A 143,833-nucleotide genomic window follows, 5' to 3' on the forward strand; every position below is an offset into this window, starting at 1 on the left:
ACTATGGTGTTCCAGGCGGTATTATTTGTGAAACAATTTCCACAATGTCGTAATTGTGTGCCAAACTCGTAACTCAGATATTCATCTCTATGATCATATCACAAACATTTTATCCTCTTGTCACGACGATCTTCAACTTCACTCTGAAATTACTTGAACCTTTCAATAATTCAGACTTGTGTTTCATCAAGTAAATATTCTCAGCATCTACTCAAATCATCTGTGAAGTAAGAACATAATGATATCCACTGCGTGCCTCAGCACTCATTGGACTGCACACATCAAAAAGCATTACTTCCAACAAGTTGCTTTCTTGTTCCATCTTACTGAAAACGAGGCCTTTCAGTCATCTTGCCATGTGGTATGATTTGCATGTCCCAAGTGATTCAAAATCAAGTGAGTCCAAAGGATCCATCTGTATGGAGTTTCTTCATGCATATCTACCAATAGACATGGTTCGCATGTCTCAATCTTTTCAAAAACGAGTGAGTCCAAAGATCCATCAACATGGAGCTTCTTCATGCGTTTTATACCAATATAACTCAAGTGGCAGTGCCACAAGTATGTGGTACTATCTTATATCTTTTGGCATGAACATGTGTATCACTACGATCGAGATTCAACAAACCATTCATTTTAAGTGCAAGACCATTGAAGGTATTATTTAAATAGACAGAGTAACCATTATTCTCCTTAAATGAATAACCGTATTGCGATAAACATAATCCAATCATGTCTATGCTCAACGCAAACACCAAATAACAATTATTTAGGTTTAACACCAATCTCGATGGTAGAGGGAGCATGCGATGCTTGATCACATCAACCTTGGAAACACTTCAACACATATCGTCATCTCACCTTCAGCTAGTCTCCGTTTATTCTGTAGCCTTTTATTTCGAGTTACCAACACTTAGCAACCGAACCGGTATCTAATACCCTGGTGCTACTACGACTACTAGTAAAGTACACATTAATATAATGTATATCCAATATACTTCTGTCGGCCTTGCCAGCCTTCTCATCTACCAAGTATCTAGGGTAGTTCTGCTTCAGTGACCGTTCCCCTCATTACAGAAGCACTTAGTCTCGGGTTTGGGTTCAACCTTGGGTTTCTTCACTAGAGCAGCAACTGATTTGCCGTTTCATGAAGTATCCCTTCTTTCCCTCGCCCTTCTTGAAACTAGTGGTTTTACTAACCATCAACAATTGATTCTCCTACTTGATTTCTACTTTCGCGGTGTCAAACATCACGAGTTGCTCGAGGATCATCATGTCTATCCCTGATATGTTATAGTTCATCACGAAGCTCTAATAGCTTGGTGGCAGTGACTATGGAGAACCATCACTATCTCATCTGGAAGATTAACTCCCACTCGATTCAAGCGATTGTAGTACTCAGACAATCTGAGCACATGCTCAACGGTTGAGCTTTTCTCCCTTAGTTTGCAGGCTTAAGAAACTTGTCAGATGTTCTAAGCAAATAAGATGTAAACATGACAAACATCACGTGCAAATCATAAAGTGACATGATATGGCCAATATTATCTTGCGCCTTTTGATCTCTATCTTCGAGGCGCGGCATGATCACCTTCGTCACCGGCATGACACCATGATCTCCATCATCATGATCTCCATCATCGTGTCTTCATGAAGTTGTATCGCCAACTATTACTTCTACTACTATGGCTAACGGTTAGCAATAAACTAAAGTAATTACATGACGTTTTTCATTGACACGCAGGTCATACAATAAATTAAGACAACTCCTATGGCTCCTGCCTGTTGTCATACTCATCGACATGCAAGTCGTGATTCCTATTACAAGAACATGATCAATCTCATACATCACATATATATAATTCATCACATCCTTTTGGCCATATCACATCACATAGCATACCCTGCAAAAACAAGTTAGACGTCCTCTAATTGTTGTTGCATGTTTTACGTGGCTGCTATGGGTTTCTAGCAAGAACGTTTCTTACCTACGCAAAAACCACAACGGTGATATGCCAATTGCTATTTACCCTTCATAAGCACCGTCTTCATCGAATCTGATCCGACTAAAGTGGGAGAGACAGACACCCGCTAGCCACCTTATGCATCAAGTGCATGTCAGTCGGTGGAACCTGTCTCACGTAAGAGTACGTGTAAGGTCGGTCCGGGCCGCTTCATCCCACAATGCCGCCGAATCAAGATAATACTAGTAACGGTAAGCAAATTGAACAAATCATCGCCCACAACTACTTTGTGTTCTACTCGTGCATAGAATCGACGCATAGACCTGGCTCATGATGCCACTGTTGGGGAACGTAGCAATAATTCAAAATTTTCCTACGTGTCACCAAGATCTATCTAGGAGATGCTAGCAACGAGAGAGAGGGAGTGCATCTTCATACCCTTGAAGATCGCTAAGCGGAAGCGTTACAAGAATGCGGTTGATGGAGTCGTACTCACGGCGATTCAAATCGCGGAAGATCTGATCTAGCGCCGAACGGACGGCGCCTCCGCGTTCAACACACGTACAGCCTGGGGACGTCTCCTCCTTCTTGATCCAGCAAGGGGAGAGGAGAAGTTGAGGGAGAACTCCAGCAGCACGACGGCGTGGTGGCAATGGAGCTCGTGGTTCTCCGGCAGGGTTCGCCAAGCACTACGAAGGAGGAGGAGGAGGAGGAGGAGGAGGTGTATGAGGAGGGAGGGCTGCGCCAGGGAAGAGGTGCGGCTGCCCTCTCTCTCCCTCACTATATATAGGGGGAAGGGGGTGGAGGAGGCGCCCTAGGGTTCCCTAGGGGAGGGGCGGCGGCCACAGGGGAAACCCTAGATGGGTTTGGGAGCCCCCACCCCTGGGAAACTTGCCCCCCAAGCCGGGAGGGGTGGCTGCCCTAGGGAGGCGCCCCCACCTCTCCACGTTACGTGAGAGGGGTTGGGAGGGGCGCACAGCCCCTTAGTGGGCTGGTGTGCCCCCTCCCCTTGGCCCATAAGGCCCCCCAACGCTTGCCGGGGCCTCCGAAACCCCTTTCGGACATGCTGGCCATAGCCTGGTACCCCCGGAACAATTCCGGACTCCAATACCCTTCGTCCAATATACCGATCTTCACCTCCGGACCATTCCGGAGCTCCTCGTCATGTCCGGGATCTCATCCGGGACTCCGAACAACCTTCGGTAACCACATACTATTTCCCATAACAACTCTAGCGTCACCGAACCTTAAGTGTGTAGACCCTACGGGTTCGGGAACCATGCAGACATGACCGAGACACCTCTCCGGCCAATAACCAATAACAGGATCTGGATACCCATATTGGCTCCCACATGTTCCATGATGATCTCATCAGATGAACCACGATGCCGGGGATTCAATCAATCCCGTATAAAATTCCCTTTGTCTATCGGTATGTTACTTGCCCGAGATTCGATCGTCGGTATCCCTATACCTTGTTCAATCTCGTTACCGGCAAGTCTCTTTAGTCGTTCCGTAACGCATGATCCCGTGGCTAACTCCTTAGTCACATTGAGCTCATTATGATGATGCATTACCGAGTGGGCCCAGAGATACCTCTCCGTCATACGGAGTGACAAATCCCAGTCTCGATTCGTGCCAACCCAACAGACACTTTCGGAGATACCTGTAATGCACCTTTATAGCCACCCAGTTACGTTGTGACGTTTGGTACACCCAAAGCATTCCTACGGTATCCAGGGGTTGCACAATCTCATGGTCTAAGGAAATGATACTTGACATTAGAAAAGCTCTTAGCAAACGAACAACACGATCTTGTGCTATGCTTAGGATTGGGTCTTGTCCATCACATCATTCTCCTAATGATGTGATCTCGTTATCAATGACATCCAATGTCCATGGTCAGGAAACCATAACCATCTATTGATCAACGAGCTAGTCAACTAGAGGCTTACTAGGGGCATGTTGTGGTCTATGTATTCACACATGTATTACGGTTTCCAGTTAATACAATTATAGCATGAACAATAGACAATTATCATGAATAAGGAAATATAATAATAACCATTTTATTATTGCCTCTAGGGCATATTTCCAACAGAGCACACCAGGCCCGACCGGGCCAACCAAGGCCCGTAAAGCTCCCTCCTTCGCACTGCAGCAAGCACGCCAACGGCGACGCCACCCCTGGTCCGAGCTGCTCCACGTCCGCAACACGCAGAAGACAACGAAGCCACGCCGGAAGCCGACCCGCTAGGACCCAGATGGGACCCGTAGGGCTCAGATCTGGGCCGGGGGCGCGCCGCCGGCCACCCCGCGCAACCAAGCTGCCCCGCCGCCAAGGAGCAGCGCCTCCCTCACGTCTGCCGCCGACCACCGCTGCCGGGTCGTCGGACCGCCGCCTAGCAGAGCAACACTGCCACCGCCCCCCGCCCCGGGCAGGGAGGACACACGCGTGGGGAGAGAAGATCCCGCCGCCACCGACACCACCCGGGCCAGAGCCGGGGGCGCCCGCCGGCGGGGGCAGGGAGGGACGACGCATGGTGGAGGACGAGGGAGCAGGCCACCTCCCGGGGAGGCAGCGCGAGGGCAGAAAAGGGGAGGGAAGGGAAGAGCGGGGGGAGGGGGACCTGGATCTGGCCGCGCGCTGGCTGGGCTCACCGGATCCGGCCGGGATCGGGCGGGGGAGGTGGTGGCGGTGACGAGGGTTAGGAGCGGGGGGACGGGAGCGGGGGGATGGGTAATCCAACCTTCGTCGATTTGTAGAACTACTGGCTGAGTTAAATGATGGTAGCAGGATAAGATGATTCAGTCAAGAATCGTACCTGCCTGCTGATGGTACACTGTCCGATATGTAGTTCTTCATTATTAGTGAATCCAAAAAAAATTATAGGTTGCAATGGCAGTTCTTGATGTGAAGCTGCACCTGTACATTAGTTTCTGAACTTCTTTTAGGTTCTTTGTGCTGGTAAAAGTTGGGAATGCCATAGAGATGCTTTGCGAACACAAAATTTATTACTCCCTATCTTTTCTTTTTCCTCTTTGCACATTCTAGTATTTTTCTTACCACCATGAAACAATGCCCTGAGTTGCATTCTCCTGATTCGTGGGTATGCCTGTGTATATGTTCAGATGATTGTTACAGTTCAACTTACTGTCGTTATATTTCTGAATTGGACTGAACTATTGTCATGAAGCTAACCTGCCATGAACATTGTAGTTTGGCATCTATCAAAACCTGCCGAAATAGTATGGTATATACTGAAACCGAACCTAATGACCATATGCCGTAGGAGGTTGTGTTATATTACTACTTGGTCATACATAGGTACTCCCTCTGTCCCAAAAATTTTGTCTTATATTTGTCTAGATAAGGATGTATCTAATGCTAAAATGTGACTTGATACATCCGTATTTAGACAAATCTAAGACAAGAATTTTGGGACGGAGGGAGTAGTAGTTATGCTCGTCTTTTGCGATATACAAAACAACAGATGCCTCCATTTGGGTAAAAAAATGATGGATATGAAGATATTTAGTCATCAGAAATTCAGAAGTTACAAACATAACTACAAAGTTCTTGCATCACTTCCAAATTCGCGTCAATTTTGGTAAATTTGGTATATTTCGAAACCATGCCGAAATAGGCGTCAATGAATAGCGATTTGGAATACTTGATCTCGATTCATGTCCTTTGCAATCTGATTCCAAGTTAATTGCAGTTCAGATTGCTACAATGCCCATGTGCTGGAGGTCGGCACTACATAAAACTATTGAGCTAGTCAGAGCTTGCCTTCACCTTTTATGCTCCCTGGTGCAAATCCCTAAAAGGTAGCAAGTGTTCTTATCAAGTTGTTACGAACATATGCCAAAGGTTTCTGATATTTCTTTATCTCTTTAATTCTATGAGTCATTTTAGACATGTGAGCAAAACTCGACAAGCTCGGGCTCAGAGAGTGGAGACTGGATAGCATATACGCTCTCGACAAGTCTGTACAATGGAGATGCGATGGAAGGCACAAATGTGAGCCCCTTTTCTCACATTTTCTGGGTGTGAGTTCAAAGGGTGGTGTCGGGGGTTTGGGGCGACATATGCCAAAGGATGGCTTATCATGGTGGGAGCTAGTAAGACGTTGCCGGTGCCTGGAAACGGGATAAGGCGTAGACACGAACGCCGGCGCACTTTACCCAGGTTAGCGGCTCTCCTAGGAGATAACACTCCTAGTCCTGCTCTGCGGGGTCTCCGCATGATCACTAACTCAACAAGTGACTACAAGTGCTCCTTGAGCTGTTAGGCTAGAGGAGGAAGAAGGGCGAGGCTGGCTCTACTCCTCTCTCTACGTGGTGTGTGTAGTGTCTCAGGGGCTGAACCCTTTGCATGGGTGCCCTGGGGGGTTTATATAGGTACAATGGTAATCTGGCCGGGTGGTAGGACCCAGCCGTCAGCGTCTCTAGTCGCCGGCTTCTCCGCCGGCAGCTGGGGCCCGCCGCCTGGTGGGTCCCGCCGGCTGTCTCGTACTCAGCCGACAGGCCGCTCCCGTCGCTGGCGGGTCTTGCCGGCTGCTTAGTACTGTAGCCGTGCCGCTGATGATGTGTGCTTTGTCGGGGGAAGCATGGCTACAGTCCCGCCGCCTGGTGGGCGTTTACTGTAGCCACTCCCCGTCTCTTCTGATTAATGGTGCACGGAGTCCAAGGGAGGGGGAGGGCCCCTGGTCAGGAGTCGGCCTCTCCACAAGCCGGCTGATCAGGGCTCGCTGTCTTCTGGCTTCTCACGGGCAGGTGGGACCCGCCGCCTGTAGGCCGTACCGATAGTCCGTCGTGGGAGCATGGCCTTCTCTGCAGCGGGTGATGTCATGGGCTGCATGGCAACAGTGCCGCGCCGGGTGAGGGGTGTCCGGCCAGTACGCCGCACTGTGGCCACGGTCCACCCTGGATTCGGGGGCGGCAGACTGCACTATAGCCACACCCCGTCTTGTCGTGTTTATGTGGGTGCTAACTTCGAGGGCACGAGGGGCCGCCTGCTAGGAGTCGGCCTCTCTGGAGGCCGCCTGCTAGGAGTCGGCCCACTCGGCGGTCGTCTTCTGAGTTTTGCCGCCTCCTGGTAGCAGGCCGCTTGGACCAGCCGGCCCCAGGAAGGCGGCCTTCTGCCTTTGATTCTTGAGGGGCGCAGCCGGCTCCGATGTCTTGAAATACCATGGTAGGCTGATGAGGCCACCCGTGGTCATTTACTCCGTCGGTAGTCCCTGAAGCCGGTGGGGCACCGCGGCTGAAAGAGGCGAGGAGCCTCAGCGGCTTCCTACTCCGAGTGGTCTGACTAATCTTGCTTCGTCCGTCTTCCAGAGTGCCGACTGTCTAGAGTCGGTCGTGGCCAGGCCGGCGCCTGGTGATTTTGAAGCGTCGTGGCGGGAGCCGGATGGCACGCCCGCTGGGCGCCAGGCTTGCCGCCCGCTACCTGTGTGCCAGGCGGTGCCAGCCAGCTGGGCCAGCCTGCCAGCCCACGCGCACGACGGGACGTTGCTGCAGGCTAGGTCCCACCACTACCGTGCCTTGGCGAACGCACGGATCTGCTGCGGCCGAGGCGGACGGTTAGGACTCCGTGCACAGTAACCTCACGCCGTTACCGCGCGGTAATTGCGGGGTCGTGGGGTCGTGGACGCAGTTAATCCCACGACCTCCCATGTTCTCGCCCCCTCATCTCCGCCGCTTGGGCTATAACTAGGGGGAGGGGGTGGCAGACGCACGCGCGCCCTCCTCTCCCTTCTCCTTTCTTCTCTTTGCTGCTGCCGTCGTAGTCCCGCATCTTGCCGAAGTGTTGCCGCATCCCATCGTCGCCGGGCCCGTTTTCCCCATAGCATCACTGCTCCGCTGCGGTCTTGCGCGTTAATCACCGCGTCGTGCTTCCGTCGCCTCGAGCTCTTATGGCGCGCGAGCGGGTCGGCGACTGGGACGGCTCGAATGTCCACGACAACCACCTCTCCTTCCTCTGCCAAATGCGGCGGCTGCCCGGCACGGGCTACGTAGAGGTACGCGCCCCGCCGGAGAAGGAGATCACGCCGGTGCCGGAAGACGGTGAACTCGTCGTCTTTCGATCGCATTTCCTTCGTGGCTTCGGCCTGCCGGCTAGCGGCTTCTTTCGTTCCTTCCTCCAATTCTATCGCCTGCAGCCGCACCACCTCACACCGAACACGGTGGTGCTGCTGTCCGCCTTTGTTACTCTCTGCGAGGGTTACCTTGGCGTTCTCCCCACCCTCGAGCTCTGGGGGGAGTTCTTCTACACCAAGCTCGGCACCGCCGTCAAGGGGGAGGCGGCCCAGTGCGGAGCCTTCATCGCGGTGCAACGTCCGAGCTCCGGGAATAGCTTCCCGCCCATCAGCTTGATACAGTCGGTCAAGCTGTGGCAAAAATCTTACTTCTATGTCAAGAATGTCCACCCGACGGCTGACTTCGTGAACCTGCGGGCTTATACAGTTGGCCCGCCGGCTGAACCTCGCACCAACTGGACTTTCAAGCTGAGGATGCTGTCGGCCGCCTCCAACGCCGCCATCGCTCGACTCAAGGAGATGACGGAGTCGGAGGGCCTCAAGGGGTCGGACCTGCTGACTGCCTTCGTGGTGCGCCGGGTGCTCCGTCTTCAAGGCCGACCTCATCTGATCAGCCGGATGAGCGGGCATCGAGACCCATGCCAGATGTGCACCAAGGAGATGCCGGACATGGAAGTGGCTCGGCTGGTGAACTATATCTCGAACTGCAAGCTCTCGGAAGCAGAGTGTCAGTTCGGCAAGCGACCATACTCCCGCGCAGACCCGCCGCCCGCGGTGAGTCCTCAATTCTTTTCTCTTTATTTGTCGGGTTCTGCTTTGCCGCCTGATCAGTCGGTCACGATGCAGATCTTCACAACCCAGTTGGCAGCCGATGCCCTGGAACAGGGTCAGGAGTACTTGCCGGACTGGTCAGTGAGTGATGCGGACGACCCCGACTTGGGGGCGGCCGCCCTGGAAGAAGACGACGCCACATGTGGTGGTGGCGGAGCAGGCGGCTCCGGAGGACTGGCCCGACGACTACGAAGAGGAGGCCGAACCGCGCCGCCCGCAGGGAGTTGATAGGGCGGGCGCGAGCTCCTCAGCGACGCCGACCGCACCAGGCGGCGCGCCGAAGCGCCGAGCCGGCCCGCTGCTATTCGGCAGCCGGCCGAAAAAGCCCCGGAACACGGCCGCTGCGACCAGGGGGGCAGGAGGCCGCCGCCAAGGCGGCCCAGTTTCAGAGGGCCCCGAAGCAGCCGCCCATGGTGTCTTCTTAAGTGTTCGCTATCTCTTGCGCTTTCTTTTTCCTCTTTCTTGCAAACTCCTTATGAGTTTCTTCTTTTCCTTGTTTGAACAGGGCCCCGCTCTCTCTCGAGCGGTCGGACTCTGCTTCCATGATTGGGGCACCGGAAGGTTCCGCCAACACCCGCCGTGTTGACCCGCGCGCCGAGCTCCAGGCGGCGACGGAGCGGAACACGCAGGAGGCACGCGAGGAGCGGGAGGAGGCGGAGCGGCAGAAGGCGGCGGCCACCAAGGCGGCGCAGGATGAAGCCAATGCGGCCACTAGAGCTCAGGCCGACGCCGCGGCCAAGGAGCGGGCGGATGCGGCCGCCAAGGCGCAGGAGGCGGAGGTGGCCCATAGCCAGGCTCCGCAACTCGTCGTCCCACTGCGCTCCGCGCCACCTGCGCCCGAGATCCCGGCGCCGACTAGGGGAGCCGGCAATGACCAGCCGGTCATGGAGAGGGGAGGGGGTGACGTCATCATCTTGGGGGCGGAGGTGCCCCTGCAAGCGCCGACTGCCGACACGCAGGGCAGTCGGCCTGAAGTGCCACCGGCACCACCAGCTGACAATGAGTTGATGGTGGGCTCGACTCCGGTGGTCCGCACTCCAGGGCGCCGTCGTTCGGAGAAGGCGGCGTCTACGCCAAGGCCGCTGGACTTTGGGGCCGCAAGTTCTTCGGCCTCTGACACTGAGGCCAGCAGCGCCGACCCACGAGGGTGGACTCCTAGGGGCGGGACGAGCGTGCTGAATCGGGCGGCGAATGACATCTAGGCCCAAGGCGTCACCCTCCAACAGTACACAAAGGAGTTCTTGGTGACGCGCGCAGGCATCCGGGTATGTCTCTTGATTGCTTGTTTTTTATTCTTGCGATCTTCTCAAAGTCTTCCGTGGGGGCGCGCCAGCGCACCCACTGGGTGTAGCCCCCGAGTTCCGGGCCGACTGCTGAGCAGGCGGCTCGAAACTTAAAAGTAAGTTCCGAGTACTAACCTTTTTCTTTTCTCTTCTGTTGTCTTCGTTGTAGGACTACCACAACATCCGCGCGGCCGCCTTCAACTCCCAAGTCCGGGAGCTGGCCAAGCGGACCGCCGACCTGTCCGATAGCCGGAGTGAGCACTCCGCCCTTATTCTTGCGGGGGCGCACCAGCGCACCCGCGGGGTGTAGCCCCCGAGATTCAGGTCGACTACTGAGCAATCGGGCTGGATTTTCCAGTAAGTACTTTTTTCTTTTGTTGATTCGCTAACTGTCGTTTCTTTCTTGTCTTCCACAGGAGCCAACGGCGCCTTGCAGCAGTAGCTGGGCGAGGCCCAAACCGCGCTGCGTGCTAAGGAGGAGGAGTGTCGCAAGGTGGCCGAGGAGCGCGACCATCTGGCCAAGAATCTGGCTGACCAGGCGGATCAGCACAAGGCGGCCCTCCAGGCAGCGAAGGACGGCGAGGCCAGCCTCCTGGCCGAGTTCGAGACTGAGCGTTCGAGCTGGGCCGAGAAGGAGAAGGCGCTGAACGATGGCTATGGCGATATCGAGGACATGATCGATGGTGAGTTGCCTATTCCTTTGAACAGCCGCCGTCTCCTGCAGAAGTCGGCTTCTGGCTTCTAATATTTTCTTCTTGTGCAGAATTCTTCCCTGGCTACACCATTGCCACCGGTCAGGCCATCGAGGCACGCCGCGACGAGCGAAGGAGCGAAGGCGCAGAAATCGCGCCCAACACGCCCCGGACCTGGAAGTTTGATGCTTGATGATTGTTTTGAGATATGGAGATAGTGATATTAAAGTCGTGCTAGTTGTGTAGTTGTGAATTTGAGAAATACTTGTGTTGAAGTTTGCAAGTCCCGTAGCATGCACGTATGGTAAACGTTGTGTGACAAATTTGAAACATGAGGTGTTATTTGATTGTCATCCTTATGAGTGGCGGTCGGGGACGAGCGATGGTCTTTTCCTACCAATCTATCCCCCTAGGAGCATGCGCATAGTGCTTGGTTTTTGATGACTTGTAGATTTTTGCAATAAGTATGTGAGTTCTTTATGACTAATGTTGAGTCCATGGATTATACGCACTCTCAACCTTCCATCATTGTTATAGTATCAAGTTGTAATCATTGAGTTGTAAATAAATAGAAGTGTGATGATCATCATCCATAGAGCATTGTCCCAAAAAAAAGAAAAAAAAAGGCCAAATAAAAAAAGGAAGGCCAAAAAAGAGAAAATAAAATGGGGCAATGCTACTATCCTTTTTCCACACTTGTGCTTCAAAGTAGCACCGTGATCTTTATGATAGAGAGTCTCTTGTTTTGTCACTTTCATATACTAGTGGGAATTTTTCATTATAGAACTTGGCTTGCATATTCCAACGATGGGCTTCCTCAAATGCCCTAGGTCTTCGTGAGCAAGAAAGTTGGATGCAAACCCACTTAGTTTCTTTTGTTGAGCTTTCATACATTTATAGCTCTAGTGCATCCATTGCATGGCAATCCCTACTCCTTGCATTGACATCAATTGATGGGCATCTCCCTAGCCCGTTGATTAGCCGCGTCAATGTGAGACTTTCTCCTTTTTTGTCTTCTCCACACAACCCCCATCATTATATTCTATTCCACCCATAGTGCTCTATCCATGGCTCACGCTCATGTATTGCGTGAAAGTTCAAAAAGTTTGAGATTACTAAAGTATGAAACAATTGATTGGCTTGTCATCGGGGTTGTGCAAGATGAGAGCATTCTTGTGTGACGAAAATGAAGCATGGCCAAACTATATGATTTTGTAGGGATGAGCTTTCTTTGGCTATGTTATTTTGAGAAGACATAATTGCTTGATTAGTATGCTTGAAGTATTATTATTTTTATGTCAATATTAAACCTTTATCTTGAATCTTTCGGATCTGAACATTCATGCCACAATAAATAAAATTACATTGAGAAATATGCTAAGAAGCATTCCACATCAAAAATTCTGTTTTTATCATTTACCTACTCGAGGACAAGCAGGAATTAAGCTTGGGGATGCTTGATACGTCTCCAATGTATCTATAATTTTTTATTGTTCCATGCTATTATATATTCTGTTTTGGATGATTAATGGGCTTTATTATACACTTTTATATTATTTTTGGGACTAACCTATTAAGCGGAGGCCCAGCCCAAATTGCTGTTTTTTTGCCTATTTCAGTGTTTTGCAGAAAAAAGAATATCAAACGGAGTCCAAACGGAATGAAACCTTCGGGAACGTGATTTTCGGAACAAACGTGATCCAGAGGACTTGGAGTGGACGTCAAGCAATCAACAAGGAGGCCACGAGGTAGGGGGTGCGCCTTACCCCCCTGGGCGCGCCCTCCACCCTCGTGGGCCCCTCGTGGCTCCACCGACCTACTTCTTCCTCCTATATATACCTACGTACCCCCAAACCATTAGTAGAGGAGCCAAAACCCTATTTCCACCGCCGCAACCTTCTGTACCCGTGAGCTCCCATCTTGGGGCCTTTTCCGGCGCTCCGCCGGAGGGGGCATTGATCACGGAGGGCTTGTACATCAACACCATAGCCTCTCCGATGATGTGTGAGTAGTTTACCTCAGACCTTCGGGTCCATAGTTATTAGCTAGATGGCTTCTTCTCTCTCTTTGGATCTCAATACAAAGTTCTCCTCGATTCTCTTGGAGATCTATTCGATGTAATCTTCTTTTGCGGTGTGTTTGTCGAGATCCGGTGAATTGTTGGTTTATGATCAAGATTATCTATGAACAATATTTGAATCTTCTCTGAATTCTTTTATGTATGATTGGTTATCTTTGCAAGTCTCTTCGAATTATCAGTTTGGTTTGGCCTACTAGATTGATCTTTCTTGCAATGGGAAAAGTGCTTAGCTTTGGGTTCAATCTTGCGGTGCTCGATCCCAGTGACAGTAGGGGAAACGACACGTATTGTGTTGTTGCCATCGAGGATAAAAAGATGGGGTTTATATCATATTGCATGAGTTTATCCCTCTACATCATGTCATTTTGCTTAAAGCGTTACTCCGTTCTTATTAACTTAGTACTTGTCACGGACATGATGCCTATATACATGATCATACCTAGATATTCTCATAACTATGCTCAATTCTATCAATTGCTCGACAGTAATTTGTTTACCCACCGTAATACTTATGCTATCTTGAGAGGAGCCACTAGTGAAACCTATGGCCCCCAGGTCTATTCTCTATCATATTAATCTACCGTTATTTCTATTACTGTTTATTTTGCTTTCTTTACTTTTAGTCTTTATCATAAAAATACCAAAAATATTATCTTATCATCTCTACCAGATCTCACTTTTGCAAGTGGCCGTGAAGGGATTGACAACCCCTTTATCGCGTTGGTTGCAAGGTTCTTATTTGTTTGTGTAGGTACGAGGGACTTGAGCGTGGTCTCCTACTAGATTGATACCTTGGTTCTCAAAAACTGAGGGAAATACTTACGCTACTTTACTGCATCACCCTTTCCTCTTCAAGGGAAAACCAACGCAGTGCATAAGAGGTAGCGAGAAGGATTTATGGCGCCGTTGCCGGGGAGGCTTACACCAAGTCAAGTTAAGATTTGATCTCCCATCAACGAGCCATTTCTAGCGCCGTTGCCGGGGAGTCTACGCACAAGTCTAGACATACCAAGTACCCATCACAAACTCTTATCCCTCGCATTACATTATTTGCCATTTGCCTCTCATTTTCCTCTCCCCCACTTCACCCTTGCCATTTTATTCGCTTTCTTTTTCGTTTGCCTTTTTCTCGCCAGATCTATTGTTTGCTTGTGTTACCATGTGCCTTCTAATTGCTTGCATCTTTGCTTGCTAAAAATCAATTGATATGGATCCACTTAAAGTGTTCTACTTGGATCATCTTCAATACTTATGCGCTCGTGCTGAAACCCCAACTAGCCTAGTTGGTGGGAAATCTTTAGATGAGCATGCTCATTTTGTGCGTCACCGTTTGTCTGAAAAGGGGAGACTCTTATGGGATCAAATAACAGATTGATGTGTTATGCTTGGAATCTTTGTGAAATTTATGATTTTACTTGTTGCTCTGAAAACCTTAAGAAACACCTTCCCTACCAATGTGAGTTTAGTGATAATGGAATCGTATCTTTGTATGCTAAGGGTGTTTATAATTACTATGATGTTCAACAAATTGAAGAATTTGTAGCTTTTAAGGGTGCTTATGAAATTTCTTCTTTGATTGAAACGTATGATGCTACTCTTTACAAATTTGAAAATTTTGCCATACTTAAATATTGTTATGATAATTATGCTTCTAATGCCTATGTTAAACCATATATTGAGGACTCCTCCGCTGTCCAAGAAGAGGCTAATATTTTGCAGGAGTCTATGCAGGAAGAAAATAATGACATACATGAATCTATAGATAATTATGATTCCGATGATTTGATTGAAATATCCCTTGATGAACATGATGCTTGCTATTCTTGTGGCCATGATGCCAATATTTATAAAAATGAATTTGCTATAGTTCCATATGTTAAACATGAGATCGTTGCTATTGCACCCATACTTGATAATTCCATCGATGAAAAACATGATTGCAATGATTTTACTATAAATTCTCTTGATTTCAATTGTCCTAATAATATGCAAAACCCTAAGCTTGGGGATGCTAGTTTTGCTATGTCTACTACTTTTTGCAATTATCATGATTGGGGTGATTCTTTTTATGATCTTGAAAATTTATTTAAGCCCCGTGATGAATATGAGATTGATAATAGTGTTTGCAATAATATTGAAAGTGGGTTTGGAAGAGTGTCAACTTTAGATCCCACATATTTGGAGCATGTTCAATCTTATGAAATTTTTGAGAAAAGTGGGTTTGGAGAGGTCATGACTTTATTTTATGATAATCCCACTATTTCGGAAGAGTGTCAACTTTGCATACATGTGGATCGTGTTAAGAATATATTTTCTGATAGCTATATTGTTGAATTTGCTTATGATCCTACATGTAATTATTATGAGAGAGGAAAATATGGTTGTAGAAATTTTCATGTTACTAAATTACCTCTCGTTATGTTGAGATTGCTATTGTTTCTTTCTTCTTCCTTGCATATACTAGTTTTTGTTTGCCTTGATAATTTGTTTGCTTATAAAATACCTATGCATAGGAAGTATGTTAGAATTAAGTGTGTTTGTCACATGTTTTATGATGCTCTCTTTGCGCTTCAATTCTTGTCTTTCATGTGAGCATCATTAAAATTATCAATGCCTAGCTAAAAGGCTTTAAAGAAAAGCGCTTGTTGGGAGGCAACCCAATTTTATTTTAGTTTTTTTGCTTTTCGGTTCTGTTTAGTAATAAATAATCCACCTAGCTTCTGGTTGATGTGTTTTTATGTTTTAATTAGTGTTTGTGCCCAGTGAAACCTATAGGATCTTCTTGGATGATAGTTATTTGATCTTGCTGAATATTCCAAAAACTTTCTGTTCACGAAAACAATTGCTAAAAATCACCAGAACGTGATAAAATACTGATTCCAATTGAAGTAGATCAATAAACAAATTATCTAGGTCTTCCTATTTTGGTAGAAGTTTTGGAGTTCCAGAAGTTTGCGTTAGTTACAGATTACTACAGACTGTTCTGTTTTTGACAGATTCTGTTTTTCATGTGTTGTTTGCTTATTTTGATGAATCTATGGCAAGTAAAATAGTTTATAAACCATAGATAAGTTGGAATACATTAGGTTTAACACCAGTATAAATAAAGAATGAGTTCATTACAGTACCTTGAAGTGGTGTTTTCTTTTCTTTTGCTAACGGAGCTTACGAGATTTTCTGTTAAGTTTTGTGTTGTGAAGTTTTCAAGTTTTGGGCAAAGATTTGATGGATTATGGAACAAGGATTGGCAAGAGCCTAATCTTGGGGATGCCCAAGGCACCCCAAGGTAAAATTCAAGGACAAACAAAAGCCTAAGCTTGGGGATGCCCCGGAAGGCATCCCCTCTTTCTTCTTCGTCTATCGGTAACTTTACTTGGGGCTATATTTTTATTCACCACATGATATGTGTTTTGCTTGGAGCGTCTTGTATGATTTGAGTCTTTTCTTTTTAGTTTACCACAATCATCCTTGCTGTACACACCTTTTGAGAGATACACACATGATTCGGAATTTGTTACAATACTCTATGTGCTTCACTTATATCTTTTGAGCTATATAGTTTTTGCTCTAGTGCTTCACTTATATCTTTTAGAGCACTGTGGTGGTTATATTTTATAGAAATTATTGATCTCTCATGATTCACTTATATTATTTTGAGAGTCTTAAACAACATGGTACATTGCTTTAATTATGAAATTAATCCGAATATGATAGGCATCCAAGATGAGCATAATAAAAACTTCCATTTTGAGTGCATTGAATACTAAGAGAAGTTTGATGCTTGATTATTGTTTTCAGATATGGAGATAGTGATATTAAAGTCGTGCTAGTTGAGTAGTTGTGAATTTGAGAAATACTTGTGTTGAAGTTTGCAAGTCCCGTAGCATGCACGTATGGTAAACGTTGTGTGACAAATTTGAAACATGAGGTGTTCTTTGATTGTCATCCTTATGAGTGGCGGTCGGGGACGAGCGATGGTCTTTTCCTACCAATCTATCCCCCTAGGAGCATGCGCATAGTGCTTGGTTTTTGATGACTTGTAGATTTTTGCAATAAGTATGTGAGTTCTTTATGACTAATGTTGAGTCCATGGATTATACGCACTCTCAACCTTCCATCATTGCTAGCCTCTTCGGTACCGTGCATTGCCCTTTCTCACCTTGAGAGTTGGTGCAAACTTCACCGGTGCATCCAAACCCCGTGATATGATACGCTCTATCACACATAAACCTCCTTATATCTTCCTCAAAACAGCCACCATACCTACCTATCATGGTATTTCCATAGCCATTCCGAGATATGTTGCCATGCAACTTTCCACCGTTCCGTTTATTATGACACGCTTCATCATTGTCATATTGCTTTGCATGATCATGTAGTTGACATCGTATTTGTGGCAAAGCCACCATGCATAATTTTTCATACATGTCACTCTTGATTCGTTGCATATCCCGGTACACCGCCGGAGGCATTCATATAGAGTCATATTTTGTTCTAGTATCAAGTTGTAATCATTGAGTTGTAAATAAATAGAAGTGTGATGATCATCATCCATAGAGCATTGTCCCAAAAAAAAGAAAAAAAAGGCCAAATAAAAAAAGGAAGGCCAAAAAAGAGAAAATAAAATGGGGCAATGCTACTATCCTTTTTCCACACTTGTGCTTCAAAGTAGCACCGTGATCTTTATGATAGAGAGTCTCTTGTTTTGTCACTTTCATATACTAGTGGGAATTTCTCATTATAGAACTTGGCTTGTATATTCCAACGATGGGCTTGCTCAAATGCCCTAGGTCTTCGTGAGCAAGAAAGTTGGATGCACACCCACTTAGTTTCTTTTGTTGAGCTTTCATACATGTATAGCTCTAGTGCATCCGTTGCATGGCAATCCCTACTCCTTGCATTGACATCAATTGATGGGCATCTCCCTAGACTGTTGATTAGCCACGTCAATGTGAGACTTTCTCCTTTTTTGTCTTCTCCACACAACCCCCATCATTATATTCTATTCCACCCATAGTGCTATATACATGGCTCACGCTCATGTATTGCATGAAAGTTGAAAAAGTTTGAGATTACTAAAGTATGAAACAATTGTTTGGCTTGTCATCGGGGTTGTGAGATGAGAGCATTCTTGTGTGACGAAAATGAAGCATGGCCAAACTATATGATTTTGTAGGGATGAGCTTTCTTTGGCTATGTTATTTTGAGAAGACATAATTGCTTGATTAGTATGCTTGAAGTATTATTATTTTTATGTCAATATTAAACTTTTATCTTGAATCTTTCGGATCTGAACATTCATGCCACAATAAAGAAAATTACATTGAGAAATATGCTACGAAGCATTCCACATCAAAAATTCTGTTTTTATCATTTACCTACTCGAGGACAAGCAGGAATTAAGCTTGGGGGTGCTTGATACGTCTCCAACGTATCTATAATTTTTGATTGTTTGATGCTATTATATATTCTGTTTTGGATGATTAATGGGCTTTATTATATATTTTTATATTATTTTTGGGACTAACCTATTAACCGGAGGCCCAGCCCAAATTGTTGTTTTTGCCTATTTCAGTGTTTCGCAGAAAAAGAATATCAAACGGAGTCCAAACGGAATGAAACCTTCGGGAACGTGATTTTCGGAACAAACGTGATCCAGAGGACTTGGAGTGGACGTCTAGCAAAACAAGGAGGCCACGAGGTAGGGGTGCGCCTTACCCCCCTGGGCGCGCCCTCCACCCTCGTGGGCCCCTCGTGGCTCCATCGACCTACTTCTTCCTCCTATATATACCTATGTACCCCCAAACCATCAGTAGAGGAGCCAAAACCCTATTTCCACTGCTGCAACCTTCTGTACCTGTGAGATCCCATCTTGGGGCCTTTTCCGGCGCTCCGCCGGAGGGGGCATTGATCACGGAGGGCTTCTACATCAACACCATAGCCTCTCCGATGATGTGTGAGTAGTTTACCTCAGACCTTCGGGTCCATAGTTATTAGCTAGATGGCTTCTTCTCTCTCTTTGGATCTCAATACAAAGTTCTCCTCAATTCTCTTGGAGATCTATTCGATGTAATCTTTTTTGCGGTGTGTTTGTCGAGATCCGATGAATTGTGGGTTTATGATCAAGATTATCTATGAACAATATTTGAATCTTCTATGAATTCTTTTATGTATGATTGGTTATCTTTACAAGTCTCTTTGAATTATCAGTTTGGTTTGGCCTACTAGATTGATCTTTCTTGCAATGGGAGAAGTGCTTAGCTTTGGGTTCAATCTTGCGGTGCTCGATCCCAGTGACAGTAGGGGAAACGACACGTATTGTATTGTTGCCATCGAGGATAAAAAGATGGGGTTTATATCATATTGCATGAGTTTATCCCTCTACATCATGTCATCTTGCTTAAAGTGTTACTCCGTTCTTATGAACTTAATACTCTAGATGCATGCTGGATAGCGATCGATGTGTGGAGTAATAGTAGTAGATGCAGGCAGGAGTCGGTCTACTTGTCACGGACGTGATGCCTATATACATGATCATACCTAGATATTCTCATAACTATGCTCAATTCTATCAATTGCTCGACAGTAATTTGTTTCCCACCGTAATACTTATGCTATCTTGAGAGAAGCCACTAGTGAAACCTATGGCCCCGGGGTCTATTCTCTATCATATTAATCTACCGTTATTTCTATTACCGTTTATTTTGCTTTCTTTACTTTTAGTCTTTATCATAAAAATACCAAAAATATTATCTTATCATCTCTATCAGATCTCACTTTTGCAAGTGGCCGTGAAGGGATTGACAACCCCTTTATCGCGTTTGTTGCAAGGTTCTTATTTGTTTGTGTAGGTACGAGGGACTTGAGCGTGGTCTCCTACTGGATTGATACCTTGGTTCTCAAAAATTGAGGGAAATACTTACGCTACTTTACAAATCACCCTTTCCTCTTCAAGGGAAAACCAACGCAGTGCTCAAGAGGTAGCAAGCCTCAGCTCAACCGTGCCTCGAGCAACGAGCCGCGTGCGAGCACGTCGGCTGCTGCTGAAGGCGACCAAGCCGAGACCCGCCAGCCGACCGCTCCACCAGCCGGCGCAGGCGACTCCACCAACCTGCAGGACCTGCCTACTGCTCCTCTGGCCTAGGCGGCCAGTTTTATGTTTAACTTTTCCTGCTTCATAGTTTCTTTGAACAAAACTTGTTAAATTTGCGCAGTTCCACCCGCTGGGGTGTATTCAAACTTCGTTGAATGCTGGCCAAGGGCCTTTTGATATGTAAATTAATGCTCGCATGACTTGTGCTTTTGCCGAGTTTCGACTTTTTCTTGCTTTCTGTTCTTTGGCCTTTTTCCTTTGCCGCCCTCCCATGGCTGCCGTCTTGCCAGCCGGACAGCTGCTCTGCGGACTGTGCCTGGGTCAAGTACTTGGCCATTTGGGAGGGCAAGTACTTTTGCCAACTGGAACGTAGCAAGCTAAGTAGGAAACCGGTCGGCCGGCTGCTCAGCAGCCGGTCTGTGAGGCGGGAAGCCGGCTTATCTTAAGTAGATGCTTTTGTCCTTAGCCATTTTTCATGTGGGCATCGTTTCCTGCCTTTAACTCTTGCCAGCCAGACGGTCGCTCTGCGAGCTGCGGCTTGTGGCAAGAGAGGGCTTAGATGCCGGCACATTATTTGTCCGACTGCAGGTAGCACTGACATAATACAAGGCGGCAAGCCCCCGGGCCGACTGGTCGAACCCGGTGCCAGGCAGAAGAATGAAATAATGCATTCATAGGCACAATAACTTATCATATAGATAAAAAGGGTAGCCCCCGAGTGCCCTTCGAGGGACCCGATGTCTTAACGCTTAATACAAAATGTAGCATGGTACATACTGCATTGATTGTAAAATCTTCGAAGGAGATTTGCATTCCATGGGCGCTCTATTTCCTTGCCGGAGTCGTCCCTCTTGTGTCCCTGGGCTTTTGTGCATCGATCAGGCAGTAGGAGTCATTGCCCAAGGCTTTGCTGATGATGAAGGGGCCTTCCCAAGGGGACGAGAGCTTGTGCTGGCCGGCTGTTCACTGGATCAGCCGGAGCACAAGGTCTCCCTCTTGGAAGGATCTTGCCTTGACCTTCCGACTGTGGTAGTGGCGCAGACTCTGCTGGTAGATGGCGGACCGGCTGAGTGCCAACAGCCGACCCTCTTCCAGCAGATCAACACCGTCTTCTCGTGCTTCCTTCGCCTCCGCTTCCGTGTACATGGTGACGCGAGGTGAGTCGAACTCGATGTCAGTTGGGATGACGGCCTCAGCCCCGTACACTAGGAAGAAAGGGGTGAAGCCGGTTGACTTGTTCGGAGTGGTGCGCAGACTCCAGAGGACGGCCGGCAGCTCGTCGATCCAGCAGCCGGCCGAGCGCTCCAGAGGCTCGACCAGTCGGGGCTTGATGCCGGACAAGATGAGGCCGTTTGCTCGCTCGACCTGACCGTTTGACTACGGATGGGCAACGGACGCTAAGTCTAGTCGAATGCCCTGCGTCGCGTAGAAACGGGCCAAGGCACCTTTGGCAAAGTTTGTGCCATTGTCGGTGATGATGCTGTGTGGTACACCGTACCGGACGGTGATATCTGCGACGAAGGTCACAGCAGTCGGGCTGTTCAACTTCTTGACTGGCTTTGCTTCGATCCACTTGGTGAATTTGTCCACGGCGACAAGTAGATGGGTCATGCCGCCGCGTGCTGTCTTGAATGGTCCCACCATGTCCAGCCCCCACACGGCAAAGGGCCAAGTGAGGGGGATGGTTTTGAGTGCGGAGGCCGGCAGGTGTTGCTTTGAGCTGAATTTCTGGCATCCCTTGCAATGCTTGACCAAGTCCTTGGCGTCTTCCAAAGTAGTCGGCCAGAAGAAACCATGGCGGAAAGCTTTGGAGACAAGGGATCTGGAGGCCGCGTGGTGGCCGCACTCGCCTTGGTGGATATCTTTGAGGATTGCTTGGCGCTTCTCTGGTTCTACGCAACGCTGGAAGACCCCAGTCACGCTGCGTCTGACAAGCTCTCTGTTTACTATCATGTAGCCTCCTGCTCGGCGCTGCACTTGCCGGGCTGAGATCTCATCAGCCGGCAGCTCTCTGTTCACCAGGAATTTGAGGATGGGCTACGCCCATGATGGTGCTTCGACTTCATGTACTGCTATCATGGCCACTTGTACTAGGGCGGTTGGGTTGGGAGGCGGCGGGTTGGAGTCGGCCGCCGCTTGCTGCGCTGTTGAAGTCCCCAGGCTGACTGCTGCAGCCCCCGGGCCGGGTTGTGAAGTCCTCGGGCCGGGTGCGACTGCTGCAGTCCCCGAGCCACTTGGTGAAGTCCTCGGGCCGACTGCTGCAGCCCCCGGGCCGGGTTGTGGAGTCCCCAGGCCGGGTGCGACTGCTGTGGTCCCCGTGCCGCCTGCCAAAGTCCCCGGGCCGGCTGTCGCAGCCCCCGAGTCGGATTCGACTGCTTCGGGAGCAGCCGGCATGAAGATGGACTCGAATTCTGGAGAAGGCTTGATTGACGGCTTGCGGAGGCACTGAAGGGAAACGCCGGCTGGTATTGATTGACGGGTGGAGCCGATCCGCGCCAGGGCATCGGCTTGCTCGTTGTCGTTCCGTGGCACGTGAAGGAACTCGCACCCCTCAAAATATCCGCTGAGCTGCTGGACGAGGAAGCGGTAGTTCGCCATATTTGCATCCTTGGCGTCCCAGTCACCAGATGACTGTTGGACCATCAAGTCCGAGTCGCCGTAGCACAAGACTGGCGTATGCCAAGTTCTTTGGCCAGCCGGAGCCCGTGTACGAGCGCCTCATACTTGGCCACGTTGTTGGAGGAGGTGAAGTGGATTTGGAATGCATATCTGAGCTTGTCGCCTTTGGGAGAGGTAAGGATGATGCCGGCTCCCAAACTGGTGCGCATCTTCGAGCCATCGAAGTGCATCCGCCAATGAGTGGAGTCGGGTGCTGGCGGCAAGTACTGAGTCTCGGCCCAGTCGACGAGGAAGCCAGCCAGTGCTTGGGACTTGATGGCGGTGCGAGGCTGGTAGAAGATGGTGTAGGGGGCCAACTCGATGGCCCACTTAGCCACTCGGCCCGATGCGTCTCGGCTTCCAATGATCTCGGCAAGTGGAGCGGTGCAGACGACCGTGATGGGGTGCTCTTGGAAGTATGGCTTGAGCTTCTTGGTGGCAAAGTGCACGCCGTAGCACATCTTCTGGTAATGGGGGTAGTTCTGCTTGGAGGCTGACAGCACCTCGCTTAAGTAATACACATGCCTCTGGACTGGCAGTGCTTTGCCGTCTTCTTTGCATTCTACCACCACGACTGTGCTGACCACCCGGCTGGTGGCGGCGATATAGAGGAGCATGGGCTCCTTAGCAGCCGGAGCAGCCAGAACAGGCGGCGTGGTCAACATCTTCTTGAGTTGGATAAAAGCTTCGGCCGCCTTGTCGTTCCACTCTAGGTGAGTGGTCTTCTTCATGGGCTGGTACAGGGGAAGAGCCTTCTCACCCAGCCGACTGATGAACCGGCTGCTGGATGCCAAGTAGCCGGTAAACTTCTGGACGTCTCGCAGTCGGGTGGGCCTCTCCATCCTCTCTATGGCCTTGATCTTGACAGGGTTGCACTCAATGCCACGCTCTGAGACCGGGAAGCCAAGGAGCTGGCCAGCTGGTACTCCAAAGACACATTTTTCTGGGTTGAGCTTGATTTGAAACCGGCGTAGATTTTCAAAAGTTTCCTTGAGATCTTCCAAGAGGGTACCGCACTTCTCCGTCTTCACCACAATGTCGTCTACATAGACGTGGGCATTTCTGCCGAGTTGCTTGAGGAGGCACTTCTGCATGCAACGCTGAAAGGTGGCACCGGCATTTCTCAAGCCGAATGTCATGGTCAGGTAGCAGAAGGCTCCGAATGGTGTGATGAAGGCGGTCTTCAAGCGGTCGGCCGGGTTCAACTTGATCTGGTGGTATCCTGAGTAGGCATCCAAAAAACTCAACAGCTCGCATCCGCCTGTGGAGTCTATCACTTGTTCAATCCGAGGCAAGGCAAACGGATCTTTGGGGTAAGCTTTGTTGAGGCTGGTATAATCAATACACATGCGCCATTTGTTGTTCTTCTTCAGTACAAGGACTGGGTTGGCAAGCCACTCTGGAAAGAACACTTCCATAATGAAGCCGCTGCCAGAAGCCGGCTATCTCTTCACCAAAAATTCTTCTCTTCTCCTCTGACAGGCGGCGGAGGGGTTGTTTGACTGGTTTGGCATCTGCTCGGACATGTAGCTTGTACTCAGCGAAATCCGTCGGTACACCCAGCATGTCTTTGGGAGACCATGTGAAGATATCCCGATTCTCACGGAGGAAATCGACGAGCTCGCTTTCCTATTTGCTATCGAGGTTGGTTCCCACGATAGCGTGCCTCTCTGGGTGGTTCGGGTCCAAGGAATCTTCTTGGTCTCTTTGGCCGGCTGGAAGGAGCCTTGAGGTTCCTACTCCTTGGGGTCTGGTGACAGGTTCGGCTGCTTGCTGGCCATGGCCACCACCTAGTCAAGGAGCTTCCTCTCGGCTGCAATCACAAGGGACTCGGCCAGCCGGCTGCTGGCAGCAGCACAGGCGGCCGACTTCTTGTAATCTCCAGACATGGTGATAATACCCTTGGTTCCCGGCATCTTCATCTTGAGGTAGGCGTAGTGCGGTACAACCATGAACTTGGCCAGAGCAGGTCGGCCAAGCAGTGCATGATAAGGGCTCTCCAGGTCAACTACCTCAAACCAAATTGCTTCGGGGCGGAAGTGATCTTTGTCTCCGAAGAGGACATCTATCTTGATCTTGCCGATTGGTGAGCAGGAAAGGCCAGGCACAATACCGTGGAAGACAGTCCGACTGGGCTGGAGCTGCTTCTCTTTGATGCACAACTTCTCCATAGTGTCGCGACAGAGGATATTGATGCTGCTACCGCCATCTATTAGAACTCAGGAGAAGCGAGCAGCTCGCCTCTCTGTTGCAAAGGTGGCATCCAACACCAGGGCATAAGAACCTGGAGAAGGCATCACCTTCGGGTGGTCAGCTCGGCTCCAACTAATGGGCTTCTCAGACCATTGCATGAACTCTGGAGCTTCCGAAGCGACAGCGTTCACCTGTCGGTGTTACTGGTGCCGACTGTGCTTGTCGTCGGCCACACTGGTGAAGACAACGTAGGCTCCATGCTCTTCAGGGAATTCGTCCTGGATGGCGCCAACTGCCGGACGGGCCGCCGGCTGCTGAGGAAGCGGCGGCGGCGGGCCGGCAGGTGGAGGAGGCAGCAGTCCTTCGCCCTTGAAGATTCGGGTGAGCCAGTGGCACTTCGAGGTGGTGTGGTTGGACAGTTTCGTGCCGCTATGGAACTTGCAGGGAGCATCGGGGGTTTGCTCATAGTAGAAGGCAGGCAACCAAGCCGGCTTGCCGCCCTTCTGACGCTTGGGTAAGGGTTGTCTCTTCGGCTGCTAATCCTCAACTGTTGCCACCTGCCGGCTGGTGGAAGCCGGCTGCGCGGCCTTGCGCTTGTTGTCGTTCTGTTGCTGGCGCCGGCTGTTGTCTCCAGCACTTTTTCGGAAGCGTCCACTCGGAGCTCCGACTTCATGGAGGAATCGGCAGTGGCGTACTTGTCCGTTGTGATCAGCAGCTCGTCGAGGGTGGCCGGCTCGTCGCTGATGATGTGTGCTTTGTCGGGGGGAGCGTGGCTACAGTCCCGCCGCCTGGTGGGCGTTTACTGTAGCCACTCCCCGTCTCTTCTGATTAATGGCGCACGGACTCCAAGGGCGGGGGAGGGCCGTCTGGTCAGGAGTCGGCCTCCCCACAAGCCGGCTGATTAGGGCTCGCCGTCTTCTGGCTTCTCACGGAAAGGTGGGACCCACCGCCTGTAGGCCGTACCGACAGTCCGTCGTGGGAGCATGGCCTTCTCTGCCGCGGGTGATGCCATGGGCTGCGTGGCAACAGTGCCGCGCTGGGCGAGGGGTGTCCGCCCAGTACGCCGCACTGTGGCCATGCTCCACCCTGGATTCGGGGGCGGCAGACTGCACTGTAGCCATGCCCTGTCTCGTCGTGTTTATGTGGGTGCTAACTTCGAGGGCACGAGGGGCCACCTGCTAGGAGCCGACCTCTCTGGAGGCCGCCTGCTAGGAGTCAGCCCACTCGGCGGTCGCCTTCTGAGTTTTGCTGCCACCTGGCAGCCAGCTCCAGGAAGGCGGCCTTCTGCCTTTGATTCTTGAGGGGCGCAGCCGGCCCCGATGTCTTGAAATATCATGGTAGGCTAATGAGGTTATCCGTGGGGATTTACTCCGACAGGTGGTCAGCCGAGGCAGATATACCGTTTTGTTTGTGTAGGAACGTGAGCAACTCTTATATGCATTCATTCTTGTTTCAGGAAGGACTTTCATCAGTCAGTGATGCAAAGTTCCCTGCTGAATGCCCTAGGGAGCTCTCAGATAATGGGATGAGCCGTTCACGAAGCTCCAGGAAGATCCAAGAACTGGATAGGTACATTGAATTACTACATCAGGAAGTGGCACTAACGAGGCAGGAACTTAGGGGTGCTCCCACAAGTCAGTAGGAAGTAGCAGAAGCAGTTGATGATATAAAGGTACACAAATATCATCTCTCTCTCTCTCTTATATATGGAGTTTTAAGTATGTGATCCCTAACATGGTCGTTTGTTATTGCAGAAATCCTTTTTCGGTTGAAGTCATTTTATCTACGAAAGCACCGGTTGCCCTAGCTACACTTTTGAGTACAAGTCATTTTATGTCTCTCACATGCTTGCTGTGCACCAAAAAATGAGTGTACTGAGTTAAGGGCCTGTTTGGTTTCAATAAGTCACCTGACTTATAAGTCAGGTGACTTAAAACCAGTGACTTATAAGTCACGCCTGTTTGGTTGTCATCTGACTTATAAGTCATCTGACCACACCTTCCCACCTTATTTTTTTATGTAAAGGTGGTGGGACCCACGCAAAAGGGGGTGACTTATAAGTTTTAAGTTGGGGTGGAGCAACTTATGACTTATAAGTTGCGGTGACTTATAAGTTGGATCTATTTGATAAAATAAGTCACTTTTTTCACTTTTCAACTTATAAATTGGTGACTTATTTGAAACCAAACAGACCCAGGTATGGCTGAAAACGCTCTCCTGTGTAGGTGTAGGTGTAGTAATAGTAGAAGAGAAGCAGTGATTGCAATCCGACGATTGTGTCATGACATGAGCCATGACGACAAGCATGGGAGATGCAATTGGCAGGTTTATTTATTAATATGTTGTGTTCTTGACCACACATGCAAGGCACATGGCGAACTCGTAGAGCCATACGTCTCCTGCAAGTATTTGCTCTGAACCTGGATGTAAGCATGGCTCCACCGCCGTGGGCTGCTCACCTGCGCGCAGGCCAGGAAGCTTCCGCCGTGACCTGCTTGCCCGCCTACATATACTCTGCCATGCTGCTGTTCAGCCAGCAGCTCACTCAGCACCACCCCCACGTCACGGCCTCACGCCACGGAGAACACAACGTCGATCCGGAGAGCGGAGCACGCAATGGAGCCTGTGGCCGTCGTGGCGGTGCCGTTCCCGGCGCAGGGGCACCTCAACCAGCTACTGCACCTGTCGCTGCAGCTCGCGTCGCGCCGGGTGGACGTGCACTACGCCGCGCCCGCGCAGCACATCTGGCAGGCGCGCGCGCGCGTGCACGGTTGGGGCGAGGAGGCGCTCCATTCCATCCAGTCACGACCTCGGCATCCCCAGCTACGTCTCCCCGCCCCCGGACCCCACCGCCGACTCGCCCTTCCCCTCCCACCTCATGCCCATGTTCAAGGCCTACATCGCCGGCGCGCGCGCCCCGCTCGCGGCTCTCCTCGACAAGCTTTCCGGCTCCTACCGCCGCATAGTCGTAGTGCACGACCCCATCAACGCCTTCGCCGCCGAGGAGGCCGCGCGGCTGCCCAACGGCGAGTCGCTCGGGCTGCACTGCTTGGCCGTGTCCATGCTCCTTGGAAGAATGGATGCCAATCACCGGCTACTGCGAGAGAACGGCCTCGTCTACAGCGCCATCGAGGAATGTGCGACCAAGGAGTTCGTGGAGTACGCCAACCGGGCCAGACCGACGAAAGACATCTCGCCCGGCGCGGGCATCCTGGCAAACACATGCCGCGCGCTCGAGGGTGAATTCATCGACGTTGTCGCCGGGCACCTGGCCGCCGACGGCAAGAAGAGCTCTTCACCATTGGACCGTTAAACCCACTGCTTGACGCCAGCGCACCGAAGGAGAGCAAGCAGCGGCACGAGTGCCTGAACTGGCTGGACGAGCAGCCTCCGGCGTCGGTGCTGTATGTGTCCTTCGGCACGACGTCGTCCCTGCGAGCCGAGCAAATCGAAGAGCTCGCAGCAGCACTGCGCGGCAGCAACCAACGCTTCATCTGGGTGCTGCGCGACGCGGACCGCGGCGACATATTCGCGGAGGCCGGCAAGAGCTGCCACGAGGAGCTGCTGTCAGAGTTCACCAAGCACACGGAAGGGAGGGGACTGGTGATCACCGGGTGGGCGCCGCAGCTGGAGATCCTAGCACACAGCGCCACGGCCGCGTTCATGAGCCACTGCGGCTGGAACTCGACCATGGAGAGCCTGAGCCACGGCAAGCCGATTCTGGCATGGCCCATGCACTGCGACCAGCCGTGGGACGCGGAGCTTATCTGCAACTACCTCAAGGCAGGCATCCTCGTGCGCCCATGGGAGAAGCACAGTGAGGTGGTCACGGCGAAGGCCATCCAGGAAGTCATCGAGGAGGCCATGCTCTCCGACAAAGGAATGGCCGTCCGGCAACGGGCAAGGGTGCTCGGAGATGCCGTCCCCGCCTCCGTGTCTGACGGCGGTTCGTCGCGCCAGGACCTAGATGATTTCACTGCTTACATCAGAAGGTGATCGACAAAATGCCATGTGCGACGATGGCTTTTCATGCCGACACAGTTCAGCCAGTGTGATTTTAAATTCAGTTTTGCTAAGGCGCGTCTAGACGCGCTTTAAGCATTGTACATCAAAGTGCCACATCATTGATTTTACGCGAAGATTCATGCAGGCATTTTCATTTGTCTTTTTTCTATTGAGTCACTTTTAGATGTGAGATATTTCTTGATTCTCAAGTTAGTTAATTTCCTACAATATGTTAGTTTGACTTAGCCCTCAAGTTGTACGCAGGCTATATAATGCCTGGCACTATCAATCAAGCAAGCAAGATGATTTTCTCTGACACGGCGTGCAACGCCTCTTCCTCTCCCCTGTGTAAGCCGCCGCCGCCATCTCCCTCGGTTGCTTGTCTAGTCTTACTCTCTATGAAAGGTGGTTGGTAATTAGGGTTTGATTCTGATGAGGGGGTGCTTGCTTTTTGCTTTTTAAATTACACATCTCGCAGTGAAAACGTGGATTATGCGTCCAGAATAGTAATGCATGTGTACAGAACCAACCTTTGGTTCAATGGTTATTAGGTTGTTGTTGGTCCAAATTCACATTGTAAAATTATCGAAGATTGAATTTGGGACGGAAGGGCCAGGGTGAGGGCAAATTCAACAGGGTGCGGCCCCGGCCGTCCGGCAACTTTGGCGTCGATATCTAGCATGGCGGCCGGAGGTAATAGCTCGGCACCTACCCGACGGCCGACATTGCCGCCCACGCCTAGGACATCGCGGTGTGGAGGCTTGGGTTGTCGCGCTCGAGGCTAAATTTTTCGGAGATCTAGTCTCGGGTGGTGGCAGAGCACATCAAGCCTCCACTGACCATTGAGACTAGCCCGATCAAACCGGCAACCCGCATTGTAATCGATGAGCAGGACAATATACGAGAGAGCAGCAAGGAGGCGATGGCAAGGTTTTCAAGGGAGCATCCGGAGTATGTGTAGAACGAGATGTTCTACTGGAAGAGGGATCTCGAAAAGTGCAAGAACGACGCCGAGGCACGGCCTTCATCTGGGGTCAAGAAGGAGGAGGATTTGGACGATGACTTATGACTCGGATAATCTGTAGTGTGTTTGTAGTTTGCATGCATGTCGGACTAGTTTAAGTTTATAGTTGAATTGTGATGCACGCATAAACATTGAATGTGGTTGAAGTAGTTCTGAAATAATAAATATGGTAATGTAAGTTAGGCAGTTTAAGTTTATAGTTGAATTGTGTTGCATGCATAAATGTTGAATGTGGTCGAAGTAGTTTTGAAATAATAAATATGATAATGCAAGTCGCCTGATTTTCGAATTTGGGCCAGTCAATTGTTACCAGCTGTCGAATGTGAAATGAACGCCCGAATCACCTTTTTCAACCTCGCGCACCCTCTTGTTCATCTTCTTCCTTCGAACCGCCGTGCCGCCGACGTCGCCTGCTTCCGCCACCCGCGGCCGGTGGCGCTCCCACGCAGCCTCGCTGCACCGCCCTCCCCCAACCGCGGCCCATTCCTGTGTTGGCGCCCCCAGCCATCCCCAACTTCCTTGTGAAAAGAAAAAAGAAGGGTGTGCCTAGGTCTCAGTCGACTGAGACTTAACCAAGTCTCAGTCAAGTGATATAGTATATGGGAAGAAAAAGGAAAAACTGAAGAGAAATTTTTGTACGAATCTCAATGCAAGATCAATGGAATATAACACCGACCGAGACATAACGAAGTCTAAGTCGAGTGAGACTTAGCAAAACTGAAAAAAGAAACAACAAATAAACTGTACACTGGCATTGCCAAGAAAAATCTACCAGTGATTTGGTTTCATTACTAGTCCGCTACCTACTGCACCCGCCATAGAGGCAAGCAAGCGCCATTCATCGCGTAAATCATACTCTCCTACTCTCTACTCCAGAAACGTCCAATTCTTTCCGTCTCCACTCACGGTCAACACAGAGAATGGAAGGGAAGGCAAAGAACCCAGCGGCGTCGGTGGCCGTCGTGGCGGTGCCGTTCCCGGCGCAGGGCCACCTCAACCAGCTCCTGCACCTGTCTCTGGAGCTAGCCTCGCGCGGTCTCGACGTGCACTACGCGGCGTCCCCGCCGCACGTCCGCCAGGCTCGCGCGCGCGTGCACGGCTGGGACGACGACGCGCTCCGCTCCATCCACTTCCACGACCTCGGCATCTCCACCTACGTCTCCCCGCCTCCAGACCCCGCCGCCGACCCGCCCTTCCCCTCCCACCTCATGCCCATGTTCGAGGCCTTCACCGCTGGCGCGCGCGCCCCGCTCGCGGCCGTCCTCCGCGAGCTCTCTGCTTCTCGCCGCCGCGTCGTCGTCGTGCACGACCTCATGAACGCCTTCGCGTCCGAGGAGGCGGCGAAGCTGCCCAACGGGGAGGCTTTCGGGTTTCACTGCACCGCCGTGTCGTCCATCGTCGGGCGGATGGACGCCGGGCACCGGCTCCTGCGCGACAACGGCCTCACGCACCTCCCCACCCGCGTGTCCGAGGAGTTCGCGGACTATGCCAGCAAACGCGCGATGGCGGGACAGTCCATTTCGAACGGCGCCGGCATCATCGTCAACACGTGCCGCGCGCTTGAGGGTGAGTTCGTCGACGTTGTTGCCGAGCAGATGGCGACCGACGGCAAGAAGCTCTTTGCCATCGGGCCGTTGAACCCGCTGCTCGAGGCGACAGCGTCGGACCAGGGGAAGACGCAGCGGCACCAGTGCCTGAACTGGCTTGACCAGCAGCCGCCGTCATCGGTGCTCTACGTGTCGTTCGGCTCGAGCTCCTCGCTCCGGGAGGAGCAAGTCGCGGAGCTTGCGGCGGCGCTGCACGGCAGCAAGCAGCGCTTCATCTAGGTGCTGCGGGACGCCGACCGCGGCGACATATTCACAGACGCTGACGACAGCCGGCACGCCGAGCTGCTGTCCCAGTTCACCAAGCAGACCGAAGGCATGGGGCTGGTGATCACAGGGTGGGCGCCGCAGCTGGAGATCCTGGCGCACGGCGCCACGGCGGCGTTCATGAGCCACTGCGGCTGGAACTCGACCATGGAGAGCATGAGCCACGGCAAGCCAATTCTTGCCTGGCCCATGCACTCCGACCAGCCGTGGGACGCGGAGCTGGTGTGCAGCTACCTCAAGGCCGGCCTCCTCGTGAGGCCGTGGGAGAAATACGGCGAGGTGATATCGGGGACAACCATACAGCAGGTCATTGAAACGATGATGGTCGCCGAGGAACGGCTCGCAGTGAGGCAGCGGGCAGAGGCGCTCGGGGAGGCCGTCCGTTCGTCGGCGGCTCAGGGCGCATCATCGCACAAGGAACTGGAGGACTTCATATCATACATGACAAGGTGATGTATGATGATGGAAATTTTACACTGAAGCATATGCCGTAGTTTCCGTTTAAATAAACTTTGAGCAGTTTGAGTTGAGCTTGGGTTGTATAACTTGAGAGGAAATTTCATTTCGTAATTCTTGTCGTGGTTTTAGTTTAGAACTATGGAACGGAGTGATAGTATTAGGAGTACTAAACAAGCATGAATGGCCCAGTATTTTCTTCGGTTGACACTGTCTCTTTGGGATCACGGATTAGAAGACCTGTCAGCCTTTCCTAATGTATTCTTCATGTAATCTTTGACTATCTTAAAGGGAGCGCCTAGAAATCATCTAGCTAAGACATAAATATGGTCTCATTCACATGATGTCATCCCCTGTTGTTGCAGCCCGATTGAGTCCCCCCTTTGACTTGTTTCGTCCACTGGGCCAGTTTTTAGTTTGGGCTGGATTTAGTTGTTGTTTTCCGGTTTGGCCCGTCAGTTTTTGGTTGTTGCTTACCAGTTTTGGATGTCTGTTGTACACGCACGCGCAGAGAAGCCCAAAAAAATTTGCATCGCATGATCGAGTTGCTTCTACCTTGGTTTTCTTTCTCTGTTAGTACGATTTGTGCTTGGCTGGGATTGTTTTTTCGCCAGCAGCAGCGTTGCCACAAGCAACGTCCGGCCTAAGTTTGTCCTTTGTATAATTTTTCTAATGTGCAGTTCTCTACCGGTTTTCTGTTTGGTTTTTATGCTTCTTATAGAAAATGTTGACGTTTTTTCTATTTTTCCTGTTTAAGTTTTTCTATTTTTCATGCTCCTTGTAGAAAAAAAATGAAATATATATATTTTTTACATTTGTTATGATATTTCACAAAAAGTGTTCTCACATATAAAAAAATCCTATCATGTATTAAAAATATAGAGATGCATTTGAAAATGTATAATATCATTAAACAACATTCATTATGTATTAAAAATGTTTTAAGATGTATTTGCCTCGCCGTCTCCAAATCGGATGCCCCGTGCGTCGAGCAGAGGTGCGGAGCGGGAGGCTCGTCCACGGCCATCTCGTTCGCCAAAGGCTTCGAGCTTGTCGTCCCCGTCTCCTCCTCCTCCTCTGCGCCACCGATTCAAACAGTGCAAATGGGAGACAAAAGAAATGCAAAAATAAATGTGTCCGTGTGGATATACATCGGAGAACCATTGTTGCTGTGGAGATCTCGCAGAAAACCCCCCTAAAAAAGTTTAAAAATGGCAGTTGACTATAGAACACCGTGTTTAGTCTAAAAACACATAGAGAAAGCATTTTGGGGGTCTGTCCTTGTAAAAAAAAATTGAGATTAAAAAAAGGGTCACTGAAAAACACTTGCGCCTACAACAAAAATCAACAAAAAAGGAGACGAAAAAAGGAAAAAAATATAGTTGTGTGTTCACTAAGGAGTAACAACTAGGGGCTCTCAAGTTAGTTGGCGCTTGGTTGCAAAATTTTAGCTTAAAAAAGATACAGAAAAAAGTGTTTGTGAAATATAAACCATCGAATCAAAAAAGGTTGGACTTGCAAAAAAAGAGGCATGAACACGAAGAATCATAGTTGCAAGTCAAAAAGAAAAATGGTGGACTCTGTAAGATCACAAAACACAAATAATGCAAATAATGACACTTTACTTGCAAGTGGCAACAAACAAACAAAATATGATCCCACAGTTTCTAATCGACCCTCGACCGGCAAGTGGCATGAAACAAGAAAACCCAGTTGCAAAGTTGACCGTTGACTTGAACTGGAATCAACAAAAAAATGTTGCAAGCCGAATGTCCACATGCAAGTGGGCATCAAAATAAAAAAACCAGTTGCAAGTCGAGTGTCCACTTGCAAGTGGCATGAAAAAACAAATGAACCAGTTGCAGGGGGGAATGTCGACTTTCAAGTGGCATCAAACCAGAAAGACCTAGTTGCAAGTCGATGGTATATTTAGAAGTGGCATGCGGGCCCCCACAGTAGCGAGTCAATGGTGGACTTGCAACTAGGGCAATTACAAAAGTACGGACAAAAAATAGACTAGTTACGAGTCAATGGTGGACATGCAATTAGGGCAATTACAAAAGTACAGACAAAAAACAAACAAGTTGTTAGTCGATGGTGGACTTGCAACTAGGGCAATTACAAAGTACAAAAAAATGAGTTTGCAAGTCGATGGTAGAGTTGCAAGTGGCATGCGGGCACCCACATTTGTGAGACAATGGTGGACTTGCAACTAGGGCAAAAACAAACTACAAAATAAGCCGAGTTGCAAGTTGCAAGAGGCATCGAGTAAACAACCCTAGTTGCGAGCCGATGGTCTACATGCAAGTGGCATGCAGACACCCACAGTTGCGAGTCGATGTTGGACTTGCAACTAGGGCAATTATAAAACTACAAAACAAAACAGACCAGTTGCGAGTCGAGTGTTTATTTGCAAGTGGGATGCAGGCCCCCCACAATTGTGAGTCGATGGTGGACTTGCAACTAGGGCAATTGCAAAAAGTACATACAAAAAATAGACCAGTTGCGAGTCAAGGGTCTATTTGCAAGTGGCATGCGGGCCCCCACAGTTGCGAGTCAATGGTTGACTTGCAACTAGGGCAATTGCAAAAACTACATACAAAAAGCTGAGTTGCAAGTTGATGGTCGAGTTGCAAGTGGCATCGAGTAAATAACCCTAGTTGAGAGTCGATGTTCTACTTGCAAGTGCCATGCGGGCCCCCACAGTTGCGAGTCGATGGTTGACTTGCAACTAGGGCAATTGCAAAAACTACATACAAAAAGCTGAGTTGCAAGTTGATGGTCGAGTTGCAAGTGGCATCGAGTAAATAACCCTAGTTGCGAGTCGATGTTCTACTTGCAAGTGGCATGCGGGCACCCACAGTTGCGAGTCAATGGTGGACTTGCAACTAGGGCAATTAAAAAACTAAAAAACTAAAAAAACCAGTTGCGAGTGGAGGGTCCATTTGCAAGTGGCATGCGGGCCCCCACAGTTGCGATTCGATGGTGGACTTGCAAGTAGGGCAATTGCAAACAACAACAAAAAATCCGAGTTGCAAGTTGATGGTCGGGTTGCAAGTGGCATCGAGTAAACAACCCTAGTTGTGAGTCGATGGTCTACTTGCAAGTGGCATGCGGGCACCCACAGTTGCGAGTCGATGGTGGACTTGCAACTACGGCAATTACAAAACTACAAAAAACAACAGACCAGTTGCGAGTCGAGGGTCTATTTGTAATTGGCATGCGGGCCCTCCACAGTTGCGAGTCAATGATGGACTTGCAATTAGGGCAATTGCAAAAACTACATACAGAGAACAAACCAGTTGCAAGTCCATGGTCTAGTTGCAAGTGGCATCGAGTAAAACAACCCTAGTTGCGAGTCGATGGTCTACTTGCAACTGGCATGCGGGCACCCACAGTTGCGGTTCGATGGTGGACTTACAAGGAGGACAATTACAAAAGTAAAAAAACAGACCAGTTTCGAGTCGATGGTCTATTTGCAAGTAGACCATTTGCTAGTAGACGGTCAAGCTGCAAGTGGCATCGAGTAAACACCCCAACAACCAACACAACAACAATAACAACAACAACCAAGAACAAGAACAAAAACAACAACATACAACAACACAAAAGAGCAGTTGCGAGTCGATGGTCTACTTGCAAGTGGCATGCGGGCCCTCGCAGTTGCGAGACGATTGTGGACATGCTACCGGGGCAATTACGAAGCAGCACACAAAAATTGGCTAGTTGCAAGTCCAGGGTTGAGTTGCAACTAACATCGAGTAACCACCCAAAGTTGCAAGTCGATGATCCGCTTGCAAGTGACATGCGGGCCCCACAGTTGCTTGTATTCCATCGACGTTGACAACCCTTCCCCCAACCCCTAGTTGCGGTTGCATCATATGTCCTGCAGTTGCACTAGGGTCTGCTGAGTTGCAAATTGCTCCGGGTTGGAGCGGTTGCAACTACAACAAAAAGACCTAGCAAAAAAATTGGAACCGATTTCATCGGTGCCGATAGCTATCCCCCGACCTCTAGTTGCGGTCACATTATATGTTCCGTAGTTGAGGTTGGAGCAGTCGCAACTACAACAAAAAGACCTAACAACAAGAAAAAAACAGACCAGTCACGAGTCGATGGTCTACATGCAAGTGGCATGCGGGGCACCCACAAAATTGTGACTCGATTGTGGACTTGCAACTAGGGCAATTAGAAAAGTAAAAAATAAGACCAGTTGCGAGTCGAGGGTCTATTTGCAAGTGGCATGCGGGCCCCCACAGTTGCGAGTCGATGGTTGACTTGCAACTAGGGAAATTGCAAACAACAACAAAAAAGCCAAGTTGCAAGTTGTTGGTCGAGTAGCAACTGGCATCGAGTAAACAACCCTAGTTGCGAGTCGATGGTCTACTTGCAAGTGGCATGCGGGCACCCACAATTGCGAGTCCATGTTGGACTTTGCAGCTAGGGCAATTACAAAACTAGAAAAAAAATAGACCAGTTGCGAGTCGATGGTGGACTTGCAACTAGGGCAATTACAAAACTACACAAAAGAATAGACCAGTTGCGAGTCGAGGGTCTATTTGCAAGTGGGATGCAGACCCCCTACAGTTGTGAGTCGATGGTTGACTTGGAACTAGGGCAATTGCAAAAACTACATGCAAAAAATAGACCAGTTACGAGCCGAGGATCAATTTGCAAGTGGTATGCGGTCCCCCACAGTTGCGAGTCCATGGTTGACTTGCAACTAGGGCAATTGCAAAAGAACAACAAAAGGCCGAGTTGCAAGTTGATGGTTGAGTTGCAAGTGGCATCGAGTAAACAACCCTAGTTGTGAGTCGATGTTCTACTTGCAAGTGGCATGCAGGCACCCACAGTTGCGAGTCGATGGTGGACTTGCAACTAGGGCAATTACAAAACTACAAAACAAAAATAGAAAGCAAAACAAAACATATGTGATATCAACAACCCCTTCTGGAGCCAAGTTCAATGGTTGAACAAATTTCTTCGGGATTTTCTATGTGATATCAACAAATACAAACAAAACGGAAAAAAGGTGAAAACTGTGTTAGGAAATAAGAGGAAAAAAGCAAAACATATTTGCAATAAAGATAAAATGACAGAACACATAAACCTCTCGTTGCTATGCATCTCCTTGATAGTTCTTGCATGTGCGTAGAATTTTTTTTGTTTTCCATGCAACGTTTCCCAACACATGCAACTGGCCCTGACAACTTTCCTTCCAACCCAGACCCCCGGTTGTGCTTGAGTGTGCTGAGTTGCGATTGCGCTGGGGTTTGGGCGGTTGCAACTACAACAACAAAAAAACCTAACAAACAGAAAATGGAAACCGATTTCATCGATGCCGACAGCCCTCCGCCCGACCCCCGGTTGCGGTCATGTTATATGTCTTGCAATTGCGCTTGGGTGTGCCGAGTTGCGATTGCGCTCGGGTTGGGGCGGTTGCAAGTACAAAAAAATGGAACCGATTTCATCGGCGCCGACAGCCCTCCGCCCCGACCCTCGGTTGTGCTTGGGTGTGCTGAGTTGTGATTGCACTCGGGTTGGGGCGGTTGCAACTACAACAACAGAAAACCCCTAACAAAAAGAAATGGAAACCGATTTCATCGACGCCGACAACCCTCCACCCATTTGGGCTTGGGTGTGCTGACTTGCGATTGCGCTTGGGTTGGGGCGGTTGAGACTACAACAAAAAACCCTAACAAAAAAATGGAAACCAATTTTCATCGACGCCGACAAACCCTCCCCCCGACGCCCGGCGCCCGGTTACGCTTGGGTGTGCTAAGTTGCAGTTACGCTCAGGGGGAGGGTTGAACTAACGAAAAACTAAGAAAAAAAATGCCGTCGCCGGCCACCTTAAAGTTCAACCCAGACACCTGCTTAAACTTATTCCTTGCAGTGCATGGAATGTTCTGTTGACAAAACAAAAGAAAAAGAAAAAGGAAAAACATGAAATATATCAAAAAAAAAGGAAAACATGCTTTCATGTTAATAAAATGATGGCAAGAAAAAAACAATTAAGAAAAGAAGAAGAAAGATTACCGCTGAAGCTTCAGAGTCATCACGGATAACAATGTGAAAACTCTGCTCGTTATCGCTTCCACAATGCGAATGGCAGATTGGGCACACCATCCTACATATACGGGGAAAACACAAAAACATGACCTTGGGATGAATTAGAACAAGGAAAAGGTATTACACAAAAATGTGTTGTAGAAGAAAACAAAAAAATCAATAAAAAATTTAAGGTCTGCATTCCCATAACAAAAAAAACAAAGAAAGGGCATGACACTACAGTACTGGAGGCCGCTGATATAAATATTGGAGCAATGTGCAGCAGCCAGGATTCTCTTGCTTGCCCCAAAAAAGAAAAAATTGAAGCCACTCCGTCAGCAACAGATTTGCTCATAAAAAACTAGCAGATCCTATTCTAGGCAGACCTGGGCTTTTGCGTCAAAAACAGTCCGGGCCGGACTGCAAAGACAAAAAAGGGGCCGGGTCGCGAGCCGAACACCAGATGGGCGCGCACATGTCGCTACGAAGTTCTCCACGTTGACAAACACGAATCGCGGCGCAGCTGGATCCGACGGTTGGAAAAGTGAATGAGACCAATCTATTTCTCATTCGAATGAGTTTTAGCAAAAACGTATCTTAAAAGATATTTTGTTTGACCAAAGTGTTCAGATTGCAAGGATTGGCACATGGTTGCGCCAAAAACAAACATAAATTCGGTTTGAAAAAGCGTTGCATTTCACACTACGTACCATCTTAGATTCTCCGGTCCTTAGACATGTCGTGCGTTTCAGTAGTTCAGTCTCAACGCCACTGACGCAGGGGACCCAACTGGCAGCAAGATGAAACCGGGGAGCAACTAGTTAACGAGCGCTCCGGGAGCGCTCCGCGCGTGACAAGTGTCGCGCGCGGAGCGCTCCCGCAAGGGAAAACCAGTTGCGTGGTTGGTCCCCGGTTTTTTCCTTTCCGGTTTGTGGTTTGGTGCGTTTTGCAGTTTGACCCTCGAAGTACCAGAATTTTTCGTTTTCCCTTTCCGCGCGAAAACACAAAAAAAATACCAGCTCGCGCGGTTGGTTCCCTGTTTCCCTTTTTGTTCCCATTATATTTCCGGGTAATGGAGATTTATGGGGTAGTTACGGGCGGGGACTACCAACACTATCAAATGTCACCTTTCAAGTAAAGAAAAAAAATCAACTTTTTAATGTAAAACAACAGTCTCCAGAGTCATTCAATCGTGTGACTTTTTTTATAGGCACAAGTGAACACTAGGAGAGGCACGGGTGTATACTAACTTTACTAAATTGAAGAAAAGCGCCTCCGGCTCGCCTTCGGCTCGTTCAATTTTCATAAACGTCTTGAAGGGGGGGCATAGGTCGAAGTGTGTGTTGGTCGTGCGGCGTGCTGGTTCGTGCGGTGCGTTGTACGTCGTGGTGTGAGACGGCGCCTCCGGCGCGAGGGAACCTCCGGCTCGCCTTCGGCTCGTTCAATTTTCATAAACATCTTGAAGGGGGGGGCATAGGTCGAAGTGTGTGTTGGTTGTGCGGCGTGCTGATTCGTGTGGCGCGTTGTATGTCGTGGTGTGGCACGGCGCCTCCGGCGCGAGGGAACCTCCGGCTCGCCTTCGACTCGTTCAATTTTCATAAACATCTTGAAGGGGGGGCATAAGTCGAAGTGTGTGTTGGTCGTGCGGTGTGCTGGTTCGTGCGGCGCGTTGTACGTCGTGGTGTGGCACGACGCCTCCGGTGCGAGGGAACCTGCTTGTTTAATTTTTATATAGCAGGTTGTGCAAAAGGCAAAAGCTGCTTTGTTTCGAAAGGCACGGGTTTGAAGCATGTGCAGTCACGTCTGCTTATGAGCTAGGTTTGTGCGTGCATTCACATGTGTGTATACTATGAAGGCATTGGTATGTTGCCTCCGGAGGCATGGGTTTGAAGCATGTGAAGTCACGTGAAATCATTGGTATGTTGCCTCCAGAGGCACGGGTTTGAAGCATGTGAAGTCACGTGTGCGTAGGAGCTAGCCACGGTTGAGGCGTTCTTGGTATTTGTGTGTGGATATTGCCCGAAGGCATGGTGACCCAGGGTTTGGTGGCACAAGGCCATGTCGCCTCTGGAGGCACGGGAGGGTGGTCTCCAGAGACACGCGTAAGGGTATGTGTGTGTGTGTGGATATTGCCCGGATGCATGGTGACCCAGGGTTTGGTGGCACAAGGCCATGTCGCCTCTGGAGGCACGGGAGGGTGGTCTCCAGAGTCACGCGTAAGGGTATGTGTGTGTGTGTGTGGATATTGCCTGGAGGCACGGTGACCCAGGGTTTGGTGGCACAAGGCCATGTCGCCTCTGGAGGCACGGGAGGGTGGTCTCCAGAGTCACGGGTAAGGGTATGTGTGTGTGTGGATATTGCCCGGAGGCATGGTGACCCAGGGTTTGGTGGCACAAGGCCATGTCGCCTCTGGAGGCATGGGAGGGTGGTCTCCAGAGTCACGCTTAAGGGTATGTGTGTGTGGATATTGCCCGGAGGCATGGTGACCCAGGGTTTGGTGGCACAAGGCCATGTCGCCTCTGGAGGCACGCGATGGTGGTCTCCAGAGTCACGCGTAAGGGTTCATTTTGGGAGTCACTGCTGTCGTACAAATAAGAAGAGGCATTGTTGTTTATAGTTTACTAGCACTCTCTGATGATGTAAGAGGCACTGTTGTCGAAATAGTTATCTTTTCAACATGAACACGCAATTTCGAACTACATTACATAGAAATGTGAGTTATTGATAAACTTTTTTGTCACGTCTAGATAGAATTAGCCTCGCGGGCTAAATCAAAAGTTTTAGTCTTCATTTTTGCTCAAGATCTTGCTAATCTCATCACCCATTTCACTAGCTTTGACTTGATTCATCTCGCTAGTTAAGAGAATGTACATTGCCTCTCCCCTCCAGTCTTCGACCTCATCCTGTGAAATTTTGCCGAGAAGGGAAGTATATTATTAGAGTTTGTGCATATAAGTTGTTTATAAGTAAATCTATATAAACTTACTGTCAAATATTCCAGGTCTTCGACAAACTTTTCACCATTGTAGAGGAATGCAAGCTTTAAAACAACAAATGTTGATTCTCCCTTTTCTACCACTGGAACATCTTGCACGGTATGAATCTGCCATCTTGTACCCTTGGCATTCATTGTTTGTCCTAGTATGGTGTTGAAGACTTCTTTAAACCTAGGTACCTGGGAATATTGCATTTTGTAATTAATTGTTTTAAAATTGCAACTTGTAAAACTGAAAAAATTGTTATGTATAAATTCTTACGATTGCCGACTTATGAACATGATATTCCTGAAACTGTCTTTCTCTTTCTTTTTGAGCGTCTTCATGTTCCTGAAGAACTTGACATGCTTCATGTGGATCCAATTTATCCACGTCTATCTTTTCTTTCTCAAATTCCTCTGGAGTCGTTTCTCGAGGATCAATAATGTGAACTTTGTGTTTGTATTTGTCCAGCACATATAGTATGTAGCGGTCATGCTTCTCCATTGGAACGAATATCTGCGTACAAAATACTTGTTGCTTAGATGACAGTTTAATATAAAGTAATTTAATAGAACGCATATTTTGAGATTTTGTCATGGAGGAAAGGGTTGTTACCATGTTTGTTGTTGAGAGCTTTTTCCATTGATTTTCCTTGAGATACATGGGAACCAGCTGATTCTTTGTTTTTTGCAATTCATTTTTAAATTTTTTTAATAGTAGTTTTGTGTTCCTTTAAATCCAATATATGCTGCAAACAATAATTATGATGAAAAAAACTGTTAGAAAAAAGAGCTGTGTAACAACATAAAAAGAGTAGGTGTTGCAATATAGACAAGATTTTGGTTTTAAAATGTTTACCTCTGCAAAGTTTGGGCCTAATATTACTCTGTCACTCTGTTTTGAATCTTGTCTGCTTTCCCAGATTTCTGCTCGGTTATCGAGGACCCTCTTTTCCATATGATGTGGTATGTTCGTCTGTGCTGGTCTTGGACCAAATACTGCCTTCAGTTGGGCTCCAGTAAGTTGCGTGCTTTCACTGTCCCTGCGGATGCGCCTAAATATAGTTTTGCTGCGACAGGGAGATTAAATAATTTTGGAGGTCACGGTCAGTGAGAAACAGATTTTTACATTATTTTTGGCCTCTGTCCAACTATTTTTGAGGTGCAATAGAAAACAACTCACTTTTTGTATTCTTCCTGCCAGCTGTCGCTCATGACTAGATGGAAGAGGTCGGACGCCTCCGTTGTGTGTTGGAAGCAATGAGAATGTTTTGGGTATGGACTGGTGCTTCGTCTTCTTTCCCTTTTAGTTTCATCTGTTTCTGTCAGCGGAAGCAGATATGTAATATGTAAGCTCTTGTGATACGAAAGACATTGGTGAACCGTGGGATGGGTAGGTTATTACAAAAAAAAGATAAGTAGAAATGATTTTCTTATCTTTGTTGGTGGAAAAGAACTTTGAAGTTTCTGGTTTGAATTCTTTGATTCTTCCAGGTAGTTCTCGCACTTTACTTTGTTTGTTTCACCAAATATGGCTGTAAAAAGGAACTCTGGTTTCCACTCGGCATCTACGTTGCTTTGCTGCATAGAGGTCATTGGATATTCTTTTATTTTTCTTTCATGAGATGATTGAAGTATTCAAGTAGTGTTGCTTGTAAAAATTAAAATTGTTGCTCTCATACTATTCACTTACATCGAAATCCTCATCATATTTTATGAGATCAATGCCATTCCAGTATTTTGCAAATTGAACCATGAAGTGTCCGCATTGGGTACCCTGCTGTTTTGGCACGCAAACTCTGTTAGGTGTTTCTGCTATCCTCGACCAGTTCGGTTCGCTGTTGGCTCGTAGCTCCGCTTCGCCGTAATGCTTCTTCATGAGTGTGTACATCCTTTTAATCTGTGATTACGGTTTGGTGCTATTGTTGGGTTTTGGCATTAAACAAGGGAATGCAGGAATTGGAAAACCAATTAGAAAACATGGTTGAATTGACGTACCAGTTCCTGGTGATCCTTATGGTGTGTTTTCCATGTATTCTTTCCGTCTCCGTCTCTGTAATTCAGTGAGGGAAGTATGTCGATGGAGCTCGTGTACTTGTTGAGCACGTACAGTGTGTAGTGTTTAGCTATGTTGTGAGGTATCATAATCTGCGGTGTTTGAAGACAGAGTGAGTTAAAGTTCATTCTTGTCAGGAGAATTAAATGACATGTAAATGTGCAATCTGTAGGAAAAATGAATTATGTTTTGTATATTTCTATTCTTACCAGCTTTTTCTTTAAAAGTTCCTTCCCTGTTACAAGGGGTGCAAACTGTTCCAATGCTTCGTCCTCATTGAATTCTGCTAGTCCTCCTTTTTCTCCAATTTTAACACCGAGCACGATCTGCGGCCAAAAAACTTTCTACTTTTTAGTACAATCTTTGTAATCACTGAATTGATGCAATTGTTTTTTGTCAAATTGGACTTCATACGTTTGCAAATTCTGCGGGAAGTATGGCTTTATCGGTTGTGTTGTATTGTTGCTGTACTGTCCATTCTTCGAACAATGCGTTTGCGATGGATCCCTCCATCTGTCCATGATCTCCTTTCCATAGTTGTTCCATCATTTTTTTTCCTGTAATCGATCGGGTCGCTTCGAGCTAATATATACGTTTAGACTGCAAGCAGAAAAAGTTTATACATTAGTTAGGTTGGTTTTAAAAGGGGCAACATTTCTTTGTTTTTTTGTTGTGGCAAGAGAAAGTACTTACTCTCCGCATTCGTCCTGTCCTTCTTTGTTGAATAGGTATTCATGAAGTGCTCTGGCTTAGTTCATAAATTTGAAATCTCCTGGGACAAAAGTAGGAATTTTTCCATGCAGCTTTCTTGAAGGCTTTACCGGTCTCTTCTTGACTGAGATTTTCTTGTGTGAGCTGTTCTCAGATGATTGAGGCATTGAATGTTCTCCTGATTCTTGCTGCAAGATTGTCAGATATGGCGTGGGATCTTTGTTGAATTCATAGCTTTCATGGTCAGTCAGCCATGTTTTGATTACATCGAATCCAACGCCCATCTTTACATGCTCGTTGTATTCCTCTAGTTGGAGCGGGTTAAGGCTTGAAAGAAATTCATCAACTTCGTCGTGCTTTTCCATTGTTTTGGGTTTTAGGAACTCTAGAGAGATGGTGCTGGAGGTGCCTTGCTGATTGCTTGTCGAGCCTGTTTCTTCTTGAAGAAGAACAGGTTGTTTCTTCTGCTCAGAAATCTGTTCTTGTGTATTTGGTACGTCGTTGCTTGTGCCATCCTCTTTTAAATCAGTGCCTGTTTGTTCAAGTTGCTCTGTGCTCGGGGTATTGCTGTTGATATTTTGCTCGTCCGTTTGCTCTTCAGCATGGTGTGGTATCTTGTCGTCTGGTGGTGGTTGATCTGGTTCTACTGGTGGATCCTTTTCTTCGTGGTCTGTGCAAGATTCTTGGGCGACGGCGTGTCTGCTGACATCCATAACCTCTTTGTGTTTACTGGATATATCAATAACTTTATGCTCTTTTGTGGTTGTCGCATGCATAATATGTTCTTTTGGCTCGGGATTTGGCGGAAACTCTTCTAGTACGCAACATTCTGTCTGTTGCATTTCTTTGTCTCCCATATCGACTTCATACTTCAGCATATCTGTTAGAATAAAAAAATAAAAAAAAAGAATATTACTTCTTCTAGTGTGACAAAATTGTAAGGATTAGTCTCTGAAAAGACTAACCTGTTGTACACTTGATTAATGACAGTTTGGTATTCCCTCTGTGTTGACTGATTAGTTGATATATAATTTTTTTCCTCAACTCTGGTACTTGTTCTGGCTCTAAGGTTGCTGATGTTCCATCATTGGAGTAGTGCTTCAGGTTCATGTACATATAGAATGCGCAGTCCATTCTGCATTCAACAAACGGAAAGAAGAGAAGTGTTGGAGCAATGGTAGTGGTAATTGTTGCATTGAAGAGACGAAAGAACATGATTATTTCAGTAATTGTAGTAGTGAATCTTGCATTGAAAAAAAGAAAGAAGTGAAATGTTGGAAGTGCTTACGTGTCTTCTCCTTGAAGTGGCACTTGCAGTTTGACCCTTTTGAAATGGTTGATGCTTTTTTGTGAAAGTTGTAGCTCTGTGCTTCGATATTTTCATTAATTTGCTGGTTATATTGTTAAAGAATTCTATTGTGCCTGGATATGCAGTTGAAGAGTCAAGGAGTTCAAAGCGCTGTTTTTGCATGTTAACTGTAATGGTGAAGTAATGACTTGTATTTTCGTCTTGCTCAAACCCGCGCAACGAACATGGTAGAAGGAACTGCAAAAGAAAAAATAAAAATAAAATATTTGGAAATCTTCTTATATTTAGAAACATAAAATAAAATGAGAACTTTTGCATAATATACACGCAAGCTGATCTGCTTACTATGTTATAATCTTGCAGTTTTTCTTCTTCTTGCATGTTGAAAAATGATCTAGGCCTGGCAGGTAGTAATTTTTTTGTAATGTGTTCTTGATCATTATTTCTGTAGCACATTGGATCTTCGTCGTCGACTTCCTTTATCGAGTGCTGCTTGTTTTGTCACAGATACACAAAGGGAATTTGTAAGTTCAGTTATAGGAGATGTTTATCTATTTATAAATTCATGTATATTGTTTTAAACTTGATTCTTTTGTCGTGATCTTTACTTACAGTGTTGCTTAACGACAGAATCTTCCTCCCTGTGCCATTTAGTTGTTTTCTCAAGATTGTTAGCATGGGCTCGATTGCTTCGGTGTGTACTGATTTACCGACCTTGAAGCTTTCGGCGACATGGCCTAGATTGACATCAAACTTGTTCGTTGTAATGAAAAGCTCATCCATGCAAAGTATATTTAGAAAAATGTTTTAGTTTACACATGATACAGTCAAAATGATCATGTGTAATAATGTGTTTTGTGTTAGTTGCATGAACTTACATTTCTCTTTGTGTCCATGGCTTGCATACAGCGTTGTACAGGTCTTTGATGGCTTTGTTGACGGAATCACTATCTTTGTCCCCTTTCTCCATTGTGCCTGCGCTTATTTTGAATTTAATGTAAATAATTCCAAGTCACAAGATCACAAGATAGCAATTAAGTTTCTATTGTCTTGCCTGCTTCGATGCTAGAAGATATGTCCTGTCCAGTGTTGTTCCTTTCTTGTTCTCCTTCTGCTTCTTGCGGCATGTTATGTTCTTCTTTTTTGCATTGTACCCTTTTGTTCAGTTTTTGCCGCATCCTCATTTGAGTCGTTTGTGTCTTTCTTAGCATCATGTTTTTCCTTGTCAACCGTCGTGTCTTGCTGGTGGTCTTTTCCGTCTTGTTTTTCAGTCTCGACCTGGTTGGCACTGACCTCTCTGCCAGGGGAATTGGCATCGTACGACGGTGTAGGGTTTTCTTCGATGGTTTCTGCTTCTTTCTCTGGAACAATGTGTGTGTCTGCTTCATTGCTTGTATCTCCGTGGTCGCCTTCTTCGTGTTTCTGCGTTATCATTGAAAAAGCATTGAAATAATTTAACTTGCTACTTTATTTTAATTATAGCAGCTGTTATGGGAAAATAGCGAAGCGTTTGGTGTGTTGTTTGAGCTATTTTGATTGTGATTAAGTCGTGTAATTTTGTGGAAATATTTTGTGCAACTTCACCTGTTGAGCTGTCGTTGGTGATGCTGGCTGTTCCACCCGTTCTTTGTCGAGTGTAGTTTCTTGGGTATACTCCTGTTCTTTGTTTTGGTGTTCATCGTCACTGTCATGGTTTTTGTCTTGCAGCTGTTCAATCATAAAGGTGGCTAAGTTTGAGTGCATTTTAATTCTCATGGAACGATTTTATATTTTCGTAGAATCAGCTTATGTAGCTTTACCTACTCAATCATTGCTGCTGAATGCTGTGCTTGTTCTTCGTAGAGTGGAGGTTTTTGGGTATCTTCTTCTTCTTTCTTTTGTAGTTCATCGCCGCTGCCGTCATTTTTATCTTGTAGCTTTTGAAACACATAGGTGGCTAAGTGGCAGTGCATTTGAGGTTCCACATAGCTATTTTATACTTTGATAGGATCAACGTATGTAACTTTACCTTTTCAGTCGTTGTTGCTGCTGCCCTCTCTGCTGCGTGTTTTTCGGTGAGTGAATATTTTGGGGCTTGGTCTTCTGTTACGTTGATGACTGCCTTTTGAAGAACATGTTGCCCTTCTTCAGTGTCCTCCTTTTGCTCATTGGTCTCCTCTCTCTGCGATGCAGGAAAGTAGTGAAATGTCAAATGCGTGTTTTTGAACTATAAGTTCATGAAGAGGTTTTATGTGTTTTCACCTCTGTATTTGTTGTTGTTACTGCTGATTTTTCGTTCAGTGGTGGTTTTGGGTCCTTCTCTTGCTCTTTATTTTGCTGTTCATCGTCACTGACCTTGTTTTTTTCTTGCAGCTGTTCAAACATAGAGGCGGCAAAGTGAGAGTCCATTGGATTGAATACAAATGTGGTAGGTTTGAGTTTATTTGATTGTGCACGCAGCAATTTTATAATTTCATAGTTGCTGGTTTCGTAAGTTTACCTTTTCAGTCGTTGACGCTGCCCCTGTCTCTGGTACCTGTTGTTTGGGGAGTGAATTTTTTGTGGCTTGGTCTTCAGTGGCATTATTGTCTATCGTTTGAAGAACATGTTCGGGTTGTTCATTGGGCTCCTCTGGTTGTGTTTGATGGTCTTGATTGTTGATGGTTTCTTGAGCTTCTTGTGCCTGCACCAACACAAAAAATATTTAAGTAATGGGTACATTTCTGACTGTTCAGTTACAATTTTTTTATAAGACCTCTATCTCTGGAGTTGCAGGACTGTCTACTGCTTGTACTACGGCTTCTCCTTGTCTCGTGTTGTCCTCTAGTTTTTCTTGTTGAATGTCTATGCCAGTGCTTTTGCATGCTTCCTCTTCCTGTTTAATAAAGATTGAAATTATAGATTGAACTTCATTTGTGTCTGAGCTTTGTAACCTCACCTCTTCAGATGTTGTTGTTTGAAGTTCTTGATCTTCGAGATTAGCGTACTCGTTCGTTTCCTGCATTTGTTGAAAGAAAAGGGTGAGACATACCTTATAATCTTTGTATTGTCGTGGCGGGGTGTATTAGGTAGTTCAGACATCATAAAAATATTTTGAAAAGTGGTTGTTGTTGTTGAATTTTTACCTCCGTGTTGATGACTGGGTTATTTGTGCCTGCATCTACTGTTTCTTTGTCAGGTATAACAGTCTCTTGTTTCTCATCAGCTGGGATGTCTTGCGCTTTCTTCTTTGTACTCGTGATGGTGATCTGCAATGTTGTGGCGCTGGAAATCTCTTGTACACAAAGTTCCTTTTCTGTGACGCCTTCGTCTGTTTCAGGTTCACTATGGGGTTCAATTTCAACACGGGTTGTCTCTTGGTCTTGCAGTGCTTGTGATACCTGGAGATCAAACAATATCAGTTTGCGGTTCACTTTCTTTCCTGCCATTTATGAGCTTTCGGTGTGGGTAATAGTGGGTATGGAAGTTTACCTCCTCCTCGTTGTTTTCTTCTTCTTTGTCGTTTGTTATGCTAACGGTTGATTGTGGGTTAGCGTCTTGCATTTGGTTGGCGGGGCTGCTGACTTGATTGTTCTTCAGCCGAGTCTATATTTTGTTGGAGGTTTGCCAGTTAACTTATAACTCTATCTAGTTTTGAAAGGAAAAATGGATGTTCATACTGACCTCTTCACAGGTTCTGACGTTGATCATATCTTGTGCTTGTGTTGGGGTAGTTGTTGTTGTAGGATTGTCTGTTGTGAGGTTGCTTTGTTTGTTCCGTTCATTTGTGTTTTTGGGGTTGTTGACACCATGCTGCTGTTGGAGTTCATCTTGGCCTGGCGTGCTATTGGTACGTTCCTGAAAGCATTGAGGCAGTTCTTTTCAGTTGAGGTATGAAAACAGGGGTTTGCTTTAGGGTGCGTATGGCACCATGCATTACTATTTACTTACCTGTTTTTGCCGCTTTATCTTGTTCTTGTCAATGCCTATGTCCCTTGATTTTGTTCTTCTCTTCCTCTCTTCGTCGTCGTCTTCTTCTTTTTTTCTCCTTTCTCTTGGTTCTGTTGTGGCTACAATTTCATTTGTGCGGTTGGCATCGGCTAGTCTACTTGAGGCTGCTGGATCTGCTTGCTCTAGTGTCTGCAGGGTCGCGTTGTCTGTCAGGTACCTTGTGCAAACTATGTCCTGAAATTGTCTGAGTTGTTCTAATGAATCCATCAGGGCAATTGTTTGTTGCACGACTAGGTTCTTGTTTTTTTCATCCAATATCTCTTCCTTTTCGTTGCATTGGTGTTCAGCCCTGGTGGTTACTGCGGGTATCTGTTCTGCTTCATGGAGTACTTTTTCCAACAATTTGTTTATCCTTTGGAATCTTTCTTCTGCTCCTGTGTTGATGCTTTTGTTTGGTTCCCTGCTTCGACTGGTGCCAACACGTGGTTCGCGCCGGCATTTGGGTGGAGGTGGTAGCAGTTTGGTCGTGTTCTGGTGTTGTTGTTGTTTGCGATGTTCTACTGCTATCTGGTGAATTGAAGACGAAGTTGATGCTGTGTTGGCATAGAAGATCCTCTCAGCTATTCCTTTCCATGTCTGCATCGTTTTGGTGTAATGTAATTGATTAGAATGGAAACTGTTTTCAAAAAGGGAAGGACTGATTTATGTACAATATAGCTATACCTGTATTTTGCCAAATTCATAGTCATCTGGTCGTGCTTTTCTGTCCCTTTTCATGTCTGCTCTAGCTATTTTCGCTAGGTCACTCTCTTTGAGATGGTTTGCTCATGGTAATGAGGTCTTGTCCATTGTCTTTGCAATCTTCCGCATTTCTTTTGTGTCGGTTGGCAGCAGCAGGGAGTCGAGGTACATGATTACTGGCCCCTGTGCCAAACCATTGACATGCTTTTTGTTCTTTTCTTCCTGAGGCAAATTTCTGTGTTTCTGCCATGTCTTGGCTCCTTCCTTAATACATTCGACGATTACCTCGCAGAAATCCATCTTTGCCATCTCTGGATAGTCCATGTCCTCTACCATTATAGCTTGTCGGGCGAAGATAGCGGCGCTTGACCCACAGACAACATTGTGGAAAAAAATAAGAAAAATATTTTAACTGATTTCCTGTTTGACTGTTCGTCATCTAGTTCCACCAATATTTTTAGCTCCCTGAACAGTTCTTTTGGCTTGAAATTTGTAAGTTTGAAGCCAAGGTCTGACATCAGTTCTTTCATTGAAGTTGGGCTCTTCGCTAGCCTTGGTGCTGACTTTTCCGTGCCGTTTGGGTATCCAAACACCTTGTGTATAGCTTCCTTGGTAATCTTGATTTTCTTGTCTTCGGTACCATCACCGAAGGTGATTGTCATGCTTTCTGTGTCCAGGTTGTCGTAGATGTGTACTGCAAGTGGTCTGCAGATGGAGCCCGTTATTTTGCAGTTCTCTATACTGCCAAATCCTGCCGTCCTAATATCTTGCGTGTGACGGTCTTTAAGTAAATTCCATGGTTTCTTGACATGAGCGAATGCTGCCCCTGCCTTGATTTGGCATTTCTCTTCGTTTGTTTCTTGCTGTTCTTCGTCAACTGTTGGTGCTGCCAGTTCTTTCCGCTTGTCTTTCTCCTCTTTCTGTCCTTCTGTCCTGATTTGTTCTGTTTCAGAAGACAAAAAGAAAGGGTTTCGTTAGAAAGGAACGTTAGATCCTGAGTGCTGAATAGTGGTATTCAAAATTAGTACATAAGTGTGTTTTTACATCGTCGTCATGTTCTGCGTCGCTGTCATGCTCTTCGGCATCATCGCCGTATGTAGGAATGAAATCTGCATCATGTTCCCTGTCATCGTCGTCATCATTGGTATCTGAACCTTTGCTGTTGGTATCGTCTTGTTCTTTTTCTACCCTTTGTCGTTTGTTTTTCTTCTTGCGTTCACCTTGTTTCTTCGTGGCGGTTGGTGCTGTTGGCGGGAGTACCATTAGAGGTAATGGGTGATGCTGCAATGTACTAGTGTCGATGATGTTTTCAACATTGTCCTTTTGCTTTTGCCTTTTTGCTCCAGGAGTAAAAACAGTGCTTGTATCTGATTTCCTCTTTTTTTTGCTTGTTGCTAGATGTTTATTCCTGTTGAGCCTGGTGTAAGTTATCATTTCTTCCGCAGGTGGTTTGTTCCTCATGTTTTGTTCTGTGTCCTTTTCTGATGAATGAGGAGACATGCTGCCTGTTTCTGCGCTTTGAATATCACCGTCTTCGTGTCCTGTATAATGACCAGGTAACAAAAAAGGATGTTCTTTTTGTCCGAAAATAGTTGATACACATTTAAAATATATATCTTCCATGATTATGCATAAGGAATGTGAAACTCCCAAAGGGGATTTTTAGTTTTATTTTCTTGGGTTAAGATAGGTTATTACTATTGTTACCGATTGAGCTAATCAGGGGATGGAAGAAAATATTAATTATGGTTATGAGTGCAGCTGGGGTAGTGAAGTTAGGGTGAAGCATTTTCTGAGACAAAAATGCACTCTGCAGGTGATATTTCATAATTGGAGGAATATCATCAATGATAGTTCAAGATTTATTGGGTAAGTTAAACTGTTTTTGAATTAAAAATAAGATAGTGTGGGAACATTTTTAATGTTTTCTATAAAGAAATATATAAAAAGTGGCAGGTAGTTTTATTTGTAGACATAGTTAAGTTATTGTTGTCAAGGATAGCAGTTAAGTTATTAATATCTCAAAATATTTTTTTGTAGATGGACAGTGGAGACTTTTTGCTCAAACCTTTGACAGGAGCTTGCTGGATTGCATGCTCTTCAGCAGGGTCTTCGTCAGTATTTTGCGGCGTTTTAGCTTCTTCATGAGGATTTGTCATTGCTGCATAAAAAATGGGCAGGTGTTAGAAGCAGAGTCGAGTGTCACAGGAAAAAAACCTGCGTGGTGTGAAAACAAATTTGCATGGATAGAGAGGCACGGGTTGTTTTGCCCTAGAAGCACAGGGTACACCTATTCTTTGTTCACGGTATTTCACACCAGAGGCACTTAATTTGAAAAACGGTTACATTGACGGGACAGGGGATGTAGAAAATCTCGTACGGTTATCAGTTTTGGCATCTCGGGATGCTTGCGGGGTTTGGATCTATCGACGTATTCTAGTTACTGATGTTTCAGGTTTTTTTACCTTTGAGCACAAATCGTATGGCGAAAATCCCAGGGCGGAGAGCAGTAGCATTTCTATTAAATCTCATCTCTGTGCTAGTTCAATTTGTTAGGCAAATTGATTTAGGTTATTAGAAAACTCCTTGGTAGCGGTGGCTAGGGTTGCTGTTCCTGGAAGTGGAAAAATCAATACGATCTAGCCAGTGGAATGGAGTGGGATAGAATGATAATTACCTTCAATTACTTGCGCGGTGTTCTTCCCTTCCATCGGCTTATTGTGTCGTTGCTCCTTTTTTGTTGCGATTTCCGCCGCCGCTGTTGAAGTCCTTGCCGTCGGTCGCTTCAGCCGGCGGGGTTATTGGTGTTGTCGCGGGCAGAGTGTGGCTGTTTGTATGTCGGATTTGAGTGTGGTTGGCGAACGCGGTTGCGGTTGTCCGGTGACGCGAACTCGATTTCGAGTTTGTGTGCAGAAGGAAGGAGGAGAGCGTGCGGGAGTGATGAAGGTTTCGAGATTTACTTTGCGAAAGGGGAAGCAAGCTAGTAGAAGAGGGAGGGAGAGATGGAAACCATCGAACCGTCTTTAATCTTCAACCGTCCGTTTGGGCATCAAGATTCGTTATGCTTGGCTTGGGTTTTTTTGTGTGCTACAATATTTTTTTTAGTGTTGAGACTGTTAGTGCTGAAGTGGAGCCTCTCTACAGGCATGTGGATGCAGGCACACGAGGCACATAAGTGCAGGTTCTACAGGCACGTGGATGTAGGCACAGGAGGCACGGAAGTGCAGGTTCTACAGGCACTTCCAGAGGGAAGCACAGGAGGCAGGGAAGTGTGGGTTCTACAGGCAGTTATAGAACCACGTGACAGGCCAGTGTCGCGTGAGGCACGTGGATGTAAGAACCGGAGGCACGGAAATGCAGCTAACACAGGCACGGACATGCTGCTTCTCGAGGCACGGGTATCAACCCTGTGGATGTAGTACAAGAGTGCGGTGGCAGAGGCATGTGTTACAATGCTCGGTTAAAGAGGCATGGTTGTGAAGTTTCAGGAGCGACGCGGGCGTGGCAGTGGGACCATGTAAGAGTCACGGCGCATGTTTCGTTAGGCGCATGAGGCACGTTGGTTCAGGCACGGAAGGCAGAAAAGGTGAATCCAAAACAGGCACGTACGTGTGTTTTCTCAAGGCACGTACGTGTGGCGGCAGAGGCATGGGTCCGACTACTCGGTTACAGAACCACGTTGGTGAAGTCACGTGGGTGTGGCATTACGGGGCACGTAAGAGTCTGGGCGAGTGACACGTGAGGCACGTGGGTGCATGTACGTGTAGGCACAGAAATGAAGGCATCATGTTTGCGAAGTCACGTGGTAGTGCTGAAGTGGAGCCTTTCTACAGGCATGTGGATGCAGGCACACGAGGCACGGAAGTGCAGGTTCTACAGGCACGTTGACGCAGGCACAGGAGGCTAGTGTCGTGTGAGGCGCGTGGATGTAAGCAGCGGATGCACGGAAATGAAGCCAACGCGGGCACGGACTTGCTGCTTCTCGAGGCACGGATATCAACCCTGTGGATGTAGTACAAGAGTGCGTTGGGAGAGGCATGTGTTAGAATGCTCGGTTAAAGAGGCATGGTTGTGAAGTCTCGGGAGCGACAAAGGCACGTTGGTTCAGGTATGGAAGGCAGAAAAGGTGAATCCAAAATAGGCACGTATGTGTGTTTTCTCAAGTCATGGGTGTGCACTCTCTGGATGCACAAACGTATGGCGGCAGAGGCATGGGTCCGACTACTCGGTTACAGAATCACGTTCGCGCGAAGTCACGTGGGTGTGGCATTACGGGGCACGTAAGAGTCTGGGCGAGTGACACGTGAGGCACGTGGATGCATGTACGTGTAGGCACAGAAATGAAGGCATCATGTTTGCAAAGTCACGTGGTAGTGCTGAAGTGGAGCCTTTCTACAGGCATGTGGATGCAGGCACACGAGGCACGGAAGTGCAGGTTCTACAGGCACATTGACGCAGGCACAGGAGGCCAGTGTCGTGTGAGGCACGTCGATGTAAGCAGCGGATGCACGGAAATGAAGCCAACGCAGGCACGGACTTGCTGCTTCTCGAGGCACGGATATCAACCCTGTGGATGTAGTACAAGAGTGCGTTGGGAGAGGCATGTGTTAGAATGCTCGGTTAAAGAGGCATGGTTGTGAAGTCTCGGGAGCGACAAAGGCATGTTGGTTCAGGCATGGAAGGTAGAAAAGGTGAATCCAAAACAGGCACGTACGTGTGTTTTCTCAAGTCACGGGTGTGCACTCTCTGGATGCACAAACGTATGGCGGCAAAGGCATGGGTCCGACTACTCGGTTACAGAACCACGTTCGCGCGAAGTCACGTGGGTGTGGCATTACGGGGCACGTAAGAGTCTGGGCGAGTGACACGTGAGGCACGTGGGTGCATGTACGTGTAGGCACAGAAATGAAGGCATCATGTTTGCGAAGTCACGTGGTAGTGCTGAAGTGGAGCCTTTCTACAGGCATGTGGATGCAGGCACACGAGGCACGGAAGTGCAGGTTCTACATGCACGTTGACGTAGGCACAGGAGGCCAGTGTCGTGTGAGGCGCGTGGATGTAAGCAGCGGAGGCACGGAAATGAAGCCAACACAGGCATGGACATGCTGCTTCTCGAGGCACAGATATCAACCCTGTGGATGTAGTACAAGAGTGCGTTGGGAGAGGCATGTGTTAGAATGCTCGATTAAAGAGGCATGGTTGTGAAGTCTCGGGAGTGACAAAGGCACGTTGGTTCAGGCATGTAAGGCAGAAAAGGTGAATCCACAACAGGCACGCACGTGTGTTTTCTCAAGTCACGGGTGTGCACTCTCTGGATGCACAAACGTGTGGCGGCAGAGGCATGGGTCCGACTACTCGGTTACAGAACCACGTTCGTGAAGTCACGTGGGTGTGACATTACGGGGCACGTAAGAGTCTGGGCGAGTGACACATGAGGCACGTGGGTGCATGTACGTTTAGGCACGGAAATGAAGGTAGCACGTTTGCGAAGTCACGTGGTAGTGCTGAAGTGGAGCCTCTCTTCAGGCATGTGGATGCAGGCACACGAGGCACGGAAGTGCAGGTTCTACAGGCATGTGGATGTAAGCATAGGAGGCACGGAAATGAAGCCAGCACAGGCACAAACATGCTGCTTCTCGAGGCACGGGTATCAACCCTGTGGATGTAGTACAAGAGTGCGTTGGGAGAGGCATGTGTTAGAATGCTCGGTTAAAGAGGCATGGCTGTGAAGTCTCGGGAGTGACGCGGGCGTGGCAATGGGACCATGTAAGAGTCACGACGCATGTTTCGTTAGGCACGTGAGGCACGTTGGTTCAGTCACGGAAGGAAGAAAAGGTGAATCCACAACAGGCACGTACGTGTGTTTTCTCAAGTCACGGGTGTGCACTCTATGGATGCACAAAAGTGTGTCGGCAGAGGCATGGGTCCGACTAATCGGTTAGAGAACCACTGTTGTGAAGTGACGTGGGTGTGGCACGACGGGCCCCGTAGGAGTCACGACAAGTGCCATGCGAGGCACGTTGATGTACGCACATTGAGGCAGGGCTTTGAATTTACAGGAGGCACGGATTCTGGTACAGGAGGCACTGAAGTAAAAACACTGCTGTGACGGACACGAGGCACTTAACTTGAAAATAGTTACAATCAAGGGACAACGGGCAGAGAAAATCTGGTGTAATTACCAAGTTTGAGCTCTCAGTATGCTCGCAGTATTTCAATCGTTTGAGGTATTATAGTTAGTGATGTGGCAGGTGTAGTACTTTTAAGCACATATCGTGTGGTGAAAATTCCGTAGCGGGGAGCAGTAGCATTTCTATTAAATGTTGTGTGTACGATACTTCAATTTTTTAGACAAGTTGATTTGGGATAGTGCAAAACTCGGCTTTTTGTGGTGGCTAGGGTTGTTGTCCCTGGAAATGGAATGCAATGGGATAGATTGTTATTTACATTCTATTGCTTGTGTTCGGCTTCTCGCTTCCATCGGTCTATTCTGTCTGTTCGTTTTTTTGTTGTGATCTCCGGCGGCGGTGTTGAAGTCCTTGCTTCGTCGCCGTCGGGTGGGTACTTTGTGTTGTTGGGTGCACCGTTTGACGGTGTGTATCTCGAAGTGGGAGGGTGGTTGGCGAAGCGTGGTGGCGGTTGTTTTGCGAGGGGAACTCTACTTGGAATTTGGGCCCGTGTACTGAACCTAGGAGGAGACCTTGTGTGAGTGTGGAATGTTTCGAGATTTTGCTGTGGAAGAGAGGAAGGAACAGAGTAGTGGAGGTGGGACAAATGGAAATGATGGAACCGTCTGTAATCTTCGACGGTCTGATTTTAGTATCAAGATTCGTGTCGCCTGGCTTTTTTTGGCTATAGCATCTTAATAGACGTGTGAGGCACAGAACACCAGGCTCTACAGGCACCGACGTTGGAATTTTAGAGGCACTGGTATCAACTCTGTGGATGCACAAATGTGTGGTGGCAGGGGCATGCATCTGAAGACTTACTCAGAGAGTCACGGTTGTGAAGTCTTTAGAGTTACGAGCGTGTGTCGCCACGGGCACGTGAGAGTGATGCGTCGGGAAGTTTGGTAGTAGAGACATTTGTGTGAATAGTACTCAGAGAGTATCGGTTGTGGGTCCACATGTGTGAAGTCTGTGCAGCATTGGTCGTGTGGTAGTAGCGGTGTGCGTCGGGAAAGGTGCGAGCAATAACATTTGTTACGTGCTTAATCGGACGATTTGACGGTTGCTTTTTCCCGGCAACCGCGAGCACTGCCACTCGGTGGTTGCCTCGACACACAGCAATGATGAGCGCATGTCTTCCGCCCTCACTACCACGACGAGGCCGCCTCCAACCGCCTCCTCCACGACCCAGACCTTGGCACAAAAGGGTAACTGCGCTTCCATAGCCGCTCAATTCCGAAAACACTGTTGCCGTTCCATCTCAACTAGCATCTCCTCACAATCTCTCTGTCAAGGTGGCCATCGCTGGAGGAGCGTAATGGCGGAGGAACCATCTGCCAAGCGTCCCCGTGGTGAGACGTCCGACCAGAGCACGGAGGTCGACGACGTTCAGGTCCCCAGTCAGAAGCACGACTACAAAGTGCACCTCAGGGAGGTTGACATCCACGGCAAGGAAAAGTTGGATGTCGTATGCACCAGCAATCCTGAGGAAGCCGACAAGATGATCAGCAGGATCCTGAAGAGGGTCTGCGGCTTGTACCCTCAGTACATCGGCGTTGATGTTGAGTATACCAGGGAGGACGAACCTCCGCAGAGGGAAGCGGTTCTACAGTTATGCGTGGAGGAACTCTGTTTGGTATATCACATCACCGCGGAAACAAAATGGTGAACCATCCTACCGTTTCAACCTCTCCATGCTTCTGTTTAATTAGCTTTTCACCCTGAAATTTGATTAAATTGGTTTATTGACTTGATGTATGAGTGAAGTTTCTGAAGTAGATGCAACATAATAGATTTTGAACTTGACTCACCAGATCAGTTTATGTATTTGATGCACTAGATTATTTTATGGATTTGATGTACGAGATTATTTTCTGAACTTGATGTTCTAGCGTACTTTCTGTTCTAGTGTATTTTCTATATTTCATGTTCTAGTGTAGTTCAGTTTCTTGAATTGATGTGTTAACGTCGCTAAGAAGTAGATAGGTAATTGATTCAAGTGTAAATACCAAAAATAAAAATAACATGTTGTGCTTGTATTTTATTTCTGAACTTTGCATAGCAGTTTCTGAAATTTTTTCGTCCATGAATTATACGTACTATATAAGCATGTACTTGATCGATACTTGATGGATCCACCTTAAATGTGTCATCCCCCTGCAGGCCCAAGAGTCTGCGCCCGTTCCTGAAGGAGGACAGGTTCTACACCTTTGCCGGCTTCAGTATTGAAGGTGACAAAGAGATGTTGCGAAGTTCTGGTTTGGAGATCAACCCCGACAAGTTCATCGACATCCAGCGCAAATGGAGAGTTCCTTTCAAGGGAAGAAAGAGGTACCACTCTCTGGCTGATGTTGCAGGGAGCGTGATCCACCCATTCTACAAACAGATGAAGGATAAGATTGATAGGGTTGAAGACCATAAACCGTGGGGGATCAGCCCACTGCCCAATTACCTCATTGAGTATGCAGCGATAGATGTGTACGCCACCTACGAGTCGTGGAAGAGAATTGAAAACATCAGAGAAGGTCTGGAGAGTGCAAAAGAGGCAGAGAAGAATTATGACGATCCTTACTATGGATACTAGTGATGACGAAAACATAGAAAACTGGTCGTGGAGTTGCTTGTGTTTATGCTTGTCGTTTCTATTGTATCAGGTTCGTAGTTTACTTCTGTTAGAACGAAGCAGTTTCTAATGTCATCTGTATCAGGTTAAACAAGTTTCCTTATGTCAAGTTGTAGTTTGTTTATGTGATTGAGCAAGTTATTTAGCTTGCTAAGTACTATGTTTATTCAGCAATCATGTGATTTTGAAGTAGTAATGTTGCTTTTTACTCTAAAAACAACAAAATGCAAAGCAGTCTTTTTGCGCTCAGTACAGTTTAGTTGTGCACACAAGCGCGGTTTCTTGAGGAGTGGCAGGAGTGGTATGGGTCGGAATACGCAGTTAGAGAGGCACAGGTTTGCAGTCTCTAGAGTCACCGGCGTGTGTTACTACAGGGGCCGGAGGCACGTGGACGGAGTAGCAGAGTTGAGCTCCGAATACATAGTTACAGGGTCACGGTTTGGAAGTGTGCAGAGTCAAGGTTGTGCGACATCATGGGGCATGTAAGAGTCATGGCAAGTGTCATGTGAGAGAGGCACCTGGATCCAGGTACGCAAGGCACGGGATTGCGACTTCTCGATGCACGGGTATCAACGTTGTGGGTGCACAATAGTGTGGTCTCAGAGGCATGTGTTGGAATGCTCGGTTAGAGATGCACTGTTGTGACGTTTGTGAAGAGACATGGGCTTGGTACCGTGACCATGTAAGAGTCGCGGGGCATGACACGTTAGGCATGTGGATGCAGTTACGGAAGGCACGGAGGTGAAGACCCAAGAGGCACGGAAGTGGGGGTTTTGTTGTTGCGAACAGCTACCAATCCTGTGGATGTTCAAAAGTTTGATACCAGAGGCATGCTTCCGAATACGCAGTTAGGGAGTCACGGTTGTGAAGCCTCTAGAGAGTCACGCGTGTCTGGCATCACGGGCATGGAGTGGTGTGGGGCTTTGAGAGGCATCACTGGCCCTTAACCCTGTGGATGCATGGTGGTGTGGTCGGAGAGGCTTGCTTGCTAATACTGAGGTAGGAAGGCACCATTATGGATGCACAGGTGTGAGGTCTCTAACGGCGCGAGTGGGTGGCACCACATGCATTTGTTTGAATACTCATTTAGAGAGTCATGTTTGTACTCACGCCAGACTCATGCTGTAGGTTGGTGGCATTCGGCAGCACACGGTTTCAGAAAGGGGGAATGTTTGTGAGACATCAAAGTCACCGGCGGTCACGCGTGAGTAGTATGTAGAGTCACGGCGTGTCGACGTGACGCACGTATGTCTGGGGACGGACTTGGGGCTTTATGGGGCATGGTCATCAACCGCCTGGATTGATAGTTGTGAAGTGTCTAGGGGCACCGGCTTGTGTTTGAATGCTTGGTTACTGAAGAATCAAGGAACTATATCAATAAAAATAGTCTATTGCTTCATTATTACAGTATGATGTGCGGTTAAACCGTCTTCTGATGTTTCGATGGAGCTAGGCTCGTTCGCTTATCAACAACTTTTGATTCCGTGATGTCGTCGTAGATCTTTCTAATCTCATCGCCCATTTCGCTTGATTCGATTGTATTCTGATCGCTAAATAGTAGCTTGCACAGTTGTTGTGCTTTCCCTTGTTCCGTGCCATCCTATAAAAAGTTCAGTGAAAAAAAGGAGAAAAACCACATCAGTATTAGGTCATGCAGTTGTATGATATCTAGCAGATTTATTGCGAGTTTTAAGCGAAAACTTATGTCAAAATTATCTATCTCTTCACCGAAGTGGTTGCCATCAAAGAGATGCGCGAACCTTAGAATAGCAAACGGGGTTTCACCTTTGTTCACCTTTGGAACGCCCTGTAAAAATTCAACATCCCATCTAGTCTTTTCCTTTTCGAATTTTTCACCCAGTAATATTTCCTATACTTCTTTAAACCTGGGAACCTGGGAATTGCATTTTGTTTTTGTTTTAGAGAGACATGTAGTGTAATTTGTAAAACTGAAAGATGGCGTTATTTACAATTCTTACCAGTTTGTCTTTATGGTTGTGGTATTTGTTATGCTGCTTTTCTTTGATGGCTTCGTTGTTTTCCATGTTAGCAATCTGCTTAATTAGTTTGCCATCATGCACATGTCGATCACGTTGATTTTTCAGGTATTCTTGCTTCTTCAATTCTTCAAGAGAGGTTTCTTCAGGTTCGATGATTTGAAGCTTCCTTCTATATCTGTCGAGCACCAATAGTGTGTATCGGTCTTCCTTTTCGAATGGCATGAATACCTGTGGCACAAAAGTTTTATTGTTAGAGGAGAGTTTAGAATATAGTATTCTGTTTGAAATGCTTATTTTTATTTTGTTGTATGGAAAACGCTATTACCATTTTTTGTTGTTTTGAGCTTCTCTTATTGACATTTCTTAAGGAACAAAGGAACCAGGACATCCTTTTCTCGTGTGAAATCATCTCTGAAGTCCTTCATAGATTTTCTTTTATCCTTTAAACCCAGAATGTGCTGCAGGCAACAAATAAAAAATGATAAAAACGAGTTAGAAAAAATAGATCGTTACCAAGAGATTAAACAATAGTTCGAAAAAGATGAGTTTATATGATCACTGTGATTTTTTTTTCAAAATTTATCTCTGCAAAGCTTGGGCCTAATAATAGTCTATGTCTTTTGTGTATAGTTTGGTTGCTGCTTTCCCATGCTTCTGCTAACTCATCGAGCACCTTCTTTTCCATTCCTTGACGTTTTTTCTTGTTTGCAGGCCCAAATATTTCCTTTAGCTTTGATCCAGTAAGAGTTGTGCTTTTGCTCTGTGGTTGATCTCTCGAGAATACTACTTTTCTGCTTACATACAGGGCAGTAGAAGAATTTTTTGTTGAGAAAGTCATTAACTAAGTAAGCTGATAAATAGGAATTTAAGGTTCTTTCCAGTTTCCTTTCTGATTTGTGTGATTGCTGCCTAACTTTAACTAATTTGAGGTGTAAAAGGAACCAAGTTACCTTTTGAATTCATCCTGCCATGTGTCACTCATGACTATGTTGTAGAGCTCGTTTGCCTTATCCACGTGTAGAAACGAATGCCGGTGTTGCGGGTATTTCTTGCTGCTCTCTAATTGATGCTGGTTTTTTTCGTCTCGCTCTGTCAAAGCAGATAAAAAATTATGGCTGTTGTTTCTAAAAGAAATATTTGAAGCTCTAGTAATGTTGACTGATGGTAAAAATGAAAATAGTTATATTACCTTTCATGGGTGAAAAAAGGTTTGTAGTCTCTGGTTTGTAATCTTTGAGTTTTCCAGGAAGTTGATGGTCCTTTATTTGGTTGGTTTTACCGAATATGAGTGTGTATACGTACTCCGGTTTCCATTCGGCATCGACCTTGCGGGGCTGCAGGCATGTCAAAATGTATGGTTTATAGTTACGTGTTGTTCACAATTGTTAATAAACTAATTACGATAATAAAGAAATCAAGTTATTTGATGTGTATGTAGTGGTAACTTACATGAAAATCCTCTCTGTCCTTGACCAGTTCTTTCCCATTATAGTATTTCGCAAATTGGGCCGTGAAGTGACTGCATTGTGTTCCTTCTTGCTTTGGTGTGCAGACCCTGTGAGGTCTTTCTGCTATCCTTTCCCAGTCTGGTTCGTTCTTGTGTTTTAGTCCGTGGTGCTTGTTCATCAACACGGACATCCTTCTCATCTGTTATTGCATTATGGTTTTGTTGTTTGGGTGCGGCATTGAGGAAAGTAAGAGTATCATACTATCATGAGGAAAAGAGGAAATCAATGTACAAAAAGTACATACCAATTCTTCTCGATGCACGTGGTGTTGACTCCAAGACAAATCAGTGTAGTTTACGTAGTTCAGTGAGTCAAGGATGTCGATGCTATCTCTGTACTTGTTCAGTACATAGAGCGTGTAGTGGTTGTTTGTGTGATGACGTATCATGATCTACATTGGGAGAGGAGATCATTGTTGATGTAAAAATTGAATTTCATTTTATCGTTGAAGCTCAAAGAGATAGGTCATGTGCTAAGTAATAATACTGAACTTACCATCTTCGAATGGAGGATGTCTTTACCTCCCACGAGGAGTTCAAATCCTTTTAGTACTTCGTCCTCGTTTAATTCTGATAGCTCTCTGTTATCATAATTGAGACCGAGCACCAGCTTCAAGAAAGAGAGTGTGTGGTTTTAGTTAAATATTCTATCGTAGTAATGGCGGTGGTGTTTTTGTGGGTGAGGTATGCATACATTTGCGAAACCTGCAGGGAGTACAGTTGTGTTGTCTGGGTTGAATTGTTCTTGTTCTTTCCATTCCTCCAGTAACGCGTTTAGCATGGAGCCCTCCATCTGTGTTTCTTCTTTTCCTGCTTGTTCCATGAAGGATTTTGCTGAAATGCAATCTTCTCGGTTTGAGCTTTTATATTTATATAGCACTTGTCTGCAAGGAGGGTTTGGAAGTAGGTGAGTGAATTGTTAGTTGGATGTTAGAGAATCTGTAGCTCTCTGTAATTGTTTCCATGGAACTAGGAGAATCTGCTTACCCTGCGCATTCTCTCTATCCTTGTCGGCTCATCAGATATCTATAGAGTTGTATGGCCTTTTCTCTGTAAATGAAATCTCCTGGAACAAGTGATGCAACCTTGACTTTCCCAGGTTCATTCTTGGTCGTTTGAATGGCCTCTTAATTGAGATTATGTTTGCTGAGCTGATCTCTGATGATTGAATCGTTGAGGGTTTTGGGGATCTTGTCTATACTCTTGCAAGATGCCTTGCCTTTTTCTTGTCGTGACCTAACTGCGCCTGCTCGTTAGGCTGCCTAGGTGTTGGTGATTCCTTTTGTGTGCTATTGTTTTTGATGCTCGGTTCTACTGATATTGCAGCATCACGTTTCCTCTGTTCAAGTATCTTTTCTGTTAAATCCTTCTCTTTCTGCTTCTTTTCTTCTTGTGCATGTTTCAGCTCAGGTGATGTTCCTGGTTTGTGATCTTCGTCAACAGGGTTCTTGTTCTGTTTGGAAAGCTCTTGTTGGCTAGTTGGTACGCTCTTTGTCATGTTATCACCTTCTAAAGTAGAGCCTGGTATGTCTTCTGTCTTTTTATTTGGGGGTGGTCTGTCTGGTTCTATCGGTGGATCTTTCCGTCCGTCTTCTTTTTGTAAATCAGTGTCTGGCTGCGCGTGTTGTTCCCTCTGTAAACCAGCATCTGTCTGGGCTTGTTCTTCCGTGAGTGCTTCTTCAGACGCTTTGGTGGTATCCTTGCTGCTCACATGATAATCTTCTTTCTCCTCATCGCTGCTTGTGTCATTAATGTCAATATCTTGTATCTCTTGAGCGCTCGTCCCAATGTGCTCGGGAGTTGGAGGAATCTCTTCTTGAATTATGTCACAATGTATTCGTTGCATTTCACTGTCTTCCATATCGACCTCAGAGTTCAGCATATCTGTTAAAATAAAAAATAAAAATATATTGGTGTGTCTCTGAAAATTATATAAGTAGAATTTTACTTTGTTGTCTTCAGAAAGAGAAACCATTGGTGTAGTTGATTAATGACAGTGCGGCCGTATCTCTGTATTGGCTGATTATTTGATAGAGAATTTTCTTCCTCAACTCCGGGACTTGTTCTTCTGTTAGGTACACTGTTTCTCCACCGTCGGTGTAGTGCTTTGTGTTCATGAACATATAGAACGCACAGTTGAGTCTGCAGGTAGAAGGATGATTGGTTATTGTCGTTGTCCAAAGATGGTTGGGTGAAGTTGTCCTAACGTCCTATGTTTTTTATGGATTGCATTAATAATTTAATTGTTACAGTGAGTAAGGAAAAGGAGAAAGGTTTGAGTTCTTACGTTGCTCCCTGAAGTGGCACCTGCATTTTGACCTTTTCGAAATGGTCAATACTACTTGGAGACAGCTGGAGCAATTTGCTTACTTGCTTCCATATCCTCTTTACTCTGCTTGTTACTGTGTTGAAGTAATCCATTGTGCCTTGATATTCATCTGGTAAAGAGTCAAGGAGTTCAAAGCGCTCTTTTTTCATGTTTATTGTAACAACGAAGTAGTGGCCCATAACTCCTTCTCGAACAGGCCCGCCTATGCAAACTGGTAGAAAGAACTGCAAAATGCAAAATAAATAAATAAGGGATCCTTCTTGGATTTAGTCATGATTTGTTGATCGTTAGACGGAATTGTAGTGCCGAGATTGTATTTCTTATCTGTAACATGAGATGTGCTTACTATGTCGAAATCTTGTAGTTGCTCTCTTTCTTCCAGATCAAGGAATCTTTTAAGCCTTTTAGGCATTGTATTGTCTCTGACATGTGCTTCATCTTTATTTTTGAACTCCAATGGATCTTCGTGGTTGGCCATGCGTATTGATGCCTGCTTTTTTGTCGCATGTGCGTAAAAGAGATTTGTAAATTCAATTGTACAGAAAGGTTGATTGATCGATAGAGTGATATTCATTGTTGAAACTTGAGGTTTACTTACGGTGTTGTATGTTGATAGAATCTTTCTCTTTGTGCCCCTGAATTGCTTTTTCAACATCTGTAGCATGACTGCCATGGTTTCGCTGCGCACTGTCTTTCCAGACTTGAAGCTTTCTGCCATGAGGCTCACCGTTACTGTTGACGTCTCTGTATTTATAAAAATCTCGTGCCTGCAACATATATATATACATATATATATATATTTATATATTTACAGGTATACATGTAAAATGTTTAAGGGAGAAAATCACTGGAAGAATATAATTCGTTGGTGGTAACATGAACTTACCATTTGTCCTTATTCGCTGTCATGACGTTGTTGTACAGGCGTTCGATCCCTTCATCTTTTGTGCCTTCTTCGATGGCCAGGTTTTGTATGATCAATGGCTCACGTTCTGTTTGAGTGCCGTCCTGGCTCACCGTCGTGTTTGTGGCGGCAACATCTTTTACAGCACAATGTTTCTTGTCTGATGGTGCGGCCTTTTTCTTGTTGTTGTCTGACTTTCTCTCTGGAATGTTTGCTGCATGGTCTTCCAATGCACCGTGGCCCTTTGCTTCTTTGCTTGTGTCTGCGTGCGTGTCTTGTTGAGGTTTCTGCGTTATCGTGCAAAAGCGTGGTTAAAAAATAATTAAATATGCTCGTTATTTTCATTGTAGTTTAGTGTCCGTTCCCTAAGAAAAATACTCAAATGTTTAGTGTGTCTTTGAATGTTTTTTTTGTAGCTTCACCTTTTCAGTCGTTTCCGCCGGTGCTGCCTCTTCGAGCTTTTCTTCTTTGAGTGGAGGTTTTTGGAGCTCCTCTGGATCTTTTTCGTTTTGTTCATCCGTGGTGTCGTTGTTTTTGTCTTGTGGCTGTTGAGACATAGAGGTAGGTAAATGAGATTGCATTTGTGTCTTTGTTCACTCAAATGTCTAATTTCCTTAAAAGCAGGTTATCTCACTTCACCTTTTCAGTCTTTTGCATCGACATTGGCATTCCTGTTATTTCTTGCTCGGACAGTGAAGGTTTTCTGGCTTGGTCTACAGCGGTTACGCTGTCCGTTGTTGGAAGAACATCTTCTGCTTGTTCCATTCCCTTGTGTAGTTGTGTTTGTTGGTCTTGAATATTGGTGCTCTCTTCTGTTTCTTGCATCTGTCGGAACGCAAAAAAGTAATTAAAATGTGTCTGTGTTTCTTTCTGGTGGGTGCATTTTTTTATATGCTATAGAAAGAGGTTTTGTAGCTTGACCTCTACATTCAATCTCTCTTTTGCCGTTCCTGTCACTTCTTCTCTGTCTTTTGGAGTTTTTGTACATTGTCGAGCGGTAGCAACACTTTCTATCGCTTCTTGAGGCACATCTTCTGCTTCATTTTTTCTTTCTTCTGTTCAATCAAAAAATGTAAATAAAGTTTGGACTTCATCTGTGCATGCATAAATTTTTTGTTTTAACGTTGTAGGAGCAGGTGCGTGTAGCTTTACCTCGTTGGTCTTCGATGCTGGTGGCATGTGTTCTCGGTTGTGTTTGTCACGTGAAGACTGCTCTTTGGTCGGCGTACTGGGTACCATTTTAGTCGCCATTTGCCCTTGTTTTTTGGTTTGTTCTGTTTGTACTCCTTGCTGTTCTTCGGCATGACCGTCCTCATTTGTTTCCTGCGTTTCATGAAAAAGGAAAAGCATGGTTCATTGCTTGTAATTCTTGTATTACTGTGACAGGTTGTGCTGGGCAGTACATTTCTTATAAATTTTGGAAAAATGGTTCTTGTTGAATTTTACCTTTGCGCCGGTGGTTGGGATATCCGTTTGTGCGTCCACTTTTTCTTTGCTTTGTATACCAGCCTTGGGTGTGTCACCAGGTGCAGTGTCTGAGGCTTTCTCCCCTGTATCGGTCATCTGAAATGCTCTTGTGCTGAAGAGCTCTTCTATATCAACTTTCTGTTTTGCATGGGCATCCTCTTCTCTTTGCTGTGCTTGTAATACCTGATAGATGAAACAATATGAGTTGACGGTATTTGGGCAAAGTGGGTTTGGAAGTTTTACCTCTTCTTTGTTGTTTTCTTCTTGTTTTTGTGCCGTGCTGTTAACGGTCAGTGCTAGATCAGCCCGTGCCTCGTTTGCGGGAGCGTTGATATGATACTTGTCCGGCTGAGTGTATATTTTGTTGCAGATTTGTCAGTTAACTCAAGACCGTTTCTAGTTTAGAGAGAAGAGACTTTTTAGAAAGAAGAGACTGATTTTTCATACTCACGTCTTTGCTGCCTCCGATCCTGTTCGTCTCTTGTACTGCTCCTGTTGACACTCTTGAGGGAGCATCATCTGTTGTTGGGTTGCTTGTTCTATTGCTTTCATCCTCTTGCTCGGTGTTCTTGACGACATGCTGCTGTTGGCCTTTATGTTTCGGTGGCGTTCTCTTGCCGTGTCCCTGACAAAATCGAAGACGGATTTTTTAAGTTCAAGTTTGAAAGCATCGCTTTCGAGTCACATAGATGATGTATTTGTTCTCATTTACTTGTTTCTCATCTTGATTCTCTGCTTCTACAGCTACTTTTCTACCTTGTTCTTGCTTTCCTTCGGCACTTGCTGTATTGGTTGATACGTGCTCCTTGCTTTGCTCTTTTTGCACCTTGTTATGTTCTTTTGTCTCCCTCTAGCTAATTCTCGAGGTCTGTGTTCTTGATTTTGTTATTCTTTTCTTCCTTTCATGTTTGTTTTGTTGGTCTTGTTCTTCCTTCTTCCTTTTTCTCCTCGCTCCTGGTTCTGCTGTGCCTGCGACTTCTTTCGTGTGGTTGCCATGTACAAGTGCAGCTGTGGCTCCTGCGTCTGCTCCATCCTGCAACTTCAGCGTCGTCTCTTCTGGTAAGCTCACTCTACAAACAATGTCCTGAAATTTTCTAAGTTGTTCGAGAGAATCAATCAAGGCCGTTGTTTGTTGCACCACTGAGTTCTTCATGTTTTCATCTATTCCTCCTCTTGTTCGCTGCATTGGTGTCCAGCCCTGGTCTTTATTCCCGGTATCTGTTTTGTTTCATCGAGTACTTGTTTCAACGTTTCTTCTATCATTCCGAATATTTCGTATGATCCTGTGCTGGTGCCTGTGACTGGTTCCTTGCTTCCACTCGTGCTGACATGTGCTTCGTCCTGGCGCTTGGTTGGAGGTGGTAGTAGCTTCGTCGTCTGCTGGTGCTCCTGTTGTTGTGCTGGTATCATCTGTATTGAATACGAAGGTGTTGCTGTGCTGGCATAGAAGATCCTCTCTGTTGTTCCTTTCCATGTCTGCATTGTTTCGGCAGAATGGAATTGGTTAGACTGGAAACCGTTTTTATAAGGGATAATGCATATATATTCAATAGGGCTATACCTTTATCTTGCCAAATTCATAGTCATCTGGTCGTGCTTTTCCGTCCCTTTTGATGTCTGCTCTAGCTATTTTCTTTAGGTCACTCTCTTTTAGTTGGTTTGCTCGCGGTAATGATGTCTTCTCCATTGTCTTTGCAATCTTGCGCATTTCTATTGTGTCGGTCGGCAGCAGCAGGGAGTCGAGGTACATTATTACTGGTCCCTGTGCTAAACCATTGAGATGCTTTTTATTCTTTTCTTCCTGAGGCAACAACCTGTGCTTCTGCCATATCTTGGCTCCTTCCTTAATACTTTCGACAATTACCTCGCAGAAATCCATCTTTGCCATTTCTGGATAGTCCAAGTCCTTGACCATAATGGCTTGTTTGCTGAAGGTAGGGGAGGTTGTTCCACAGACAACATTGTGGAAAAAAATAAGGAAAAATATTTTAACTGATTTCCTGTTTGATTGTTCGTCATCTACTTTCACCAATTTTTGTAGTTCTTTAAACAGATCGTCGTGATGGAAATCCATTTTCTTGAGGCCAAGTTCTGTGATCAGTTCTTTCATTGAAGTTGGGCTCTTCTCTGGCCTTGGTGCTGACTTTTCCGTGCCGTTTGGGTATCCAAACACCTTGTGTATAGCTTCCTTTGTAATCTTGATTTCTTTCAGCTGATCAGCATCACCGAATGTTATTGTCATGCTTTCTGTGTCCAGGTTGTCGTAGATGTGTGCTGCAAGTGGTTTGCAGATGGAGCGCTTTATTTGGCATTCCTCTATGCTTCCAAACCCGGCCGTCCTAACATCTTGCCGGTGACGTTCTTCTAGTAAGTTCCATGCTCTATTGACCTGATCAAATGCTGCTCCTGCCTTGATTTCGCATTTGTCCTTAGTTGTTGTTGCCTCATGTTCATCATCCGTTCTTGCTGCCAATTCTTTTCCACTTGTGTTTATCCTCTTTGTCCACTTCTGTCTTGGCTTTCCCTGTGTAGAAAAAGAGTGTTTTGTTATAGAGGATGGTTTGGTTTTCATGGGTGAAAAGCGGTAGGAAAAATCTGTAGAGAAAATGTGTTTTACATCATTGTTGCTGTCCTCTGCGGCGCCACCGTTGTCCCCTGCGGCGTCATTGCCCTCTGCACGAATGAGATCATCATCATGTTTTGTGCCATCGTCGTCGTCGGCAGCATCACGCTCTGACTCTTTGCTGGCATCATCCTCGTCTTCTTCCAACCGTTGTCTTTTGTTTTTCTTCTTGGTTTTAGTTAGTTCATTCTTGACCCCTGTAACTGCTGGCGGGAGCACCATTAGAGGTCTTGGCTGCTGCTGCTGCAAGGTAGCACTGTCGCTGATGAGTTGAGTTTTGTCCTTTATCTTTTGTCTTTTTGTTCTAGGAGGAACGGTAGTCTTGGTTTCTGATGGCCTCTCTTTTTGTAGCTCCCTGCTCGAAGTTGGTGCTGGCACTTGCTCGGGTGCTTCGTTGTCCATGTTCCGCTTCGTTCTTTTTTCTGACGGGTCAGGAGAGATGAGTGGTTTTTCTGGATATGCACTATTAAGTTCAGATAAAATCGTTTCAATATCTCCTCCTGCACATCCGTCACCTGCACGATGATTATGTAACAAAAGGATTACGTAGCAAAATCGAAATAAATGGGATATAGTTTTAAAACCATGTCTTCCACGACTGCACAAAAAGAATCTGAAACTTAATCTACATAGATTCATAAGATAGCCCTTTTCTTTCATTTCCTGAGCTAAAAAGGCGATCAATCCATCGTTTCCTTGTTATATCAAGTCTTCCTCCTAACTCTTGGTTTGGCCAATAAGTGATGGAAATTAGGGTCAGGTGAGAGCAGTATGGCTGCTGTCAAGTCCATATCAGTGAGGGGAAGTCTTTTTTTATAGGGAAAAAACACTACAAATGATATTCTGTAAATATAATTGTAAGGTTTAGAGGGTAAGATAAAATGTTCTCAAGTGAATAATGATACACATAGTGTGTGAAAAATTTCATCGAAGTGTAATTTCCCAAGATTGTGTGGACGTAAGTGGTTAACTTACTGTTGCTGCTACATAGTTTTTGTTATATGGTTTGTGTGAGCCTTTTATAGTACCTTGCTGCACGGCAGGCTGTTCTGCAGGTACCCTGTTTTCCTTATTACCATTCCTTGCTGCGTAAAAATGCCCAGGCTTTAGCAGCAGTAGAAGCAAAATTTAATTTCACAGCAAAAAGAGGATATGCATCCCGAGGACAAAAAAACGGCACTGCCGGAGAGGCACAGATTGTTTCATGCTATAAGCACACAGCTTGATCTATTATTGGAGCACGGATGTTGATATGAGAGAGGCACATAATTTGAAACAGATACAATCAACGGATATATAGAATCTCCTATAAATAGCAGGTTTTGAATTTAAGGATGCTCTCATGGTTTGAATCTAGAGCGGTGTCCTAGATAGTTCTGGCACGCACAATACGTTTTAGGCAAATATCTTGCGAGCAGATTTCTGTGGCGGATAGTGGTAGCATCCTGTTGCACGCGTGTCTACCTTATTTCAATTTTGCTAGAAAAGTCTAAACAGACTTTTTGGAAACGCGGTTTTGTGTGGCGGTTAGGGTTCATGTCCGTCAAAAAGGGGGAAAATCACTTTGATCGAACTGTGGTAATGGAATGTAATGGATTAATATTTTTTTACCTTCGATTGCTTGTGAGGGATTCGTCGCATCCATCGGCTGCTTTTTCTCCTTGCTCTCTGTTGGTACCTCCGCCGCGAGCAGGGGTCGTCGCCGTCAGTCGCCACCACCGCCGGGAGAGGTTTTTGATGCTTTCGCGGGCACCCACCGACTGTCTGTATCTCGAATTGGATGGCGGCTGGTGGGTGAGGCGAACGCGATTCGGATTTTTGGTTGGTCTGCTGGATTGGAGAATGCGGGCAGAAGGAGAGGGGAGGGTGTTCGAGAGACGGAAACTGGTGAAGTGTTCGAGATTTTCGGTGCGAAAGCAAAAGGAAGAAAGGAGTGGAGGGAGAGAGGGAAATGGTCCAACCATCGCGAATCTTCGACCGTCCGGTTTCACATCAAGATTGGTGTAACTTTATGTGGGCTTCGATGCGCTTGTTTTTTTCCTTGCTTGCTCAACTGCGTGAGCGTTTTTTTTATTTTAGTGTGGTGACATTGACGTGGGCATGGTTTGGTGTTACCCAGAGTCACATTCGTGCCTGCGCATGTTACAGACGTTTTCTATGACGTTCCACGATGAGGCGCATGGAAGTGAGGCCACCAGCGCTCACCCTCCTATGGAAATGGCGAAGCGTCTCGAATCTTCGACCGTCCGTTTCGACATCAAGATTGGTGAAACTTTCTGTGTACTTCCATGAGCTTGTTTTTTTGCTTGCCATCTTAACTGTTAGTCGGTGGGATGTTAGCATTTTTTGATTTTAATGTTTTTGTGTGATCCACAGGGGCATGGCTTGGCGTTACTCAGAGTTACGTTCATGGTTCTTTGTGTTCCAAACGATTCCGCTCGCCAGTTCATTTGGAGAGGCATGGACATGAACTCATGGGAAGCATGTTAACGCATTGGTCAGAGTCAAGTTACCACGGTTGTATGCTTTTGGTATTTCCAAATGATTCCGCTCGCTCGTTCTCTTGGAGAGGAATGGACGTGAAAACGGGGGAGGCAAGTATTGTTATTAGCCAGAGTCATGTTTGTCCACGCGTGTGTTACATGCATTTTCTCTGGTGAGTCACTGTGAGGTGCGTGGAAGTGAAGCCGAGTTGGCACTGTGTTGCCAATGCAACAGGCACACTCCTGACACTGTGTATGGAAATGTTTTCCTTGTCAACTCGTTCCTTTTTTGTGGAGAGTCGCGGTGGTGCGTTCCAGGGAGGCACTGTTTGTTATTAGAGAGAGTCACATTTCATGGTTCTTTGTGTTCCAAACGATTCCGCTCGCCAGTTCATTTGGAGAGGCATGGGCATGAACTCATGCGAAGCATGTTAACGCATTGGTCAGGGTCAAGTTACCACGGTTGTATGCTTTTGGTATTTCCAAATGATTCCGCTCGCTCGTTCTCTTGGAGAGGAATGGACGTGAAAACGGCGGGGGCAAGTATTGTTATTAGCCAGAGTCACGTTTGTCCATGCGTGTGTTACATGCATTTTCTCTGGCGACTCACTGTGAGGTGCGTGGAAGTGAAGCCGAGTTGGAACTGTGTTGCTAATGCAACAGGCACACTCCTGACGCTGTGTATTGAAATGTTTTCCTTGTCAACTCATTCCTTTTTTGTGGAGAGTCGCGGTGGTGCGTTTCAGGGAGGCACTGTTTGTTATTAGAGAGAGTCACGTTTCATGGTTCTTTGTGTTCCAAACGATTCCGCTCGCCAGTTCATTTGGAGAGGCATGGACATGAACTCATGGGAAGCATGTTAACGCATTGGTCAGAGTCAAGTTACCACGGTTGTATGCTTTTGGTATTTCCAAATGATTCCGCTCGCTCGTTCTCTTGGAGAGGAATGGACGTGAAAACGGCAGAGGCAAGTATTGTTATTAGCCACAGTCACGTCTGTCCACGCGTGTGTTACATGCATTTTCTCTGGCGAGTCACTGTGAGATGCATGGAAGTGAAGCCGAGTTGGCACTGTGTTGCTAATGCAACAGTCACACTACTGGCGCTGTGTATGGAAATGTTTTCCTTCCTTTTTTGTGGAGAGTCGCGGTGGTGCGTTCCAGGGAGGCACTATTTGTTATTAGAGAGAGTCACGTTTCATGGTTCTTTGTGTTCCAAACGATTCCGCTCGCCAGTTCATTTGGAGAGGCATGGACATGAACTCATGGGAAGCATGTTAACGCATTGGTCAGAGTCAAGTTACCACGGTTGTATGCTTTTGGTATATCCAAATGATTCTGCTCGCTCGTTCTCTTGGAGAGGAATGGACGTGAAAACGGCGGAGGCAAGTATTGTTATTAGCCAGAGTCACGTTTGTCCACGCGTGTGTTACATGCATTTTCTTTGGCGGGTCACTGTGAGGTGCGTGGAAGTGAAGCCAAGTTGGCACTGTGTTGCTAATGCAACAGGCACACTACTGGCGCTGTGTATGGAAATGTTTTCCTTCCTTTTTTGTGGAGAGTCGCGGTGGTGCATTCCAGGGAGGCACTGTTTGTTATTAGAGAGAGAGTCACGTTTCATGGTTCTTTGTGTTCCAAACGATTCCGCTCGCCAGTTCATTTGGAGAGGCATGGACATGAACTCATGGGAAGCATGTTAACGCATTGGTCAGAGTCAAGTTACCACGGTTGTATGCTTTTGGTATTTCCAAATGATTCCGCTCGCTCGTTCTCTTGGAGAGGAATGGACGTGAAAACGGGGGAGGCAAGTATTGTTATTAGCCATTGTCACGTTTGTCCACGCGTGTGTTACATGCATTTTCTCTGGCGAGTCACTGTGAGGTGCGTGGAAGTGAAGCCGAGTTGGCACTGTGTTGCTAATGCAACAGGCAGACTACTGGCGCTTTGTATGGAAATGTTTTCCTTGTCAACTCGTTCCTTTTTCGTGGAGAGTCGCGGTGGTGCACTCCAGGGAGGCACTGTTTGTTATTAAAGAGCATCACGTTCATGCCTGCGTGTGTTACGGACGTTTTCACTAAGGTGTCACCTCGAGAAGCGTGCAAGTTAATTCAAGATTTTGATATAAATATCATTTCAAAAAAAGTGGCAATGGATAATAGTATGAATTCGACAGTAATTTCTCTCGAATACAGACTGACGTACACAGTAAGTTAACTGTGTTTGAGATGTTTTTTATTGAATATATACGGACCATTTGAAAGAAGTTGAGTGGTTGTAGTGTGGACGAACGCACGGGGAGACGAAATGATAGTACTTGTGTTTCCCAGGCGTGCAGAGTTCGAGGTATTTAAGAGAGATTGTGAGAATTCGAGGCGTCGGTTACTCTGTTTGACCGTCTGACCGGTGTGCATGTGTTATAAAAAGGTACCTACTCATGGAACACTCCACGTCCACAATTCTCCAGAGACAGGCACCTCTTTCTAGCTGGTAGCTCCTTGCTTGCGCCATGGCAGGTAAGAGGGGTTCTGGGTGTTCAAGCAACCACGCAGCGAGGACCAAAGCCGCGGAAAGACGGGAGAGGTGCCGCCGCTACGCTATAGCGGCGGCAGGGATATCCTGGCCCGTTGCCCAGGTGTCCAACGATCTCTCGCGTGGAGGCGAATCCTCCCACAAGCGCATTCGCCATGGAGACGATCTCGGCAAGATGGCAGTACCGAATTCCTTAGCCAGCGACGACATGCTCGATGAGCTAATTAAGCAGCAGCAGTTCATCGCTCGCCTGGGGAAGTCGGTGCAGCAGAGCAATGCCTCTGTGGAGAAGTCCACTGGTCTCATATTTCGATCTCTGTGTGAGAATGAGAAGCTTCTCAAAGAGCTCCACCAGAAGGATCAGGAGGCCGCCCTCTTGAAGAATCTGTATGAGCAGAGCCATGCGTTGGTGCAGAAGCTGTCGGGCGAAGTGGAGCAGCTTATGGATGAGAAGGATGAGGTCCTCGTCAAGTACAAGAGCCTGGTTGAGGATTCGTATGGTGCTGTGGAGGAAGGTCATGAGGCGACGAAGAAGCAGATTGAGGATGCGCTCGCCCACCAGCCGATCAAGAATTTGCTGGAGTGTAGGCAGAGAGCTTGAAGCATGTGTTTTTTCGTTGCGTTGGGGCATGTGGCCTTTTGTACTTACATGAATCTGTAAAGCATTTATGCGTTGCATTGTCGTCGTGTTGTTTCGTTCGTTGGTACATGTAGATGAGTAGGCTCTGGGCATGGATGTCGCTTGTTAGCGTCGGTCGTGAAGTGAATACAGCCGCGGTTCTGTACCAGGCAGCGACATGAGTTGTGTACTGACAATGGCGTGGACGTTCGTGGTACTGTTAAGGGTCACAGGCACGGGCGTGAAGCGCTAAGAGGCATGTTGCCGTATAATATGGAGTCACGCTCCCCTGTGTTTTTGTTCCGAGTGCTTCCGTCAGACTCTATCAGAAGGAGAGGGACGGCCGGTGAGGCATAGCTTTTCGTTACGCACAGTCACGTTCGTTTCTTTAACCAAGCGGAATGGGTTGAGACGCCAACACTTACTATTGACTCTGTTGTTAAAAGCTTGTTTCCTTGTTTTCAAAAGCACAGTCACGCTTCTTTCTTGATGTTTCGTATATTACTCGATAAAGGCGTGGACTCGATTAGATGGAGAGGCACGGGCATGGTGTGGTGTTATATAGAGTCACGCTCGTCTGTGTTTGCGTTCCGAATAATTCCGTTGACTCGATCAGATGGAAACCCAGCGGAAAGGCATCGTTTGGTCTTACTCACAGTCACGTTCGTTTCTTAAATTGCGGAAACCCAGCGGAAAGGGTTCAGGTGTGAAGACTCACTGTTTACTCGATGAGGCACGGAATGGCCTATTTGAGAGACGCTGGTGTGGTATATTCTTCGCACGGTCATGGGTCCCAGAAGGCACGGCATTTTATTGTGTAGAGTGACATTAGTTTGTCTTGGTGTTCCAGATGGCGTGGTTTTATGTAGAGTCACGTTCGCTTGTATTTGTGTTCAAAATGATTCCGTTGACTAGTTCAGTAGAAGAGGCACGGACATGAATGCCATCAGGGCATGGTTGGGTTCGTCGGAGAGTCACGTTTCGTAAGTTTATTGTTGAAAAAAAGCAGAATGGGTTTAGGTGTTAACTCTAAATGTTTACTTTGCGAGTGGCCGGTTTGAGAGTCAAGGTGTTGAAAAGCGTAATTTCCTTGTTTTTAAAAGCCACGGCTCTGTGCTGAGTTACGTGGCGCTTCTTTTATTAGAAGCACGGCATGAGGTGTTTAAAGGCACGGCGTGGTATTGTGTAGAGTGACGTTAGTTTGTCTTGGTGTTCCGGATGGCGTGGTTTTATGTAGAGTCACGTACGCCTGTATTTGTGTTCGAAATGATTCCGTTGACTAGTTTAGTAGAAGAGGCACGGACATGAATGCCATCAGGGCATGATTGGGTCCGTCGGAGAGTCACGTTTCGTAAGTTTATAGTTGAAACAAAGCGGAATGGGTTTAGGTGTTAACGCTAAATGTTTACTTTGCGAGTGGCTGGTTTGAGAGTTGAGGTGTTTAAAAGCGTAATTTCCTTGTTTTTAAAAGCCACGGCTCTGTGCTGAGTTGCGTGGCGCTTCTTTTATTAGAAGCACGGCGTGAGGTGTTTAAAGGCACGGCGTGGTATTGTGTAGAGTGACGTTAGTTTGTCTTGGTGTTCCAGATGGCGTGGTTTTATGTAGAGTCACGTTCGCCTGTATTTGTGTTCAAAATGATTCCGTTGACTAGTTCAGTAGAAGAGGCACGGACATGAATGCCATCAGGGCATGGTTGGGTGTCGGAGAGTCACGTTTCGTAAGTTTAGTGCTGAAACAAAGCGGAATGGGTTTAGGTGTTAACGCTAAATGTTTACTTTGCGAGTGGCCGGTTTGAGAGTCGAGGTGTTTAAAAGCGTAATTTCCTTGTTTTTAAAAGCCATGGCTCTGTGCTGAGTTGCGTGGCGCTTCTTTTATTAGAAGCACGGCGTGGTATTGTGTAGAGTGACGTTAGTTTGTCTTGGTGTTCCAGATGGCGTGGTTTTATGTAGAGTCACGTTCGCCTGTATTTGTGTTCGAAATGATTCCGTTGACTAGTTCAGTAGAAGAGGCACATACATGAATGCCAACAGGGCATGGTTGGGTCAGTCGAAGAGTCACATTTCGTAAGTTTATTGTTGAAACAAAGCGGAATGGGTTTAGGTGTTAACGCTAAATGTTTACTTTGCGAGTGGCCGGTTTGAGAGTCGAGGTGTTTAAAAGCGTAATTTCCTTGTTTTTAAAAGCCACGGCTCTATGCTGAGTTGCATGGCGCTTCTTTTATTAGAAGCATGGCGTGAGGTGTTTAAAGGCACGGCGTGGTATTGTGTAGAGTGACGTTAGTTTGTCTTGGTGTTCCAGATGGCGTGGTTTTATGTAGAGTCACGTTCGCCTGTATTTGTGTTCGAAATGATTCCGTTGGCTCGCTCAGAAGAAGAGGCACCGACATGAATGCCATCAGGGCATGGTTGGGTGTGTCGGAGAGTCACGTTTTGTAAGTTTATTGTTGAAACAAAGCGGAATGGGTTTAGGTGTTAACGCTAAATGTTTACTTTGCGAGTGACCGGTTCCAGAGTCGAGGTGTTTAAAAGCGTAATGTTTTTTAAAAGCCACGGCTCTGTGTAGCGCTTCTTTTATTAGAAGCACGGGCGTGAAGTGACAACAGCTACAGTTCTGTACCAGGTAGCGACACGAATTGTGCACTGACGATGGCGTGGACGTTCGTGGCAGTGTTAAGGGTCACAGGCACGGGCGTGATGCGCTAAAAGGCATGCTGCCGTATAATATGGAGTCAGTTTCCTCTGTGTTTGTGTTCCGAATGATTCCGTCGACTCGATCAGACACCGTCAGGTTCTTTCTTTAATTGGGGAGACCTAGCGGAATTGGTTCAGATGTGAATACCCACTGTTTACTCTGTGAAGGACGGAATGGCCTATTCGAGAGACGCTGGTGTGGTATATTCTTCGCACGGCTATGGGTCCCAGGAAGGGACAGCGTCGCATTGTGTAGAGTGACGTTAGTTTGTCTTGGTGTTCCAAATGATTCTGTTGAATCATTCGCACTGAAAGGCACAACTATGAAGTCAGTAGAGGCACGGTTAAGCGTTACACGGAGTCACATTCGTGTGTTGATTGCAGAAACCCCGCCGTTCGACGGGCGTCCCCTCGTATTCGGTGTGAACGCCGCTCCGGAAACCCAAGGGTCCGACGTGTGTTTCCTCCGGTGACGCCGTTCTGGAGGAGGTGGAGGTATTTAATAGAGTGAACGCCACATGTCGGCGCTGCGGAATCCAAAAGGACCGACGGCCGTGTCATCCGTCGGTGAAGTGAACACCGCGTGTCACCGTTCCGTCGCCCGAGGTCAAGAAGCAGTTATTTAAGCCGAGCGGCGTCCGCCACCACTAAACATCATCCTGCTTCTCCCTCTTTCGCCGACAATCTTAGGAAATCACCCATCTTCCTCTTTTCGTTTGTGACGTTCCCCGCTATGGTTCGGCACAAGATAACTACTTATGCGATGCTTACTCCCGAGCGTCGCTTTCAGTTGCAGGAGAACATGCGTTTGAGGCGCGCCGCTCGGGTTGCAGCGGGCATGTCTCCGGACTTGCCGGGGCCGGAGGAGATTGGGGAGGTGGAGGAAGTGGAGGGGGATGCGTCGGAGCTCATGCAGGGAGTTGATCCAGTGGGGGGAGATGTGATGGAGGAAGAGGAGGGGGTGACAAGGATGAGGAGGACAACGTGGAAGGCGTGGACGAGGATGACGAGGACAACGAGGAAGGCATGGACGAGGATGAGGAGGACGACGAGGAAGGTGTGGACGAGGACGACGAGGAAGGCGTGGACGATGACGACGAGGAGGGAGATGACGAGGACGACGAGGAGGCTGGTGACTAGTAAGACGAGGACGACGAGGAGTGGGGTGATGAGGAAGACGAGGCGGAGTTCTATCTCGGTGAGTCAGCCTTGATGGCAGAGCAGACCGCTATCTTGGAGTCCATCCAAGATGAGGTGTATGTGGAGTCCAACCGGCGCTTCCTCCGGGAAGAGCAGGCGAAGACCGATGTGCTCTTCGACGAGCTGGATGCGGAGCAGGAGGCGGAGGCCAACAACGTCGATGTCAGAATGGAGATAGTGGACATCTCCGACGACGGGGAGTAGTGTAGTTTTGTTGGTAGATGTTTGCTTTTCCATGCTTTTTATGCTTTTCATGTTCTGTGTGTCTATAATGGTTGAACAATGTCAAGCAATCGTCGTTGTCAGAACGGAGACAGTTTCGTTTCCATGTCAAGCAATCGTGTTTTGTTCTTAAGTAGTAGTACTACCCCGTCCAAAATAAATGTGTCAACTTTGCAGTACAATTCACATTGTACTGGTTAGTACAGAGTTGAGCGAATTGATTTGTGATGAAAGGTGTATGTTTTATTACAAATTGCAGTTTTAGGTACCATATTTTGGTCGGAAGGCGTATGTTTTATTACACTGTATTGTTTATTATAGATTGCAGTTTGTAGTACAAAATAAACGTCTCAACTAGAGCACATATTTGATTCTAGAGATTTCAGTGTGGTTAGATTTGGATATGGTTTCAACATGGTTAGATTCTAGAGAGGCACTCAATAACATGCACAAAACAGCCACAGATGTGCTTCTGAGAAGCACCGTCTTGCATGGTTTTACCGCAAGATGGGATTCGACATTTATCCAGGACATTCCGGGTTTTATAAGTGTAGAAAGAATTTTTTTTCACTTATATGTTGTGTGGCAGAGGCACGGCAATTACTTTTGTGAGAGGCATGAATGTGCCGACGGAACGGGCACGGTCACGCATGAAATAGGTGCAATGTGGTCCCTAATGTCTCCTTAATGTATCATCTATACACTTTACTGTTACAAGCACGGTCGTCGTTCTTGTCGAGGCACGGAGGTGAAGGATGGAGCCTTTGCCTCTGCGATAATCACGTCCCATATTAAGAAGGAAGTAAATCTTCATAGACCCGATACGTCGGAAGCTAGCCGTAAGGCACGCTCCTGCCTCTGCATTTTCGGTGACGTCACGTTTAGTGCCAGCGGGGTCGACGTAATGCTCGGTTTTCTGATGTTTTTGTTTTCAGCAACTTTCTTAACATGTTACGCACGACAGAGGTACGGTTTTACCCGACGAACTGGAGGCACAGACGTGATTCTAAGGGAGGTGGGGACGCGAAGGATCGTGATGGAAGCACGTGAAGGTGTGCCTCTATTTTCAAGAAGCTTTCATTGACACATTTTCATTGCGGGGCCATGGCCTATGAGTTTCATGTGTCTTCGAAGGCATTCGGCCTCATTAACGGACGTGAAGTCAATTTATGCACGGTCTTCATAGGAGTGGAGGCACCGAAGTGCCTTCGTGGGTGTTTTAAGTAGCTAGTTGGTGTTATTGACGGACAACCGTGCCTCTGTAGTGTTCTTCTCTGAGGGTCACGGGTGTAAGCAATGTTTTCCAAGGAGAATAAACACCTAACTACCTCTGTATTCAAAATGTCACCGAAGGAACATTGTGCACTGCTTTTAGGAGCATTATGTAATTGTTGTCCCTGCATTTCGACGCTGCATCCACAATGGTACTAGTGCATTGCATGCTCGTCATTTTTGTGGATTGCTATGTGTACCTGCTCTGTGCGTTACGCTAATCGTATAGTATCTATACTGTGTTTATATTTTTCAGTTCACGCCAATATATTCTAATAATAGAAAAATGCAACATTGCACTGGAAATAAACTTGTTCAGAAGATATGTAAACTGGAAGCAAACTACACGGTTATCTGTACTGTGTTTATATTTTTCAGTTCACGCCAATATATTCTAATAATAGAAAACTGCAACATTGCACTGGAAATAAACTTGTTCAGAATATATGTAAACTGGAAGCAAACTACAAGGTTATCTGTACTGTGTTTATATTTTTCAGTTCACGCCAATATATTCTAATAATAGAAAACTGCAACATTGCACTGGAAACAAACTTGTTCAGAAGATATGTAAACTGGAAGCAAACTACAAGGTTAATTGCGACACAAGCAAATCTAAATTTAGAACAAGTAAACGGCAGTCTTGAGAGAAAGCAAATCTAACGGGAAATCTAGAATGGCATGAGCAATCTTCTAGTTACTTTTCTTGGCCGGGACCACCTGCTTCAGTAGTCGTAGTCGCCCCAGGACCTTGCGCGCTTCCTGGTCTGCTCCTTCTTGAGTTTTGCCCGGCGAAGGCCTTCCTGGATGATGGTGAGGCGGCTCCATATCTCGTACGCAGCGTAAGAATCTTTTGCCGCGTACTCGATGTGCCTCATGGACAGGGGCATGCGTGCCCAGCGCTGGTGCTCTGCGTCGGTGAGCTTCTTCTTCATGTTGTTGTAGTAGTCGTGGACAATGATGTCTGAGACATTCCCAAGGGAGTCTAGAGGCTTGGTAGCTGTAAGCACCCTCCATTCCTTCTGGATGTCGACGAAGTGGGCGATCTCTAGTCTGACGCGCCCGAGCATCTCTATGTCGCCGTCGATGGAGAAGCCAGCAAACGTGTATCTGGGGTCGGCGAGGAAGTTGTCGAACCTGGTGCAGTTCTTGTCGGCGGCGCTCAGTTGGAAGAGCAACACCGGATGATCCTTGCCGACGGAGAGCTGGACGAGGGCTGGTTTCTGATCTTCGCCAACGTCGTTGGTGTACTCCACATCAACTCGACGATCTTGTGGCGCTCGAATTCGAGGTGTTGCTCGTACTGCTCGATGGTGGTCGCCGCCTTGTGCAAGTCGTTGGTGTGGATCACGTGCAACTTGGTGTTGTCGTGGGCCTGCACCTCCATGAATTCCTTGATGAATCCCATGGCCTGGAGCAGTTGGTCCTCCTGCAACCTGGTTTTTCGTGGGGAACAATGAGTGGGAGCGCAATGGCGATTTCTGTTGTTTGTGTGTAAGAAGGCCGCGGCGGAAGTCTAAATTTAAGGGCGGGGAAGCGGCAAAGGAGTGCATGATCTCACTGTCGATGCGGTTGTGCACATCATGGGTTCTGGATCGTGGTTTCATCTCCCTGGTGGTGCGGTTGTGCACATCCTGAGTTTTTGATCGTGGTTTTTCTTTGTAAAAAATAAAATAAAATCAGCAGTTATGTTTTTAGCAACCGTCGTATCTCCAGCAAGTCGGGGAGATGTTCGTTGTCTTGCGTAGTTTGCTTTCAAATGTTAACTTTTACAATTTATCTCGTGAGGCATGTAGGGGCAGTATGTAGAGGCACAAGTCTCTGACCAAGAGAGGCATGCTTGAAGTGGCTGGTTTAACTCTCAGACACACGGGCGTGGTACATTCATTGGGAGTGGCAATTGTTTTTAGTGATACATTCGCTCATCGGAGCAATGTTGTGTTTTTTCAGAGGCACTGTTGCCGCTGTCGCTACGAGATGGACAGAAAGAACGAGAAGCAACGACAGGCGTGGATATGCAGTTGTAAGAAGCACTTATACAACAAGAGGCGCAAGTAGAGGCATAGATACGATGCTACGTCAGCCACGGAAATGAAGTTACGTGGTTCACGGACGTCACTTCGTGCTATGGTGCTACGTAAGGCACGGGCACGAACAAATAGCCGTGCACTCAACTACATGTGCAAAAAGCCACAGATGTGTTGCTGAGAAGCACCGGCCTCCATGGTTTTGCCGCAAGGTGGGATTCGACATTTATCCAGGGCATTCCGGGTTTTACAAGTGTAGGAATAATCTTTTTACACTTATATGTTCTGTGGCAGAGGCACGGCAATTACTTTCGTGACGAAAGAATGAACGTTGAATGTACGTGACGTGAGGATTGACAATAGGCGTCTGTTACTGTTTTTTCGGAATGTTTTTCAATTAACTTTGAGAGGCATGAATGTGACGACGGAACATGCACGGTCGTGTCTGAAATAGTGGCAAGGTGGTCCCTAATGTGTCCTGAATGTATCACCTGTAATGCTGCACTGTTACAAGCACGGTCGTTATTCTTGCAGAGGCACGGTCGTGAGAGTCATGAATGTGTCGACTCAACATACACGGTCATGTCTGAAATAGTTGCAAGTACGAGGTGGGCAGAAACAATGAGAAGAAACGAGGGGCGTAGGCATGCAACTGCGAAACGCACTTATACAGCGAGTAGCACAGCTAGAGGCACATGTACGATGCTACGTGAGGCACGGACATGAACCTATGTGAAGGCATGGATGTTTAAGGTGACTGAGCCATAGGGGAAGGCGCTAGGTTTTTAGGAGAAGTGTTGTGCGGTTGACAGAGGTGTATGCTTGAGCTCATCGCGACAAACTACTTGGCATGACGCTATTCTGCGGAGCACCATAGTGAAAAATATGTATACTACTGATGTGCGGAGCTAGCAACGTCACTAAACTATTCTGAAACATACTTCACCACAGTAATTCATCCTCCATTATTATTCAGTGAATCCCTTTATTATTATCCAGAGATAAATAAACTAACCCACGTAAGTGTTTCACCTTCTTTGATAGGGAATTTTCACCACCGTCCTCTTGGACATAATTATATGCTCAGTTACATACCATGACATAACTAAATAACAAAACTGATGTGTACAGGCTGTTCAAAAAACAGACATAAATTACTGAACTAGGAAGTATAGCCACCGGCAACGCTCTATCAGGAAAGGTCGTTGATTATCATCCGCAGCAGCTTCATGTTTCCCAATGTTGGCCACCGCTTTTCAATTGTGACAAGGACAATTGAACCAACCTTTAGCTGAGCTTCCCGGGCAAAATCTGAAAAACCGGTCACCTCCATTCTGCCGTCGGTTCGTATGGAGTACGTTGTGCTCATGTCTATTGCATCATACATCTCTGTTAGGCTGATACCACCGTTTTGAGGTAGATATCCCAGGTTCATCTTTAGAAGCCTCACAACGGCAGACGGGATTCTCTGCAGATTGTACCGATATTACTAGATAAAATCAATGTACAAGGACATAAACATCGAAAATAGCAAACTAAACCATGGCAGTGGATCAAAACAAATATTCAATGACTAACAAAGGGTATGGTGGGGAAGTCGTCAGACTCAAACACATAGTATATCATCTGTCCAAATTGTCTGTATGAGAGGTTTACGCCTCGACCGAACACTGTTTTCCCAATGTACTCCCTCTCCGAGTCATTTAGAAAATCAAGAGCTGCATGGAAAAAATAACTCATTTTCAAACAAAATGTTTTAAACAGATGAAGTCGGTATTTAAGTTTAAAATCAATGGTTAAATTCAATGCATGTGTTCAAATTGGGATGATAATCAACAGAATTGCATAAAATGTTTTCAAAATAACTTTGAGTGTAAGTATGTCATTAATTTAGTGGACAGGGGTAGGAGTACCAAATTATGCTGATAAACGTAGTTGATAAAACAGGATGGAAGTTGGTGCACTTACCTAGTGATGGTTTGGGGAGGGGCTTGTGACCTCCTCGAGAATCACTGAGTCTCATATCTATCTCAATGGACAGACTCCCAGTATCCAGGTTTATGATGATTAGATCTCGATAATGAAGATCGTAGTCACTAATTAACTTTTCCCCGCCCGGTCCATGAATTTTAGACCGGTTAGGTTCATCGGTGATGTAGATCTCATATGACAGATCCTCGTTGGTGATCAGTACTGGATTTCTTTGTTTTCCTTCTTCTTGAAATGCTTCCTCTTTCCACCGATACATTGAAGAAGTGACTTGCTGCCTGCAGTAGCATGGCACATACTGCACAAAAAAAATCTTACCAGGCATGTATAACCAAGACAGATAGCGCTTATCATATATGTACCAATTGTTTTCAACAGGTTGCTATTTGATAAAACAAGGTACACCAAAAATTGAAAACATATCATTAAATGCTTAAATGTAGGCATTCCATTCAAACAATATGGTAGAAACTTTTATTTCCTTCATCAGAAAGATACACTAGTTGGTACTAACTGATGGGCAGCATGGGGTGGCAAACATTTCTCCTTACCAGGCATGTCTTGAAGCATCGAGGAAGATGCACTATTATCGCGCTGTGAAGAACGCCTGACTCCAGTCCGGAGCAACCGAAGTTGGTACATATATCACAACACATGGTTTCCCCTGGAATACGTTGCAAAACAACGTTTATATGAAATTCTCAACACAAGGAAAATTTTATTATCTTGAAAAACTATTCGGCTAAACCGGCATTTTTACATAAATAGTCATTCACAAGCAATTTCCTAAAAAGGATTTCGGCTGCTTGGTTTTAAAAGCAGCTTTAGCAAATGTACATTTCAAGACAAGACGGGCAAAAAGGAGAAACAATAGTCTATCATTAGGTGGCTCAAAGGAGTGTTTGTAACATTAAAATTATATGTAAATTGGTCGGAGCTGCACCCAGCAACAACGTCATCCACGACCATATGCCACCGTCGCCGACGCCAACCACCGGAACATGTGTGGCTAGGTGGTATTTGAAACGGGTGATCCATCAACGTTAACCTTGCCTCCAACGTACAGGACCCCTAACGCTATCTTCAAGCACAGACACCGACTCCCAGTCAACAACACCCCAAACGCCGACCTCCAGCACCCTGTGGCCGGTTAAGCAATAGAGCTCAATGTCTGGCCACTCACTTGGACTTCCGGCCACCGCCATTGTTTGCAAGACCTAACGAGCTTCAATTTAAACTACCAACCTCCCTCGGCGAAGTTCATCGCTCACCTGTGACTTGGACGCCGCAGGTCGCTGCAGCTCGTATCGTTCTCAAGCACAAACGCCGACTTAAAATCAACCCCACCCCTAAGAGGCACGGGTCATGTACAGGTTCGGCCTCGTACTGCGTTGATTTGGTCTAGATCACAACGAATTTCCAGGCAATTCCTAGCATAACAACGCAGATGCGTCGCTTTCAATCACGGAGAGACGAAACCAACAGAGAGGAAAACGGATCGTAGCGAAAAATTCACATAGAAATTAAGAGAAAATAGACTAACCCTGGATTTAGAGGGAGAATCGAGAGAGAAGAGACGATGAACGCTACAGCGGGTGAGTGGGAGGGGGCGGTCTGGGTTGGCACAAAACAGAACAGACAGTTATAATACGCGCCTGCTCACTGACATGGGGCTACTGTACAGCGGCAAAGACAAGACTATAGGCTTATTAGGAGCATAGAGGCACGCACGGACGTCCCCAACACGCACGGACTTACATGCAAATAAGGCACGGTTTTGTTTCTTTTTTCGAAATTTTCTAAGTGAGGCGTTCACTGAGACAGGTTGTGCACGTCCATGACGCACGACCATGCTTCTGTTTTTTGAAGTATTTTTCCCTAGTACGGTCTCTCGAAGGGACAGGGACGTGAAGCCACGGTGCGCATCGTCCTGTAAGGATAAGAATGAGACGCACAGAAAGGCCTCTGTATTCTAAATGTACATGCGGACGGTTGGCACACGGTTGTACACGCGGACGACGCACAGACGTCTTTTGTGTTCTCCTAGTTGTTTTCGCATGACACGGCCATTCCTAGTTGTGTTCTCCTAGTTGTTTTCGCATGACACGGCCATTCCTAGTTGTGTTCTCCTAGTTGTTTTCGCATGACACGGCCACTCCGAGGGACGGTGGACAGAAGCCACGGTGCGCACGGTTATCCAAGGAGAAAATGCAGTGAATTGCCTCAGTTTTCGTAACATTTTAAGTTGCTTGTTCACTGAGAGAGGCACGGGTGTATGTTTAAATGACGCAAGACCGTGCTACTGTTTTCCGAATTGTTCATTTCTGACACGGTCTCTCGGAGGGACACAGTGTCTGCAATTAAAAGGGGCACGTAATCTTTCGCTTTGACGAATTCTTCGGATGCATCAGTTTTGTTCAATATGATAATGAGAGTGGAAACCCAGCATCTAAAAAGTGATTGGAGGTTCGTTGCTGACCTTAAGTCATTATCACAGCATTCCAAATGTTTTCAGAGACGTGTTCACACGGACGTATGATTTTCACAACCTCTTGATGCACGTTCGTTTCCTGTGGGGTGCACGGACGCATGTTGCTTTTAAAAGATAGAATTTCATGCCAAGCAACTGAGATAAACAAGAGGATACTAGTTTGATTTTTGAGCATCTGTGTGAGCTGATTTCTTTTATCATAGGGTCCAGAAACATATGATCGATATTGAAAACAGAAAGCATGTACATAATTTCTTGACCATGTTTACACAATGCACTCATTCAATATAGCAAGTACATCTCTTCAGACCTATTTTCAGCATCCACAGTTGAATGGATCTCGCAAATCCAGATATTCAACACCTGTGTTTTTTAAGTCCATGTGCATGTGCTCGCAAGTTGTTGTTAATTTAAGCTCTGCGCAATTAGAAGCCCTTTTGTCCATCTGCAGTACCTCTTTGTAAAATTCACGAGTGAAATCTCTACGCAGGCCAAACTTAAGCCTGATGGTCAGTAGCATCCTAGCATTGAGAATAAAGAATGTCACAAATTCAGTGTTTGCATCTGTGACTTCATAGTCTTCCAGCGTTAATGTCCTCAAACAAATGTCGTGATTATTGAGAAACACCCGCTGCTTTTGGCGCCATTCATTTGTTATACCTCTTTGATCCCATCCTCCCCCCTAAACACACGAGAAGAGCAAACTTAAGAGTTAGTGCCAGTATATTATGCATATTATGCGTGGGCTTTCAACGTGTGTGAAATCATCACCTCGATAAAAAAGTTTTGCAAGCATTGAAAGCATCGCAGCAAGTCAACAATCTCATCCAGATTAAAGCATGTCTGTGAGATAAACAAGGTCTTGACAGAATCCAGCACCGCGTGTAGGCTACTTATGCAGAGACCCTTCATTGAGCACATAACGTGATATTATTAGCTCGTGGATGTGATCTCAAGTGCTTTTGAGTAACACAGGTCAAAGTAACGTGCAGAGGCAGTACCTGAATAATTGTAGTCCCAATGACGATATTTGTTTCGTTGGGTAATTCAGAAATTTTTCCCAGTGTGTCCAACACAGGTGCGGACAAAACTGTTATCTCTAGTTGTGCATCTACAGAATCATGTAGCAGTCTCCGGAGGGAAGGCGCATCCTCAATGATCAGTTTTCCTCCGTCGGAACGAATGCCAATGCTTACAAGCCTAGCTGAGTTTATTCGTAGACAGCAGAATTTCTTGTTGCAAACAAGCAGCAGGCATTGCAGGGCAGGGCAACCGTGGTGGATGAACTTCCGCAAGGATACATCCGATATATAAACCTCCACCAGCGAAAGTCTCCTGAGCAGTGGGAGGCAAAGCATTTCTACAAGATTGTCCTCTAGTTTGCACATGGTGAAGGTGATGGTGTGGAGAGATGAGCGAAATCTCGAGATGGATGCCGGTGGCGAAGGCATAGAAGAAGGGATTCTGTGTGCTTGCCTGGGCCCTGGATAGAAGAACTTTCGGAATATATGATAGAACTCTAAAACCTGGAGTTGGTCCAGATTCCGAGCCAGGAACAACTCATCGACGCCACAAGGTTCGCACTGGAGGTAGCTTGTCGGGATGCAGAGGCGGCGAATCGGGCCCTTGTGATCGGAGAGGATAGATACAGGAAGACTGAAGCCATCAGCGACAGATTCTCCGCGGCAGTTGCAACTAAGATGTCGGCAGTGAGTTCCGACGTATGTTTCCTGGACGATTTGCTTGCCCGGGAGAACGTGGATGATTTGGCAACAGATTTTTTCCAGAGATCTGGTAGAACGAGTATCAAGGATCACGCGAAAGTCGAGATCGAGTGGTGCGGTGCGCCATATGCGACGCCACCGATATGCGAGCACTTGTGTGCGCATGCCTTCCTTTATGGGCAGACGAGAGATGATCTCGCCGAGGATGGCGTCGGGAAGATCGCTGATGCGGTCCAGACTAGACTCAACATGGTTCTCGGATCCATTGGGCGAGCCACAGCCGCTCCTCTTAACGAGCTTAGAGGGCACGGGTACAGCCGCGAACCTCGTCTTCTTGTTGCTAGAGGCACGCTTCTTCATCTCCATTGCCAAGCTCGTGTCGCCTCCGTTGCAGGTCTCTGTGCGGTGGATCTGGGAAAAGGGTTAGGGTTTTACGATCCATAAAGATGACAATATATATACGTACCTAATCTAGAAGATTTCGACAGACGTGGTGGAATAGTCACGGCATGGACAGACGTGCGTCTTCACGAGGCACGGGTATCAACTGTCCAGATACACAGAAGTTTGGTGGGAGAGGCATGTGTCCGAATACTCAGTTATAGACGCACGGTTGCGTGGTCTGTAGAGACACGGGGGTGTGGCGCCACGACACGGGGGCAAATGTCATGTGAGGCACGTGCGTGCAGGCGGTGGAGGCATCTAATTGCAGTCTGTACAAGCACGGACCTCGTTGAAGCCTCCACAGAGCCAGCTATCAACTCCCTGGATGCACAAAAGTGTGGTGGCAGAGGCATGCCTGCGAACACTCCGGTGAAAAGACACGTTTGTGAAGTCTCTGGATCCACGGCAGTGTGTCTCCAGCGGGACGTAAAAGCCACGGCTCGTGGCACGTGAGGCACAAGGGTGCAGGCTCTGGAGGCACCGAAGTCTAGCCTCTACAGGCACGTACGATTGTCAAACCTCTGAATGCACAAAATTTCGATGGCACGGGCATGGATCAGAATACTCAGCTATGGAGGCACGGGTGTGTATTCTCTGCAATCACAAGGGTCACGGCAAGTGTCATGTGAGGCACGTGTATTGAAACACCACAGGCGCGGAAATGAAGCCTCTTAGGCACGAGTGTCAGCCCAATGGATGCACAAAAGTGTGGTGGCAGAGGCATGGGTGAGAATGCTCTGCTGGAGAGGCACCGTTGTGAGCTCTCTGGACCCGCGGGCGTCTGGCTCCACGGGCACCTAACAGTCGTGGCTTATGTCAGCTATGGAGGCACGTAGATGCACGCGCCGGAGGCACTGTTGGGGAGTCACTACACGCACGAGCGTGGCGTTTCTCCAAGCCTGACTCAGCATAAACCCTCTCTAGGTGCAGAAAAGTGTGAGCAGAAGGCGCCGAAGTAAGGGCTCTACATGCACATGTACCAACCTTCTTGATACTCAGTTAGAAAAGCACGGTTGTGAAGTTTCTAGACAAAGCCTGACCTTAAGATGAAGAACAACCGTCATGTCACGAGACACACGGTTTTATTGGCCTACCAATCACGGACTTGCTTCAGTATTGGAAAGGTTCCCACTGACGATTTCATTATCAGTGGGAACATGGTACTGTACTAACAAAGAGTCAGTGTCGTGACGGTAAAATACTCAGGATCTTTCCGCTGAAACATTGACGTTTGCACAGTTACAACACTTTATAATCAAGCATTGTTATGGCAAGCTTACAGACGGTACAAAATATTTACAAGGGTTGTCTGTTCATGTTCAGACGAAACGCACGTTCAAAAGGGCGCAACAACATGTAACCCTACAAGCTTGGACAACTTACTCCAGCTCTGTGTTCAGCAGTCACATCTGAATGGGTCCGTCAAATCCAGGTATTTAACACGCGTGAGTTTTAAATAAAAGAACCGGTGCTTGCACGCTCCTGATAATATAAGGCGAGCACATTCAGAAGCCTTTTTGTGCCACAGAAGATCCTTTTGATGCTTTTCGTAAAATTCTTCCATGAAGTCTTGGTGGTAGTGATAGTTAAGCTGCATGGTCTCAAGCTTGCTTGCACTCAGAATAAAGAATCTCAAAAATTCAATGTTTACCAAGCAGGGTTCATAGTCATCCAGCGTTACTGTCTTCAGACGAAAGTCATCTCGTTTGACAAATGGTCGGTGCTTACGATGCCATGTATTTGTTTCTCCGCAACAGAGTCCTCCCTAGATGTACATGAAGAATGAAAATACTTAAGCTCTAAAAACAGAGATTCTGTCGAAAGAGCATCCAGTGTAAGGTATTTATTGGATTCTTTGTAGATACAGGTGTATGTAATACTAAAACATGTCTAGCCACGGGTGTATCAATTTACAGACGAATGTAAGACAAGCCTTTTAAGACATACAGTAGAAGTAGTACAGTAAGCATGTTATGGGCTTTCAATGTGTGTGAGAATCATCACCTCGATAAACAAGTTCTCAAGGCTTCGAAAGCATTGCATCAGGGAAACGGCCACGTCCACTTCAAAACACATCTTGATGAGCAAAGTCTTAACCGTTTGAAGCACTGTTGTCAGGCTGACTGCAGGCAAACCCTGCATGGTGCACGCACAATGATTTTAAAAATTGAACAAAAGGTTCTATTACATGAAATTTGTTTACTCGGACAAATGCAGCTGAAAACTAGGTACCTGGATAATTGTAGGGTTACGCGTGACCTTGGATTCAGAGAAAAAATCATGGAATTTGCCCACAGTCTCTAGTTTAGGTGCAGACATGACAGTTATCTGCAAGTTGCTGCTGAGAATATCATTAAGCAACCGCTGAAGTGACGGGGCATCCTCTATAACAAGTTCGCCATGTCCACAGCGAATTCCAATGCTAACAAGGTTACGTGAGTTTATTCTTATGCAGTGGCTTTCCATATTCCTAGTAAGCAGTAGGCACCGGAGTGCGGGGCAACTAGAGTGGATCATGCTTTCAAGCGAGATGTCTGATATACCAATGTCCACAAGTGAAAGTCTCTTGAGCGGTGGTAGTTTAAGAGCCTGAACGTAACTGTCTGGTATTTGGCAAAGAGCAAAGGTGGGGGTGTGTAGGGAGGATGCAAACAGAGAGAAGGACGCCAGTGCAAAAGGCGCAGATGATGGGTGTGTGAGTGGTCATACGACACACTCTCTCACGAAATCTGGGAACATGTAATAGAACTCGAGCACCTGGAGATTGTTCAGTTTGGATGATTTCAACCAGGCGTCGACGGCGGAGGGTCTGGATTGGAGGTAGCACGCCGGTATGCGGAGACGGTGAACTGCGCCCACATGGGCGGAGAGGATGGCATCCGGAAGGGTCGTATCGTCAGTGCCAGATTTGCGAGGGCACCGAGTTCCGAAGTGCCTTTCGCGGACGAGCTCCCAGGTAGGAGGCGCCACGGAGATCTTCTCGATATGAACTATTTCTAGAGGCTTAAAAAGACGGGCGGCAGGGATCTCATGGCAGTCGAGATTCAGAGGAGCGGTGGGCCATAAAGGACGCCATCGACGAGCGAGGATGCGAGTACGGATGCTATCCCTAATGGGGAGACGAGAGATGATCTCACCTAGGATGACGTCCGGGAGATCGCTGATGCGGTCCGGACGAGTTTTTTCCCGTGCTCCCCAGATCCGGTGGGCGGACCCTCACCGGTCCCCGCCGATACCGCCAAACACCCAGAGGAATGCGTTGTCGGTGGCACAAGCCTTGCCCTCTTGGTACTAGAAGCGTCGGACTCCATCTAGGAGCGACGGGTGGGGTGGATCTGGAAATACGGTTTGGAGGATGGAGGTGTTGCAAAACACAACTTATCAAAAAAGTAGTATTTTTTAAGTGATGTCGTTGCGAGAATAGTGACATCGGACAGTGGCAACAACCCATAATCCATGCCTCCACTTGATTCACGCACATGCCTCTCCGAGCAGCGTGTCACTACAAACATACTGAGCACGGACGCACGATCGCAACTCTTCTTTTTGACATGGGACGCACGACCGCAAGTATTCTTCCTAATATGGGACTGTGCCTCCACTTGCTCGACCAACGTGCCTATCTGAGTACACGACTCTGCTGAAATAATGACAACTGGGAGGCACGACCGTCCCCTCTTATAATATATGACCGTGCCTTGACTAACTTCACGGTTGTGCCTCTCTTACTGCACAAAGTCAGCTAAGCTAATCATAGCACAGAGGCATGACCATGAGTCTTCTTAACACAAGACTGAACCTGCACTAGGTTCAGTGCCTCTCTGAGCAAACATGCCGAACCGAGAGACACACCCACAACAACAACAACAACAGCGACGACAACCACGTTTAGGATCGCATCTGCTTTCAGTACCATAGTTTGAATAAGAATTTGAACTGATAAGTTCTATTAGGTATGTACTATGAGGATTTGAACTGCACTCAGAGTTTGAAATAACAGACGTACGATACTTAACTTAATACCACAGTAGTTAAAATTTATGTGGTGTAATGCCATCCCTCCATCACCGTACACATATCGCGTCATTCCGTTTTTTTGTAAAGACCGGTGATCACAAGTGAGAGCGAGTCCTGCACGCGCATAGTGTGCCACTGGATACTGATGAGTACAACGCAATCAACTGTCAGCCTAGCTGCATCTGCAAAAGCAGAAATCCCGGTGATCGCCATCCTTCCATCTTTGTGTATACAGTAGGTGCCAGGCAAATCAACGCTGCTGAAAATTTGTACAAGCCTGATGCTGCCCTTGAGAGGCAAATATCCAAGCTTCATCCTAAGATCATTGGTAACAATAGCTGGGATTTTCTGTACAATAACAAATTATTCTGGCATTAGATTACGAAGACACGCATGTTGACTGTGGTTTAGAGAAAGAAACAACGACGTACCAAACGGTCTGTGTGAACGTTGGTGAAACATAGACGGTGCACAAAGGTAATGGCACGGATGTGTTTCGCATTTAGGACTAGTTTAATCATGCAAGCCATGTTGATATAGGAAAGTTTTATGCCCCGGGTGTAGACTGTCTCGTCTATGTAGCTCCTTTCCGATAAACTGAGGCCTTCAAGGGCTAAATAAATACAACCATGTATTAGCCACTATGTGTGAAGCAATGAATAGAGCAGTTAAAATTAAAATAAATGAATATTGGCTTTTAAAAGGGAAATTACAGCTTTAAACTACATTGTGAGTACAAAGAAAGATTTAATACATTATATCACAGATATTAAGCACATAAATATCAACGGCATACCACAGTAAAATTATAATAGTTAAATGTTAAACCAGAACAAATATTGATAAGCGATCAGAACATACCAACGGAAGGTTTGGGAAACGCTTTGTGATCTCCTCGAGATTCACTCAACATCAAGTCAATGGGAAAGAAGAAATCTTCTGCTTGCAAATCCAGTTGTATAATATCACCATAAAACAGATCATAGTCACGTATCAACTTTTCCCATCCAGGTCCATGAAACTTAGACCTGTGGTTTCCACCTGTAAACTTAATCCTGTAAGACAATTCCTCAGTAGTGCCGAACACAAGATCAAAATCTTCGTCTTCAAAACCATCCTCGAAAACTTCATCTTTCCATAATGAGATCAAAGAAAGGACCTGGTTCCGGTAGTAGCATGGGACATACTGCATAAAAGTAAAATTAAGACAAAGGTATATAAATGTTTTACTAATTTTCAGAAGAAAAAAACACATGACAGAGTTTTTTTTCCTTCAAATTTCTTGGCTTTCAGGAACGGGCATAGGCAACATCTATAACATTTAATTAAACCTATACAAAACAATTGAACTTCTAATTACATCAAGGCCTATAAAATAAAAACAAGCATGCGTAGTATAGTTCGCTCCGAAGGAATACGTGTGGTTGCTGACTGCTGAATAAAGATAACTGTAACAAATACAGTGACGAAGGTTTTTTACTGGCCACGCGTGATTTGGTAGGAAAACTTACCAGGCATGACTCATAACAACGAGGCAAAGACACAATCAAGAAAGATCGGGCAACATCAGATTCAACACCGGGACAGTTGAGGTTCCTGCAAACATCACACGCCATCTTTGTCTGCGAGATGTAACAATATATAAGACTCGGGTTCATTAATTATTAAAGAAAAATTTATTTCAACACTCCGCTAATGGTACAAAGAATTGTTAAAGGACTATATTTCAACACGCACAGACCTCTTCAAATCTACAAGCTCTTGCAGTGAACTAGCTGAAAAAAAGTCAACTGTTATCCTCCAAGATTATTCGCCTATAGAACCTCTTCAAAGGGGTAGGATATTAACACAAAAACTAAAATTAAGAGGGCAACATACAACAAGAATCCATCTAAAAAAGACAGTGCACAACGCGTAAGTATTAAGCAGAGGGGAAAAATTTACTGTATTTCAGAGCAAGTGGGCGAATCGTAGATCCATCTATGTGGACTGTAGAGTGAAGAAGACGAAGCAAGAATGACGGAAGGAACCAGAGAAGGGGAGCGGAAGAGCAAGTGACTCGGGAGGGAAGACGCACATAACGATGTATTTATGGAGTAATTATGGAGAGGGAAGAAATTTTGTGTACTCGCTCGCCAAAGCTGAAACTACTGACAACAGTAAATGGCTCCTTGCCATCCCAGCGCAAAAAAGGGGCATGGGACGGGGGTGGGGGTTGGTGGGTCTAGCGAGTAGGAGGAGTATTTGGTCAAGCCGGACCATGTCGAAGTCCCTCGCCTTCATTTCCCCTCTCACTCTCTCACTATATCTCTTCCTCTCTCTCTCTCTCTCCTCTCAAATTTGATGCCGCCTACGGCATCGCATCTGCTCACATCCTTTGGGCCATGTCAACACAAAACTTCGGACAAGAGGGGAGGAAGGAAGGCTTGAACTTCCTTGAACTGGATTTTGATTTCTATGTAGGTGATTTCCTGCTACATGCGGAGCGTTGAACTGGGGTTTGTTTTCCAAACAAAAGATCCGAGCTCTAAACATTCATGTGTCCTTGTAGGAGAACCCTGACACCATCGAAGACCATGATTTCTGTGGCAAAGAGCTCGACCGTCCTCTCTACTGTGTTCTTCACGATACCAAGCCTCTCAGGTGTGTGGCTTTTGAAGGAAGTGACACAGGGAGGAGGTTCTTCGGCTGTGCTGTGAAAGTTAGTCACTTTCGAAAATCCGAGTTACTTTCTTGTTGAATCAAACTGTTTGGATATAGAACTTGTAGTCTACCAAAGAAGACTGATTTCTTCTGTGTTTTCCGTTTGATTGTAGGAAACATTGTGTAGTCCTTTTACTTTACATAAAAGGGTAAAGGTCACTACTTATTTTACATCATTGAACACAAAAGAAGTGATCTAGACACTCTCATGTTTGTTTACAAATGGGACTTCTGTTTAATAGTCAGTATATTATTCAAAAAAAACTCTCTAAATAAGTTGTCTGCAGAGGTAGCTCCAGATTAATTCAAGCTGGCTTAAAAGAAACTAAGTACAATTATCAAATAACTCCGCGGACAGGGTGGGCGAAGCACCATAATTAGTGTTGTGGGTACCTAACCATTGAAGTGCCACATTGCATAAACATGGTTCATAGTTAGTTGAATGAGGTTATAAACCAAGTATATGTGAACTTTATTATATTCCAGAGCTTTTGCAGTAGTGTATTAACAGTCTCTGTTTATTTTGTTCCTTTTTTGTTTGCAGAGAGGCGTGAAGTGTGGAGTCGTCGAATGGGTTGACCGCCCATGGCCTATCATTATGCAGAGGTGCCTACTCAAGCTCTGGGGGATGTTAGATGAGAGCAATGATGATAGGCAAGCAAAGGATGAAGAGATAAGCAGGCTTAAAATGGATAATGAACAAGTGAACCTTAAGCTCGAGAATCTTGTTGCAGCTGTGGAAAGAACTAATGTAACTACCATGAAGATTGACAGGCAGAAGAAGCAGATGGGTATCGTTGATAAAGACGTCAAGCTCATTCAGAGGTCTCTCACAAGTGCCATCATAATCTTAAGGACGACAAGGGTGAGATTAAGCTGGACAGGGATTTTCTGAAGGAGGAGGTGCATAAGCTGAAGGAGAATAGAAAGAAGATGCAAAGCGTCATCTGTGATCTTTTGGGGCAAGGTTTGCGAACACTGATGACCTCCTAATGATCAAGGCTATCCTCGAAGAATGATCATTAACAGTTGCCTTCTTTTGAAATGTTGCAAGGGATACTCGTATAGTATAAGTTTATGCTTGGACATGGTTACTTGACTAAAGGCATGTATCTCATTTTTTGCAATCTTTCAGAGGGTGTGTGACGGTCTACACGCATCAAATATTGATCTCCTGAATATTTTTATATTTCAAAGAGGGCGCATCCGGCAATCTTTCATCTTGGATCGTTCCACGAGACATGGGTTACTGTAATCTAGCAAGGCACAGATGTCGCTTTGGCAGGCATGGGGAACCATGCCTCTGGTGACGTGGCACTAACTTGTCAAAGGCACGGTCCTATGTCAGACAGGAGCGCCGCACTAGCACTGACACACATAAAATCTATAATCTACAGAGTCGCGCTTACTCCTGAAGCCGACGCACGCCAGTGCCGACTCGATTGTTTGTACTCAGACATAAACTCGTTCACGGACATGCGTTTACACGAAAGGCACGTATAGTCTGAGGTCACTGGGAGCACGGTTTGAGATTAAGCAGAGCCACGGCCATGTGCACGTACAGTCTGCCACGAAAGGAGGTAGTGCCATCTGGTCACTGCAGACGCACTGGTTTACATGCACTAGATGCACGTTCCTTGCAGAACAGGCAAGGCAGTGCCTCTTCTCTTCCAAATGTTTTTGTTCCCTGGTCGACGACCGCACATGAATGTTTTTGTAGCATCACGATAGTCACATAAAACTATCAAATTTTCAGAACAGCGGGTGCATAGCACAAAAGCATTGTTGTAACAAGCTTACAAAACGGTACAAAAGGCTTCAGCCACGTTTAGACATAACACAGAATCAGATTGGCGCAACAACATCTAACTGTACTAGCTTGAGGAACTAACTACAGCCATGTGTTCAGCAGGCACAAGTGAACGGATCTGACAAATCCAGGCATTCAACACGCCTGTATTTCAAATCCAAGCACAGATGATTGCAGCATGCTGATAACTTGAGATGGGCGCGTTTGGATACTTTATTCTCCCACAGGAACAACTTATGTTGCTGTTCGTAAAATTCTTGCGTGAAGTCTGAGGGAAAGCGAAACTTAATCCTCATGGTCTCTAGCTCCGTTGCATTCAGAATAAAGAACCTCACAAACTCAGTGTTCTTCCCGCTTTTTTCATAATCTTCCAGCGTTACTGTCTTTAAATGAATGATGTGTTCTTTGAGAAACGCACGGTGCTTGCGACGCCAAAAATTTCTTGCACCATCAGGAACGTTTCCTCCCTGAAAACACATAAAGGTTGAAAGATACTCAAGATCTATGAAGGACAAAATGAACGATAAATTCCATGACCCCCGTCCCAATCATTTCGTTGAACATTTCCCTAGATACGGATGTATGTATAATAATAATAAAAAACATGCCTAGACATTGGGTGTATCCATTGCAAACAAAATGTGAGATAAGCTTTTTGAGATGCAAGGAGTGCTCCACTATGCACGGTATGACCTTTTCATTGGGCGTGAAAATCATCACCTGAACAAACAAGTTCTCCAGATTTGGAAGGCACTTAAGCAAGTGAATGACCAGGTCCACTTGACAAGTCAAGGCCAAATACAAGGTTTTGACAGATTGCCGCATTGTAGATAGGCTGGCCGTCGCCAAACCCTTCACATAACATAGAAAATAAAACATAAAATTATTAGAACAAAAGGTTGGATGACATGAAACTACTTTCTCAAGGAAATGCAGCTGGAATTATTGTGAAATGTCAGTACAATAAGACCTGTGGAGTCAAGCGAGATCCTGAATTTGCCCAATGTCTCCAGTTTGGGTGCAGAGACGATGAATACCTCCATGTTATTGCTCTGGAGATCGTGGATCAACCTTTGAAGTGAGGGGGCATCCTCGATGATGAATTTTCCTATCTCACCACGAATGCCGATGCTTACAAGGTTAGGGGGATTTATTGTGATCCGATGCCTTTCTCTACTGCAAACAAGCAGCAGGCACTCGAGTGCAGGGCAACCAGAGTTGATCATGCTTTGCAACGAGAAGTCTGATATATCAACCTCAACAAGCGAAAGTCTCTTGACCAGTGGTAGTTCAAGTAACTCTACATAATGGTCTGGTAGCTGGCAACACGCGAAGCTCACAGTGCGCAGAGAACAGGAAAACCGAAAGACGGACTTTGGTAGTGAGGGCGTAGATGAAGAGCATGTGTGCGATAGTTTGGCAGTTTCTTTCACAAATCGTGGAAACAGGTAGTAAAACTCAAGAACCTGGAGATTTTTCAATCTGGGGGACTCAAGCCAGGCGTGGACAGTAGAGGGTCTGCATTGGAGGTAGCACGCCGGTATACAAAGGCGGAGAACTGCGCCCACATGGCTGGAGAGGATGGACTCTGGAAGGCAAGAACCATCTCCAGGAACTATTTTTCCCTGATGCCAAGTTCTGATGTATCGTATACGAGCAAGCTCCTCGCTGTAGGCAGAGACCCTACTGATGATCTCGACATGAACTGTTTCTAGGGCATTAAAAAGACGAGCGACAGGGATCTCACGGCAGTCAAGATTCAGAGGAGCGGTCGGCCAAACAGGACGCCAACGACGTGCGAGAATCCGAGTGCGGATGCCCTCCCTAGTGGAGAGATGGGAGATGACCTCACCGAGGATGGCGTCCGGGAGGTCGCTGATACGGTCCTCGCCGCTTCCCGCCGCTACCGCCAAGCCACCAGAGGACGGCGTCGCCGGTGGCGCGAGCTTCGCCCTCTTGGTGCATGGCGCACCGGAGTGGATCTCCATCTCCGTCTCCGTTGTTGGGATCGCGCTGCCTGCGAGCGCCGCTATATGTGGCGTGGATCTGAAAAGACCAAGGAAAAGGGTGTGTCTAGGGTTTCGAGATGCCGTCCGTTTGCCTTAAATAGCCGGAGCCTGGCCTCGGGCGACGAGCCAGAGCGGCGTCGCCGGAGGGGACGCCCGTCGGACCCTTGGGTTTCCGGAGTGGCGCCACGTGGCGTTCACACCAGAATACGAGGAGACACCCGTCGAAACATAACTGGGGACGGAAGGGAAGGGGAGAAGAGTGGAGGGATCCGTTCAAAATGATTCCGTTGACACTATCACCAGGAAAGGCACTGTATGGCGGCCCAGACAGCCATGCTTGCGTTTTACGTGGGGTCACGTTCGTGCGTTTATAGCGGAAACCCGTGGCAGCCGCCTCATCCTTGATTCAGTGTTTTGGGTCACAGGCACGGGCATGAAGCGCTCAAAGGCATGGTCGGTGGTATTACATAGAGTCACGCTAGCCTGTGACTCTATCAGACGAAGATGCACGGGCGTTTAGCCCACGGAGATGAACCTTTGTCTTACGCACAGCCATGGACGTTTACCCTGCGAGGCACGGATTGGCCTATAAAAGAGACGCTGTTTTTAAAAGCTTATTTCCTTGTATTTAAGAGCACGGACGTGCAGTCCATACAGACACGGTTCCGTACTGAATTGTGTCACGCTTCTTTCTTGATAAAGGCGTCGACGTTCGTGGCTGTCTGTGTTTCAGTGTCAAGGGTCACAAGCACGGGCATACAGCCCTCAAAGGCATGGCGTGCTATTATATAGAGTCACGCACAAAGGTTTTCTGATTGTATTCCGAATGAGTCAGTGGGCTCGGTTAAAAGGAGAGGCATGCACGTCAAGCCCTCGGAGGCATAGTTTGTTCTTACTCGGAGTCACGTTTGTGCGTTTATTACGGAAACCTAATAGATTCAGGCGACTGTCCTTGTTAGAATTGTTTTCGTTGTATTATTTTAACCCAAATGCATGAAGACGACTTTCTGTGTGTCAGTGTTTCAGGTCACAGGCACGGTTGTCAAGCCCACAAATGCACGAAGGCGACTTTATATGTTTAGTAGTGTCACTGTCCTTTACGCGTGTCAGTGTTTCAGGTCACATGCACGGTTGTCAAGCCCACAAACACATGTCATGTAATTATCCAGAGTCACCTTCGTGTCTCTTTGTGTTCCAAATGCATCCGTTGACTATATTACCAGCACAGGCACGGTCGGGATGTCGAGGGAGGCATGCTTGTGTTTTACGCGGAGCCACGTTCGTGCGTTGATTGCGGAAACACAACGTTTCGACGGGCATCTCCACCTACTCGGGTGTGAACTCCACGTGGCGCCGCCACGGAAACCCAAGGGTCCGACGGACGTCTCATCCGGTGACGCCGCTCTGGCTCGTCGCCCGAGGCCAGGCTCCGGCTATTTATGGAGGACGGACGGAGTTTCAAAACCCTAGCCACACACTCTTCCATCCTCTGCCCGCCGCCAGGCCATTCATTCCTCTTCCTGCTCTCTATCCTGACCCTCTCCGCCATGGCTGGTCAGGAGGAGACTACTGCGGAACCCAGTGTCCAGACACTGCAGGAGATCCAGGCTGACGAGGGTTCCTCATCTGTAAGTTCACTCTGCTTCCGCTTCATTCGTTTTTTCTTTCCTTCGGCTACTTGGTTTAGTTGTGAAATGTGAATAAGCCAGACGGAGTCTCGAAACCCTAGCCACATCCCCTTCGTCCTTCTGTCCGCCTCCAGGCCATCCACTCCTCTTGCTGTTCTCTATCCTGACACTCTCAGCCACGGCTGTGCAGAAGGAGACTCCTCCAGAGCGCCATGTCCAGTCGCAGGAGAAGATCTCGGCTAGCGAGGGTTCCTCATTTGTGAGTTCGCTCTGCTTCGGCTTCATTCGTTTTTTCTTTCTTTTGGCTACTTGATTTAGTTGTGAAACATGGATCATTGTAGTGAGCTTCATCCTAATGTTGATGAGGGTGCGTCCTGCCATCAATCTGACATCTTCTCCTTTGACCAGCTGAAGAACCTGTTCAATACTGTGGAAGACTTCGTGAAGATATCCACGAAGTTGGATGAAGAGAACAAAGCCATCATTGCACTTCTGATGGATGAGAAGGCGCAGCTCGAACTTCAGCGCGATATTAGCTGAAGCTGGAATCATACGTTATGAAGAAACAGATCGAGGAACTTTGCGCCGAGCAACCAAAAAAGAAGTCTCGCCGGACTAAGTAGACAGCAGCGACCCTGATCCTCGTATCTGAAGCTGTTAAGTAGTGCACTAAAAGTTTCTTATTTTGTCTTCCGTTACCTCGTGCCGTCAGTAACTTTGATAACAAATGTGTTTTACTTTCCTGGGTCACGTTCATTCCAAGTTTATGGGTACAGATGAACATTAACGTAATGGCCAGTTCTAGGGACGTTGTTTTTAAAAGCACGGACGTGAAGTCTCTGCAGCCAAAGTTTTTGAACCAACTAGAGTCATGCCTTGTGCACACATGAAGGCGTGGACATTCCTGCCTTTCTTTGTTTCAGTGTTTTGGGTCACAGGAAGGCATACTCGGTGGTACTACATAGAGTCACGCTAGCCTGTGACTCTATCAGACGGAGACGCACAGGCGTTTAGTGTTAAGGGTCACAGGCACGAGCATAAAACGCTCAAAGGCATGGTCGGTGGTATTACGGACACGAACTCTTGTTAATAAAAGTTCACAAGATATGAACTCTCTACGGACACAATTGCGTACTGAGTTGGGTCATGCTTTTTTCTTGATGTTACGTATATTATTCGATAGAAGCGTGGAGGTTTGTCGTTGTATGTGTCACAGTGTTAAGGTTCACAGGCACGGGCATACAGTCCTCAAAGGCATGGTATTGTATTATATAGATTCACGCTCGCCTGTCTTTGTGCCACGTTCGTTCTTTAATTGCGGAGACCCAGCGGAATTGGTTCAGATGAGAACACCCACTGTTTACTCAGTGAGGCATGGAATGGCTTATTCGAGAGACGCAGGTCTGGTATATTGCTCGCACGATCGTGAGTCCCAGAAAGTCACGGCGTGCCATTGTGTAGAATCACGTTAGTTTGTCTACGTGTTCCAAATGAATCCGTTAAACTATCCGCGAGCACAGGCACCGCCATGAAGCCCAGACAGGCATGCTTATGCTTTACATGGGATCACGTTCGTGCGTTTATAGTAGAAACCCGCGGCAGCCGCCTCATCCTTGATTCAGTGTTTAGGGTCACAGGCACGGGCATGAAGCGCTCAAAGGCATGGTCGGTGGTATTACATAGAGTCACGCTAGCTTGTGACTCTATCAGACGAAGATGCACGGGCGCTTAGCCCACGGAGATGAACCTTTGTCTTACGCACAGCCACGGACGTTTACTCTGCAAGGCATGGATTGGCCTATAAGAGAGACGCTGTTTTTAAAAGCTCATTTCCTTGTATTTAAGAGCACGGATGTGCAGTCCATACAGACACCATTCCGTACTGAATTGTGTCACACTTCTTTCTTGATAAAGGCGTTGACGTTCGTGGTTGTCTGTGTTTCAGTGTCAAGGTTCACAAGCACGGGCATACAGCCCTCAAAGGCATGGCGTGCTATTATATAGAGTCACGCACAAGGGTTTTCTGATTGTATTCCGAATGAGTCGGTGGGCTCGGTTAAAAGGAGAGGCATGGACATCAAGCCCTCGGAGGCATAGTTTGTTCTTACTCGGAGTCACGTTTGTGCGTTTATTACGGAAACCTAATAGATTCGGGCGACTGTCCTTGTTAGAATTGTTTTCGTTGCATGACATTCGTGCCTTTATTGGGGAAACCCAACGGTTCGACGGGCGTCTCCTCAGATTCGGCTGTGAACGCCACATGTCGTTGCTCCAGAAACCCAGTGATCCGACGGGCGTCTCCTCAATAAATAGTGTTGGTACCCTAGCTAATAACAACATATATCAACATTGGTCCTAGTTGCAGCTTCACAGGACCACTTATGCCACACATGGAGCACAGCCTCGGTGCATGGTTTTTTTCATGTGTCTGTGTCTAGATAAATGTCTTAAGGAAAGGCAAATTGGTTCAGCCGAACATTCCGCATCAGCCGAACTGGCTAGACCCTTTACCTCACAGCCGCACGGCCCTGGTTCGAATCCCCGTGAGGCAGTTGGAAATGCCAAAAAATTTCTATGGGTACCGACACGTGGGGTCCCCTTGTCATCCACACAAACGCGCCACCACATGTACCACATTTGGCTAAGTGCACCTAGTACTCCACATCATTTTCAACTTCTTCGTCCCCTTCTCGACAAGCGCCGCCGCCACCAGCTCCCGACGACGCATCTCTTCGCCGCCGGATCTGCGCGGCCGCCGCCAACTCTGGCAAGTAGGTGAGATCTCCCCTCATCCCCCTCGCGAATCTTCTTCCCTTCCCAAACCGCATGCGTCTCCCTCCGGGCGCGGATCTGATCCAGAAATTTTATTTGATACATGCGGTAGATGATTTGTTGATGGATATGATGGTTCTTTGATAGATTGATGGATGTCGTAGTGTAGGATCTGAGCCGTACGAGGGAAAAGAGAGGAAGCACCGTGTATTGTACTATGGTAGCGTACAATTCAACTTAGAGTTCAATATGTTCTATGTAGAATGGAGGAAGCACCGTGTCGACTGTGCAAGTCACGGTGCCGGACCAGCCTCTGTACTGCCACGCTGTTCGGCATCTACTTCCAGCCTACTTTTGTTTTTGCAGCGGTAACAATTTATATGAACCTTCTGACACTTCATTAATTTTGTTTTTTATTGATATTTCCACTAATGCATTGTGTTTGTTATTTGTTTTTATCTTGCACAGATCGTCCCATGCAATGTAAGATTGGCATTCAATGAGCTCGTCGGAGACACTGTGACCTTCGACGCTCTTGGGGGGCCGTACACTATGCAGGTCGATAAGGGGCGAACGATAACCCAGATTGGAGGAGATGAATGGGATCGTTTCATCGCCCGCCTGTGTCTTAGTGGGGGTGAATTGATCAGCTTCTCCTTCAGAGGAGAAAGGCCCAGGCTTTCTGTTATCTATCTGAATTTGATTTCCGACAGTGAGGATGAAGTTCATGAGGAGGACAATGGCGAGGATTCAGATGATGATGAGAACCCACTTGATGAAGCACTCTATGCCCAAAGACTAAGGCTGAAACGTGCAACCTCTGGGACATGCTTCCGCCACGTGAATACTACGTCGGGATGCCATTCGTGACCCGCCTCACCAGGACGAATGTTAAACAGCATCTCATGGTATGTTACTTACTGTGGTAATTACATGATATGCATGATTAATAACTGTACTAGTTGATATGATATGCATGTTGTAGTACTGTGATGATATGCCATGTGTAGAATTCATTTAGTGCAGAATTTTTTATGGTATGCATGTGTTGTAGTAATGCGATATATCCTTATGTAGTGTAGTAATATGCGATGATATGGTTAGTGTACGTAGTGAACTAATGATATGCTTAATTACTGTAGTAATTTGATGATTAGCGTCTAGTGTAGTCATGTGATGATATATATGCTCAGTGTTGAATCCAATGATATATGTGTCTTCAAGTGTATGATTTGCTGATAATTGCACGTGACATGCTCATATATCATATAAACTGTTTTCAGAAATTACCTAAGAGGTTATCTGTTAGTTGTGGCATCGAGACGCATGAAGAAGGCATGGCTGCTGGACTACGCCTTACCAGAACGGGCTCTCAGTGCCTACGCAGTGGACACGGACGGTCGCACTGTCTTCAACCGGGCGGGGTGGAAGAAGTTCCTTCATGGCAAGAATCTTCGGGTAGGTCAGGGCATCCTACTCACTGTTGCGAACACCCGTCGCCGTGACTTGAGGATGATGATCACCATCAACCTCATTTAGAACTGGCTGGGCCATGTTTCGATGTCAAATGAACTTGGTATGTTAGCTCTTGTTTCCAAGTACTTGCCGTGTATTACCGTACCTATATATCTATATATATCTAGGTTCAGTAAATGGGCCATGTATCGCTTTGAAATGAACTTGTTATGTTTGGAGCTTGTTTTGCTGTTGCCCCAACGGTTATTTGAGACTTCCTTCAACTTGAAACTGTCTTCACTTGTTGTTGGATGCTTGGTGTTGTTGCTTTATTTGAGACTTCCATCAATCCTATGGATGAGAAGGCGAAGGCGAAGCTCGACCTTCAGTACGACAAGCTCAAGCTGGACACATACGTTATGACAAGCTCAAGCTGGACATAGGCACGGGCATGAAGCGCTCAAAGGCATGGTCGGTAGTATTATTACATAGAATCACGCTAGCCCGTGACTCTATCAGACGGAGATGCACATGCGTTTGGCCCACAGAGCTGAACCTTTGTCTTACGCAAAGGCATCGTGTGGTATTATATAGAGTCATGTTCGCTTGTGTCTGTTTTCCGAATGATTCCGTCAACTCGTTTAGACGGAGAGGCGTGACTAAGAAGCCCATCGAGGCATACTTTAGTATTAGAGAGAGTCACGTTCATGCGTTTATTGCGCAAACTAAACAGAATTGGGTTCTGATATGAACACTCGCTGTTTACTTTGTGAGGCAATGAGTGGCAGATTAGAGAGACGCTGTTTTTGAAGCGCTCAAAAGGCATGGTCGTTGGTATTACATAGGCTCACGGAGACGGACATGCATTTAGCCCACAGAGCTGAACCTTTGTCTTACGCACAGCCACAAGCGTTTTCTCTGTGAGGCACGGAATGGCCTATGCGAGGGGCGCTGTTTTTAAAATCTTATTTCCTTGTATTTAAAAGCACGTACGTGACCTCCCTACGGACAGGGTTCCGTATTGAGTTGCGTCATCCTTCTTTCTTGATGTTATGTATATTATTCGATATAGAAGGCGTAGACGTTCGTGGCTATCTATATTTCCTTGTATTTAAAAGATAGCGACGGCACGCTTTTAAGCAAAGCACAAGCACAGCGGTTCCACGACAGGCACGTCTCGATTTGCAGAAACAGCACTGTCATGGTTCTACAAGACACTATGTTCTAGACTGTGCAGCGTGTTTCCACCCAAAACGTTCACCACAGAGTCACGGACATGCACAAAGGAAGTGCCGTGCAATGACAATAGACGCACAGTCTTACAGGTACAAGAGGCACGCCCGCCTCTGTATTGTAAAATACTTCAGCTAACGAGTTATTTGGAGAGGCACGGCCGTCACATCACACGTGACTGCATGTTCCAGATGATTTTAGTCGCTCGCTCTATTCACAAAAGGAAATCCAAACATATAGACGGTGCACAAAACATGAAAACTTGATAGTTTTTTGAGCTTGTGAGTTGCTTCACGGCTGAAGAGCACAAAAACAAGTTCCTGACAACCTTACAGACAATGGATAAAGAACAAGCTCGAAGTCCAAACTGGAAAGCACGCAACAACGCCTAACTCTGACAGCCGGATAACCGTTTTCAACATCCACAGGTCAATGGATCCGGCAAATCCATGATTGGACACTGGTTTGTCCAGATGTGTACTTTTAAATCCAAGTTCATATGCCTACAATACCCTGACAATATAAGACGAGCACGTCTAGAAGCCTTGTTGCCCTATTGAAGCACCTCTTCTTGATGTTCATAAAATCCTTCAGTGATGTTGTCTTGGGGGGAGAGAAACTTAAGCCTCATAGTCCCTAACTCCTTTGCGTTCCGAACAAAGAACGTTGCAAATTCAATGTTTTTGTTGCAGTGTACATATTTTTCCAGCGTTACTGTCTTCAGGCGAATGTCATGTTGTTTGAGAAACACCCGGTGCTTGTGGCGCCACTTATTTGTTACACCTTCCTCGCGGCACACTCCTCCCTGAAAATGCATGAAGAGTGAGAATACTCGACGACTACAAAGGGAGATAGAGGCCTCGAATATAGTACGCTATGCATTGTATGTGCTTTCAATGTGTCTGGAAATCGTTACCTCGATAAACAGGTTCTCTAGGATAGGAAAGCATCACATCAAGGCAACAACCTTGTTCAGATTTAATGACATGTGGATAAGTAGGGTCTTCACAGATTGAACCGCCATTGATAGGCTGACTACAGACAAAGCCTGTGACAAGCACATATCATAAAATTAGCTGGATAAAAGGTCACGTGACATGAAACTTTGGCACTGCAAAGAATGCAAGTAAAGAGTATAGTGCAAAAGGTGAGTACCTCGATAACTGTAGAGCCAAAAACAATCTTGGATTCAGGAAATCCTTCATAAAAATTACCCAAACACTCAAGCTTAGGTGCAGAAAAGACAGTTATCTGCAAGTGCCGGCTCTGAATATCGTGAATCAATCGTTTAAGTGAGGGCGCATCCTCAACAACGAGTTCACCATTCTCACAAAGGATACAGATGACTTCAACTTTGCCTGAGTTTATTATGATGCAGTGGTCCAAGTTATTGCAAACAAGCAGGAGACACTCGAGGGCAGGGCAACCATGGCTGATTATGCTTTGCAGTGAGACGTCTGATATATCAACTTCCAAAAACGAAAGCCTCTTCAGGAGTGGAAGTTTAAATGATCGTGCATACTTATCAGGTATCTGGCAAAGAGAAAATGTGACGGTGTGCAGTGAGGAGGAAAACAGCAGCGTGGAAGTCGGCGGTGAGGGTGCGGACGAAGAGATTTCGTGTGGTAGTGTGATGGTTTTTCCCACAAAACCTGGGAACATGTAATAGAACTCGAGAACCTGGAGATTCTTCAGTCTTGGGGATCAAAGCCAGGCGTCAACTGTAGAGGGTCTGCAGTGGAGGTAACATGCCGGAATACAGAGACGATGAACTATGCCCCCATGACCGGAGAGGATGGCTTCCGGAAGGCACAAACCATCAACGTCAGGTTGAAAACTACACCGAGTTCCAAAATATCTAATGCGAATGACATCCTTACTGGGGAGCATGGACAGTACGTCGATATGAACTGTTTCTAGGGGCTTAAAAAGACGACCGACAGGGATCTCACTGCAGTCGAGATTCAGAGGAGCGGTGCGCCATAAAGGACGCCACCGACGTGCGAGGATTTGAGTGCGAACGCCTTCCTTAGTGGACAGACGGGATATGATCTCACCGAGGATGGCGTCCGGGAGGTCGCTGATGAGGTCCGGACCAGACTGCTTTTCTTGACCCTCGGATCCAGTAGGCGCACCCTCGCCGCTTCCAGCCGCTACCGCCAAACCACCAGAGGAAGGCGTCACTGGTGGCGCGAGCCTCGCCCTCTTGGTGCTCGGGGCACCGGAGTAGACCTCCATCTCCGTCTCCATTGCTGGGATCGCGCCTCCTGCGAGCGCCGCTTTATGTGGCATGGATCTGGACAGACGATGGATCTGGAGAAATGGACTAGCCTGTCAATCCACGAAACGACTTAAATACCCACGACGAGGAGCGGAGGGGTCCAGATTAATTACTTCTTCCATTTTTCTTTCTGAAAGGAGGGCACGGGTTAAGTACTACTTGTAGCAAGTCAATGGTAGATGGGTGCTTGAAACATTAAATAAAACCACGGCTTTCAAGGTACGAAATGCACTGTTGCACACGCAGACCAGGCACGGGCGTGCCCCTCAGTGCTTTAATTATTTACGGCACACATTCACTAGAAGAATCTGTTCGACGCCGGAAGCACGGTGGACTCGGTAGGAAAGAGAGGCACGCACGTGACGCCCACGAAGGCATGGGATAGCACTCTGTGCAGCCACGGTTATGTACGTTTGTGACTCTCTGTGTTTCAGTCATTAGGGTCACAGGCACAGGCGTCAAATCCACAAAGGCATCGTGTGGTATTATATAGAGTCATGCTCGCTTGTGTTTGGGTTCTGAATGATTCAGACGACTAGTTCAGACGGAGAGGCACGGACGAGAAGCCCATGGTGGCATACTTTAGTATTAGACAGGGTCACAATCATGCGTTTATTGCGCATGGTCGATGGTATAACATAGACTCATGCTCGCCTGTGAGACTCGACCAGACGGAGATGCACGACCGTCTAGCCCAAGGAACTGAACCTTTGTCTTACGCACAGCCACGGGCGTTTACTCTATGAGGCACGGAATTGCCTATATGAGAGACGCTAATTTTAAAAGCTCATTTCCTTGTATTTAAAAGCATAGACGTTAAGTCCATACAGACACGGTTCAGTACCGAGTTGCGTCACGCTTCTTTCATGATAAAGACGTCGACGTTCGTGGCTATCTGTGTTTCAGTGTCAAGGGTCACAAGCATGGGCGCTATTATATAGAGTCACGCACAAAGGTTTTCTGATTGTGTTCCGAATGAGTCGGTGGACTCGGTCAAAAGGAGAGGCACGGACGTCCAGCCCACGGCGGCATGGTTCGTTCCTACCCGGAGTCACTTTGTGCGTTTATTACGAAAACCTAGTAGAATCGGGCGACTGTCCTTGTTACAATTGTTTTCGTTGTAAGATTTTTAACTCAAATGCATGAAAGGCGACTTTGTATGTTTAGTAGCGTCACAATCCTTTACGCACGAAGATGACTTTCTGTGTGTCAGTGTTCCAGGTCACAGGCACGGTTGTCAAACTCACAAACGCATGACGTGTAATTATCCAGAGTCACCTTGGTGTCTCTTTGTGTTCCAAATGCATCCGTTGACTATATTACCAGGACAGGCACCATCGGGATGGTGATGGAGGCATGCTTGTGTTTTGTGCGGAGCCACGTTCGTGCGTTGATGGCGGAAACACAATGTTTCGACGGGCGTCTCCACGTATTCGGGTGTGAACGCCACATGGCGACGCCATGGAAACCCAAGGGTCCGACAGACGTCTCCTCCGGTGACGCTGGCCTGGCTTGTCGCCAGAGGCCAGGCTCCGGCTATTTAAGGCGGACGGACGGCGTCTCGAAACCCTAGCCACACCCTCTTTCTTGGACTGTCCAAATCCACGCCACATAAAGCGGCGCTCGCAGGCGGCGCGATCCCAGCAATGAAAACGGAGATGGAGGTCAACTCCGGTGCCCCGAGCACCAAGAGGGCGAGGCTCGCGCCACCGGCGACGCCTTCCTCTGGTGGTTTGGCGGTAGCGGCTGGAAGCGGCGAGGGTGCGCCTACTGGATCCAAGGATCAAGAAGAGCAGTCTGGTCCCGACCGCACCAGCGACCTCCCGGACGGTGTCCTCGGTGAGATCATATCCCGTCTGTCCACTAAGGAAGGCGTTCGCACTCAAATCCTCGCACATCGGTGGCGCCCTGTTTGGCGCGCCACTCCTCTGAATCTGGACTGCCGTGAGATCCCTGTCCCATGTCTTTTTAACCCTCTAGATCAAGTACATTTCGAGTTGGTCACCGCGAACTCCGCCACACCGGAGGAACTCGTCTGCGTAACATACACTGGAACTTTTTTTTGAGGAGAACATGTCGGTGAAGATAATTCCTATGATGATTCGTACCTTCCAGAGGCCATCCTCTCCGGGTGTCAGAGTGCAGTTCGCCGCCTTTGCATTCCGGCGTCCTACCTCGACTGCAGGCACTCCACGGTCGACGACTAGCTTCGATCCCCAAGACTGAACAATCTCCAGGTGCTCGAGTTTTACTACATGTTCCCACCATGCTTGAGACAACATGACATAGGGCCATTCTCATGCCCTTCTCTCATGCCATCACTACCAGCATTAAACCCTCAGATTTCCTCCTCTCTCCAAACCATCGCCTTTGCTCTTTGCAAGTTACCAGACAATTATGTACGGGTGCTTAAACTACCACTGCTCAGGAGACTCTCGCTAGTAGATGTTGATGTATCAGACGTCTCATTACAAAGCAACATCAGCTCTACTTCTCCTACACTTGAGTCTCTGCTGCTTGTTTGGACAGTCAGGCACCATTGCATTAGAATAAACTCACCTAGCCTTATAAGCATCGGCATTTCTGGTTACTATGGGAAAATTGTTATAGAAGATGCCTCGTCACTTCAACGGTTGCTTTGTGATGGTGATTGCAAAAAGTTGCGGATAGTTATCATCTCTGCACCTAAACTGCAGGTCATGGACAAATTATCTAATATTTTCTGTGAATCCGGCGTCACAAATGACCGTATAATTATTCAGGTACTGACTTTCAACAATACTTTCACCTCCATTCATTGGTACGAACAAGTTCCATGCAATTCAACCTTTACTCTACTAATATTATGTTTTATTCTACATGAAGTGTTTGCCGACAGTCAGCAGATCCACAGTGGTTCATTCTATCAAGACGTTGTCTATCAGCATGGATTATGACCTGCACGCAGTCTTTTCCTTGGTGGAACACTTCCGAAGCTTGGAAAACCTGTATATCGAGGTGATGCTTCTCACACAAATTGCAAAACACATACCATGCATGGTGTAGAACTCCATTCAACAAAAAAACATCACATACATTTGTATGTAATGGACAAAGGTGTATATAGTCATGGACCAGTATTAGGACAAAACTAAAAAAAGCTTTTATTACAACAGAGGTTATACTTCAATTGCTCTCCCAGCAGAATCTCTCTTTATGGAGCTTAACCATTTCAAATATTCATGTTTATTCAGGAAATAGCCTCTAATGAAGAAAGTCTTGCGAACGACTGTTCTTGCAAGCACCATCATGACGTTCGTTTGAAGTCACTGACGCTGGAAAGCTATGTTCAATGCGAGAAAAGCATTCGATTTGCAAAATTCTTTATTCGCAACGCAGCACAGCTGCAGACTATGAGGATCAAGTTTCTTCTTCAGGAAGACTTCACAGAAGAATTCTACAAATAGCAATAAGACGTGCTTCAGTGGGACAAAAAGGCTTCTAAACATGCTTGCCTTAGGTTGTCGCCAAGTTGCAACCATGGGAACTTGGATCTAAGGCACGCATGTGTTGAGCACCTGGATTTAAAGGATCCATTCACTTGTAAGTGCTGAAAACAGTGCTGGAGTGAGATGTCGCTGCCACTTTCCGGTTTGGAATTTACGTAGGTGTGGTGAAACAATGCCCGTACCTTTTTTCCTCAATCTGTAACCTTGCCAACAGCGAACTCGGTATTTCGGTCGATGGCTAAACGGTCTTTTGCTCATGTCGTACACTTCATTAACTAAAAGGGCTTCAAGTCTCTGCAGCCACGGCTATGTACATTTGTGACTTTCTGTGTTTCAGTGATAAGGGTCACAGGAACAAGCGTCAAATCCTCAAAGGCATTGTGTGGTATTATATAGAGTCATGTTCGCTTGTGCTAGCGTTTGTGTTCCGAATGATTCAGTGAACCAAGGTTTGTCAGCAAACACACAGACGATCATGACTTCGTAGAAAAGTGATTCGAGACGCACTGTTCTACCTGTCACACAGACACGACCATGGCAAACGCACGGTTTGCCACGAACCACACAATGGCCGTGAAGTGATACGACGCGCACTGTTCTACATGCCACACAGGCACGCCCATGATTCCACGTGCTTCAGTAGCACGTAAAGACGTAATTCTTTCACAGGAAACGCCGGGAACCTACTGCCAGGCACTATATCTATTTGTAAAACAGAAACGCAAACACAACCGTGACCCGTTGTGTTTGAAATCTTTGCATCACAGAAGCACCGCGTGAAGGCACATGAAGTACGGTTGGACACGCATCGCAAGCACGGTTATGCACATGAGGTACGGTTAGGCACAGTGCATGGACATAATTGCAGATGTCACCGCTGTTGCGCGTTTTTTAAAAGCACGGTCTTGCACTCTTTGTGTTTCAGTGTTTCAGTCATTAGGGTCATAGCCACGGGCGTCAAATCCACAAAGGCATCGTGTGTTATTAAATAGAGTCATGTTCACTTGTGTTTGTGTTCCGAATGATTCAGTCGACTCATTCAGACGGAGAAGCACGGACGAGCAGCCCATGAAGGCATACTTTAGTAATAGGCAGGGCCACAATCATGCGTTTATTGCGCATGGTCGATGGCATTACACAGAGTCATGCTCGCCTATGAGACTCGATCAGACGAAGATGCATGGGCATCTAGCCCACAGAACTGAACCTTTGTCTTACGCACAGCCACGGGCGTTTACTCTATGAAGCATAGAATTGCCTATATGAGAGACGCTGATTTTAAAAGCTTATTTCTTGTATTTAAAAGCACAGACGTGAAGTCCATACAGACACGGTTCCATACTTAGTTGCGCCATGCTTCTTTCTTGATAAAGTCTCTGCAGCCACGGTTATGTGCGTTTATGACTTTCTGTATTTTAGTGATAACGGTCGTAGACACGGGCATCAAATCCACAAAGGCATCATGTAGTATTATATAGGGTCATGTTCGCTTGTGTCTGTTTTCCGAATGATTCCGTCGACTCGTTTAGCCGGAGAGGCACGGACGAGAAGCCCATGGAGGCATACTTGAGTATTAGGCAGAGTCACGTTCGTGCGTTTACTACAGAAACATAACAGAATTGGATTCAGATGTGAACCCTCACTGTTTACTTTGTTGGGCAATCAATGACCGAACCAAGAGACACTGTCCTTAAAAGCACGGGCAAGAACTCTCTGCAACCACGGTTCTATACCAAAGAGCCACTGTCAAACGCATGGAAGTCATGCAACGAGGGCCACACTTTTAGTAGCAGAAAAAGCACTTTATCAGCTGGCGTTGCTCCTTTGCTACGCGCACAGTAGGGTGGCTATGGAAGGCATGTTATTCAAGCAGAGAACGAACATCATGATGTCACGACAAGGTCAAAACCATGGTTGTGAGTCTGCATTGTCACGTCTAGAATCCTCGAGACGCATTTGGGTGTGGCCTGTTGAGTAGAAACTCGGTTGTGCGGTCACCAGAGGCACTACGTAACGCCCCGTGAAACAGGTTTGGTTGACCGCTGGGGTGGCTATCTATGCTTTCAGCTCTTTTCATCTCTCCTGTGTCGCAGCAGAGACACATGGTTCTATTCTTACACCATCCAACTTCATAAAGAAACGGCTGCAAAAATTTACAAGCAAACCTATCGCCCTTATAATATTTTCTCAGCTGAGTAATAAAAATACCTAAACAAGCAAAATCTGTTCTTCTTAAATTTGTTTTGTTTCTACAACTTCACCAAATAAACTTACAAGCCGTTTTTTATAACCACCGAACGAGGAGCAGAAACAGTGCAGCGGCTCAAATACAGCTCCATCAGTGCAAGGCTCAACTGCAGCTCCTCAGTGTGTATGGCAGGTACATACGAGAAGCACTCCTCTACCTGCAACACAGGCACGGATGTGCATCCATTCTGTGCATGCCAGGTACATACGACAGGCACTGTCGTACATACAACACAGGTACGGTTACACGTACAGCGAACATTTGTCCACTGAAAAATTAAAACAACTTTATATATTTTAACCTTGGTGCCACAGCATTTTATAGTCCTTCGGCCCGTACAAAGACGCAAAACCACACACTTCCTTCATGGCTGCACGCAACACAAAAACAGACAAGCCTACACACGGTGCAAAGACTACAACGGTTCTTTGATAAAGTTTACATAAAACCCAAGCTCAAGAGAACGCAACAACAAATAACTCCATACACCTGGACAACTAACACAAGGCCTGGTTTCAGCATCCACACCTGAACGGAACCGTCAAATCCAGGTATTCAACACTCCTCGTTCTTAAATGCGGACGCGCGTGGCTGCAACTTGATGATAATCTAAGACGTGCACGTTTAGAAGCCCTTCTATGCCACTCCAGAACCCTTTGTTGCTTTTCATAAAACACTCCCGTGAACTCTGCGGGAGGGGAGGTAAACTTAATGGTCATGATCTCCAGATCCTTTGCACTAAGAACAAAGAACATCGCAAATTCAGCGTAACTCCCGGAGCGAACATAATCTTCCAGCGATACTGTCTTCAGACAAACGTCGTGATGTTTGAGAAACTGCCGGTACTTACGACGCCATTTTTTTTTCACCATGAGAAATCAACAATCCCTAAAATATAAATGATAGGTTGAAAATACTTAGCGTCTATAAAAAGAGATACAGACCATCAAAAAACCAAATGAAACAATTTGTTCTACCACTTCCGTAACAAGAAGTTAGACATAGACTTGTCTATGTATGGATATATCCAATAATAAATCATGTGTAGATACGGGTGCATCAATTTCAGTCAAAATTAAGAAAAGCATTTTGAAAAGGAACGAGTACTACAGTATGCACATTTCTGAAGATCATCACCTCGACAAACAAGTTCTCCAGTTTTGGAAAGCACTGCAGCAATTCAACGACAATGTCCACCTTATAATCGATATAGATAAGCAAGGTCTTCACAGATTGACGCATTGTTGTTAGACTGACTGCCTTCAAACCCTTGATGCAAAATGACAGAAGGTGGATCACAAAACTAATAGAATAAAGGTTGGATGAAATAAAACTTGTTTCCTCATAAACAAAGTGAAGCTGGAAGTATCGTGAAAACTCAATACCTCAAGACACGTGAGACGACATGGATACGGTTCAGACGTAGAGACACCGGTTAACTCCAAGTCCTGACTCTGCATGAAGAATAGAACATAGACCATCAAATTAATAGAACAAACATCAAAACAAGTGCAGCTCTGTTCCAATAGGAAGGAAAGGCAGTACCTCAAGACGCGTCAAGGGAGGCACGAACACGAATTCACCCAACGCCTCCAGTTTAGGTGCAGAGACAACAGTTATCGAATAGTCGTAGACCAGACAATCAACAATCAACCGTCGAACCGAAGGGGCATCCTCAATAATGAGTTCTCCGTATGGACAACAAATGCCAATGCTTACAAGGTTAGACGAGTTTATTGTGCCGTGACGACCTCCCCTATTGCAAACAAGCAGGAGAGACTCAAGTGCAGGGCAACTAGAGTGGATTATGCTTTGCAGCGAGGCGTCTGATACGTCAACTTCCACAAGCGAGAGTCTTTTCACCAGTGGTAGCTTAAGCATCCCAACGTAATTGTCCGGTATTTGGCAAAGAGCAAAGGCCAGAGTGTGGAGAGAGGAAGAAAACCGAAACACGGACTCCGGTGCCGAGGGCATAGATGAAGTGCATAGATCCAGTAATGTTACCTCTTGCGTCAGAAATATTGGGCAGAGGTAGTAGAACTCAACAACCTGGATATTGTTCAGCTTCGAGGATCGGAGCCAGGCATCAACGGTGGAGGGTCTGCACTATAGGTAGCACGCCGGGACAGAGAGGCGGCTAACCGAGCCAGCATGGCCGGACAGAATGGATTCCGGAAGACTGACAACATCAGAGACAGGATTTCAACCGGAATAGCATTTGCGAACGCGCTCCGTGGTGAAGGCGGACAGATGAGATATGGACTCGATATGAACTTTTTCTCCATCGTTAAAAACACGAGAGACAGATATCTCGCGGCAGTCGAGATTCAGAGGAGCGATGGGCCACAAAGGACGTCAGCGGCGTGCGAGGATTCGAGTACGGATGCCATCCTTGATGGGAAGACGAGAGATGATCTCACCTAGGACGCCGTCGGCGAGATCGCTGATGCGGTCCGCACGACATCCCTCTTCTTCCTCCTCGGATCAAGAGGGAGCACGGTCGCCGCTTCCATCCCCTCCGACGACCAGCACACCACCAGAAGGCGGCGTCGCCGGAGGCACCACTCTCGACCTCTTGATGCTACGAGCAGCGCTTTCCATCTCCGCCTCCGTTGCTGGGGTGGCGCCGCCCACGACCAGTGCTCACTGAGGTGGATCTGGAGAAATGGATTACAGCCTGTCGACCCATGAAACGACATAAATACCCACGACGGGGAGCGGAGGGGTCCAGATTAATTACCTCTTTTTTTCTTTTGACGGGAAGGTCCGGGTTAATTACTACTCGTAACAAGTAAAAGGTAGGTGGCTGCTTGAAACATTAAATAGAGCCACGGCTTTCAAGGTACGAGATGCACGGTTGAAGACGCAGACCAGGCACGGCCGTGCCCGTCCGTGTTTTAATTATTTACGGCACACATTCAATAGAAGAATTTGTTTGACGCCGGAAGCACGGTTCTACAGTCATCTTCCCTCTGCGAGCAGCAAAATTTTCCACGGGCACGTTGACAATTAAGTCACTAGAAGATTCAAGGTCGTGCCTCTGCTTTGCAGATGATTCTGCTGAAATGTTCACGGACAAAACCAATGAAGCGTGGCAGAGGCACGGCTTGTCATGTACTAGACACACGGTCCTCCCTTCGGCATTGTAACGCACTGTTCTACATGCCACACAGGCATGTAGAACAGTTCGGGTCTACGTTCGTGTCTCTTTGTGTTCCAAATGATTCCGTTGACTCTATCACCAGTGGAGGCACGGTATGGAGGACCAGAGAGGCATGATTGCGTTTTACGCGGGGTCACAATTGTCACAGGCACGGGCGTGCCCCTCCGTGTTTTAATTTTTTACTGCACATACATACATTAAAAGAATTTGTTCCACGCCGGAAGCATGGGTGGGCAGCACACAAAGACATCGTGCGATATTATATAAAGTCATGTTAGCTTGTGTCTGTGTTCCGAACGATTCCGTCGACTCGTTTAGACGGAGAGGCACGGACGTGAACCCGTGGAGGCATGGTGTGGTATTACATAGAGTCACGTCCGTGCGTTTACTGCAGAAACACAACGGAATTGGATTCAGATGTGAACCCTCACTGTTTACTTTTTGAGGCAATGAATGGACGATCCGAGAGACACTGTCCTTAAAAGGACGGGCAAGAACTCTGTACAACCACGGTTCTGTTACCAAGGAGCCACTGTCAAACGCACAGAAGTGAAGCAACGAGGACCACGCTTTTAGTAATAGAAGAAGCACTCTATCGACTGGCGTTGCTCCTTTGTCAGGCGCACAGTAGGACGGCTGTGGAAGGCACATTTTTCAGGCAGAGAACGAACGTCACGATGCCACGACAAGGTGAAAGCATGGTTGTACAGATGCACTGTTGAACAGTCACAGCTTTGATTATACAATATGCACTGTTGAACACGCAGACCAGGAACGGTGTGCCCCTCCAAGTTTTAATTTTTTACGACACATACATACATTAAAAGAATATGTTCCACGCCGGAAGCACAGGTGGGAAGCACACAAAGGCATCGTGCGGTATTATATAGAGTCATGTTAACTTGTGTCTGTCTTCTGAACGATCCCGTCGACTCGTTCAAACGTAAACACGCGGGGCATGGTGTGGTATTACATAGAGTCACTTCCGTGCATTTACCATGCAACCGTGAGAGTCACGGTTGAACACTGACCAGTGGCATGGCCGTGGCTGCCTGTGCCATTCGGTTATTTTTATCTCTCTGTCACGCAGCAGAGAAGCATGCTTGTATGCTTACAACATCCAACTTCATAAAGAAAGGGTTGCAAACATTTACAAACAAACCTATCGCCCTTATAATATTTTCCTAGCTAAGTAATAAAAATACCTAAACAAGCAAAATCTGTTAAGCTTACATTTGCTTTGTTTCTACAACTGCACCAAATAAACTTACAAGCCGTTTTTTATAACCACAGTACGAGTACCAGAAACAGTGCAGCGGCTCAAATGCAGCTCCATCAGTGCAAGGCTCAACTGCAGCTCCTCAGTGTGTATGGCAGGTACATACGAGAAGCACTCCTCTACCTGCAACACAGGCACGGATGTGCATCCATTCTGTGCATGACAGGTACATACGACAGGCACCGTCGTACATACAACACAGGTACGATTACACGTACAGCGAGCATTTCTCCACTGAAAAATTAAAACTACTTTATGTCTCTTAACCTTGGTGCGACAGCATTTTATGGTCCTTCGGCCCGTACAAAAGCCGCAAAATCACACATTTCCTTCATGGCTGCACGCAACACAAAAAACAGACAAGCCTACACACGGTGCAAAGACTACAACGGTTCTCTGATAAAGTTTACATAAAACCCAAGCTCAAGAGAATGCAACAACAAATAACTCCATACACCTGGACAACTAACACAAGGCCTGGTTTCAGCATCCACACCTGAACGGAACCGTCAAATCCAGGTATTCAACACTCCTCATTCTTAAATGCGGACGCGCGTGGCTGCAACTTGATGATAATCTAAGATGTGCACGTTTAGAAGCCCTTCTATGCCACTCCAGAACCCTTTGTTGCTTTTCACAAAATACTCCCGTGAACTCTGCGGGAGGGGAGGTAAACTTAATGGTCCTGGTCTCCAGATCCTTTGCACTAAGAACAAAGAACATCACAAATTCAGTGTAACTCCCGAAGCGAACATAATCTTCCATCGATACTATCTTCAGACAAACGTCGTGATCTTTGAGAAACTGCCGGTACTTACGACGCCATTTGTTTTTTTCACCATGAGAAAGCAACGATCCCTAAAATATAAATGATAGGTTGAAAATACTTAGCGTCTATAAAAAGAGATACAGACCATCAAAAAACCAAATGCAACAATTAGTTCTACCACCTCCGTAACAAGAAGTTAGACATATACTTATCTATGTATGGATGTATACAACAATAAATCATGTGTAGATACGGGTGCATCAATTTCAGTCAAAATTAAGACAAGCATTTCAAAAAGGAACGAGTACTACATAATGCAAATTTTTGAAGATCATCACCTCGACAAACAAGTTCTCCAGTTTTGGAAAGCATTGCAGCAATTCAATGACGGTGTCCACCTTATAATACATGTAGATAAGCAAGGTCTTAACAGATTGACACATTGTTGTTAGACTGACTGCCTTCAAACCCTTGATGAAAATTAACAGAAGATGGATCACAAAACTAATAGCATAAAGGTTGGATGAAATAAAACTTGTTTCCTCACAAATAAAGTTAAGATGGAAGTATCATAAAAACTCAATACCTCAAGACACGTGAGACAACATGGATACGGTTCAGACGCAGAGACAGCGGTTACCTCCAAGTCCTGACTCTACATGAAGAATAGAACATAGACCATCAAATTAGTAGAACAAACATCGGAACAAGTATAGCTCTGTACCAGTATTAAGGAAAGTCAGTACCTCAAGACACTTCGAGGGAGACACAAACACGAATTCACCCAACGTCTCCAGTTTAGGTGCAGAGACAACGATTATCGAACAGTCGTCAACCAGACAATCAACAATCAACCGTCGAAGCAAAGGGGCATCCTCAACAATGAGTTCTCCGTGTGGACAACAAATGCCAATGCTTACAAGGTTAGACGAGTTTATTGTGACGCGACGACCTCCTCTATTGCAAACAAGAAAGAGAGACTCAAGTGCAGGGCAACTAGAGTGGATTATGCTTTGCAGCGACGCGTCTGATATATCAACAGCCACAAGCGAGAGTCTTTTCACCAGTGGTAGCTTAAGTGTCCCTACGTAATTGTCTGGTATTTGGCAAAGAGCAAAGCCGAGGGTGTGGAGAGAGGAGGAAAACCGAAACACGGACTCCGGTGCCGAGGGCGTAGTTGAAGTGCATAGGTCCAATAGAGTTACCTCTTGCGTCAGAAATTCTGGGAAGAGGTAGTAGAACTCAAGAACCTGCATATTGTTCAACTTCCAGGATCGGAGCCATGCATCAACGGTGGAGGGCCTGCACTGTAGGTAGCACGCCGGAATAGAGAGGCGGCTAACCGTGCCAGCATGGCCGGACAGAATGGATTCCGGAAGACTGACAACAGGATTTCAACAGAGCCGCGTTCCGGAATAGCATTTGCGAACGGGCTCCTTGGTGAAGGCGCACAGATGAGATATGGTCTCGATATGAAATTTTTCACCATCGTTAAAAAGACGAGAGTTAGAGATCTCGCGGCAGTCGAGATTCAGAGGAGCGATGGGCCACAAAGGACGCCAGCGACGTGCGAGGATTCGAGTACGGATGCCATCCTTGATGGGAAGACGAGAGATGATCTCACCTAGGACACCGTCGGCGAGATCGCTGATGTGGTCCGCACGACATCACTCTTCTTCCTCATCGGATCGGGAGGGAGCACGGTCGCCGCTTCCATCCCCTCCGACGACCAACACACCACCAGAATGCGGCGTCACCGGTGGCGCCACTCTCGACCTCTTGATGCTACGAGCAGCGCTTTCCATCTCCACCTCCGTTGCTGGGGTGGAGCCGCCCACGACCAGTGCTCACTGAGGTGGATCTGGAGAAATGGATTACAGCCTGTCAATCCACGAGACGGCTTAAATACCCACGACGGGGAGCGGAGGGGTCCAGATTAATTACTTCTTCTATTTTTCTTTCTGACAGGGGGGCCTGGGTTAAGTACTACTCGTAGCAAGTCAATGGTAGGTGACTGCTTGAAACATTAAATAGAACCATGGCTTTCAAGGTACGAGATGCACTGTTGCACACGCAGACCAGGCACGGGCGTGCCCGTCCGTGTTTTAATTATTTACGGCACACATTCAATAGAAGAATCTGTTTGACGCCGGAAGCACGGTTCTACAGTCATCTTGCCTCTACGAGCAACAAAATTTTCCACGGACACGTTCACATTTAAGTCAATAGAAGATTCAAGGCCGTGCCTCTGCTTTGCAAATGATTCTGCTGAAACGCTCCTGTCACGGCTTGTCACGTACCAAACACACGGTACGGCTTGGCATTGTCACGTACCAGACACACGGTCCTGCCTTTGGCATTGTGACGCACTGTTCTACATGCCACATAGGCATGTAGAACAGTTTGTGTCTACCTTCGTGTCTCTTTGTGTTCCAGATGATTCCGTTGACTCTAACACCAGGAGAGGCACGGTATGGAGGCCCAGAGAGGCATGCTTGCGTTTTACGCGGGACCAAAATTATCACAGGCACGGGCATGAAGCGCGTAAAGGCATGGTCGATGGTATTACATAGAGTCACGCTAACCTTTGTCTTACGTACAGACACGGGCGTTTACTCTGTGAGGCACGGAATGGCCTATACGAGAGACCCTGTTTTTAAAAGCGTATTTCCTTGTACGGGCATAAGCATGTGCATACAGCATAGAGGCACGGGCGTTTACTCTGTGTTTTAGTGTCAAGGGTCACAAGCACGGGCATAAAGCCCTCAAAGGTCTTCTAATTACATAGAGTCACGCACAGAGGTTTTCTAATTGTATTCATAATGAGTCGGTGGAGAGGCATGGTTTATTCTTACCCGGAGTCACGATGGTGCGATTATTACGGAAACCTAATAGAATCGGATGACTGTCCGTGTTACAATTGTTTTCGTTGTAAGATTTTAACTCAAATGCACGAACCGTCAAGTGTGTCAGTGTTTCAAGTCAGAGGTCACCTTCGTGTCTCTTTGTGCTCCAAATGCATCCGTTGCTCTATAACCAGGAGTGGCACGGTAAATATGCTCAGGGAGGCATGCTTGTGTTTTACGTGGAGTCGCGTTCATGCGTTAATTGCGGAAACCCAACGTGCATGTTACAATTAAGTCACTAGAAGATTCAAGGTCGTGCCTCTGCTTTGCAGATGATTCTGCTAAAACGCGGACAAAACCAAGTGAATGAAGTGATGCAGAACCACGGCTTTTCAAGAACGAGACACACGGTCCTGCCTTCGGCACTGCAAAGCACTATTCTACATGCCACACACAGGCACGGCCGTGATTCCACATGCTTTAGTAGCATGTAAAGACGTGATTCTCCCACGGCAAACGCCGTGAACCTACTGCCAGGCACTATGTCCATTTGTAAAACAGAAACGCAAACACAACCGTGACCCGTTGTGTTTGAAATCTTTGCATCACAGAAGCATCGCATGAAGGCACATGAGGCACGGTTGGACACGCATCACAAGCACGGTTATTTGAATTACTTACAGTCATGCATTCATAACAGAAGAACATGCATTAGAACAGGCGAGGCCCAGTTACCACGAAAGCCACGGTTATGCAGCCCCAGAAGCACGACCTAGATTCTGTGCTTAAAAACGTTTTCGTTCCATAACGGCGGGCGTGACCATGCAACCGTGAGAGTCACGGTTGAACACTCACCGGTGGCATGAACGTGGCTGCCTGTGCCCTTAGGTTATTTTTATCTCTCTGTCACGCAGCAGAGAAGCATGCTTGTATGCTTACAACATCCACGTTCAGAAATCGACGCGGCTGCGGAAAATAACAAGGAAACCTGTGCCTCTGATATTTTTGTCCGCCGAGTAAAAAATACATAAAGAAGCAAAAGGCGTTCTTATTTAAATTTGTTTTGTTTCTATAACTGCAGCAAATTAACTTACAAGCCGTTCTTATAACCACAGCACAAGAAAATAAACAATCGACAACCGCCCGCCCTCCCCACCAATTGCTTGCTATTTCATCGCTCCATGTGCGGCCTTGTTTTTGAATGTTTAGCGATCCATTCTTCCTTCTCGACCCTTGTGCAACCCCACCCTTCTGCGTAGCTATTCAACCTATTTACGTGTAAAATTAATATTCATACATAAAAACAAAGCGAAAGATTGCGGTCATCACTATTTTTTGCTTACGTCCTGTTTAAGCTGCATTATTACCTTTTAATTTTTCTATTCGTACTGTTCTCCGGTACCAAAAAAGTCTCCACTCAGACCTTTCCTTTCTGAAAATGGACTACGCAGATTCCGTGCCTTGTCTCGGGCTTCCCTGTACGCATTCTGTGTGCCTGGCTTGTGTGATGTTTGATTCTGGCGTAGATGCAAGACTTTGGTAAATGCTCCCTGCTGTCAGTGGCGTCGTTGGAGTTGCTGGCGTCTGACGTCTTCCTCCTGGGCTTGGAGTGCATTGTCCTGAGCCATTTGATGTCCCCGATGGTGTTGTCGGTGTTGTCGGCCATTTCATTGACCTTGCCCTCTTCTCCTGCTGCGATTTCCTCTTTTCCTCTTCAATCCTCATCCTCTCCTGGACTTCTGGGTTATCCGGGCAGTTTGTTTTCCTGTGACCCTTTACTCCACAACGGCCGCACTTGGATGCGGCTTTGTTGCCTTTTCCTTTCTTCTCAGAACCAGCTTTGATTCGATCTCCTTTTTTCGTACCCTTTGAGCCACTCATGGGAGGGTTCTTGAGAGTTTCGGCAAGAATGCCTGTGTCTGGTTCCTCGGCAAGTGCCGCCATGACTTTTATTTTCATATCTACCGTACACTCACGCAGCACACGGTATGCCTTCTCTTTTCTGCAAGCATTTGAACAGATATCCGACAACTCAGCGTAAGCGAGGCCGAATCTCATAGTTCCATCGTCTTGTATGGTCATGCTATCACCTTGACTTGTAGACAGAACTTTCAGACTCTCTGATAGATTCCTGGTCCATCTGGGGATGACAAAGGATTTTGGAAGTTGATCGATCATGCCTGTTTGGTCCATCACCTTAAGCACATGGCAGCACTGAATGCCATCCCTACTCATTTTCTTGCAGCTGCAACTGTATATTTCTTTTTGCTCATCCACATCTACCCTGAACTCAGACCTGTCAAATTCCTCGTCCGGATATGGTTTCCACACTTTTTCTCGAGGCTCAATAATCTTTTTTTTAATACTACCTCCCCATTGCCAGGTCAGAGCACTTGAAGTAAGTCCGGTTCCGTAGCTCCAGCTGGAATTTCCTGAAAATTTCATTCGTGTATACTTGACTTGCTTGTCTTTCAATCGGAAAACCCGTCTCTAGTGATGGCGCCTTCTCTTCTGTTCGGTGTCTTTTCTTGTCAAGCGTGGCGAGGCAATTTTGCTGAATCGTGTGATACGCATTAACAAACCTTTTTATAGTGTCCCTGTGGTCGACGTAATTCTTCCACATCAAATTTGTGCTCTCACTGCGAGTGGTTGTTGACAAGAAAGGATAGAAACAGTCCTTGAAGTAGGCCGGCACCCAAAAATTTCGGAGTTCCCATAGCGTGTTCAGGTGTTTGTTGCCTTCCGCCTTGTGCAGAGAAATTGCTGGTTTCCAGGCACGCTCAAACTCGTCTTGATCTAGTGAGTTTTTGACGATTCGAAATATATCATCAGACATCCCTGGGTGCTGCGCAAACACTGCTGCGTTATTTTCCTTCAGGTTCTTCCTAATATGCCACCAGCAGAACCTGTGCCTCGTCCTCGGAAGAGCTTCCTTTATTGCAGTCTTCATCGCCTGGTCCTGGTCTGTTATTATGTATTTCGGCTCTTTACCTCCCATTGCCTCGACAAACGTGCTTAGGAGCCACTTGAATGACCCTATTTTCTCATCCTTCAAAAGGCCTACTCCAAACAGGACGGCCGACCCATGGTTGTCGACACCTATAATTGGTGCAAATGGCAAGCCATATATATTCGTAGAGAATGTGGTGTCAAAACGAAATCTCCATATAGATCATAATTCATCTTACACAAGGAATCTGTCCAGAACAGGCTGCGCACTACATTGTTCTCTGTCTCTTCCACATGGTGGAATCCCGGCCTCCGCCTCTGCATATCAGCAAACATTTTCATGGTGTCTGCGATATCAGTGCCGCGCTCTCCATCCCTATCCCGGCATGCAATGTTGCTTATGTCAATCGTGTCGAACATAATTTCTCGCCTCGGTTTCCCCATGGCAGTAAAAATCTGCATAACCTTCCTTGGTTCTAACCTCGCCTTCTGCAGCACTTGTATAAAGAATTTCTCCTGAGGTGTCATCTTCTTATAGCATCTCATGAACTTCAGCATCCAATCAGATGGGTGAAGCTGGTGGTTGTGCTCTAAACGAATGTTCTTCAGGTACCATTTCCTCCTATATGTATCCCTCTTGGCTGTTATTTGGACTGGGCAGCTTGTCCGGATCAAGCAGTTGCTCCTTCTCTCCTTAACATGTCTCTCAGTTGTTTTATTCTGCCCTTCCTTGGTGCACTGAAACACCTGCTTGTCAAGCTGCTGATCATATGTCGATCTTCTGCTCGTTGATCGCTTGGCAGCAAAGCCAACCTTTCTAGCATATCTGCAGAAAAACAAAAAGCACTCATCCAATGATCCGAATACCATACCACCCTATGGTTCGAACGCTTCGGTGACCTCCTGAATCGTTGGGTATATGCCTTCTTTAAACATGTCGTCCATTTCTTTCTCTACAATGGTCGGCGGTGCCATGATGATTCTGTCTACCGTGTCTTCGTTCGTCTGATCGCATTCACTTCTGACGACATCAGTCTCATCGCCAGCCACAGGTCCACTTACAGCGGAGCTGCTGCTGCTCTATTGTTTGTCACACGCAGCAGCGTCGTTTCTGCATGGCACGGCCAAATCCATAAATGAGTCTGCCTCTCCAATGTTGCATTGTGCAATGCTGCTCCCTGTTTCTCCGGCACTCGTGCAACCAAGCGACTGTGCTGCTTCTACCATGCAATCCGTGCTGGCGCTGTACGCTACTTGCTGCTGTGAACGTTGCGTTTCCTTTGAAATGGATGGAGAACTATTATATTTCTTTCCCTCATCTGTTATCCCCTCCGCCAAATCCTGAACACATGGCAAGAAACAGAATTAGGTGTCCAGAGCAGCATATGCATTTTTTTTAACTTCTAAACAAAAGATTTATATGACTCATCAGGGCTGATCTGGTATACCAAAACCAGACCCGTGCCTCTTCACCGAGTATAAGCGGTACACCAGAGGCACTGTTCACATCACGAATGTGACCATGCTACACACACATCTGCACAAAGAGGCACAGGTGTGCTTCTGTTTACACCATACAACCGGAGAGGCACAACAACATCCTATATAAAAGAACAACTGCACATACAGCCGTACAAGACGGACAGCCGTCCTCCTGTTTTCCACTTTACCCTGTTCTCCCATAAAACTTTTTGTGTGTTGAATTGAAAAAGCATAGTTCCGACATCACCTTTGTTTTCCCATGCCTCTCTTGTCCAGCAAATCTTGGCGACAACCTCCGTGCATTGGTGATTTCGCTGACGATTTTGAATGCCATCGGAGATCCTTTGGAAGGACCCCTCATGTTGAACGCCACAGGTGATCCTTTCAAAGGACCTTGCCTTATGTTTTCATCGATTCGTGGACTACCGCGATACTTGCTTCCTTCCTCGTACACCTGCGTGTGGAAGATACTGCAATTTAAATATACCAGACGAAAACAAAGAAAAAATTGCTCACAAAAAATATACATTTGCTTTAAATGTTGTTGCACGTTCGTATATGCTGTCACCTGTATTGCTTTCTGATGCTGCTGTATGGTAGAGCTTATTGCTCCTATGTTTTATTTTGTCGCTGGGCTCTTCTTCCTTGTGCAAACCGTACCAAATCCTTGAACACCAATGCTTTTGTTGCAAATGATCCTTCTGCTTGCATCAAAGGAAATTCTGTTACCCTGCACCTCTTCATTATGACCGCCTACAAACGCTGGGCCGTCACAACATCCGTTCTGCGCCTTTGTGGGCATCTGTGTCTTCAAACCAAAAAATAATTAGAGGCACATGCGACTAAAACTTCCACGTACGTTAAAACCAGCGTTTGAAGTTTTCGTCGTTACCTGCACAATCTGGTTAGTGGAGTCTCTGCTGCTTAGAATGCTCCTCTTGGCAGGTGTCTGTTGCACACCATGCTCCTGCTTGGGGCGTTTGCCAAGAACTTGTATCTCACTCTTGACTGCAATTATTCCAGCCCGCATGGCATGTGTGTGTTTGATAGCATCTGCATCCTTGATCTTCTTCTCGTTTTGTAGTAATTTTTTTTCCACCTCTCGATACTCAACTGCAGAGTAGATGCACAGGATAAACAGATATTACAGCATTCATCCAGGATATATAAATCATTTTTGTTGTTGTTAATGATCTACTATTTGCTCAGTGGTGACACCTTGACAGCAAACGTCCCAGAAATAAAAGACCAAACACTAATGTTCAACTGCCTTACTATTACCTGCCTCCCATAATCCTTGCCGATGTCGTTCAAAGACCGACCGTCCCTGTTGTCCTGACTAGATGACGCACTCCTGAACATCTGCCCCGAAAAAGAGACGTAATAAATATAAAGGTTATAAACCTGCAGTATCAGTGTTGAAACTTTTCGAAGTCGATATCAACAGAGATATATTTTTAGTTCTATATAATTAACATATATAAATACATACATACATTAATTTTTAATTAAACTAGAACCTCAACCAAAGTGAGATCCTCTGATGCTAATTTTCTCGTGCAACACTTAACACAAAGATAACCATGAAACCTAACAAAAGTAACAACCTCGTATTACAAGGACGAGAGGATACAAAACAAAAAACAAACTCAAATCAAAGCTACAGTGTAAAACTAAACAGTTTTATTCTATGAATCCCGACCACAACAAATTCATCAACGAATTGAATCTCGAGTATCAGGAATCGCCACGCAAAAGGTGCGTTGATAAATTTTTTACTAACCTTTGATTGCCGAATCTTATGCGCTGATTGTTCGGAAGTCACACCTTTCTAAATTGTGGGGGGATCTGCTTCCCTGCAGTTTGTTAGCGATCCCCTTCAATGATTTTGAATCTCGGAGAGAGAGAAAAGAGAAAGAGAGAGGGAGAGAGAAAGAAAGAAAGAAAGAGAGAGGCTACTTCATTTTTTTGCGTGCAGGAGAAGAATAACCTGATAGGTGGGGTGAGTTTTGTGACGCATGAGAGATGGGCATGTTTCTTGGGCGTGACGAGATGTGGTAGGTCGACTTCACTTGACCGTCGCCGACACTGACAAGTGGGCTCTCAGTTACTAATTCCTCTAAGTCTCTCACTAACTTGTGGGGTCGGCCTTATATGAGTCCTACGAGGAGTACCTCCATCTGAGGTGAGAAAATGTGGTAGGTGGACTTCAAACTCATACTGACATGTGGGCTCTCAAATAGTTCCCCAAGTATTTGACTAACCTGTGGGGTCGTCCGCAGATGAGTTCCAGATCTCTCTCCATCTAGCATCGGTGGCGACAGGCGAGCTCTCCAAAGGAAAGCCAGTCCTGATCCCTCCGCAGAGTTCGCTCGTCACTGAAAAATTATCGGTCTCCTTCATCTCACTCGCCGCGGATCTCCTGTTCAAGTAATCCATTGCATCATCACCATGATTATGCCACCGATTCAACGTTTGAACAAAAAAATTACCGGTGCTAGAAATTCCGCGGGCTACGTACACACCGCATGTGCGCAACACAGCAGGTGGGGCGCGATTTGAATATCGGTTTCGTATCCAATTATCTTCAGCTGGTCCGTGCTCAAACTGTTGCGCCGTGTTAACAGCAGAGGGGTTATGGATTTAAAATTAGGACTCAGCTAACCTCACTTTAACCATGCCAACTTCATGCTTGCGCTGTGGTTTTGCTAACTTGAGTTATATCTCCAGCCATGCAAAACTTAAGCACTCGTCTTAGCTAACCAATTAGAGACAGGTCAAATTATTTGTATAGATCCGCAATCTATAGCAGAGATCCAAAGGATTTACGTCTGTTTTTGCAAAGTAGTTACTAACTCAGAGTTAGAACCCGTCTTAGCTAACCAACCTGTTGATGATGGTCTCACATGCAGTGCTAACAACTGTCTTACATAGCTGACCTGGTAACGATGACGTCTCATGACCTCTTATGTAGAGTTCGATGAGATGGACTCCACCCCACAGCTGTCGAAGACTCAGTCTCAGTCTGTCGATGGCACGGAGATTGTCACCCAAGATTTCATGGTTCATGACCAACTAGAGACAGAGAGACTAAGGATCGAGTTAAAACGTGCAGCGCACAAAAAGCTTGTTGAGGAGTACAGGACAAAGAAGCAGCTTGCTGCCTCGAAGTAGGTGTTTTTTATCATGCATCTCGTGTGTGTCGTTGAAATTTCTTTGGAAATCAATGCCTCTCATTCTAGCTGCATTTTTAATCACGACTTAAATATTTATCTCTGTTTTGCTGACTCGGCATTTATATGTAAGCTTCTGCCAGAAAAGCATGTGGTTCAACAATACATTTGCTAAAGGTCATTTCTTATCTTTGTCCACAGAGCTGCTGCAATGGGTGAATACGAAGAAGAGTTCAGCACAAAACTTAGCTTCCAGAAATTCATTTCTGTCTGTGAAAAGCTAACAGAACCACAAAAACAGCTTGTCAGAGATATTGGTTTTGGATACCTTCTAGATATGTGCTGTCGCGAGCTTCCAAGGTGTTTCGTTTGCTGGCTTGTCCGCTACTTTGATTGCCCTTCCAGGTGTTTCATACTGCCTAGTGGATACAGATTCCTTATCAACTCGTACACCGTGCACCGGATCTTAGGAATTCCACTGGGCGGGCAGATTATCCCTAGAAAATGCTCAGAAGCTTTCAGATGTCAGGTTAAGTCTGAAACTCGGTGTGCTGGGCACGCTCCAAACATCAGAGAGTTAACTGATCTCATAACCCCAGAGCTGACAGGAGAAGTGTTTCAACGGGTTTTCGTGATGTTTGCAACAGCGGTATTTCTATGCCCAACGACATATGATTTCGTTAGCCCCGACTATTTAGCCGCTCTAGAAGGACCAGCAAGTAACATATCATCATATGATTGGTCCAATGTTGTCACAGAGAAACTGGTGACATCACTCCAGACCTTCAAGGACAAAGGATTTGCAGGCGCCCTGTGTGGCTGCCTCCTGATTCCAGTGGTTCGTTCACTAACTTGTACACTTATTTATACCCACAAGCAGCTACAAGAACATGATTAATTTTTACCTCTTCCCCACTTGTAGATAACGTATTTTGAGTACCTGGATACGAAGATTATGGACCTGGAACCTGACACTCCTGCAAGACTTGTCATGTGGGACACAGAGGCCATTAAGAATTATGCTAACATAGACAGCCTTTCAACAGAGGACGGAATTTTTGGGAAACACACGGTGAGTCAACTTTTCATCATTTTCCTTTGGCGAACTTTTCGACTCAACATAATGACTTAGCTGCCATGTATTAATTTGACTTGACTGTAATTCTTTCCTTCCACATGGCAGCTGAAAGACATTAGGCGCATGCCTTCCAACCACCGCCTGGCTTTCAGGCACCATTTTTCCAAATGAGTCCCAGACTAGAAGCCTACATAGAAGAATTTGTGCCTCAAGAAAAACTTTGTTCCGTAAGTGATTTCCAGCTTCTGCACCTGATTTTATGTTTGAAATGATGTTCCCTAAGTTTTTATGAAACAGATACATGTCCTATTGTGTTCATCCAGACAGTTTCCTATAGTACGTTCGCTGTGCTTTTGTGTTAAAACCAGATGTGCTTCCTATAAGACGTTAGCTCTGCTTTTGTGTTAAAACCAGAAGTGCTTCCTATAGTACGTTAGCTGTGCTTTTGTGTTAAATATAAAAGTGCTTCCTATAGTAGCTTAGCTGTGCCTTTATGTTAAAACCAGAAGTGCTTCCTATAGGACGTTAGCCGTACTTTTGTGTTAAATATAGAAGTGCTTCCTATAGTACGTTAGCTGTGCTTTTGTGTTAAATATAAAAGTGCTTCCTATAGGATGTTATCTGTGCCTTTGTGTTAAAACCAGAAGTGCTTCCTATAGGACGTTATCTGTGCTTTTGTGTTAAAACCAGAACTGCTTCCTATAATATGTTAGCCGTGCTTTTGTGTTAAATATAAAAGTGCTTCCTATACTACGTTAACTGTGCATTTGTGTTAGATATACAAGTGCCTCCTATAGTACGTTAGCTGTGCTTTGGTGTTAAAACTAGAAGTGCTTCCTATAATACGTTAGCCGTGCCTTTGAGTTAAAACTAACAGTGCTTCCTATAGTACGTTAGTTTTTGTGTTAAAACTAGAAGTGCTTTCATATAATACGTTACCCGTGCCTTTGCGTTAAAACTAACAGTGCTTCCTATAGTACGTTAGCTGTGCTTTTGTGTTAAAACTAGAAGTGCTTCCTATAATAGATTAGATGTGCCTTTGCGTTAAATATAGAAGTGCTCTCTATAGTACGTTACCTGTGCTTTTTGTGTTAAAACTACAGGTACTTCCTATAGAACGTTAATTGTGCCTTTGTGTTAAATATAGAAGTGCTCCCTATAGTACGTCATCTGTGCTTTTTGTGTTAAAACTACAAGTGCTTCCTATAGTACGTTAACTGTGCCTTTGTGTTAAATATAGAAGTGCTTCCTATAGTACGTTAGCTGTGCCTTTGTGTTAAATATAGCACAGCTTCCCTACGACGGTAGATCAACCATGCTTCGTAAGGTAGGTCGACTGTGCTCTTTCAAGGAATGTGTTCACCATGATTCATGGACTTTGTTAGCCACGCTTCCCGCAGCACACCATGTGTCCTTCTGCGCACATTATTCCATGCTCTTTCTGCAATTATTGACACAACGTACAGTAGTTCACAAGATATTTTTCATTTTCAGTATTAATAACTTCTTTTCATTCTCGGTGTTAATAAATCTTTCAATTCCAGGCCAAGATGAAAATTGTCAAAGTTATCAATGAAATGTACACAGAACTTTTCTCGCGGTTTCAACCAGTTCTCGAGCAGAAGTTGGAGAAGCTCCTTTCACTTGGTAGGGATCTTAGTGCAAAAGAAACCAAGACCAGAGACCAGGGCGTTTATTGTAACTTGCAACAGGACAACTCAAATGAAAAAGAAACTTTTTCATCACTCCCTTCAACATATTCTACGCTTCTGTCACGCCCAATATGCGACCCTATCCGAGAGGAACTCGAAGGTCCCACCAAGGATAGACCCGCATATTGAAACGCTTTTGCAAGGTGGATATCATTACATCAACATTACATAAAAGATGGGGATACATACAAAAGGCACAAACGCCCCAAGAATACACCAATACATCATACATAAGGTCAACATCCGACTACGGATGAAACACAAACAGAAACTCAAACGACATCCACCCTGCTAGCCCAGGCTGCCGACCTGGAACCTATCCCCTGATCGAAGAAGAAGCAGAAGAAGAACTCCAAAACAAGCAACATCGCTCTCGCGTCCTGATCATCGCAAAACCTGTACCTGCAACTGTTGTTTTAGTAATCTGTGAGCCACGAGGACTCAGCAATCCCATTACCATGGGTATCAAGACTAGCAAAGCTTAATGGGTAAGGAAGGGGTAAAGTGGTGAGGTTGCAGCAGCGACTAAGCATGTATGGTGGCTAACATATGCAAATAAGAGCGAGAAGAGAAGCAACGGAACGGTCGTGAAACTAGCAATGATCAAGAAGTGATCCTGAACTCCTACTTACATCAAACATAACCCCAAAAACCGTGTTCACTTCCCGGACTCCGCCAAAAAGAGACCATCACGGTTACACACGCGGTTGATGCGTTTTATTTAAGTCAAGTGTCAAGTTCTCTACAACCGGACATTAACAAATTCCCATCTGCCACATAACCGCGGGCACGGCTTTTGAAAGATAATACCCTACAGGGGTGTCCCAACTTAGCCCATTATAAGCTCTCACGGTCAACGAAGGATATTCCTTCTCCCGGGAAGACCCGATCAGTCTCGGAATCCCGGTTTACAAGACATTTCGACAATGGAAAAACAAGACCAGCAAGACCACCCGACTGTGCCGACAAATCCCGATAGGAGCTGCACATATCTCGTTCTCAGGGCACACCGGATGAGCGAAGCGTACAGGTACCAACGTAACCCAAGTTGCCAAGGGACGGTCCCGCACGGTGCTCTAGTTTGGACCAACACTCATAGGAGAACTGGCCCGGGGGGGTAAAATAAAGATGACCCTCGGGAGCGCGACTCCCCAGGGAAAAAGGCTTAGGTGGCAAATGTTAAAACCGAGGTTGGGCCTTGCTGGAGGAGTTTTATTCAAAGCGAACTGTCAAGGGGTCCCCATAACACCCAACCGCATTAGGAATGCAAAATCAAGGAACATAACACCGGTATGACGGAAACTAGGGCGGCAAGAATGGAACAAAACACCAGGCATAAGGCCGAACCTTCCACCCTTTACCAAGTATATAGATGCATTAATTAAATAATAGATATTGTGATATCCCAACAAAGTTCATGATATCCAATCATGGAACAAACTTCTTCATCTTCACCTGCAACTAGCAACGCTATAAGAGGGGCTGAGCAAAAGCGGTAACATAGCCAAACAACGGTTTGCTAGGAAGGGTTACAAAGGTTAGAGGTTCATGGCAATTTGGGAGGCTTGAAGAGCAATTGATAGGTAGCGCAGCATAACGATAGAACGAAGCAACTAGCATAGCAATGATAGTAGTGAGATCCAGGGTAACGGTCATCTTGCCTGAAATCCCGCTAGGAAGAAGAACGAGTCCATGAAGAAGATGAAGCCACGAAGACGAACCAAGCATAGACGAACGAATCCTCATGATCGCAACGAAACGGGAACTATCGAGAAGAAGCACACAACATGGTAAACACACCACACATGAACAAGGCATGATGCTCAATCAAGTATGATGCATGACAAGGCTACATGAGGCTACGCATGGCAAGAGATGATGCATACAAGAGCAACACATCAAAGCAAGTTTAAATGAGGCCGGAAACAACATATGACAATTCCGGTAAGTCCTCATATGCAAATTTCAAAATTTATCCAGATCTGAATAAACCTTATGTTCAAGTTGTTAAACAGCAAGTTAAGATGCACCAAAATGATCTACACAAGATTTTAGTCAAATTACATATAAAGTTCATTTAATTCGGAGCTACGGCCTAGAAGATATGAGCAAAACAAGTTAAACATGGCATTGATGCAAAATGCATTCAAAAATTAAGCAAACACATTCAAAACATGGACCCAACAAGGTAACATGAAACTACATGCAAAACTAAGCAAGTTTCATATAGAGCACACTCAAAACGGAGCAACGGTTCAATACATACACATGAAACAAGTTTAAAGGACAAGCTGTCCAAAACAGCAACTAGGCATCTTGCAAGTATCAAAACAACATGCTACAGCACCTCAAAATGAAAAAAAAAGGCATGGACGTGATGTACCGGTAAAGAAATACAAAACATGAACAGTGAGCTAACTCCAGACATCACTAGACCATACTCAAAAGGGCATGTCAAGATTGCAAATAATAACAGTTTCACAGACTTAGCAGAATTTCACTAGACATGACAGAAATAATATCAGGTTGCAATGTTTAGAGCTATCAAACAACAAGTTCCAGCAAGCTATCATGGCAAAGTACAGCATGACATGCTAATACTAAAGACAAAGAACAAAACTCCCCTAGTGAACTAAATCCAAAGATCAACATAAAAGGTGGTAGGATCCATGCAAACATGGCAAATGATATGGCAGATTCAGACTTGGTGAAAATAACAGCACATGGCAGGAACAATGATAAGTAGGCATGTTGGTGAGCTTTTACCACTCACCACAGAGCATTAAATGGCATTAAAAGGTGACCAACAGTACGAAGGAACATTTATGAAGCTAAACATGGCAATATCATAGTCATAGGGGGCATGGATCACTAGCAAAACACATGGCAATACTGAACTTCATGTTAACAGACTGACAGCAACATTATTTAGCAATTTGAGAGCAAGTTTGCTACAAGCTACAGCAGACTATAAATGCAAACAAGGGCATGGATGGATAGAGCATAATATTTATAACAAAATATCCTTCGTGAACATCTCCAGATTATGCATAGAACTCCTGGTAGTAGTAGGTTTACATAGCATCACAATGTTACAGCTACAGACTTAGCAGAAATGACCAGTCACAGAAATCAGCAACATCATGGAGGCTACTTTGCATGCTTGTGCTAGTCACCACATAGATTACAAAAATACAAGACAAGAACCCATGTAAATATGGCATGATGTAGTTCAAAACACATGTAGAGCTCATGCTCATAGGATGCACACTCAAAATGCAATGAAAAGGACAAATCATCAAGTTCTGTTAACAGGCAGCAGATAACATCATATAGCACTCTTGCAACGATGATTAGGGCATCAAGATGAACTCAAACAAGCATGGAACAATGGAATAAATGAAGAGCATCTCTCAATGAACATTTTGATATATTACACACACGCAACGGAGCTATGTGCAAGAAGTTACAGCAGTCCAAAGATGCACACATATCATGAGTTTTCATAGACTTGGACGAAAAATCACATCGCGGGAAAAAGTCAACGCGGGTTCGGGCGGAGCGGGACGGCGGGGTGCGGGGCGAGGCGGCCGTTTGGTTCGTCGTGCGGGTGGATCTGATCCCACCGGCCGGATCCGGCCGGAGTAGAGCTCCGCCGAGCTCGGCTCCGGCGAGGCGAGGAGGAGGTCGGCGAGGGCGGCGCGGGGCGAGGGGCGGCGGCGCCGGGGCGGTGACGCTCGGCTCTGGCCGGCGCGGGGCGAGGCGGCTTCGCGACGAGGTGGCGGCGAGGCGTCGGAGAGGCGGCGGGGCTCCGGCGACCTGGCGGCGGCGGAAGGCGCGGGCCGGCGCGGGCGGCGAGGCGCGCCGGGCGGCGGGGCAAGGGCGGCTCTGGCAGGGCAGCGCTCGCGGGCGGCGGTGGCGAGATGGGCCCCACGGGCCCGATCCGGGCCCGGCAGGCCTGGCGCGGTGGGGGGAGAGAGAGGGTCGGCGGCCGCTGACGTGTCGCCTCCTGGTTGGGCGCGGGAGGCGGCGGAGCTGAGGTGGCGGCGCGCGATTGGCCGAGGTGAGGTAGCGGTGGTCGTGTCCGGCGGCGGGCGGACACGTCCGGCGGCGCGGAGGAACGGAGCTAGGGTTTATCTGCGGTTTGAACGGGGAGGCACACATATTTATAGGTAGAGGGAGTTAGGAGAGTCCAAATGAGGTGCGGTTTTCGCCCACACAATCGTGATCGAACGGCGGAGAGCATGGAGGGGTTTTTGCTGGGTTAGTGGGCTGTGGTGGAGGGGTGTTGGGCTGCAAAGAGAGAGGGGTTTCGGGCTACGCGGTTAACCGTTGGGGCATCAAACGACCTCCAAATGGAACGAAAATTGACAGGCGGTCTACCTACTCTAAAACAACACCGCATGCCAAGTTTCATCCCATTCCGAGAACGTTTTTCTCCCGCTCACGAAACAAGGTCTGAGAGGGGCGACGGGCGCGTGTGGGAGTGTGGTTGGGCTCAGAACGGACAACGGAAAGAACTGGGAGGACCCGAACGGATGCAAGTTTTGAAAAACATGCAGATGAAATGCAGATGATGACATGGCAAAATGCAACATGCAAGCAAAAGACATGGCAACAACGGCGAATAAACGGAAGACACATGGCGCATCGAATCCGGGGCGTTACAGCTTCCAAGTTCTAGCACGACAAGCAGTCAAAGTTCTTCCAGCAGTGGCTCAACCAGTGTCCTTCACGCCACATCATACTCCCTGGAAAATTTAAAGGGTTGCTGCGATACCCCTGACCCAGAATCCCAGAATCCGTACGACAAAGAGCAGTCCCAAATTCGTCTATCTTCACGCCTAAAATCATCAACCCAGATTAAGTTGCTACTGGAAGTGAACAGGATCGACCACAACAAAGAGGACATTGATGAACAAGCCAAGATTCATCTGGACAAAGTGCATAACCATCTGCACAACTGCCTTGATGGCTTGCCGGTCCATGAGCCCTTTGTGTCAACATCCGAGATGCTGGAGAGCGAGGCAATTATAATGACAGGTGAAAATTCATCCGAATGTTCTGTACCGATTGAAACCCAAAATTCTGTTGGAGGATCTGCAGACCACAACTCTCTGACAAGCCCACTGGAAAAACTCTTGGAGGAAACAGCAAAACCTACTGCAACAGAAACATCAGCCTCGCACTCTGCGGTTGACAAACAATTACTGACTGATCCAATCTCAGCAGATACACTTGGAGCACCTGTTTATCACGTTGGGAAAACGTCACCAACTACTGCACGGTCCAGCAATTCTGATAGCGCTCACAACAACTCTTCAACCAACACAAAGAGCCTCACTGTATCCCAGCCTGCACAAAAATCAAACAATGTCATTGGACAACGTTCTTCTTCACTGCAGGAAGATAAGGTCCATCTTGTTTCAACTTTGAGTGACAAGAAGAACATTGTTGAAACAGGACGCACAAGAGCTACTTCCTCCCTTGCTCCTACAATAGAAGTCCCCAGTGATTCTGCCAGCGGTTCTGGCTCAGTACTGGACACGGGAAAAGCAATTCCATCCACTAGTGATGCTCCACTGGTTGATGCACCATCTGTCAATGCAGAAGATAATAACATTGCAGAAGAACATGAACAGTGTATGAAGCAACCACCTATTGATCCCACAGACAGCGTCCCTATTACCACAAGCGCACAACCGCCAGAACCAGAACCACAAATGGCAGCTCACAAGAGGTCCTTAAAGCAGTCAGAAGATCCAGGTAACAAGAATACAGCGCCTCCTGTGAAAAGAGTTAGGATACTGGAGCCTCCGCATAATTCAACAGAAACTGCAAACAACCAGTCTCTACAAGCTGACAACCACAGAGGCCTCCTTAATTGTGGATTCATTGATGATGATCAAATATGGTCTGACCCATCTATCTATGAACAACTTGACAGAGTCATTGAACAAAAAAAGAAACAACCCTTTCATAACCAAGTAGAATCACAACAATGCCAACCTGATACTCTCTCACACTTGGCCAAGAATTCAAGCTCGTCAGCTAGATCTTCCCTTTCTAACTATCCAGAGCCACCTATACCCAGCAGATCAGGATCAATGTCAGGCGGTAGCCACCTCACACAGGCCTTTGATACGTCATACTCTACAGGTTTAACTCAAACTGTCTTGTCCCAAAGTTTACCAGCAACTCCCTTGTCCCAACACTACAGCCAACCAGCTTCTATTATCAAAAACCACTTCTACCAACATCCTGGTGCTCAGAATAACGGCGGTTCAAACAAAAGCCAGCGCTCACCATATGCGATGAACAACCAAACTCACAAGCAGTACCAGCAACAAACCACTGTCCGTGATGCCCACTACCCCCAACACAATGATGCTCAGAATAACAGCACTACACGGTGCCAACAATGCCAACCTCAAGAGCAGAACAATCAGCAACCACACAGAGGCGGGTCTAATGGGCAAAGTTACAGTGCCTTGCAACAACAGTTCAACAGCATGCAGTATTCCGGCCATCCTCTCCAGCATTTTCCAACAGATATTCCTTCAAGCTCAACTGGTGATCCAACTATCAGAACATTAGAACTGCGCATGCATCACCAACCACAACGCCTAATGTTCCAAAGAAACAACAATTATAATGGGGGTCGTCTGCAAATTATTAATGGTCAATTGAACTCCGGTGGTCATGTCTTCCAGCCTCATCAACATCATTATGAGCTAGAACAGACTCAATTCACTGACCAAGGAATGACCATCAAGATCACTGCCAACTTTTGGAAATAAGAGATTCCACAAACAAGGAGAAAGAAGTGTATGAAACAATCATCGACAATACGCCAGGTATCAAGCAAAATGATAGGTAATGAATTCGTTGTTCCTGTTACAGTAAAGTTTTGGTCCCTTCGTTTACTAATGCAATATATTCTGCCTGAAGCTATCATATTCAAGTGTTTCAGCTCGATTCTTGTACTATTGAAATTGAATACTAATCATTTCCTCTTATGTTTAAAAAGAAAATCTTACGATTTAAAATTCATTTGTTTTTTTTTGACAGCAAGAGGATATTCTCCGTCGATCGACGTGGGGCCGATCATCGAACTTTAGGTTTGTCAATGAAGGTATACGGATATATCAACTCATTCGTGGTTGATGCTTACTCAGCGTTGCTCATGAAAGAACAATTCTACGCAATGCCAGCATTTGTGCACAAGCATATAATGTACATGGACGCTTCTGTAAGTTCTTGCTTCTCATAAATAATAATAACAAACCACATTTACTACTACTACCACACTGAGTGACACAGCTTCAATTTTCTGCAGGATAAATTTAAAGTTCTAGGAGCAAGCACAGAACTACTCAAGGAACACACTGTGGAAAAAACTATTGGGTACAGGCTGCCCAACAAATGTAACATCGTGAGTTCACCCTACTCACTCTATCTGCCCAGTGTTCGTCTTTGATTCTACAAGTTTTTCTTGTTACAATGATATTATTCCCTGTTAATTGTTTTAGGTCTTAATACCTGTGAGAAAGGATCCACATTTTATCTACCTCATCATCGTGAATCTTGCAATGCGTCGCTTTGAAATTTTGTGTCCTTATATCAATTGCGATGGTATAAAGGAACACTCGGACATTGTCATCGAAAACTTCAAGAGAGCTTACTATTCTGCTTACAACAACTATCCTCACACCATGGCCTCCTTTCATGTCAAACCTGTGCAGAGTGTATGTAGCTTAGACAGAGAGTAAGTTTCTTTTAACTGTAGCTCTACCTCATTTAAACCATGCATCTTTTTGTTCCACTACACATCCCATACCTACTGTTCACCTTCTAATCACATACATTAATGCTCTCAATTTTCAGGGATGACAGTGCTATTTACACCATGCATTTGATGCCGCTCATTAATTTGAATAATAATTCATTTTATCAATAATGTAAGTTCACACTCATTGACAACACATCAACATACGTTCATCCAAGCTAGCTGAACATTAAGTTTTACAATAAATTTTATTAATTTGCACGGTTATGTGTTTGCAGATCCATGTGAAACTGATGAGAGAACAACTAACTTACAAAATGATAACATCCAACCACAACACAGGCCACGTATTTGAGGCACTGAGCATCGTCCTCGACAAGCACAATATCCGGCGCGAAAGAAGAAGAGTTGGAAGAAGATGACTACTGCTTAAATGTGCCTTAATTTAGATGGAGCCATCCGAACATTGTTTCAGCCAGCCATATCGACTCATATGTAATCACAACAATGTTTCACCTATTTTTGTGTCCGTCCAAGATATCTGCTATGGATCCCGTTAAACAAAGCTGTGTTGGAAATATGCCCTAGAGACAATAATAAAATGGTTATTATTATATTTCCTTGTTCATGATAATTGTCTATGGTTCATGCTATAATTGTATTAACTGGAAACCGTAATACATGTGTGAATACATAGACCACAACATGTCCCTAGTAAGCCTCTAGTTGACTAGCTCGTTGATCAATAGATGGTTATGGTTTCCTGACCATGGACATTGGATGTCATTGATAACGGGATCACATCATTAGGAGAATGATGTGATGGACAAGACCCAATCCTAAGCCTAGCACAAGATCGTGTAGTTCGTTTGCTAAGAGCTTTTCTAATGTCAAGTATCATTTCCTTAGACCATGAGATTGTGCAACTCCCGGATACCGTAGGAATGCTTTGGGTGTACCAAACGTCACAACGTAACTGTGTGGCTATAAAGGTGCACTACGGGTATCTCCGAAAGTGTCTGCTGGGTTGGCACGAATCGAGACTGGGATTTGTCACTCCGTGTAAACGGAGAGGTATCTCTGGGCCCACTCGGTAGGACATCATCATAATGTGCACAATGTGACCAAGGAGTTGCTCACGGGATGATGTGTTACGGAACGAGTAAAGAGACTTGCCGGTAATGAGATTGAACAAGGTATCGGGATACCGACGATCGAATCTCGGGCAAGTACTATACCGGTAGACAAAGGGAATTGTATACGGGATTGATTGAATCCTTGACATCGTGGTTCATCCGATGAGATCATCGTGGAACATGTGGGAGCCAACATGGGTATCCAGATCCCGCTGTTGGTTATTGGCCGGAGATATGTCTCGGTCATGACCGCATGGTTCCCGAGCCCGTAGGGTCTACACACTTAAGGTTCGATGACGCTAGGGTTATAGGGAAAGTATATACGAGGTTACCAAATGTTGTTCGGAGTCCCGGATGAGATCCCGGATGTCACGAGGAGTTCCGGAATGGTCCGGAGGTAAAGATTGATATGTAGGAAGTGAGGATTTGGCCACCGGAAGTGTTCCGGGCATCACCGGTAATGTACCGGGACCACCGGAAGGGTCCGGGGGTCCACCGGGAGGGGCCACCAGCCCCAGAGGCTTGCGTGGGCCAATAGTGGGAAGGGACCAGCCCCTAGGTGGGCTGGGGCGCCCCCCACCAAGGCCCAAGGCGCCTCAAGAGAAGATCTGGGCAAACCCTAGGGCATATGGGCCCTAAGGCCCACCCCAGGTGCGCCTCACCCTCTCCCCCCTTTGGCCGCCACCCTAGATGGGATCTGGGGCTGCCGCACCCCTTGGGGGGAACCCTAGATGGGGGCGCAGCCCCTCCCCCTCCCCTATATATAGTGGGGGTTTTGGGGCTGCCATAGACATGAGTCTCCCTCTCTCTTGGCGCAGCCCTACCCCTCTCCCTCCTCGTCTCTCGCAGTGCTTGGCGAAGCCCTGCTGGAGTGCCACGCTCCTCCATCACCACCATGCCGTTGTGCTGCTGCTGGACGGAGTCTTCCCCAACCTCTCCCTCTCTCCTTGCTGGATCAAGGCGTGGGAGACGTCACCGGGCTGCACGTGTGTTGAACGCGGAGGCGCCGTGGTTCGGCGCTTAGATCGGAATCAACCGCGATCTAAATCGCTACGAGTACGACTCCTTCATCCGCGTTCTTGCAACGCTTCCGCTTAGCGATCTACAATGGTATGTAGATGCACTCCCCTTCCCCTCGGTGCTAGATTACTCCATAGATTGATCTTGGTGATGCGTAGAAAATTTTGAATTTCTGCTACGATCCCCAACAGTGGCATCATGAGCTAGGTCTATGCGTAGTTTCTATGCCCGAGTAGAACACAAAGTAGTTGTGGGCGTCGATTTTGTCAATTTACTTGCCGTTACAAGTCTTATCTTGATTCGGTGGCATTGTGGGATGAAGCGGCCCGGGCCGACCTTACACGTACACTTACGTGAGACAGGTTCCACCGACTGACATGCACTAGTTGCATAAGGTGGCTAGCGGGTGTCTGTCTCTCCCACTTTAGTCGGATCGGATTCGATGAAAAGGGTCCTTATGAAGGGTAAATAGAAATTGGCATATCACATTGTGGTTTTTGCGTAGGTAAGAAACGTTTTTGCTAGAAACCCATAGCAGC

General features: G+C 46.5%; 4 protein-coding genes and 3 pseudogenes across 4 annotated transcripts; 4 read left to right on the forward strand and 3 right to left on the reverse strand.

Moving 5' to 3' along the window:
• The first annotated feature begins 27,224 nt into the window (after positions 1–27,224).
• On the forward strand, positions 27,225–28,994 carry LOC109763543 (putative cis-zeatin O-glucosyltransferase; annotated as a pseudogene).
• Positions 28,995–30,721: 1,727 nt separating this feature from the next.
• On the forward strand, positions 30,722–32,300 carry LOC109763566 (putative cis-zeatin O-glucosyltransferase). The gene has a single exon (XM_045233794.2). It carries the CDS (start codon positions 30,785–30,787, stop codon positions 31,688–31,690), a length of 906 nt encoding a protein of 301 aa, XP_045089729.1. The 5' UTR covers positions 30,722–30,784; the 3' UTR covers positions 31,691–32,300.
• Positions 31,787–32,188, forward strand: LOC123497238 (putative cis-zeatin O-glucosyltransferase). The gene has a single exon (XM_045233580.1). The coding sequence runs from the start codon at positions 31,787–31,789 to the stop codon at positions 32,186–32,188; it is 402 nt and encodes a 133-aa protein (XP_045089515.1).
• A 25,130-nt stretch (positions 32,301–57,430) lies between the features above and the next one.
• LOC141041191 (uncharacterized) lies at positions 57,431–58,696 on the forward strand. The gene is made up of 2 exons (XM_073507311.1): positions 57,431–57,678; positions 58,276–58,696. The coding sequence occupies exons 1-2, from the start codon at positions 57,431–57,433 to the stop codon at positions 58,694–58,696; spliced, it is 669 nt and encodes a 222-aa protein (XP_073363412.1).
• A 22,608-nt stretch (positions 58,697–81,304) lies between these two features.
• On the reverse strand, positions 81,305–81,987 carry LOC141042074 (uncharacterized; annotated as a pseudogene).
• Positions 81,988–98,698: 16,711 nt separating this feature from the next.
• LOC109763552 (F-box/FBD/LRR-repeat protein At2g04230-like) lies at positions 98,699–99,772 on the reverse strand. Its single transcript, XM_020322394.4, has one exon. The coding sequence runs from the start codon at positions 99,770–99,772 to the stop codon at positions 98,699–98,701; it is 1,074 nt and encodes a 357-aa protein (XP_020177983.4).
• Positions 99,773–119,328: 19,556 nt separating this feature from the next.
• LOC141041192 (uncharacterized) lies at positions 119,329–129,361 on the reverse strand (annotated as a pseudogene).
• Between the last annotated feature and the right edge of the window lie 14,472 nt (positions 129,362–143,833).

This window comes from Aegilops tauschii, chromosome 2, assembly GCF_002575655.3.
Source record: "Aegilops tauschii subsp. strangulata cultivar AL8/78 chromosome 2, Aet v6.0, whole genome shotgun sequence".
Classification (NCBI taxonomy): domain Eukaryota; kingdom Viridiplantae; phylum Streptophyta; class Magnoliopsida; order Poales; family Poaceae; genus Aegilops; species Aegilops tauschii.

Coding starts and splice junctions, on each gene's coding strand:
- LOC109763566 (XM_045233794.2), top strand. CDS start 30,785: ATGGAAGGGAAGGCAAAGAACCCAGCGGCGTCGGTGGCCGTCGTGGCG.
- LOC123497238 (XM_045233580.1), top strand. CDS start 31,787: ATGGGGCTGGTGATCACAGGGTGGGCGCCGCAGCTGGAGATCCTGGCG.
- LOC141041191 (XM_073507311.1), top strand. CDS start 57,431: ATGGCGGAGGAACCATCTGCCAAGCGTCCCCGTGGTGAGACGTCCGAC. Junction 57,679..58,275: donor TACATCGGCGTTGATGTTGA/GTATACCAGGGA, acceptor ATCCCCCTGCAG/GCCCAAGAGTCTGCGCCCGT.
- LOC109763552 (XM_020322394.4), bottom strand. CDS start 99,772: ATGGAGATCCACTCCGGTGCGCCATGCACCAAGAGGGCGAAGCTCGCG.